The sequence below is a fragment of the Ursus americanus genome, chromosome 17, assembly GCF_024610735.1.
Source record: "Ursus americanus isolate L20-20 chromosome 17, mUrsAme1.1.p, whole genome shotgun sequence".
NCBI lineage: Eukaryota > Metazoa > Chordata > Mammalia > Carnivora > Ursidae > Ursus > Ursus americanus.
In genome coordinates this window covers 29,574,013-29,718,191 of record NC_142143.1, presented here as the reverse complement: position 1 = coordinate 29,718,191, position 144,179 = coordinate 29,574,013, and the positions used below count along the sequence as shown (strand labels likewise).

General features: G+C 40.3%; 1 long non-coding RNA gene and 1 pseudogene across 3 annotated transcripts; both read right to left on the bottom strand.

Moving 5' to 3' along the window:
• Positions 1–57,957: 57,957 nt before the first annotated feature.
• LOC123780880 (uncharacterized) lies at positions 57,958–85,336 on the bottom strand. 3 transcript variants are annotated; one of them, XR_006776540.2, is made up of 5 exons: positions 85,240–85,336; positions 70,398–70,558; positions 66,710–66,994; positions 64,781–65,007; positions 57,958–59,721 (listed from the first exon to the last, which is right to left on the bottom strand). It is a non-coding gene; the product is annotated as an uncharacterized LOC123780880 (long non-coding RNA). The 3 variants fall into 3 exon arrangements; XR_015727145.1 differs by lacking the exon at positions 57,958–59,721 and adding an exon at positions 63,745–64,692; XR_015727144.1 differs by lacking the exon at positions 57,958–59,721 and having other exon boundaries at positions 63,745–65,007.
• Positions 85,337–113,830: 28,494 nt separating this feature from the next.
• LOC123780488 (large ribosomal subunit protein uL23 pseudogene) lies at positions 113,831–114,317 on the bottom strand (annotated as a pseudogene).
• Between the last annotated feature and the right edge of the window lie 29,862 nt (positions 114,318–144,179).

Sequence of the window (144,179 nt, the reverse complement as noted above, 5' to 3'; positions counted from 1 at the left end):
AGGAGGAGGATGTGTGGGAGGTTTGAGGAAAAAGGAGATGATATGGTACAGTCATCTCATACAGATGAAGAAATTTAATAGAATTCCTGAGCAGTCCTGAGTTCCTGCTTGAGGTTTCTGAATTCTGAATCAGTCATCTTGGCTTTGTGATTTTCCCCAACAAAGTTGCTTCTTGGGTTTGGGCAAGGGAAAAGCAGGCAAGAGTCCTGCAACCTTAGAATAGCCTTTATGATTCAACCCAGACCTATCATCTTCCATTTCCTGCTCATTGGCTAGTGGGCACTGAAGGAAGTTCAATAAGCCCATCTGTTAAATATAGAAGGGGAGAAACATCAGCATCAATGTATTTTGTGCCTGGATAGCTGCCAGCAGTAGTAACAAGGTTATGTCCAAATCCTTGGTCCAATTAGCCAACGTACCCAGTAAGAAACAGACTTGTAGCCATACGTGCACTGCTGATTGGAAGGGGTTGCCATGAAAATCACCATATTAAAAAGGCCAAAGTTGTCTTAGGAGCTTAAGAGAAGGCTCATTAATTCAGTGTAGGATATGTCTGAGTTAAAGACAAATGATAGAACAAATGTAAAGAATTGCAGGTGTGTTTCTTTCCAGATATACTCTGATCTATCTGTGTGAGCTGAAATTGTGTCAAAATAATTTCCAAATAAGTGGGGTCCAAATAAATTATCTGATAAAGGAAAGTGAGGGAAGAAAAAATAAAGAGCCTATAGGATCCTATTGAAATCACTAAAATAAAAAGTAGGATAAGAAAAAAGATGGGTTTTAATGTCAGAAAGGACTTTTGCATGGATTAATTGAGCAAGAAAAATCATAGCAACTGATGCTCTTATTGTGGACCAGAGGAATCTTCTGTGCCATCCTTTGGGAGTTTTCCTGTATTTGTCTTTCATCACATCATTTAGCAAGGCTCACATGTCCTCCTCCCCTGTTCCTCACCATCTGTCCACACCTACTCCTTCAGGAATCCATTCTGTCTTCTCCTCATCATGCTCCAGGTGTCGGTTTAACAAACTCTCCAGGAAGACTTTCCTATATGCCACTCAGCCTTATGTATGCCCTGCCCTCTATGGAGTATGCTTTCTTGAGAACACTTATTACTAGTATAATTATGTTTGGGGGAGGGGGTAATTGTTTAATAGCTGTCTATGTCTGCTAACCACTGTATTCCCAGTTCTTGGCGTATATCCTATCACACAGAGACCAGGACATAGTTGTGGGAGAAAAGAAAGAGAGGAAAGAAGGAAGAAGGAGTTTTTGTAAAAGGAAGGGAGGAAGAACGACAGGAAGGAAAGGACATCCTTCAATCCTACAAAGATTTTCTCCTGCCTTCGAATTCATAGGAAATCGTTTCTATGTAATACTTCAATATATACTACTCTGATACTTCTATTTAATACTTCAATATATACTATTCTGATACTTTGTCTCTTGCATTTTCTAACATGCAAATACTGCACCCATAGTAAATATTTAAATGAATAAGACTCACACCATTTATATGTAAGGATATAAGAAATACCATTTGCTAAGAGTGGCATCAAACAGTCCCTCAAATATGCTGATAATTTGTCATGAATCCTTTAGAGTTTTATCTGAAATATTCTTGAACGTGGACCTTTCCATGGAATAATATAATTCCTAAATGGCCTGATTGCCACGTAAAAGTAGCAGGGGGTTCCTACTTACTTTTCCACACTCACTACCCATCCCTCTCTTCACGTTTTAAGCTCTAGCAATTCTGAACAATCCACAGGTCTGCAGAGGCTTTTCCATTCTTCTGACTGCAATGTTTCTTTCACAGGACCAATTTCTAGTCACTCTGTTCTACCTGAGTTACCATATGAGGCCCCAGTTCACTGAAAGACTATGTCTCTCTCACCTTTGTATTCCCAGGGCTTAGTGCATGGATTGAAATCTAGTAGCTACTCAGTAAACGTGCACGAGTTACTGTTCATTATGAAGCTATAGCGTTTGGGATTTCACAGACTTCACTCAGCCTTCCCGAATGTTCTTGCCAGGTCAATTACTGTACTTTATAAGATGCCTACATTATAAGAGGCATAAAACCCACGAGATATAGACTTTTCACATTAAACCATTTTTTATTTTAAGTATATCTTGATTAATGGTGACAGAAGGTAGCTACACTTCTGGTGAACATAACAATAACATACAGACTTGTCAAATCACTATGTGGTACACCTGAAACTAATGTAACATTAGTTACATTATAACAAATAACTTAACATATAACAAATAACTAAACATATAACAAATAACATATAACAAATAACTAAACATATAACAAAATAACTTAAATTATTTTTATTTTAAAAATAAATAAATTTATCTTTACTATACAAGCCTACATCAGATATTTTACAAAACTTTCCATTCCTGTAAAAATTACATTCAAGATTATCATATCAGTTTATCCACAGAAAATGGAATCAGCTTCTACCACACAATAAGAAAAAAAAATGGCATTAAATGGACATCTTGAAGATAATGCATGCTTTTAGTACAAGGTAAGGTTGACATATTTTATTTCTTACCACTTTTCTCTTTCTTCCTCACCCCATTCCTCTTGTCCTACCATTTTTCCTTCCTTTATTGTTCTGCATTTCCCTTGTGTTCTCCAACTGCCTGTGACATATAGGACATGCTTAGATCCACTTAGAGAAATAGTGGATGGTATGATGTTTCCTAAATCCTTTTGTAGCATGAGGGCTCAGGCAGCAGGTAGTATAGATTGGAAATGCAGGGTGGTGTTCCCAGGTCCTACATGCCCCCAAATCAAAGAAGAATTGCATTTGTAAGACTAGAGACTTTCTTTATCTTTCAATAGCCCCCTATACCATTCTTAGTACCAAATGCAAAAAAAAAAAAAAAAATAGATGGGGGAAGGGGTGAGGGAAAGGACAAGGAAAAATATAGCACCAAGAGGATTTTCTTTTGGAACATTATAAATGTTATAAATAGCATGAAGGAGGAGTGAATAAAACTTCAGTTGACGATACAAACCTGCAGAGGGAAGGATAAGAAAAGACAGTAAGAGCTGTGACAATGTGGACTGAAGATCTAGCGAAAGGGCAGGTTGCCCTCGATCTGTTGGGATAGTGCAGGCTGAGCCATTGCTGGGGGAAGCCATCCTCAGGGAAGCTGTGACTCAGTCACTCTGCCAGCAAAGCTGTGTGGGCTAAGCAAAGAATTACGGTAGAGAAAATGACTACTCAGAACATTGTGGTGACAGCAGCATTTACTGGCACCTGTTGTCAGAAAAACTCATTCATTCACCTTTCCAAGTGTTATTTATGAGGCACCTACCCTACATAGTCCCTAAATAAGCACTTTTTTCCAGATTCTCATAACCTTATATTTAGAGTGTTCCTAAATGGTCTTTTCAACCCTCCAGTCTCTCCCTATTCCAGTCTATCCTGCACATGAAGTCCAGGAAATTCTTCCTCCTACACAAGAGTGGCTATAAGCACAGGTTCTGGAATTCAACTTTTTAGATTCAAATCCTATTGCTACAACTTATTACCCTTATATCTTGGGGAAATTAGCTGAGTTCTTGGAGCCCTCATGCATCAGTCAGCCTGGACTAGGTAGCAGAAACAAATGTCCCAAATCTTCATTGTTTTAGCAATAATAGCTTGTTTCTTGCTTATGTTCATGCCCATCATAGGTTTGAGGCTGTGCTTTGCAATCTCCTTATTCTGTGACGAAGGCTAAAGATGCAGCTTCATCTAGATCATGCTGGTACTGGCAGAGGAAAACCATGCAGTGCTATGAAAGTTTTTGCAGATTCCTTGTCTATAAAATAACTTCATTCTTTCCTCCTTAATGCCATACTCACCATCCCCCCATATACAGACATTCAGCCCTATAAAAACCAAAGTACCATTTGCCAACTTCCACCCAGTAATTGTTTGATTTTTCAGATACAGTTGGGTCAATTAATATACAGTAATGTATCCACCCAGGGAAAACAGGGATTTCTACAAAAAAAAAAAAAAGTTCTGCTTGTAAAGTGGAACTAAGATACCAAGACCCCACTGTTACCTTAACATTGAACAAGTTACCTCCCACACAGTAATGATATGGAGGAAAAACTACCTAAGAGCCTTCATATTCTCAGTGAATATACCCACACACATCTTCACAAATCTTCACATTTCCAAACACCTTTATAGCATATCGTCTATTCCATACAATATATCTAAGTATAATGTCATGAAAGTAATTGCATTTGTGAAGATGGATGAAAAACAGCAATGTCACATAGAAGAGTGACAGCCAGTACAGAAGTCAAGTCCCAAACCCCAAAACTTCATGCAATGAATGTTTATTTCCTGTTCTCATCACCATCCAGTGTGCGTTGGTGGTGGCAAGTGGTGAGGGGGACACACTCTTTCGGGAGCCCAGACTCCTTCCGTTTTGCCGCATTACTCTCTTGTATCCTTAGAGTCCTCTCCATTTATCTGTGAGTTAGAAAGTGCTTAAAGGATCACATTTGGGACAGTGTTAAGACCTAGGCCTGGAGGGGCACCTGGGTGGTTCAGTGGGTTAAGCATCTTCCTTTGGCTAGGGTCATGATCCCAGGGTCCTGGGATCGAGCCCCGCATCGGGCTCTTTGCTCAGCAGGGAGCCTGCTTCTCCCTCTCCTCCCCTGCTCCTGCTCTCTCTCACTATTTCTGTCTCTTAAATAAATAAATAAAATTAAAAAAAAAAAGGACCTAGGCCTGGAAAGAGTGTATATCACTTCCTCCACATTCATTGACCATAACTCTGACACAGAGCTGCACAAAGGAGACTGGGAAACATAATCTAGTTGAGTGCCAAAGCGGGGATAACTAGCCAATCCATACTACAGTGACCTAGTCTCACTTTCTAGCTAGGTAACTTGAATCAGTACACAAGCCTTAAAGTCAATGATTCAAATATGCGAATTTACAGAATCAGAAATTACAGCACTTTCTGTATATTTGTCCTCAAACGCCATGTAGCTTTGGAAATGACAAATGTGTGCTTTGCTATTATAAAGCAACATTCTGATACAAATTACTGAATCATTACCTGGAACTGAGGAGTCTGATCACTGAATTAGGCTACTTACAAGCTAACAGGTAGAAGAGAATAGCCATTCGAACGCTCACCCGCAGAACAAACACACAGACACAAGGCACCATCATGCTATGCTTTGTGCAAACACACAAACTCCTCCCACAGAGGTTGACATAATGGAGAAAGAAGGAAAGAAGTGAAAGGATGTGTACACAAGGAATTGAACCAAATCAAATATTTTGGGATATGCTTCACTACCTGCCCTGATAAGGAATAAGATGAATTCATAAGATTTGCCTGGCCTCACAGTCAATAATTGTCAGAAAATTGTCAGACCCAAGACGGATGACATCATGCAGGGTAAATGAAGATCATTTCCTTCTACATTGATTGGTGCTTGGGTTTTGTTTATCCCCTTGCTGCCTGGGCCTTGTAAGTAACCAGATATTGTAGATTTGAAACAGGCTTTCCATTTGCATCACTGGGCAATGAGTGCAGCCAACAGGAAGCCCAGTAATTCAGATAACTTGTTTTAATTGAAATCAATACCAACACAAGCAAATCTGCCTGGAATGGCAGTGCTCTGATGGAATATTTTCATGGCCCCTGCCAATAGCAACCGTTATCAAGAATGAACTATTAACTTCAACAGTGACTCATAGTGCTTTCCAGGAGGAAAATTTAAAAAAAAAAAAAAAGTTTTGGACCAGTGACAGTTTTCAATTAGTAAAAAAAATGAAATTTTACTTCTTCAGGTCTCTATTAAGTTTCAGTCATAAACTCAAATTCAATTCCTGCCTGAGCTTCCATTAAATGGGAAGAGACCATTAGCCACCCTAGTCCCTCTCCTGCCAGGTCTTCTCCATTCTTTCTTTTCCACACTCACCCAGGTGAGAAACAGAATAATTATGATAATTTTTATTGAGTATCTTCTAGGTGCAGGGCCATGTTCTAGTCCAGGAGTCAGCAAAATTTGCCTTTAAAGGGCCGGGTAGTAAGTATTTTAGGCTTTGTGAGCCATACTGTCTTGATTGTGACTATTCAGTTCGCTGATGTAGTGCAGATACATAGACAAGACATCATGAATGGGTGTCCCTATATCCCAATAAAACTTTATTTATAAAACAAGCAACAGGCCAGATTTAGCCTAGAGGCCATAGTTTATGGACCCTGATCTAGACTTTATATGTATCTTCACTGAGGAAAGTATTACTACTCTTCTTCTATAGATGAAGTTGACACCCCTCAAAGCTTCCCCTCTAGTTATGGGTGAGGTTATGCCTAACACCAAAGCAACTCGACTGCCTGACTACAGAAGGCAGCCAGACAACCTGTCGGAGAGCAGAAGCTACACTCCTGGGCCTGATTATTTACAAATGCAGCTGCTAGTTTGCAGAGATGTCCAGTTCTTCTCTCTTGGTGATCCAGTGTTGATCTGACCAAATTTTCACGATGCAAGGTCCGTAAGGAGTCAGATGCAACCTAAAATAAGCTCTGTACCAATAGGTAAACCCCTAAAATAAGTTTTCCCCCGATGGCCCCTGGAACCTCCCATTCAATATAAAAAAAAAAAATCAAGAATTGGGTCAGATTTGAAGGGAACTTGAGAATTAATTGGCTATTTCACAAGTACCATATTTATAACATTCGGTATTGAATGCCTATATCCCTGGACCTCTCATAGCACCTGACACATAGGAAGTCCTCAAGAAATACTTGTGCCATGTCTTCATGGAATATTGGTGTAATAAAAGTAGATATTATTCCTGCCCTCTGAAAGCTGACACTCCAATAGAAAAGAAAGAAAATATACACACACACACACACAAATACTGTAGTCTGCCCTGCATTCTTGCTTAGAATCAAGAGAATTTAAAACTGCTATCATTGTTCAGAAGAGTAAACGGAGTTTAACTCTTCTCCATGAGCCTATCATCATCAAAGCTGGCTCTTGAAACACGAGTAGGATTAGGTAGGTGGAGATAATGGAGGAAAGGCATCTCGGGCAAAGGAGACGTGGTGAGCAAAGACAGGGTGACGGGAAAAGGTGGCACATATTAGTAGAATAAAAGCTGCGTGCTTTGACTAGAGCATTGAGCAAGGCAGGGGAATAGTGAAAGAAAAGTAGGTTGGGAGAAAGTATGACTTGAATAATAACAAAAGTTTTGAAATAAAAACTAATGATGGGACGTGTAGTCCCAAACAGAAATTATTTTAAAGTTTTCCATCTTCTCCAAAAAACAAAGTAATTTCCTAATTCAAGAAGAAATTGATAGGAAAAAAATGTTGCTGAATTTGTAATAAGATAGATGACATTGTAGTCTTGAGGTGAAATAAATGATATCACTAAACAATTATCTGTAAAGTTAGGATATTCGTTGTTTGCTCGATGTGTGAATTTACATCTCTTCTAATTTAACTTATCATATCTCAGGAGGTACTATAACCTCAAGAGGTGGGAACTGACTCTGTTTTTCTCACTGTTATGTTCTCACCACCTAGCACAGTGCCTGGTCTGAGACAAATGCCCAATAAATGTTTCAGGAATAAACGCATGAAGTAATACTGTCCTCCACATTGATAAAAACAAGTTTGTTTGTTTGTTTGTTTTTCTATCTTTTGGTGTGGTTAAATATATGTCAGCTATTTGAAAGCCAACTAAGAAATTCACAAATATAAGCTCTATTTAAACACACACTAAACCAACAAACATTACTTAGATTAAGACACTTGCCTTGATTTTAGTGTTGATTGATAAAAGAATCAATTAAGCCTGGGTTCTTATTTTAAAATCAAAGCCCTTTGAATTTAGCCATTTGTGAGATGTCCATACAGTTCATTATTTTCTGATAGCTACAAATAATTTTAACACAGAGAGAATCCTAGGCTTATATCAAAATAATGATTATCAGCCTTCAAATTGTTCTTCCATCCCCACCATCATCACCTGCTCCTGTCTGACCCGACTCTAGAGTTTTCTTCTTCAAGTATGATTGTGTTTTTAGCACTTCGTAATTCCAGACTAATTGGTCATTTTTTAAATTAAAATATTTGCAAAATCTTACTTGGCCATATTCTAGCAAAAATATGACAAACAACATAAGGTAAATTATGGCCTGCAGTCTAGAAGGTTTTCGTGGGAATTCCTATGTCTGTCTGAGCTAGTCTTTGGGGTCTAGACTGAGGGAAATCACTGCCTACATTTCCTAATCACTGAAGCTAAAGCAGGATTTCCGTGCCAAGTAGGCAAAGCATAACCCTTAGAGACACTCCTGCTGCAGAGTAAGATGATGAAACCCCCAGATGGTGGCTTGTTATTTCCACACAGCCTCGGCAAGTGTCCAATGTCGACCAGGAATGAAACCAAAGCACGAGAACGGTAAAGAGCCGTGCAAATTTCATGATAAATTCAGGGAACTTTTTTTTTCTTTTCCTCTTTCTTCTTCTTCTTCTACTTGACTCACCTATTGTTACGTACTTAAGCAAACATTTCTTGGTGGTAATGGTTACAATGGTGGTGGCTGTCATCCCACAGTCCTGCAAGCAACAGCTAGCTAGCTCCCAAGATGATTACAGTGGCTGCTGAGCAGCGTGGCTTCCAAACCCGGAGGTGGAAATTAAATGGCATTTATGTAGCAGAGCTGTAGGGATAATTAGTAATTCGACACACAGCCATTCAGGGCAAGGTCAACAGGAGGAGTAACATAACATCATATGATAACCGTTGAATGGGTGTGTGAAATGAGTGGGTGGTCTAGGTTCAGCTCTGGCCAGGTACTGGTTCCCACAGTCCCAGGCTCGAGAGAGGGTCTAGAGTTCAGCTGCATACAAAGAGTCACACAGACAGCTCTGGCTGGGTACAGTTAGTTGCAAAAGCCCAATGAGACCAGAGGCTGGAGCTCCTTCTGGATAAATAAAGTCATTCAGTGAAGCTACAAATGTATGACATTTTAAGCGCACTGACCTAACTAAATTATACCAGTTAGTATAATTTTTCAACTTGAATAGTTATTCCATTTCTGTGCCACAATATTGTGAAACGGACTGGGCAAGAGTCATGTTACTCCTAAGGAAAATGAGATGTTTGGCTAGAGGGAGGACAGGAAGACTTTGTGTTGAAGTTCTGTTAGCAGGAAAAAATAAAGAACAGCTTGCAATTCATGAGAAATGCTTCAGAGTTGCCTGACACCCCAGGAGTTCACGAGACCGTTGGGTGGACCTTGGTCATTTCTAGCTCTGATATTTTCACCCCTCCTTTGTCCCAACTAGATTCATGAAGGTATCCATTTTCAATAATAATACCAACCTTTCTTTAACAATAGAGATCTCGCTTAACATGTTCAGGGCAAACATATGAAATAAGCAGAAAAAAGCAAAAATGTATGTCACATTACATCAAGAATTGCTAATAACATTTTTCAACAACAATGCTTTGTAGGCATTTAATTCAACAAATTAAATTTCTCACAGGCCTACTGTGTGTTATTCGAGAAACCGCTCACCCTAGGCCCCAGGCTTCATCTAAAGAGAACCCAAGCATAGGTCAACACAGAGATATTTTTTCAAATTCTTTACAACAGGGGTCAGTAAAATTTGCCTCTGAGAGGCCAGACAGTAAATACTTTTGGCTTCACAGGCCATACGTTAGTTTTTGTCACACTATTTCACTCTTCCTTGGTAGCCTAGAGGCAGCCATGGACAATATGTCAGTGAGCGGTATGGCCGTGCACCAATAGAATTCTCTTTTTAAAGGAGGCAGCAGACCTCAGACTGTAGTTTGCCAATCCTTGATCTAGAATATGTAAAGTCACCCAGATATCAAACTGAGAGGGAAAGGAAGGAACAGGCAAAGTTCACCATTCTTTTGAAGCGACGCTCTAACTTCTCTTAGTCATGACTATGGAGACATTAATTGAGCCCCTTAGACAAACACAGAAGCAGCTTCACTTTCACAAAAAATGTGATTAATTCATGATTTGTGCTTCATCTACTTTCAAAAAGAACCTGAGCTGGCTGTCACTGGGAATGCATACACACAGGCTCACCTGCATGGTGTGATTGAATAGACTTCCCCAACCAAGGCAATTCTAGGGAGAATTATATGGCATCGCTTAGAAATTCATTTAAGGCAATGATTTGCCTTCCTCTGAAACTTAGTTAAAATGGGCTATGCCAAGCTTGAGCAAACAAAGCCAGCAAAGAGAGAAATTACTATATGCCAATCATGGTGTTAAGTATTTTAAAATGGGCTATCCATTCCATCTTCAATGTTTCAAAGTAAGTATGGTTAGCCACATATGACAGAAAAGAAAAAAAAGAAAAGAAAAGAAAACGTGTTTCCCAAATTTACACAACTAGTAGCTCTTGGAGTTGGAAGTTGAACCCAGTTCCCTCTCGTATCAAAGTATATGGTTTTCTGTTACCCAAGACTGCCTCTTGAGCACAAAAGACCAACATTTTGCCCATCTCAATTCAAGAATTCTCTTAGTTCCTCCTAATTCCTGTTATCTATGACATGATATTATCCTTTGCTCATGGTTGAATCAAATCATATCAACATGAACTTAAACAAAACCCAATCCTATGATTGTAATATAGTTCCTCGGGTTCAAAGATATTTGGCCACTGGTAATCCAAGAAAAGGCCATACGTCAAAAACATTTCCCTGTCCTTGCTTACTCAATTAAAAAGGGCTGGCTTCCAAATAGTCCATAACTCTCATGTATTTAGCTACAAATCAGGCGAGATAGTATAATAATAACAGGCAGAATAGGCAACATTTACTGCACGCATGCACCAGTGACATCATTCAGAATCCTGCGATAATCTTATGAGAAGGGTACTATTAGATCTCCATTGTATAGAAACTTTCTCTTAATAAAGGTTAGAACAGTTTGCTTTGAATCACCCAATTAGTAGGTAGCTGAGCTGGGATTCAAATTCACATCTTAATGATTTCTAAATTCAGATCTTAGAGAAAAATCACAAGAATATTTTTCTTGCTGATCAGCGACAAGACCCTCAATGGGGTAGGTACTGTCTTTCCTGTCACTACCTGAGTGCACTTTTGAGCCCCAGGAAAGGACTTTGAGGAAGAGTAAACAGCTGTCTGGTTCCAGTCTGCTCACTCTTCCTGCTAGAAGAAATCTTACAGAACTTGGGAGCCGAAAGTAGTACCAAAAAAACAAAAAAAAAAGAGAGAGAGGGGACAGACATTTTTGAAGAAGGAACGGCTTAGTAATAAAATCCTTTCAAAAATGTTCTCTGGAGGATTTACATGTATGTATACCTTGGTCCAAAACTGATCACAAGTAAAATTCAAATACTGTATTTGTCAGAACCTCTTACTTACGCAGAGAAAGAATTTGTACAAAACATAAAGGATATCAAGTCAGAGTTCTTTCCCTCTGCTTTATTTTCCAACAGCCAGCTCTCCAGAGCACCCCGTAACAGGTTTTCCAATGTTACTAACCTATGACTTTTTACTGAATTTCAACAAGCCCACATTCTATATGCATTCACCTAAGGCTATGAGGCAAATGACAAACTGTACATTTTACTTCCAAGGAAGAGCATTCCAGTTTCTCTGACATTGTTTCACGTACATTGTCCTTTGAGCCTTTCGTTACAACAGAATACAATGATAAATCTCTTTGCCTATGTGGAATCAAGATATAATTCTTAAACAACAAAGACTGTAATTGTATTAGCAGCACAATGAGTCACCCTATCACTTATATCCTGAATAAATGTGAGATGCATCTGTTGAAATGGAATCCGTGGGCTCCCTTTCATGGGCCAAGTGTCTCCAAGGACAGAATAGTGGGAGGAGGTGATCCAGCTGCTCAGACTACAGATCTTTTGTCCTTGAAAGAAAAAATCAGGAAAACATTATATAAAAAATAGATGCACACGCTTTACCTTGGGAAAAGATTAACAAAGCTTAATTAGAGCACTGATCATTTGACTGCTTATGTTTCTATTTATTCCTCACAGGGGGTCTGGCAAGAGTGAATTTTCCTCCCTGGAATGTTCCTCAAACTATGATTTTCAAGCTTTTTCAAAGTCACTTCAGGGAGGCAAGAGATCATATAATCTACCTGTCCTACCTTCTCTTATTGCTACTGGAAAAAAACAAAACAAAAAATAACCTCATCAAATGAATGGGGGAAAAAAGAGTATTGTTGCTGGTAAGGCACCAAGGGAAGAGACGAACAAAATGTCCCGTAGTATAATACACAAAAATAGGGCATTAAAATTATTGTATGCAGGGGAGGCCCCTCAGCTATCTAAAACCGCTCAGGGCACACACGAATGGCCTTGGGTGATCTGCAAATGCCCAAGGACCATGACAAGACTACTCTGCAAAAGGAATGAGAATTTTCCTGAGAAAAAGTTGGCTTAGAAGTTGAGGGAGAAAAAAAAAGTATGTGTTCTAGAAAGGATATAGCTGCACCAAGTCTCCTGGAGTTGACTACTTCTCTGTGTCACTCTCACTGCACCGCCCCCCCCACCCCACATCTCACCGATGTAGGGTAAAATGGTCACCATCTAGAATCTGTGGGAATAGCACAACATTGCTTGCCCCATTCCTCCCACATATGCCCTGGAGAGAGGGAACCTCAAAGCACAAAGGACACATTAGAAAAGCTATGCCTCACGGATCACTCATCTTCTCACTCTGAGGGGGTCAAGCTTAATTTCTTTTTTTCATTCTGCCAGAAGTAATAAAGAAAAGAGAGGTCCTTACCCTGCTGGGGAAAGGCAGTGCCAAGGGCAGCACTGAAGATGACAGAGTAGCTCTGGCAAAGGCCGAGGCAATTGATGAATGTGCATCGAGGTGCATACCTTGTGTGAGCAGCGGAAAACAATAGCAGGCAAGCCAGCAGCTCAGACAGCAAGACAGCAGACAGCAAGACTAGGCAAGGGGGTAGACCAAACTGACCGGCGTGTGCAGCAGACGTCTGAGGCACCTTATTCTCCTTGCTGTGAGCAAAGATGGGGTGGGACATGATTGCGCTGTTGAAATTAGCCACTGAGAAGACTGGGGACCACTAGGGAGCTTTGTTACCAGGAAGTATCATCAGCATCATAGTGAAGATGTATTGGGTATTTGCTTTGGCCCAGGCACCGTGCTAAACTTTCCATGTGCATTATCTCTTTAATCCCTGTAACAATTGCATATGGTAGATACTACACTTCCCTGGACTAGTATGGCTCTGTTCCAGATGAGGAAAGGGAGCACCTTGGAAAGTTAAGAATCTTGCTCAAGATACCACAGCTGACACATGGCAGAATGAGGACTGGTCCTTGAGTCTGTCTGACTTCAAAGCTGGATGCTTTAAAGAATGCTAAAGTATGCCCAGCAGCCCTGCTATGTCTCTCTCCTGAGGATTTTCATGTATATTCATATTGGTTCATCATTTGTGCAACAAAGACCATGTGCCAGGCCCAACGCTCCGCACTGGAGAAGCATTTGTGGACAAAAAATCAGCAGTCTAGTGGATGGGCATTCATCAAAGAGCTGTACAGATAAATGTAAAATTACAACCGTGATAAATGCTATTAAAGCAGGTAATAGGGGCATTTGCTTAGTCTGAAGCTTCCCGACAAAAGGCACCAGTGGGTTGACAATAGAAAATTGACTAGAAAATAACTAGGTGAAAGGGTGGTGTTGAGAAAAGCATTGCATCTTGTACTAAAGCCAGGTAGGAGAAAGGGAACTTTGTTGGAGAAAATAATAAAAAAAAGGAAGAGGATATTGTTGTGACTTCAGAAGGAGAGAGAGAAAGGGTCTACAAAGGATTTTTTTAAATAGGGGAGTCTTGGCACATGTATCAAGGTTGATAGGAAGAATTCAGTAATAATAATAGTCAACACATATTTTGTTGGTCATATGCAAGACGATGTTCTAAATGCGTTACATATATTTACTCATTTAATCTTTCTTATAAGCCTCTGGGGATGAGCCATTTTTATTATTCTCATTTTACAGGTAAGCAAATAGAAGTACAACATTTAAGTAGTGACCCAGCTAGTAAATGCCAGAGTCCTTGATCTTGACCAATATGAAATCCTACTTCTTCTATCTCGTTGTTGGGGAGGTTATCAAGAGGACATAACTGCCACTTGAACTGTGAGCTGGACCCTGGCAATTGGAGGCTCCTCACCCCCCTCCCCTGTCCTTGGAATGTGCATTCTGCTTGCCTTGCCTCCTCCCAAAAGCCGCCCCAAGGATGTAGCCTTGAGATAGTGATGTGGTATTGAGACCATCTGGATGAACCCAGTTAAGGTCTCTATATAAACTTTGAAGATTTGGCGGATGGGTGCAGGGATCTGTTCATTTTCTGGTCTCCCGAGACAAGTCTCATGCATAAGCTCCCTTGTTTATTAAACCTGCCGCCTGCCAATCCGGGGGGGCTGCCTCTTTCTTCAGTCTCTCTCTGCCCTCTGTGTTGGGGGCCCAATTTCAGACTATTCAGATTCCGTTTCAGGAAGCTCCTGAGGAGCTTGTGATTGAACATTCATAGAGAAGGGGATGAATATACTAGAGAAAGAGTAATCAGTAGGTGAAGATGGTAGTTCTTAAATAGCAGGAGGAGGGACATGAAAATCCACAGGTACGCTCATTGAAAATCAGATTCCCATCTACCCACGGGGTTTCTGAGTTAGTAAGTTTGGCTTTTTTCAGCACTCAGTCCAAATGATTCCAAGGCAAGCGATCCAGGGACACAACTTTAAGGAATACTACTTTGCTTTAACAACCGGGAAAAATAAGCATAGATGCAGGGAGGTGGGTGTGTTTGGTAGAGGAGCTTGGGGAGGTAGCCCTTTAATGGCCTCTGTGAAGTACGATGTAGCACACACAAGCAGGACAAGGCAAACCTGGGTGTCACCTGAAAGATCCTCACCAACTATGAAAGAATTGAGAACAACCCACCCCTGACTTTGAGAACCATTGTCCCAGTGGATTACTCTGTGACTCGTCCGTTCTTGTCCCCCAAACGGTTAAAAAGCATGCTATGTCTATTCCTCAAGCAATTGCAGGAAGAAATATGTATCCTAAGAGAGTGAAAGGAAAGCCAGGTGATTGAAGAAAGACTAGATGAAGAATAGAACTAAACCAAGTCTGCCAAGGTTGCTACAGACTACAAGTCCTAGAAGAAGGAACCAATAAGATCCAGAAGAAGAAAAGATGTATTTTTGGTGGAAGGGGAAGCAAATGGGAGACTTGGCTTATTTATAGTGTCCTTGTGTTTGCAATGAGTATTGTTTAAAGCTTAACTTTATTCCAGAATTATTTCCCAGAACTTCCTACCAGGCCTCCCGGAACACTGAGATTCACATATGAAAAATTGACAGGGACAACAGGGGACAGCTGTGGTCTTCAACTTACATAGCTAATGGCCTTTCCCCGATTCTTACAGCACCAAAGAGCACCAGCCAACACATGCTGTAAGGATGTGACCAGCTGTAGGGAAAACATTCATTATCAAGGAGAATTGCCCAACTCCTCAGTCTTCCGCTATGGAGGAAAAAAAATCGACAATGGAAATATCAAAAGTTGACTTGTCTTCGTTCTTTCATTGTCGTTGCCTGTTTCAGTCACCCACAAGAAACAAACCCATGGGTTTGAAGTTATTTTGAACTGTCCACTATCTGTATATTTCACAATTTATAATCCACATATAACCCAAATGCTTCACTTAGCCAACAATTTCCATTGTTCCCTCCTCCTCACCCGTAAATAACTTTCCTGTCACCTTTAACTAGAGGAAAATGCCTAGCTTAAGTTTAACCTTGTCCCGCCTCAGCCTGCTACCGTGAACTGAAATTGTCACCATCCAGTGAACAGCAAGGAGCCTTCTGGCTTCTGGTTCTCCATATAAGGAACTTGCACCCTTTTATCCTCACAAGTAGAAAGCCAACAGACTGAAAAATCTTGTCTTATACTTGAAAAAGAGGGGAGGACATAGGGCAGAAACCATGCCTCACAAGACGGGAGAGATACACAGGGAGATACAGGGGGTCACAGCTCACAGGAGAGAGACTCAGGTGCGGAAACCACCTGGGGAAACAGTGCTGGGCCAGGAAAACCTGAACGGCTTTGGACAAATAGCTGGAGGCTCAGTGTGGACAACTCTGGGGGAGAAAAACTCCAGAGAGACCCAGTCATGGGGGTCTTACGATATCCACAGTATTGTAAGAAGTAAAAGGATCACCTCCGGCCCCGTGAAAGTGAACTGGGTGCAAAATGTAGCATCCTCGTCTTCAACGCCACGTGAATTTCATGGGAGAGGACATAATTCATTCACTAAATGGAACTGGGAGCAGAACTTCCCTAGGTAACCAGGGAAAAATGTCCATGAACGCAGGCCAAGCCAAAGCTGCCATTCCCGGCCTCGTGGGCAGCCAGCCCACCCTTTCGGAAGTGCCTCAGACAGGCCTGTGCTGTGTTTCTCCAGCAAGGAAGTTTCCTGTAGGTCACAGTGGCTCCTGGCCTGACACTGGGCGAACAGCCAGAGCTCGGTCATCTGTGCCCCTCATCCTGTCAAGGGGAGCAGTCAGAGAATCCCCATTTAAATGACCTCAGCAGAGCTGATGGAAAAACAGGAGGAGAAAGAAGAAATATGCAGGACAGTCCAAGGGGTTATGGAGAATCATTTAAATGCACATATACGTAATACAATATTTACGTAGACGTATAATAGGGGTATGTACCTAACACACAACATACATAATGTATACTAGGTCTATATGCATGTGTACATGTACATGTGTATATTTTCTGTATTTTCTGTATCATATGTATTTTATATATAGGCATAAATATAAAAATACATACACACATATATATACATATATATGTATATGTATATATGTGTATATATATGTATATATATATGTATATAAAATATTGCCTTTCCTTTTACCCAACACATACTGGCTTTGATTTCAGGGTTTCAGAGCATAACCAAGAGACTCAAGAGAATTAAAATTAAAAACACAGAGCAGGTTTCTAGCAGGAGAGATGGTTGTTGTCGAAACTTGATTTGCAAGGCCAGGCTGAAAAGCTGATCCAGCCCACGGCAGACGGGTGCCTGAGGAAAGAAGTGATTTGGCAGCCGCTTCCAACATCCTTCCATCTCCAAACATACAAGTTCAACAACCCACGCTGTTCCCTCATTCTTCCTCCAAATAGGAAGAAACACTTCTGGTAAGACATCTGTTTTCGCTCCCAAATGCCCTCAAAACACACTGAACAGCCGAAGACCTGCCTGCTGGGAGGGGGCTGGCGTGGAAAGGGGCGGGCTTGGGACCACTTGGGTGGCAGGCAGATCCTTCCATGCCCCAGGCACCTGGCCTTTGAAGTTTGGAAAACTTCATCCATGGCACATTGATTTTCATGTACTTTGATTCTTCGGGACATTAAGAGATGTGAAGAGGATAAACTTGCCTCCCCAAAGGAAAAGGGAGAGCAGAGGAAGGACTTATGGATGTGCACGTTTTCCTGTCACCACAAATAATCCCGTAATGATCAGTGCAGTCTGTACTCAAGCAGGCCTACGGCTGCAAAGAGAAGACTCCTTGCTTCCTTAGTGATAATAACATTCCTAATGGCAGTGGATCGGTGAAGCATAAGTCTCCTTAGATGACTGAAAAGATCCTTGTTTAAACGGCAGAACGGCATTGCCTGTCCCAAAGCACACAGGACAAGCACACTGTGGTTCTGCTCCCAGCTGTTTTTGTTATTTTCTATCTCAGAGGAGCCCAGCCTGGCTGCTGTCTCTCCTGGCTGGACTGTTGTCCTACTGTTAGAATGCAGTTTTAACTGAAGGTAAAAATCACTAAAGCAAACCGCGGGTCTTTGAGCAATTGCAAAGAGAAGGCTCGTCCCTGTGGGATCGCATGTTAAAGCTCAATGTGACGTGACAGAAGCCTGCTGAACTAGAGGATGGGAGGCCCTAGCTACGAGGATTCTCAGAACTGCCTCCGTCAGCATGGGAGGCTCCCGACGACCTGTCTCCATCTCCCTGTCTAGGCCTTACACTCAGTTCTTCCAGTCTTCTCCAGTCATGTTAAGCTTCTTCTTGCCTCGGACTAACCATGAATTTAATGCCTCCCTGACTCTTCTTGAACTGGCTCTCTCCCCTCCCCTTTGCAACTCTAACCAGCCCGAAGAACCTGGCTCCTCGGGCACGTGAGACTTTAGACCACTGGATTGTCCCTTCTCCGACGTCTGCTGTATTCTCTCTTGCATACAATTAACTGACCTTTCAAACTATCCTGTTCCCTCGTTATCAGCACTATACAAGCAATTGTCTCCTTAAATATGTGTAAACAAATATGTCAATGAAAAAAGATATTATATGTGGTCTAAAAAATAAGACACATTGATGGGTAAAAGGGGGGCCAGGGTGGGAGTGAAATTTTAGATGGGCAATCAGGGAAGACACCATGGAGGAGGGTACATTTGAAATGAGCAAAGAGGCAGCCATACACAGGACCAGGGAAGGTGCAAATGCACAGAATTCCAGGTGGCAACTCGAAAAGGCCTAAGAGGAAACTCCCTAGTGGTCTGGGAGGAACCAAAAGAAAGCTGGTGTGTGATGGAGAAAGTGATATTGATGAGAGCAGGAAAGAAGGCAGCAGGAGATTGTGCGGGGCCATGTTGGCTGGATAAGGAGTTTGGGTTTCATGCTAAGAGCAATGGACAATCCCTAGAGGACTTTAATCAAGGAAGCAATTAAAGCTGGTTTATGTTTTTGACAGATTTCTCAGTTTGCAGTGTGGTGAACAGACCAGAGCCTAGAAACTGACCAGTTGGGATTCTAGGAAAAAGGTGAGAGAGGCTGGCCCTACGGTGGTAGCCATGAAGATGAGAAGTGGTCCAACTGGGGACATATTCTGAAGATATTGCTGGCAAGATTTGGTAATGGATCAAATACAGGTCATGAGGGAAAGATAGCAATGAAAAATAGTTGCTAGAAAAAATAACAATTGCTAGATTTGGGGTCTAAGCAACTAGACGTCACATGACCCTGGTGGACTGATGTTTCTGTAACATCTCAGTCAATAAACATTGTTATTACCTACCAATCGTTGAATACCTATGATGTATTGTATTTGTTTTAGCCATTACTTATAAGTGCTACATAAGCTTGTAACGTAGGCATTGTGACCAGAATTTGACAGATGAGGAAAGTGACCCTCAAGTGGTTAATTTGCCCAACATCACGCAGCTGAGGCAGGTTTCAAACAACATCCAATGTGACTTCAAAAATCTATACTGGTTCCATTCCATTATAACTCCCTTTACTTTTCCACTGAGTGCATTAGCACAGAAAGGAGACCAGACAGAAAGACAGTAGAAGTGAACTTCATTTCTCTCTGGATAGTGGGATTACAGAAGACTTTTAGTTTTCTGTACGCCTTTCTCAGAAGTATTTTGTGTTTGGTTGGTTAGTGGTTTGTGTGTTTTAATTTTCTGTAAGGAAAGTTGAGGAATCTAAAGCCAGGTCTGAAGACAAGCAGATTCAAATTCCTGCACTACACCTCAATAGCTATACATCCTCCCGCCAATGCCTTAGCTGCTAAGAATGTTAAGTTCCTTGACTATAAAGTAGATGTAATAACATTGATGTTGGAGGAGTGTAAGGATTAAGTGAAAAATGTAGGGAGAATTTAACAGAATATCCAGCAAATAGCAAACGCTCAATAAATAAGTGGTATTTATTTTAGTGGTAGCTTCCCAAAGTGGACACAGACAGCACAATTTTGCAAGTCAGTATTTTATTTGCTGCGATTATTTCTATCTCACTAGATGAGGCAAATCTGACAAAAGACAAAGTGACTTGCCTAATAGTCAGGATAAATTAAAGCTAGGACAAGAATTCTCATTTCTCACTTCCGGAACATGTCCACTAAATCACCCAGTGTCTTGTATATCATCTATTTTTTAAACTACTAACCAATTACTTGCTTCTAGATTCTGTAGGCATCCAAACCATAGCTGCTACAGACTAGACATTCAAGTGAATAAACTATAAAGTCATGTAATCGTGCTCAAGGAAGACTCCTACATCAAAGTTCTACCAAGAATACACACTGCTGAAAAATCTGTGCTAGCAGGAAAATTATCCGAGCTTTTTCATTTGGAAGATCTACAATCTGTTAAATATGTGTCCTAAAAGAAATACATTTTCTAATCTACTTTATCAAGTCATGTGACATAGTGAATTCTGAAATCTGCAACACAGAGATCACTTCCTTGTAAGGCTAAAACAATTCCCTTGAAGTAATTGCTAAAATGGGAAGCCATCCCGATAGCCGGCTAATTTTCAAAAACACCAGAAGAATTTAGCAAAAATTACAGATTTCTCCAAATCCAGATTCTCAGAGATTCTGATCTAGTGTACCTGGGATGGGGTCTAAGAATAAATGTTTTTTAAGAGCTGATCATTGGTAACCAGGGAAATGCAAATTGAAGTTGCAGTGAGATACCACGTCACAATCATTAGGAGAACTACAATCAAAAAGATAAGTGTTGGTGAGGATATGGAGACACTGAAATCCTCTTACCCTGCTGGTGGGAATGTAAAATTGTGCAGCAGCTTTTGAAAACAGTCTGACATTTCCTCAGAAATTTAAACATAGAGTCACCATATGACCCAGTAATTCTGCTCCTAGGTACAAACACAAGAAAATTGAAAACATATGCCCAGTCAAAAAGTTGTGTATGAATATTCATAGCCGCATTACTCATAACAGCCAGAAAGTGGAAACAACACAAATGTCCATCAAACAATGAAATGATTAATAAAATGTGATCTGTTTATACAATGGGAGATCATGTGTCCATAAAAAGTAGGAAAATACTGATACGTGCTGCAACATCCATGACTCTTGTGCCAAGTATAAGAAGCCAGTCATGAAAGACCACCTATGGCCTGACTCCATTGATATGAAATGGCCAGAAAAGGCAAGTGTATAGAGGCAGAAAGTAGATTGATGTGAGGGTGGGAATGCCCTTCTCGTGGATATAAAGATTTTGGGAGTGGATATCTAGTGGATATAAAGATTAGAATATTCTATAATTGCTTGTGGTGATTGTTGCACCACTCTGTGAATGTACTAAAGCCACTGAATTGTACAATTGTACAATTTAAAGCATACATAAATTAATTATATCTCAGTAAAGGTGTTATATTTTTTAAAATGTTGCCCAGGTGATTTCGATGTGTAGACTGTTCTAAATTCTGGCTACTCAAAGTATGGACCATGAACTAGCCGTATCTGCAACACCTGGGCGTTTGCTAGCAATACAGAATCTCAATGTTGGGCTGAAACCTGAGATTTTGCATTTGAACAAGAACCCTGGATGGTGGAAACACATGTTAAGTTTGAGAAGCTCTGCTCTTTGAACCTTCTTAGAACATGTCTCCTCAGTCCAAATAACGGAGCATGGGCTTTGCCCTCCTTAGTGCCTAAATTAGATGAGCATGCAAACATCAACAGGTCATTCAATTATTGGAAAATTTGCCAAACGTCCTTGGCAAAGTGAAGACTTTCATAACTAAGTCTCCTTCGTATATCATAGGAATTTTATTTTTTTATATTTTTTATATTTATTTAAGAGAGAGAGATTGAGAGAGAGAGAGAGCACACAAGCAGGGGAAGCAGCAGAGGGAGAGGGAGAAGCAGACTCCCCACTGAGCAGAGAGCCTGATGCAGAAACCCTGAGATCATGACCTGAGCCAAAGGCAGATGCTTAACCGACTGAGACACCCAGGTGCCCCTGTCATAGGAATTTTAGGTGTCACTATCCCACGGGAGAACAGAATGGTGTTTCTGATTTTAGTGGAAGGGAGAAGAGGATTATGTTAATTTGATAGCCAACCAGAGCTGAGGTGGAGAGGTTTAGGCAGTGAGAGTTGAGGGGAAAGCAAATATTTTCATGATTCAACCTACAACATCAGTCTCTTCTTCATTGTTTTTTGTTTGCTTTCACTTACTGTAATGAACAATTTATGACTTTTTTTTATACTGTCACAAGACAGCTGTGATTTTCTTTCACACTTGATGTAGCCATCATGTGTTTTATCCTATCTCCACCAGTTAGGGGGCCTTTTTCTTTTTCTCTTCTTTCTTTTATTTTTTATAGCCTTGCTGAGGACGTTATGCTAAGAGATACAAGCCAGACACAGAAAGACAAATACTGGATGATCCCCCTTTTATGTGGAACCTTACAAAGTCAAACTCCTAGAATCAGAGAGTAGGGTGCCTTTTTTAAAATTTAATTCTGCATCCCTGAGCTGTTATGTTGGGCCCGAGGGGCGGTGTTTTTAAGCCGACAGGCACAGCATGGTCACTTGGCATTCCAATTAACACTACGGGGTCAACTTACCTCAAATGCAGGTCATCACGCACTCACACAGAATTGTAAAAACCACAAAACTTTGCAGTAAGAGACCATTTTTACGTCCTTATTCTATTCACAGTGGCTGTGTTGCACAGCTGTTGGATGGACAGTAGATTAACCTCGTTTGAATCTCAGGAATACTGCTTAATAGCAGTATGATTTGTGCAGGGTATTTAAGCATTTTAAGCCTCGGTGTCCTCTTCTCTAAATTGATATAATAGCGTCATAAAATTGTTGTAAGGAAAAGATGGCATATAAAGTACTTAATACACTTCTTAGAACATAGTAAGCTCACGATAATGTTTAGCTAGTATTATTATCATTGTCATCAAGATTCTAAGCAGGGATATCAGCAATGCATGACAGTATATTTGCTTTTAAACCATTTTCTAATCTGACTATACTTTAGTTTAAAAAGACGGAATGTCTTTGTGGTAAACTTTGACAATGTATAAGGCAAAATGAGTTTAGACGTAGGCTATGGAACATCAGGTAAGATGTCTGAACGCCCGAGTTAGAGACGCTTACCAGAGAGTAGCCAGCCTGTATCAATCTTTTATGTCAACCAGACAAGTCGGTTATCAGTAACACTGCCTGTTATGGGTTGATAGGTTGGACTGTGTCCCACTCAATATTCATATGTTGAAGTCCCAACCCTAGTAGCCCAGAAAATGACCTTATTTGGATATGGTGTTAGTGCGGATGTAATTAGTTACATTAAGATGACACCATACTGGAGTCACGTGGGTCCCTTATCCAATATACCTAGAGCCCTTATAAAAAGGGGAAATGTAGACATAGACACATAGGGAGAACACTATGTAAAGATGAAGGTAGAGATCTGGGTGATGCTTCTACAAGCCAAAGAATGCCAAAGATTGCCCATAAACTTCTAGGAGCTGGGACAGAGGTGTGCAGCAGACTCTCTCACAGCCTTCAGAAGGAACCAACCCTGCCACACCTTGACCTAGAACTTCCAGCCTCCAGAATTGTGAGACAATACATTTCTGTTGTTTGAGGCATCTGGTTTGCGTGCTGCGTTACGGCAGCCCTAAGAAACTAACCAAGTGTCAATGAGTGGCTCGGGAGCGAATGATGCAGGCCAATGGTTTCACGTGTTTTGCCTAATTCAAATCACTTGGAGGGCTGCTTAAGACTATACAGCCAGGCCTCCCCTCCAGAGTTGCTAATTCAGTATATCTGGGGCAGGGATGGAGAATTTATGTTTCCCATAAGTTCCTAGGTGATACCCAGGCCATTAACTTAATCTCTTCATGAGTCAGTTTTCTCTTATATAGCATAATAATGGATGCTGCAATCACAAAGATGCCAGATGTATTAAATGAGTTAGTATATGTAATGTAATGGTAAAATGATATATAGCATTATGTAATGACTTGCTTTATTATTATTATTATTATTACTCTTAAGCATGTTAAGTATTAAGGGGATGCTAATAAGAGGTTGCTGTTGAGAAAAGCTTTTTTTTTTAATTTTTATTTGTTTATTTGAGAGAGAGAGAGCACAAGCAGGGGGGCGGGCAGAGGCAAAGAGAGAAACAGACTCCCCCCTGAGCGGGGAGCCCGACATGGGACTCAATCCCAGGACCCTGGGATCATGACCTGAGCTGAAGGCAGATGGTTTACCAACTGAGCCAGCCACCCAGGTGCCCCGAGAAATCCTAGAAAAAGCTTTTTAGAGAAAAGCGAGTTTTGAACAGTTCTCATATAAAGAAAAAAAATCAACTGAATTGATTCACCCACTGGAGACTTTCCAAAGTCATTATAGTAACTGGTAGGAAAAGTGATTAGGAAGTTGAATACTCTAATGAGCCTAGATGATCAACACTGGTGACAAGTGCCCCAAGTCTGCATTTTAAAATAAATTAAAATAATACAGATCAGGGAGCAAGACAAACTGAGACTGTCTTTCTTGGCCAAGTAACCACCATGTTCTTCAATATTTATCTGGATATGAGCACACTCATATGAGGTATATATTGTTGTCATCAACCCAAAGAGGCCCATGATAAGTCACTTTTTAGTTGCAGGAATGGAGAACTTAACCTTCGAAGGGGTCACTTGACAAGTCTCAGACCATTGCACTCCTAGAAATTTCACCGAGTAGGGAGGCCCCCAAATTTCTGTGGGATATACTTCCTACCTCCCAGCTGGCAAATGTCTTTACCAAGTGGCTCAAAGAGTTGCTTCTTCTCCTCCCCAGGTCCAATCAGCGTAACACCATCACTCTAATGATCCAGTGGGAGGTCTTGTGGAAGCAATTCTGACTGCATTGGTGACGTCGGGGTGAGTGTTTAATGATATACGTGTAAAAGGTGCTTAATGCAGTTCCAGCCTGACCAAATCCTTGACAAATGTGACTTATTGTTGCTCTGCTCAGGATCGGTCCCATACATCAGGATGCTAAGCAGGGACCAGCAGCCGCAGCGGCTGAGGAAAGCTGATCATAGAATTGGCTTCTCTTCTACAAAGTGCTCTCGCTTGTCCTTTCCTTATTTACCGTGAAATTGTTTTTCACAAGATATGAATGAACGTTTTACACAACACCCCAATAAATATTTCTAAAATTAAAGCCCCACTTAATTGCATCTCAGCAATGTTCCCTTGTGACTACCCCATTAGGCTTAATGAATAATTCACTGGCTTCCCAGGGTGTGTTGTATTCATCGTAAGAGCAAGAAGAAATCATTTGCTGTTTGCCTTTTAGCACACCCCCCCCCCCTTTTTCCTCTTTGCAAATGGAGGCAAACAGATGTCTAGCAGGACAAACCAGCAGGCTGTGGAAGGTACGGCTCGCCCACGCCAGGTTAGGTGGGAACTAGACCGCCCCCACCCCTCGTCCTGGCAGGCAAGGCTGTTTTGGGGCCTCTGCCCTCCCCAGACACTTGCACAGCCGCTGCCTCCTGGGCGTTGTGGCTTAAGCCATGCCGGGCAGACGGCAAGATAGACGTCAGGCTGTGGGTGAGCCGCTGGCAGTGGGGATTTTGCTCAGCGAACTGCAGGCAAAGGGAGGATGCTTGGGATCCCCAGGCTGCAACTGCCCGGCGCCGGAGGGTCCCGTGATCGCAGCCGCAGCCAGAAGCCTCCTTTCTCCCAGCGGAGCTGCGGGGGAGGGGGGAGGGGGAATGATGAAAGGACTTTCCTCCTGACATCTTTCATCCACCCCAGGGCATCACCTGTTTGGCAGCAGTGCAAGTCACAGCCATATGTCCGTCTGATTTATTCCCTTTTTTACTGTTTCCATTAAAAGCCAAGATTTTCCTTCTACTGCGACTTCCTCCCCCATTCCTGAAAAGAAGCCCTTAGAACTGGCCTGTAAGACTCCAATGTACCAAGATTGAGAAAGGGGCATGGACCCTGGCTCTTCCAACCAGAATGTGCCTACCCCTTCATATTAAAATTATAATAGCTGTCACGGATACAGAGTCAACTCTATGTCTAGCAGGATTATTTCATCTAATACAAAATAAATACTATTATTATCACAATTGTACAGATGAGAACACTGAGGCTAATAGAGGTGAGTCAACTTGCCTAAGGTCACATAGCTAGAGCAATGAGGCTAGGTTTGAAACTTGGGTGGGGTAGCTTCCCCCACTTATCTGCTAGGGATCCGTTCCAAGATCCCCCAGTGCACGCCTGACACCATGGATAGTCCTGAGCCCTGTATATATTATGTTTTTTCTATACCTACATACTTATGATAAAGTTTAATTTATAGATTAGGCACAGTAAGAGATTAGCAAGAATAACTAAAAATAAAATAGAACAATTAGAATATACTGTAATAAAGTTTTCGTGAATGCAGCCGTCTGTTTCTCTCAAAATATCTTCCCGCACTGTATTCCTCCTTCTTGTGATGAGGTGCAGTGATAAGATGTTTGCATGAGGAGATGAAGTGAGGTGAATAACGGGCATTGTGACAGTGTCAGATTACTATTGACCTTCTTACTATATGTCGGGGGATCATCTGCTTCCGGATGGGTTGACCACAAGTAACTGAAACCCCAGAAAGCAAAACTTCAGACGACTGTAACCTGATTCCAGAGCCAAATTCTCGAATTTCCAGATTCTCCAACCCCATCCCAACCCCTTTCTTTGGCTGATATCTTCTCTTTTCGATTTTTTTTTTCCTTTTTAAATTTGGACCTCAATTTGTGATTTGACCTACATGAATGACAAGCCCTGCGTCTTTGCTCAGTTTGGTGATAAGAATAGTGCGTGCATAACTGGGTGTTAGACGCAACTAATGAATCATCTAGCTTTACATCGGGAACCGGGGATGTACTGTATGGTGACTAACATAATATAATAAAAAATCATTAAATAAATAAATAAATAAAGAATAGTGCATGCATTAAAAAAAAAAAAGAATAGTGCATGCATGGGAATCTATACACTTAGTTCTTTTACCCTTTCAAGTTCTCCTTGTTTTTTGAAAATCTCCTTGGAGCTATTTGGAATATAATAGCACAAAAACCAATACGGTCTAGATTGCCAAGAAACTGAGTAAAATCCTATGTAAGAACTGGTGTGTCCCCAAATGATATACTGGAGACCTTTAGACTTGACGTTGGATGCCTGGGTTTTAGTGTTGCCTCTGTTCGTTGCTATGTAGCCGACCCCAGTCATGTCACTCAACTTCCTGAGTTTAGGTTCCTTTTCCAGAAAATGAGGGAAAGCTGCAATATCTGCTGCAGGAACGCTGTTTTGAGGATGACACCTGGTGAGGTATTACGGTTGCTCTCAGCTCTCACCATGACCCCTCCTTCTGCTGCCTTTCATCAATGCTCTGTAACCAAGGGAAGGACGGGGCACTATGAAGGATGAGGGGTGAGACAGGTAAAACTGCTGCCAGTAGGAAAGCGGAAAAGCTCTTCTCACTTCCTCTGGGAGCCTCCTGGGAGGCACCTCTCTGCCCAGCACTGGCTCCAGTAGCTCCCAGGTCTGAAGGGCCCTGCTTTGTGGGAAGGTCACATCCTGGTTCCCACAGTTTCAAAATTCAGCTCTGAATCATAACCATTCTCCCTCACGTCCTCCACACAGGCAGCCTATAACAAATGGCCATCAGAAAATCCCTATCGTAGGGGCGCTTGGGTGGCTCAGTCACTTAAGAGTCAGACTCTTGATTTTGGCTCAGGTCCTGATCTCAGGGTCATGGGATTGAGTCCCCCTGCCCTCAGGTGCTCCATGGTCAGTATGGAGTCCGCTTGTCTCCCTCGCCCTATGTCTTTTCTCCCTCTTGTGCACGCACACATTCTCTCTCTCTCTTTCTCTCTAAAATAGATAAATAAAATAAAATATTTAAAAAAATAAAAATAAAATGCCCATTGTCAGTTCATTAGTGACATGAAAAAGAAAATAAAAGAAAATGTGTGTCTTGATTGAGCAGTAAACCCAAATCAGGGGTTCCCATGCATTCTCCTCAGTACTCCAGACATAATTAGAAATGGAGGCACACAGTGAAATTATGCCTTCTATGAAAATAGTGCCTGGGTTAGTTTGTTGTAGTTAGGTTGGAAAAAAAAAGACACTTAAAACTTCTGGAAATAATTATAGCCAAAGAGAACTTCCCAGTTCCTCTCTAGAGAACGACTTTGACTTTTGTTTCTTCATTGCACTCCTTATCACCTGCCAAGGAGTCATGCATTGTCGTGAAAATCAATAGTGGGCACCACCATCTTTGCCCTTCCTTCCCTGGGCTTGACCGCGTGTGCGGCAGCCCCTTAGCCACACTGCTCCCGCCATTGTCACTCTCCTCCCTCTCCCCATAACTTCATTTTTCTCACTACTGCACAGCTTCCCCATGTTATGCTTGCACTGTTTCCAAGTCTGTCTCAAATAGGAAGACATCTCAAGATTTACCAGCACCCTTCGCACCTATACTAGGACTTTCTTAGGTCTTTGGACTGAGTATCATTTTAAAGGGAGGAAAGAGGAGAGAGAAGCCAGGCGATTTGTGACAATAAACACACACTGAGGCAGATGAGGGTGGGGTAGGGATGTGGGAGAGAAAGCCAGAGAAAGCCTAAGGCCACCTGTTTGGAATAGATTAGTGAGATTTAAACAAAAACATCCCTAAATTTCCACTCAACCCCCAGGATAAGGGTGTGTTTTCCAATTTCTTACTCCCACCCTTTACCCTGAAAAGGGAGAAATGAAGAGAGATCGGCTTGAGACCAAATGGGGCAAGGCTCTCTCAGAGCAAAATGGAGCCTTGACTGGGGCTCATGGGGTGGTCCACACTCTGGGACACAGACAGCGGGAGAGGAAGCAACAGCTGCAGGAGCTTACCTCCATGGAGAAACTGCCAGATGACCCAGAACTCGGGATTGCGTTTCACAGAGGGGGGTGCCCAACCCCCCTGAGATAGGACATTATGTACTCTTTCAGGACAGTAGCTGTACCATGGTGATGGTATTTCCTGAGTTAAAAAGGCAAAACAAATAAGCTAACCAAAGACTTTATAAATTGGTAAATGCAATTATATAAGTAGATTCTATAATACATCTTATGTAGATACATTTATTGAGATTTAAACCATTTTATTAGAAAATAATAAAATTAAGATTGTCTTAGAAAAAGGTTGAACATATATTTGTACTGTACTTATACTTGTAATCACTCCCTGTAGGGCTTTAGGTATGTGCTTGAATGCTCTTGCACGCGTGCGCACACACACACACACGCACGCTTATACACTCTTATACATATGCAAGCTCGCTAGTGAGTATTTTGAAACGACTTAGCCTGATCATTGATGCATTTCAATCATGTTCTCCTAGAGAAAACTCTAATCCCTCAGAAGGTCCTTATTAGTGAACTGGCACAGCCTGGCTGATGGGGAAAATGATCATACCCGGTAATGGTTATGCTGACATTTAGACAGATTGGCTTGACCTTCAGATTTCACAGTGTGCACCATGGCATTGGGACTCACTGTTGACTGAAGTCAAAATTAATGCAAACTATTCGGGGCTATTTGGTCATATTACTAAATGTCCATTCCTTTGACCCAGAGATTCTACTTTTAGAATGTTTGAGGACTTCTGTAACTGCACTGTTTTCAATGTGAAAATTGAGAACAACAGAATGTCCATCAATAGGAGATTGGTTAAGTAATTTGTTATTCCCATAAAAAAAACACAATATAGATCCATATGTATTGACATGTAAAGATGTTCACAATATATAGTTTAAGGGGAAATGGAGATTGCAGACAGTATATAGAACAATACAGAACATGGCTGGATTTTGATTAATGGAAATACGAATTATATATATATGTACCTATAATATATAAACATGTATACATCCTAGTTATGCATGGCAAAAAATCTGCAACAAAATATTAACAGGGTTATACATGGACAGTGTGATTATATCTCATACTTTTTAAAAGTTATTTTTTGCAATGAGAAAATATTATTCTATAATCAGAAAACATAGCAAAACTATTTCAAGCAAATCCCTCTAGGAGGAGCTTCCTTACCTACATGTGCATAGCCAGTCTTCTCCTGTGCACAATCTTCTCCTGAGCACACGAGCCGAGTCCCACAGGGATGGCCAGTTGTGCTCTGGGGCCAGGGGAGGGTGCCGTGGAAGGGACTCGTGCTGGAGCCACAGCCAGACTGGCCTCTACGATCTGTTTCACACTGGCATTTTGGCAATACTGCATGCCAAGCACCAACATGGTGACCAGGTAATTAACGCACAAATTCATCTCTGACTAATCTGTGATAGATAAGTTGGCTCTTCAACTTGAGAGTTTGGGAAATATAGAGGGTAATTCACTGAACACTGACTTGGGATCATTTACTATGATATTTAGGTGCACATGTCCATACATAAGCCTGTCTAGCGTGATTGCATTTGGTATATTCATGGATGTGTTGTTCATTCCCAGCAATGTGTATTACTGCGTATCAGGCAGCGGTTGGGGCATTCAAAGCTTTCATGTGCACAATGATTCAACAAAGCAAAGCAGTCAATTCTTGACTTTTGAATTCCAAAAAAAATGTTTGACACCAGAGGGACAACAGCATCAGAGGAAAAACAGTCAAGCAGCTGAAGGACTCTTGGCATGCTATTTTTAGCTCTTAATGAAAAGGTGTATGTGAATGATTCTTGTTCTAAGAGCAAATCATCCATCCCAACTTCTCCCCCACCCCAATGAGAGATAAAATCCTACAGAGGAAGGTAAACGATAAGAAGCAAAGAAAAAGTAAGATGTTTCCATGCTGTTCAGTGCCCCTAAGAAAAGGCTGTGCATCCAGCCCCTTCCCATAACCCAAGTCAGGGCAGTCAGAGGACAACAGAAAAACCCAAGGTCTGTTTGGGATTCTGAGAGTAGAAGAGAAGGTGCTTTGTTTCCCAAGTGGGGTTTGGGGCCAAGAAGGAGCTGCTCCAACATAGCATGAGAACTATAAACAACCAGCGCTCAGGAGAGATGTATAAGCAGAGAAGTCTAGAGAAGCTTCACGGAGGGCCTCGAGCCCTAGTGGCACAGTATGCAGCCAAGAGCCACACGGACGTGGTGGCAATGGGCCAGAATAAACCCCTGCAGTCGGAGTAAGGGGGCATGATACCTGCTCCCTCATGCTTAGATAGTATGCTTGACCCCAGAACATAAATGCAAGATCAAGAAGAAAACAGGAAGGAAAGAACACACATGTACCGAGTCTACCTTGAGTTTACAAAGCTTAAATTGCCGCCACTTGGGAGATTTTGTTAGAAAGAAGTTCGGTTGCGGGAAACTAGAAAAAATTAATGTGCACCCTGAGTTGTGCATAATAATGTACTTGAGCCACATAAGCTGAGGATCTCAGCTGAGGGATTCTTCTCCACCCAGGGAATCCTTGGCATCAGCCAAGGCCATTCTCAATGTCATATCTAATCTTGCTGACCTGCCCCCACTAGCTATGCTGATCATTCTGGCTGGCCACGCACTTAACCAGTGTAGCCTCACACAGACCACTATATTTTTCTGGGACCCCCCCACCCCAGTACATGTGTCCTTGGGTAGACCCTCTTACAATTGCAAGGACCTTTACATCTGCCCTTTATTTGATAGGAAAAGAAATGATTTGGAGTAGAACGTCACTGTTCTGAAGGACTTATTTCTATTTCCTTTATAAACACTCTTTCCAATCCTCCCCCTCCCCAACACACACACACACACACACACACACACACACACACACACACACACATTTCTTTCAACGTGCATGTGCCTTTCCAACAACTAGACATAAACATCCTGATCTTGGCTGTCCAGCTGGAACCAGGAAAGGCAAAAACAAAACAGTCATTTCTGTATTCCAGTGCAAAGTCTTCAGTGTTCTTCACACCCTCTAGTCCTACATCACCGCTAGATGCACACCATAAACAAGAAAACGAGAGTTCTCTAGCCCGTTCCTAGGGACTGGGAGAAAAAGGGCTACCAGAGGCCATCCCAGTGCTCAAGTTCAAAGATAATATATCAAGAATGACCAGTGATCCCTTCATAAACCTTTAAAAAATGTTTGGCTCAAAAAAGATTAGCTCCAGCTGGTCCAGTGAAAAAAAGATGTGGTGCAGAAAGCTGCAAGGGTTACCTCACATCGTCAAAACTTCAAGAGTGATCATTGGAAGCAGCCAAAATATAATGTAGACAGAAGTAAATTTAACTTGAATAGTGCTTTTGAGAATTTCAATTCCTCTGAGTGCCCAGAGGTTTGTATAGCTTTTATATTTGATTAGCAATTTCACCCTGAGAGAGAAGAAAGAGACACAAAGGAATTACATTATATGGAAAATGCATCATTTTTATCCTCCTTCTTACACCAGGGGGACCGTTGAGAGTCCGCAAAAGACTTACCTCCATGCCCTACTGGCTTCCAGTTTAACTGCAGGGTTCCACAGTCATTCCACAACACAAGTACAATTTCAATATCCATTCTACAGGGAATTTCCAGCAACGTGGGAATCTGGGGCTGCACATCTCGTTGATGGAGTACTAGTGTTTTATTAATTTGGCAGTTATGTGCCAGACCAGGAGAGACCAGTTGGGTCCCTCTAAAATTGATCACTCTGCAGTGTATTTGCTTGTTTATTTGGCTGCCTGCACACTAGAATGTGATCTCCATTTGGCCAAAGACTCTGTTTCTTCCCCCTTATATCCTCAGCCCCCAATTGCCATTTAATATTTGAGGGATACGTTAATAAGTTTCTTAGAGGTTTCAAGTTCCAAGGTGATGAGGAGAAACACTTAAGGGATAGTGGTGGCAAAATTCAAGTATTTCCCAAGGGGGCCCCTCCAAGAGGATCAGAACGGGATCATACACAAGCAGGATGGCCTTCAAAGAAGGTGTCTAATTCCGGTACACCTGGCATAGTCAAGGACCAGAATCTGCTAACTTTTTAGCCATCAGATAAAGCACTAGAGAATTTTTAAAGTGGAAATAAGCCATAGAATGTACACCACCAAGAGAACCCTAATGTAATCGATGGACTTGGGATGATGATGTGTCAACATAGCTTCATCAATTGTAGCAAATGTAACCACTCTGGTGGGAGGTGTCGATAATGGGGATATATTAAAACTTTCCACACCCTGGAAGGCTCCCTCATGTTCTTTCCAAGTCAGCATCCCCCAACCCCAAAGGCAGCCACAATTCCCACTTCCGTTACCATAGGTTGGTTTTGCCTAAGGCCAGATCCAACTCTTGGGCCCAAAGAACCACCTCATCACTGCTGTTGTGATTATGGATTTTCAGACAATTCGAACATGACGGTTTAGATGGTTCAGAAAATCCTTCAGTCATTTCTTTTGCTTCAGGGTCAAAGTGGCAAGGAGCTAGGCAACAGAGGCTTCCTAAATTATTAATACTGTCATTCTCTGACCCACAGATGAGAGGCCAGGTTGAGCTGCACCCAAAGAGAGAAAAAGCCTGTGTAGGTTTCCACAGGAGTGGGAGAGCCTAGCCTCATAAAGAGAGGCCAGAGGTGGAAAGGAAAGAGTACTGCCTAAGGCCCTCCATGTGCATCCTGAGGAATTGAAAAGGGGCTGCTTTTGATTACCTGGACTGCACTATTAGGGGCAACGTCATCAGAGCCTAGGAGTAGGTCTGCCCATGAACTCTCGTGGAGAGCAAAAGAGACACACCAAAGGTCCCACCATGCTATGATCCTATTCCAGACACTTGGGCATGTTTTAGCGGCATCCACTTGAGACATAATCTTTTCAAAAATAACGCATTTACTGGGCATCTACTCTGGGTCGCCTGACCCAGGAGCTGTTTTGTGTACATTAGTTCAATGGATCCTCAACAGCTGTCTCATGTCGTAGGTATTATTTGTGTTGGTACAGTCTTGACGCTTACTTTACAGATGAAGAGCTCATGAATCAAAAAGCTAGGTAATTGTTACAAAAATCACATAATAGGAAGTGTTGGCTGGACACTGGACCCAAGTCTGCCAAACTCCAGCTTGTATGCTAATTAATTATAATAATGGCTACCGATTCTTTACCCATCCCTAGGTCTATGCCCCTACCATGTACCTCTACGGTTCCCGCCGGTTCTCACTCTGCTCTCAGGCACATGTGTCTTGCGTTAGCCAAGGAAATGACACAAACAGACTTGAAAAGCACTTTCCCAAATGGGCTTCCTGTTCTCACTCGTCTATCATGGCCTGAGACCATGTGTGCTAGATAGGGGCAGTGCCATCTCAGTGGGTCCCACTGAGGCCATCGTAAATCAGCTAAAGCCAACCAATTTCCCGGCATGAGGGAGTCCAGCCTAGATCAGCTAAGCCCTGTAAACTTACGAGCAGAACAAATGCCTCTTGTTGTAAGCCACTGAGGCTGCGTGGTTATCTCCGCAGGATTATTGTGGCACTGGATAACCAACACACCACACTGCGCCTCTAGTCAGACTGTCTGGGTTTATATCCTACCTCCAATACCAGCTGGGTGAACTTGGGACATGACCCAACCTCTGCCTTAGTTTCCTCATCTGTATAATGTGGATCATAATAATATATCATGGGGCTAAAAGTTTAAAACTTGTTTATGAAGTAGAAGTTGTATAAAACCTCGCATCAATCTTGAGCACACACCTTAATAGATTTTTACATATATACATATGCATATGCCTGTATTGAAATATTTCTAGGTCTCCAAAAAGTCCCCTCATCCTCTCACAATCAATAACACCTCAGAAGGAACCACTAGGCTGACTTCTATCATCATAAATTAGTGTGGCTTGGTTTTGAAATGCATATAAATGGAATCATACAATAGATACTCTTTTGTGTTTGCTTTCTTTCTTTTTTTTTTAAGATTTTATTCATTTATTTGACAGAGAGAGACACCAAGAGAGGGAACACAAGCAAGGGGAGTGTGAGAGGGAGAAGCAGGCTTCCCGTCGAGCAGGGAGCCCAATGCGGGGCTCGATCCCAGGACCCTGGGATCATGACCTGAGCCAAAGCAGACGCTTAACGGCTGAGACACCCAGCGCCCCTTGTGTTTACTTTCTTTCACTTCAGATAGCCATGAGACCATCCATACTTTGTATATGGTACTGGTTTGTTCTTTATCATTGCTATAAGATATTTCATTGTACAAATACACCACATTCTATTATCCATCCTACTACTGTTGATGGACATTTGAGTTGATTCCAATTTGGAGCTCTTGAAGCATTATAAATGTTCTCGTATGTGTCTTTTAGTGGATATTAGATCTCGTTTGTGTTCCACTCGTCCACCTAGGAGTGGAACTTCTGGATCATAAGATACACATGTTTTGCTTTATGAATATTGCCAAAACAATTTCCAAAATTCTGTACCAATTTACAACCCTACTAACAACACAAAAGAGTTCCAGTTAATTTTCATTCTTGCTAACATTAAGAGTGAACAGTCATCATAGACTGAGAGAAGATTCTGTAATTACAAATAATTGACAAAAGACCTTCTGGAGAAAGAACTACAAATCAACTCTATGATCAAAAATTTCTACAAAAAAAAAAAAAAATAGACAACCCAACTAAGAATGGGCAAATGACCTGATCAGCTCTTCATAAAAGAAGATATTCTAATGGCCTGTAAGTAGGTGTTCATCATCACCAGTTACCAGGGAAATGCAAATTAAACCACAATGAGGCAACATTACCACGAAGAATGCTAAAATTAAAAGGACTGACAATCCCAAGTGTTTTCTTTTGTTTTTAATAAATGGCATCTCCCTCTATACATCTTTCAGCAGCTTGGGTTACTCACTCAACAAATGGGCTTAGAGATCTGAACGTGTTGCTACGAATAACACTAACTCATCCCTTTTAATTCCTTAGAATTACATGATATGAAAATACCACAATTTGTTTCTATGTCAATAGAAATGTATGTTGTTTCCAAATTTTTTCACTTTTATAAAGAGTACAACCGTGAGCATTCTTCTATGTTCCTCCTTCTGTGATGTGCAAACGCTTCTCCACAGTAGACAATAAGAAGTAAAATTTGGGTGTCACAGGGAGTATGCATGTTGAGCTTCTCTAGGTACTAACAAAATACCTTCCTTATCAATTGTACTAATTATCACCCAATCAATAGTGTATGAGAATATGTCATGATACCTCCTTCCCAGTACTCGAGGTCAGCAATTTTTTTTCATTTTTTAAAAATTGATGTTTAAAATGGTGTATTATCTTAATTTTTATTCCCTGGATCACTAGCGAGGTCATAGCTATTGCCCCCCTCCCTTTTTTCTGTCATTCATTTTTCTTACCAGTGTGCATTTCTTATATGTATCCTCAATCTGTTACAGGTGTTGCAGACGTTTTCTTCCAATCTACTGGCTATTTTCTAACTTTTTTATTGAACTTTGCTGGGTAGGGGTCTATAAAGTATGATTAATGAAATTTATCAGTATTTTCCCTTTTGATTTTTGCTTTTATCTCTCATTTATGAGTGTCTTCCCTATGCTAAAGAATTTTTTTGTGTTGCATAGTTTTAGTGTGCATGTTTTTAATCCACCTGAAGTTTAATTTTTTTTTTTTTTCCAAATGGAGAGCCAATTTATTGAATAACCCATCCTTTCAACTCTGGTCTACACACCAGAACTATAACAAACCAAATTTGTGTGTAAGATAAGATACACTTCTAACTTCTGTTCTGTGTCATTGATCTGCTTATCTATTCCTGCAGCAACAACACACTGTTTCGATTAATACACTTTATTTTATTTCCTAGCAAGTACTGTTGGCAAGACATCACTCTATAATTCCTTTTCAAAATTGCGTTAGCTATCCTTGCACATTTACCCTCATAAAATTTTTAGAATCATCCTGTTACATTCCATTTGAAAATCCTTTTTATGTTTTGATTAGGATTGCATTGAATTTGTAGATTATTTGAGGAGAATTGACATTTTAAAATATAGAGTATTTCTTTTTTTATTATTATTTTTTTTTTATTTTTTTTTAAAGATTTTATTTATTTATTTGGCAGAGAGAGAGACAGCCAGCGAGAGAAGGAACACAAGCAGGGGGAGTGGGAGAGGAAGAAGCAGGCTCATAGCGGAGGAGCCTGATGTGGGGCTCGATCCCACAACGGTAGGATCACGCCCTGAGCCGAAGGCAGACGCTTAACCGCTGCGCCACCCAGGCGCCCCTAAAATATAGAGTATTTCTTAATCCTTCAATGATCAATCCTTTCATTAATTCGATCTTTTTTATATGCTTCAGTAAAAGTTTGCAGTTTCCTCCACAAAAGTCTTATGGCGTCTTTTTATGTTATTTTAATTTTTAAATGAGATCTTTCCCCCCCCCCTATTTTATGTTCTAATAGGGCATTACTGCTGTACAAGTAAGTTTCTGATTTGTCTTATTTTTACATAGTATTTCCTTTAAAATGTCTTAATATTCCTGATATTGCCAGTACTGGTAGGAAAGATGAAGGAAATATGCCAATTAATAGTATGCCACAAAATTAATTACCTGTGGAGGATTCATGAAAACATCTTAAAATAAGTGTGACATAATGAATTCAGTATAAAATGAGTGTCTGTTAAACCCTGTTCGGGAAGTATGCTTCCCAAAAATATATCATGATAATGTAGATATTATCACCCATGAAATCATCTAATATCCCATTCCATGCACACACCACCTCTAAGCTTAGAAAGCAAGTCCTTACTGTCATGACTTCTTACTCTTTCCCTAGTCAGCTTCCCTCCAAATGTCTTATCTCAATTGCATGAATCACTGCACCTCTTCCTGTCCCTTCTATTCATCATCTCTCCTCTCCTTCCCGAGGTCAGTGTCTCATTAATCCAGTAAGAAACTGTTCATTTTTCCAGATGAGCAAAGCAAGAGAGAAAGGTTACATTGGCTTTCCCACCCTAATAGTGTCTAAGTGCTGGCTGCTTCTTTTTAAAAGAGGGAAGGGGGAGAACCAGAGATATAGAAAAGTTTAAAGACGCTTCCTCCCTGATTTCCTCTGGTTTCATCTTCAGAGCAACAAAAACCACTGTAAAAACTAGCAGGTGTTAGCACATGCTTAGTGCCAGGCCCTGGGCAAAGCATTTAGTAGGCACCATATTTAAGTCCCCCAGCAAGCCTAGAAGGTAGGGGCTATTATTACCCTCACTGTGAAGAAAAGGAAACAAGTCCCATGGAGGATGAACGACTTCCCAAGTTGCATAACATGTCAGTTTGGCTAGGAATTAACCCCAGCCACCTGACACTAGCCCCTGTTCTTAACCTTGACGCTAACCCAGTAGCAGTGTGGGAAGAAAGATGGTGCAAAATAATAGCAGTGCTTTTTCCGTCTGCCACGTATGCGCCTGCCTTTATGACACTAAAGCCTGGAAGGTTTCGCACATCTCACTGCTCACCACAGTGATGATGGTATGCCCATATTTTAGGCTAACTACTGGATGGAAATACATGGCCTCTTAGTTACATGGAATCCCAAACTGGGAGTTCTGAACCCCCAAAATGCTCCTGGGTCCATGATTGCAGAGAAAGAAGAGCACAAATGGAATTATGATATTTTACCACTTCCATCTTTTGCAGGATTCTGTGATCTTCAGACTTTGTGACCTTGGGCATATCGCCACTTCTTTCTATCTCAGTTAGCTCTGGTAACATAGCAATCATAAGAGGACTGGTAGGGTTGCTGAAAGGATTAAGTGAACCCATAGATGGTACTCACGAGAGGAGCTGGCACATTTTAAGCACCATATGGGGGTTTCCATCATCCTTGGAGCTTTCATAATTCAGGGTAACAAGCTCAAGTTTAGTTTTAGTCCAACATTGCAAACTGGTTTCCAGTTGGGGGAGAGGAGCGGTATAGACCTGGGGGAGGGGAGTGATATAGAAATCCAAATATCGGGCTTTTTCAAAAGCTTTTAAGAATCTTTTAGCCCTTTATTTTCAGACCTACACACTTTTCAAAGACAGCGCGATGTATGTTTCTGGCTCGCTGATAAAGATACTTGTTTGGCTTCACTTTCCCCTCCCCTCGCTAAAAGCCACTTCGTTTTCATCTACTATGAAACTTTTTGGAAAATAAATATTTTTAAGGGCTTTTCCTTTGAAGTTGAACATGATGTTTTAGCCAAGTACAAATCTTCAACAGTATATGCACCCTTCTGAGGCTGGCCTCCTGCGGCTGAAGGGGCTGACTTGCTGGGAGTCCAGCTGACTGACCCTCACGGGAGCTTGACTCCCTGCAGCTTGCGGGTGCCCTGCTGGTTCGTATCAGTGCAGTCTAGACCGGCTGTGACTGATTGCCACCGAATCGCTGCTCAAGAAAGCCTCAGAAGAACAGGAAGCCTATTCAGGGATGGAGTGTCCCTGATACAGATCTGTCCTTCTGCACTGCCCCGCCTGATCCCTCACCCACCTTTTATTTTCCTACTCCCTGTGGCCTTAATTCGACTCTGACTCTTTGACTTTGGGTGTCCTTGAGCTAATCTCTCTCCCGGAAGTTGATTTCTGGTTTTCCAAGGCCCCACCTGCTCCTGTGACTAAGGCCAGCCTGCCCCAACTGCCTGCCGCCTGTGCTTACCTTTGGCTTTGGACAATTGTCCTTGGCTCCAAACTCTTTAGGTCACCTGTGCCACAGGGCTGACATATTCCAGCCTTTTCTCTTTGTGTTTCTGTGAAATGCCTTGGCATCCCAGCCCAGGAAGCTCTCCGGGTAAGGAGGCTCAGAAAGATTTGTTTACTCTCCCAGGAGGTGAGTGATGTATTGTGGCATTGCAGAGTCAGAGAAAACATATTCAGAAAGCTCTGTTTATTCTTTTTATACAGAATCCTGGTGTGTCGGAGTTTCTAAAACCAAAGTATGCTGTTTTCTTTTTTTTTTTAAGTACACAATTTTCTAATGTTATTTTGAGGAAGGGAACTCAGATATCTGTGCTTATTAGTGGATGGCTTCATCTATTCAGAACCATCATACATATGACAGAAGAACCAAAACCTCTACATAATCCAGAGGCTGGAGTTCATACCGTTTTTGTGCCACCAGCTGTTTGACTTAGGAAAAAGTCTTTTAATTCCTCCAGACTTCAGTTTCTGTTTATATAAAATTGTGACCAAAAAAGTCACTAAACCTTATTCTTTGAGATTATGAAATATGTCTTATTTTTATAAGACTCTTTCCCTCACGACTGACTCAGAGAAAGTGCTCCAAAAATTGCTATCATAAGGCTGATAAAAGAATCAAATAAATTCAGGTATACATAATCCCTTTGAAAATTGCAAAGCACAAGATAAATATGTTTTCGTGATTGTGAATGAAGCTGTGTGCCAAAAGTTTTTATGGAATTCAGAAATAATTTCCCCCAAAATCAATGCTGCAATCCCCTTCATTCCTCAGGACTCAAATCAGACGGGACTTGAATCCTTTTGCTTCTCCTCCTTTGTGCCTTCATCAGGCTTGTCCTGTCCTCATTCTAGTATCTCTTTGTCTTAACTCCCCATTAGACTATAAACTCTTTGAGGGCCCATGTCAGAGTCATTGTACATAGTAATAATATAAAAAGCTTTCAGTATAATTGAGGCTTCATCGTAAGCACTTTATATACATTACCTCATTTAACCCTCACGGATTCCTATGAGATAAAAATTACTATGACATCCATTTTAGAAATGTGGAAACTGAGGCATGAAGAAGTTAAGTGAACTTCCCAAGCACACACAGCCAGCGAGGGGCAGAGCTGGGCTTTGAACCCAGGTAGAGTAGTTTCATGGTCCATGTTGTTACCTACTACATTCTATCACCTTGGTTGGATGGATAGGTGGGTGAGTAGATTGGCAGGTTATTACACTTATTATTGGCATTTATTATCTCTAGTCACAGATAAGATAACAATGCAAAAAGCGTGAAGATAAAATTAAATACATAATGAGTTATCAAAGTAGACTTCTCCATTCAATACACAAATGTTTTCAGTGGGATGGTTATCTAACCCACACTTTTTTCCCACTGCAAGCAACAACAATAAAAAATTATTTAATTTTCTATGTCCAAACAGTGATTATTGCTTATATTTAACTATACCTTTTTCCTGTTTTTAAATAGAATGTTAAATTTACTGTGAAAGTGTATGTTAAAGACGTGCAAATATTTCTATGGTTATATATAGAGATGGAGAAGGGGAATATGAAAGGATAATATTTCCCTCTCCCCAGCTTATCTGAAAACTGTTCAAGTTCTGGATCCTTCAAAGCCGAGGTTTTGAACCCAACCCTAAAGAAGCTACTCAAAAGATTCTCACGAGCCCAGAAATGACAGCTTTAAAGCAAAAATAATTAAAAGCAAATGTAGATGCATTCACCCCTCCACCCTGGCCACTCACACAAACCCATACATGTTAGCTATGGTCTAGAAACACCATCACTGTGGTCTAGTTGGTTCGCTTGGGACTTCTCTCCCAGATACCTCATTCACTCCCATGTTCCAAAGAGCCTCTAAAAAACATTAATTCCCATACTTTTGTCCAGTTGAGATCCATATATTGAACTGTTTGCTTATCAAACACCTTTATGTGGATGCTTTATAGGCACCTCAAAGTCAATATATCCAAGCCAGAACAAGTGAGCTTCCTCTTCCAATGTGTTCCTTCTAAGAGTAAATGGTACCACCACGACCAGGTACTCTGAACAGAAACCTGGAAATCACATCAGTCATCCTCACCTTCATATCATGTATCTATTCAATGATTCACAAAACCCAACCATTCAATCTGTGAAGTATCTTAAAGCTCATTCCCACTCCTCCCCAACTCTGAAATCTAAGCCACTATATCTTATCTAGACAACTATGGGAGCCTCCTAACAGATAGCTCTCTTCCATTCTTGCATTTCTCCAATCAATTCTAGCCCAACAGATTCAAAACGAAAATCTAACTACGGTTGATCCTCGAACAATGTCAGGGCACCAACCATTGTGCAGTTGAAAATCTGCAAATTACCTTTGACTCCCCCAAAACTTAATGACTAATAGCCTGCGGTTGACCTTAAGGATAACATAAACAGCCAGTTAACACGTATTTTGTAGGTTATGTGTATTAGATACTGTATTCTTATAATAAAGTAGGCTGGAGAAAATAAAATGTTATTAAGAAAATCATAAGGAAGACTCCAGAAAACAGTATGGAGTTTCCTCAAGAAGTTAAAAATAGAGCCACCCTATGACCCAGCAATTGCGCTACTAGGTATTTACCCCGGAGATACAAATGTATTGATCCAAAGGGGCATCTGCTCCCCAATGTTTATAGCCGCAATGTCCACAATAGCCAAACTGTGGAAAGACCCAAGATGTCCACTGGCAGATGAATGGATAAAGAAGATGTGGTGTGCGTGTGTGTGTGTGTGTATATATATATGTATTCCATTATTTATATATATAATGGAATATTACTAAGCCATCAAAAAGGATGAATACTTACTATTAACATCCATGTGGATGGAACTGGAGGGTATTATGCTGAGCAAAATAAGTCAACCAGAGAAAGACAATTAGTTTCACTCATATGTGGAATATAAGAAACATGGCAGAAGACCATAGGGGAAGGGAGGGAAAACTGAATGGGAATCATCATAGAGGGAGAAAAACCCATGAGAGACTCTTAATTATAAGAAACAAATTGAGAGGGGCACCTGGGTGGCTCAGTCGTTAAGTGTCTGCCTTTGGCTTAGGGCATGATCCCAGGGTCCTGGGATCAAGCCCCATATCGTGCTTGTCCTCTGGGAGACTGCTTCTTCCTCTCCCACTCCCCCTGCTTGTGTTCCCCCTCTCGCTGGCTGTCTCTCTCTCTGTCAAATAAATAAATAAAATCTTAAAAAAAAAAAAAAAGGAAGAAAGGAACAGAGTTGCGGGAGGGGAGGGGAGTGGGGGAATGGGGTAATGGGGTGATGGCATTAAGGAGTGCATATAATGTGATGAGCACTGGGTGTTATACAGAACTGATGAATTATTAAGCACTATACCTGAACCTAATGATGTACTGTATGTTAGCTAATTGAATTTAAATTAAAAAAAAGAAAGTCATAAGGAAGAAAAAAATACATTTACAGTACTGTATTGTATTTATTGAAAAAAAAATCTGTGTATAAGTGGACCTGAGCAGTTCAAATGCATGTTGTTTGAGGGTCAACTGTATCGTTTCCCAGCTTAAAGCCTTCCAAATGCTTTTGGGAGAAAGGACAAAATCTTTAATGTCGTTGCAGGATTTCCTTCTCCTTTGGTGCCCACAGTTCTTGGTCACACCACTTCAAAGAATGAAGAGGTAGACCAGACAGAGTAGTGGGCAGCAAAGCCAAGATTATTGAGTGATAGCAAAGTTCACTGAATGACAGAGTACAAAGCTGCCGAAGAGAAAGGGGACCTGAGAGGGTTGCCACGGGCCTTTCTAAGTCTTAGGGAGTTTTATGGGTCTGTTGGCGGGCTGCTTTAATATGATTAACCCTCCATGAGTCTTCATCCAATCAGGTTTTATCACATGGGAAAGGGTGGAGGGCTCCTTTCAGGGTGGTGTAAAATCCTTTTAAGGGTGGTTTCCTCTTAGGGTGGGGTCCTCTTGGACCTGCCAGACTTTCTTCCTACTATCCTTCATCAGCGTGACCCACAAGACCCTGGTGATTCAGTTCCTGCAACTTAAGCTCATGGTCTTTCCCTGCCTTTCTAACCTCCAAGCACACAGGCCTTTCATAAATTCCTTGAACATGCCAAGCCTTTCCTGCAACTTGTGGGCCTTTGTATATGCAATTCCCTCCGTGTGGGACTCTCTCTTCCCCATTTACTATCTAGGCAATCCCACATTCATCTTTTGGGTCTCAGCTTAAATGTCACTTTGGTGGAGAAGCCATGCTTGATCACCCCCTCCTGCAGGCTAGATCAGATCCCCCATCATACGCTTTCATGACACAATATACTTTTCCTTTACTAAATTTGTTGCACAGTCTATTTTCCTTTGTTGTCCTTATTACAGTTCATTATTTTTACAGTTACTTGTTTTGGTCTATCTCTTCTATAAGTTCCATGAGGTCAACGAGCAGTGTTGTTCGCTATTCTGTTTACAGTGACTAAGGCCCATTCTTAAGTGAGTCAGTGAATGAATGAACTGGGTAGCTTGGAGGAACGTAATAACAGACAGTTGAAGCATATTTTTTCACTCTATCCTCATAACAACTATGAGAAGATATTATCATCACCTTTTCATAGGCAAGGAAGCCAAAGTTCATGGAAGTAAGTTTACTTGTCCAGGACATACAGGACAATTCTTCCAGGAAGAAGGATCTTTGAGATAGTCCAAGTTTTAAAATATAAGTAATTGCCTGCTCATAAATTCCTCCAACTTCTTTGTCCTTTGTAAATGCTAAATAGTATTGATATCTCCTTGCCATTTCTAAGGAGTTCTTCAGGATAAGCAAAACCAGTTAGGACAAAGCCCACTAAATCCTTCAGGGGAAGTCCTGATAAATGAAGAAAGTGTTTCTCATTCATTGATATGGAAAACACACAGAGAAAGGAGCTGGGTGGATTAAAGCAAATCAGGTAGAAAAAAGAAGCTTCTGTGATAATGGCAAGAACAAAGAAAATGGGTGAGATAAAGAAAGAGAAGGAGAGACAAATACAAGGACACAGGAAAACAAAAACAGACTTCTGGAGTCCTTGGGAAAGTCCAGAAGAACATACAGTGAGGAAGATGCACTTTGCACAAAACTAGTGTTGTTTCTGAACACCCAAGTGTTTAGCAGCAAATAACCAGAGCAGCTGATGGCTACCTGGATTGTTCACACCAAGATTTTAGGGTGTTTTGGTGGATCAAGATGAGTGTAGCATTTTTTATTTGCTCCTAATGTATTTGTTTCAATACAGATGAAAGTGAGAGGAAATTAGAGGAGTAAGATTTTCTCCTCTATCCTAGACCAAAATATATAATGTATCCCCATCTCCTATGCTCTGTTCCCCCTCTGACACCATCCTGAGGTTTGCCCTGACTCCTGCTGAATTAATTAAACAAGGAGGCCATTAGATTGATGTGGCTCTCAAGTGGTGGTGGCCTATGTAAGCAAACCAAAGTCTAAGCCTATAAACACCTCAAGGTCATGAAATCGAAATCTAAGGACAACCAATCACAAACAACCAATGAGGATTTAAGCTCCAGCCAATCAAATAATTTCCTTTCTTTGCTTCCACACTTTCTCTATAATAGTCTTTCCCTTTGCTCCTGTTGGCAGTGCACTCCTAACCACTTCCAGTGTGTCGCTGCCAGATTGGAATCGATCTTGTCTCAAATAAATTCTTAAAATGTGTCATATGCCTCAGTTTATCTTTTAACACTCCTTAACTGGCTTCTTCCATGAACCAGCCATGGAAAAAATCATTTTACTCCTCTCAATCTCTTTCCTTGTCTATAAAGTGGAGAGAATCATTCATGGCTCAGGGTTTGGCTCCCAGAATCTCAGTAGGGGAAGGAGTTGAGGAGAGAACTTGTAGTACAACCTCAGACTGGATGTGTGAATGCCCACTGCATTATCCCACCTACTGACCTACCTTTATTTGCTCTTTCACCCTTCCCTCAGTTTCCAACACTTTAAATTTTAGACTTTGATATGACTTCAACTATGAAATAGTTTTTCTGAAATCATGCTCTATGAACAGAAGAATTTCGTGGCTTTTAAAATTTAAGGTGATGTAGTTTCTGTTGTATGCACTGTATGTAAATGAAATATAAATTGAGGATAAGTAAAAATGATGTCAGGTCTGGAAAATATTTTTAAAGGAAATACGGATTTTTTTTAATGTTGTTTTGGAACCAATGTGGGGGAGAAGTAAGTCTTAAAGGAGCATTCTTGAGGATGCTATCCCTCTATACCAGTGGGTCCCAAAACGTGCTCTTGGACCAGCAGCAGAAGCAGCATCTGCATATTTGTTAGAAATTCAAAATCTCGGGGCGCCTGGGTGGCTCCGTTGGTTGAGCATCCAACTCTTGGTTTCTGCTGGGGTCATGTTCTCCAAGTCCAGGGATAGAGCCCCATCCAGCACCGCATGGGGCTCCACGCTCAGCTCAAGGTCTGCTGGAGATTCTCTCCCTTCCCCTCTGATCACCGCCCCTCCCCCACTCACGTGCACGCTCAATCTCTCTCTCTCTCTCAAATAAACAAATGAATAAAATTTAAAAAATAAATAAAAAGATATTCAAAATGGCTGGTCCCACCTCAGACCAACTGAAACAGAGACTCCGAAGTTGAGGACCAGGAATCTGTTTTCTAACAAATCCCTCTAAAGTTTGAGAATAATTGCTTTATGCTATAAAGTGGGAAGCTTGGGTAGGGGGCTAGGGTAGTAGATAGAAAACAGAGCAAGTGTGTATTGATGTGTTTTCGTCTTTAAAAATGAAGATAATAGTAGGTTGAAGCATGTGAAATTGCCAGCAGTCAACTATTTTTGACCTACATAAAAGCAAAATAATATTCAATCTAAAAGTATGTATTTGGGGGTATTATTTTGAAGATAGGATAACTTATGTGAAAAAACCTTGCACAGAGTCTGGATATGAAAGTTCAATAAACATTAGTTTCTCTTCCTTTTTCCTGATGCTTCAAAACATTCTGATCAGGGCCTCTATTCTCAGAAACAAGCTCCAAAGTAATTATCAGTTGTGCCTTCCAGTGCCCAAGAAAGATCAATGGCACACAGTGCACCCCCATTCTCACCAGAAGGAACTGTGTTGTTAGATGAAGAATGTGCCACCAGCTCACATTCCCTCTAAGAAAATAATTAGTTGTCACTCTTTAGTAATTAAGACAATTGGAGCAGTAAAATGTTTGTCTACACATACCTCTGGACCAATATAGCAACTAGATTTCTCTCATCTACCCCCTTTTTTTCAGGTATTTGTATATGCCTAGTCCTTCCAAAATGATCTTTCCTTCCAGCTACTTAACTGCAATTACATTGTAAAACAACTGGCTTCTAGGAAGAGATGGAAATGAGCACTGGGCCCAGAAGCAATTCTGACTCTTGGCTGATATCAGTGCAAATAAGAAGTCCCAGGTTTCTCCTGTCATGCTGGTTTTGTCAGTCAACGTGGTGCAATAGGTTGTGTTATTGAAAATGGCAGAGAAGGAAAAAGAGCATACCTTTTAACCAGTCTATGTTAACCAGATGAGTAATGATAAACCTGGGCGACTAAGCTAGATGCATCTTATAATCCTTGATAGCTTCAAAGGAAAAAGGTGGAGACAAAGTTGGAGGAGGAGGAGGAAGAAAGGAGAGGAATGGGAAAGAGAATGGAATACTTCTCTTGAGTAAATACACCCTTTCCCCAAATTAAAGTGCAGAAAGGATCAGAATTCTGTCATATGCATCTTTAAATAGTTCTCTCTCCCACAGAGGGGAGGGAGAGTCAGTAAATAGTCAATACTCATGAATGACTTCAGGAACCAAAAAAGAGTAAGGGATCTATAGATTTCCATATAGTAGAAGGGTGACAGGGTACATACTTTATTGGGTGCCTTTGTGAAGACTTGCTGTGGATTGAATGTTTGTGTCCCCCCAAATTCATATCTTGAAACCCAAATCCCCAGGGTGATGGTATTTAGAGATGAGACCTGTGGGGGCTAATTAGGTTATGAGGATAGAGCCCTCATAAACAGAATTAATGTCCTTAGACTGAGAGACCAGAGCTTTTCCTCTCTCCCTGCCATATGAGGATACAATGAGAACATGGCTGTCTATAAACCAGGAAGAAGGTCTTCACCAGAGCATGACCATACTGGCACTTTGATCTTGGACTTCCAGTCTCTAAAACTATGAGAAACAAATGTATGTTGTTTAAGCTACCCAGTCCATGGTATGTCGTCATAGCAGCCCAAACTGACTAAAGTAAGACTTTATTTGCCATTCAGATTTTGAAATAATGATGCCCATCCTTACCATCTGCCCCCTACTTCAAATCGATGTATTATTATCAAAACACCTGTCCATGTTGGAAATAATCCATATGCTCAAGAGATTGCTTTTTCCCCCTTTGATAGAATATTAGTTCCCTGCCTCTTTGTTGGTGCTCACTTAATTGTTTGGGGAAATGAATCTGTCCTTCTCAGTTCATTCCCAGAGCACATAGCCAGATGGATAATAACCTTCCAGCTCAAATGGGAGGTTACAGTGCACCTGGGAGTTTGTAGTTATGTGTTTTCTTCCTAATGACAATCTCTATCTTGCCTTCCTAGTCCAGCCCATCTGACCTCAGTCTTTCAGATTCATCACCTGATAGCTGAAGGCTGGGCCACTTTGCAACCAAATTGGGGTGTGATATAAACACTAGGAGTTCTAAAGAGTCTGGCGATTTTGAGATAATTGGAACTAGGTAAAGACAATCTGTTACATACTCTGTTCTTTCTTAATTATTCTTATGCATCCTCCTTTCACACACAATTTTGTTTTGAATATTTATGTGTATCTGATCATAAGAAGAAAAAAAATAAAGCTAGTTATGTTTTACTGAGAACCAAAGATGCCTTCATCTGGTCAATTTTCTCTGTCACCTAAGTATTACAATTATATTCCCGTCTAAATAAGATAGAAATACTTCTTTCTATTAACTACAAAAGCCTGGGAGTATTTTTTTTTTCTCTCTCTTCAACCTGGCCTTTTTGACCTAGTCAAATGTTAAAAAGGATGAAAAGGTACTTAACTTGAAGTTACATAAGGTCAACAAAGTGTTTTATACACACACATACACGCGCCCACACACACACACACAGAGTCTTTATGTCTGCTGAGAAGACTAAGTAGCTTTTCCTTCATTTCATTTCCTCTTTCCTCCCACAGACAGGCCCCTACAGAATTGCTGACCCAAAACACAACATAAGAGGATCTTGTCAGCGAAGTTCAAGAGAGCACCTTCGCTGCCAGCTCTCACCAGCACAGTCCATTCTCCCTGCTTGGGTCAAATTCATTGACACATAGCGCCCTTAGCACTTTCCCACTTCCCCAGTCCTCCTCCTGCATGAGTTTACTAGGACTGCCATAAGAAAGTACCAAGGACTGAGCGGTTTAAACTTATAGCAGTTTATTTCCTCACAGGTCTGGAGGCTAACAGGTGTCAGCATGGTGGAGGTCTCCTGAAGGCTTATCTCCTTTCCTGTAGCTTCACCTGGTCTTCCTCCGTATGTGTCTGTGTCCACATTTCCTCTTTTTATAGGGACACCAGTCCAACGTGATTAGGGCCCACCCTAAGGATTTCATTTAGCCTTAATTACCTCTTTATTTATTTATTTATTTTTTAAAAATATTTTATTTATTTATTTCTTTGTCAGAGGGAGAGAGTGAGGGAGCCACAGGCAGAGGGAGAACCAGGCTCCCTGCTGAGCAAGGAGCCCGATGTGGGACTCGATCCCAGAACCCTGGGATCATGACCTGAGCCAAAGGCAGAGGCTTAACCAAATGAGGCACCCAGGCACCCCCTTAATTACCTCTTTAAAGACCTGTCTCCAAATACAGTCACTTTTTGAGATACTGGTGGTTATGACTTCAAGATATGAATTTGAGGTGAGGGGGTGTGAAATTCAGCCCAGAATACCCCCTTATAATAGCCAAGATATAAAGACAACCCAAATGTCCATTGATAGATGAATGGATAAAGAAGAGGTGATAGATAGATAGATAGATAGATAGATAGATAGATAGATAGATAGATGATAGAGATATAGATAGATATAAAATAGAATATTACCAAACCATAAAAAAGGATGAAATCTCATCATTCATAATGACATGAGTGGACCTAGAGGGTATTATGCTAAGTGAAATAAATCAGAGAAAGACAAATGCCATACAACTTCACTTACATGTGAAATCTAAAAAAACAAAACAAATGGACAAATAAACAACAAGAAGAAAATAGAAATAGACTATAGACTCATAAACAGAGAACAAACTGGTGGTTGTCAGAGGGGACAGGGATCGGGGGATAGGTGAAATAGAGTAAAGGGATTAAGAAATACAAAATTCCAGTTATAAAATAAATAAGCCACAGGAATGAAAAAATACAGCATAGGAAATATAGTCAATAATATTGTAATAACTTTGTATGATGACAGATGGTTACTCTACTTACCGTGGTGAGCATTTCCTAATGTGCATAATTGTCGAGCCACCATGTTGTACACCTGCAACTAATACAATATTATACGGCAGCTGCGCTTAAATAAAAAAAAAATGTAAGTCCTGCCATTTGGGACAACACGGTCAGACCTTGAGGGTATTATGCTGAGTGAAATAAGTCAGAGAAAGACAAGTACTGTATGGCAGCACTTATATGTGGACTCTAAAGGGGCTGAACTCATAGAAACAAAGTACATTGGTGGCTGCTAGGAGCTGGTGGCGGGGGAAATGGGAAGATGTTGGTCAAAGGTGTAAACTTCCAGTTATAAGATAAATAAGTTCTGGGGATCTGATGTACAGTATGGTGTTTATAGTTAATGCTAGATTACATACTTGACAGTTGCTAAGAAAATACAGTTGACCTTTGAACAACACATTTATAAATGTATTTTCTCTTCCTTAGAATTTTCTTAATAACATTCCAACATTCCATCTAACGTAAGTTTTAAAAGGACCATTCTGTCAGCTCTTTTGAGAACAGAATATAAATGGTGTTTGGCATGGTTTGTGAGTATAATTTTACTATGTTCAGCAATATATGGGCTAGATCCTTTATAAGTAAGCATGCCTAATATCTAAAAACACTTTCCAATGGCCGAAGGATGAGGAAAGGCCAGTGTAGACAAGCAAGTGTAAGAACAAAAGGCAGCCAGGAGTTAAGCTGGTGCTGTAAAATAAAACAGAATGTGAGATTTCAATGGGTTGGTATGGATTAAGATCTTGGACCAATTTGCAAGTTTGAGAGCAAAATGAATAAATGCTGACCCTGTATCAAATAAGATAGTTCTTAAGTTAGATTATGATGACTTATGGCTTTGTAGTGTTCAATTATCAAATGTAATATAATCACCCCAAAATTAGTAGTTTAAAATAATAAGAAAATTTATGTTGTTCATGAAACTGCAATTTGGGCAGAACTCGGCAAGAGCTGCTCTAGTTCTGCATGGCGTCGGCTGGGAAAATTCAAAGGTTAAGGGCTGCACTCATCTGCAGTCTTTCTCACATGCCTGATGGTTGATGCTGAAAAACCCAAACACAGCTGGCACAACTGGGCTTCTGGGATATTGTGATTTATAATAAGAAATATATATTTGGTTCTTATCCAGTTCTTTCCTGGCACGGAGGACCTAAAACCCTTGGAATTTCCTGCGATGAGAGTGATAGAGGTGTCTTTTGTTATGTTAATGAAGCACCTAAGGATGGGGGCTGGTTGCCAGGGGAACCAACTGTGATTAAAGGGTTGGCAACTTTCAGTCCCACCCCAGACATCTGGGGAGGGGAAAAGGGCTGGAGATTGAGTGCAATCACAAATGGCCGGGGATTTAATCAATCATGCCTGTGTAATGAAGCTTTCATCAAAACCCAAAGGACAGGGTTTGGAGCGCTTCCAGGCTGCCGTACACAGGGTGATTTGGGAAGAGCAGTGCACTTGCAAGGGGCACAGAAGCTCCACACACCTTCCCGCATACCTTGCTCTATGCATCTTTTCCGTCTGGCTGTTCCTGAGTTATATCCTCTTATAATAAATCAGTCATCTAGTAAGCAGAATGTCTGACTTGTGTGAGCTGCTCCAGCCAATGAATCAAACCCAAAGAGGGGGTCACTGGAACCCTCAATCTACAGCCAGTTGGTGAGAAGCATAGTAACAGCCTGGACTTGTGACTGGCATCTGACGGGGTCGTCTTGTAGTACTGAATCCTTAATTTATAGGATGTGAAGCTGTCTCTGGGCAGTGTCAGGACTGAGTTGAAGTGTAGGACGCCCAGCTGATGTCACAGAATTGCTTAGTGGTGTGGGGGAACAAAGTAACGTGCCTGTCAGAATTGGTGATCAGAATCCTAGCTTCTGTATGTCTGTGCGAACTCTTTCCCTGGTCTCTCTAGTATGGCAGTTTCAGGCTTACTGGACTTCTTACATATCAACTTGCGAGTCCCAGGGCAAACGTCCTGAGAGATAGAGAGAGCCTGGTGGAAGCTCTATCACCGTTTACGATCTAGCCTCAGAAAGCATACAGCTTCACTTTGGCCACTTTCTATTTGCCAAAAGCTAGTTATGTAATAAAGCCAGCCTATATTCAAGGGAGACATTAGACTTCACAGTTATATAGGAAAAGTTTCAAACAATTTGTGTACATGTTTTAAAACTACTACATAAATGTTTTACTTACAGCTCTTTAGATACCTAAAACACATTTGCATCAGCCTCTGACTCTCATGTTGCCAGGCCCTCTGAGCATGGCCCCCTTCATAGGCCTGCTAGCCCCCACTAATCCTCATTCTGGAGAAGAGATCTGAAAACAGATGAACCTCTGGGGGCCCTCCTCTTTGTGCCCACCCAAGGCAAAAAGGAATAATTAAGTTCCTGGAAACCATTTGCTGTTGTTTGTGATGATACAGAGGAGGTCTAATGGAGAAGGTGAATAGACAGTTCGCAATGGCAATCAAGCAGTATAAAAAACTGACTCTTGGGCATCTCCACCCAGTCAACACCCTGAACTCAATATATCCAAGGCTGACCTCACCTCTATCCTTCCTCAACTCTACCCACTTGTATTCCTTATTTTCATTTCCCTACCCACCACCCACTCCCATTGTTCAAATTAGAAAACCGGTAGTCAAGTGACATCCCCTCCCTCTCTTCCACTACCTGTATTCAAAAAGTCCACCCTGTAAATATCTCTTGAATCCGTCTCTTCCTCTCTACCTCCATTGCTTCTGCCTTAATTCACTCCTCAATGTCTCTCATTCATAGTAATAATAAACTAGCTATTTAGCCTCTGTTATCATTTCATCTTCTGCACTGTCAACTATCATCTTTCTAAACACAGATCTAATAAGAACATCGTCTTGAATAAAACAATATTTCTTCATGACTCTTACGGTTCCGTATTACATACAGGGTGAGGATTCCAGTTTTCAGCAGAGCGTAAAAAGCCAGGCTTCATTTTTCATCTACAGGTACACCCAACACTTTAATCACCGAATCCTTCTCCCACACATCATGTCCTCTCTTGCGTCTATACCTTTGGTCTGGTGTTTCTTCCAGGAAAGCTCTTTATGCCTTGGATCCATCAGTGAAATCCTTCATTTTTCAAATCCCAGATTCAATGTCACCTCTGTTGTAAAATCTTCACGCTAAGGCCATGTTAATTACTTTTACTGTTCCACAGTATCTCACACTCACTTTTTTCCCCATAGTTTTACCATATTATTTCATAACTAACAATGTTCGCACCACTATCTCCATGAAATCTGTAAGTTCTTTAAGCATACAAAACATTACCTCATCCATCTTTGTATCTGACCTGTCCAGCACATAAAATATAGTCAATAAATATATATTAAACTAATGAATGAATTAATTAGAATTAGTATTTTTTAAGCTATCACAAACTTTACACTTGCTCAAAACTTTCACTGATTTATACTCCAAAATTACTGCGCTTGTAGGTGATGTTTATGGTGCCATTACAGAGAATATTAGATCTGGCAAGGGATTCAGAGAATATTTAGTTCATTTGCTCAAAGGAGAAGCAAAGAAGCAGTTTACTGACCCAGCCATATCCACATATATATCATATTTAATCTTCATGTCAAACATGAACCTCAGATGTTGTTAATTTTTCAATTAAGAAGATATATTTCAGGGGCGCCTGGGTGGCACAGCGGTTAAGCGTGTGCCTTCAGCTCAGGGCGTGATCCCACGTCATGGGATCGAGCCCCACATCAGGCTCCTCCGCTAGAAGCCTGCTTCTTCCTCTCCCACTCCCCCTGCTTGTGTTCCCTCTCTTGCTGGCTGTCTCTATCTCTGTCAAATAAATAAATAAAGTCTTTAAAAAAAAAAAAAGAAGATATATTTCAGAGAGATTGTTTACTTTCCCCTGCTGTCACCCAGTGAACTGGGCTTCTAACCCTGCTTCTTTGTTGTTTTTTCCAATACATTCTCATATCTTTTACCTGTTTTTCCTTCTTATTTATTATTGAGATATAATAAAGACCTCCATTAATTACTAAAACCACATTCAATTTTCTAACTCATTCATATCTCATTTCTAATGTATTAAAAAAGGAATGATCTGATCTTCTCCGTAGGGACAAGGATTTGAGTAACCGTATGACATCTGCAAAGCAAAGGGCCGCGGGAGTAAATCACAAGAGACAAGATAGCAGAGAAGAGAGAGGTCACAGGCTTTAGAATCAAATGGAAATGAAATCAATGCCTAACTCTATGTTTCATTTGGAGCATCACTCTGACCAAATTCCTAAAAGCCAACGAATAAGTGCACCTCCGAAGATTATAAAAAGCATCCATTGTAATTACTTTTATAGGTTCCTCACACCTCTTACAGTAAGTACACAACTCTAGTTTCTTCATTCCTGCTTGAGGTCTTAGAACACACAGCCCAGTGGCAGAATTGGCTAGGTAAGCATTAAGATGTACCATATCTTAGAGACCTAATAAGATAAACTAAAATGTATTTTCCCATTAAATCTATTTTCAAATTGATTTTCCAAGTAGGATTAGTTTTTTTTTCTTCTTTTCTTTCTTTCTTTCTTTCTTTCTTTCTTTCTTTCTTTCTTTCTTTCTTTCTTTCTCTCTTTTTCTAATCAGAAAGAACCACGTTTTCTCAAAAAAGTTTGAACTATATAGTGACCATTTTAATAAAAGAGAGAAGCAGCAAACTATCCTTGTAAATAAAATCCTTGTAGATAAAATATGGAAGAGTCAGATGTAAATAAGCTTAGAGAATCCAAAAATATCAGTCTTTTGTGAAAAGAAATGAGAGAGAAGTAAATGTAGATGATGGATGCATGGATGGATGGATGCATGGATGGATGGATGGACAGAGCCCCAGGTAACTTAAGCCATAATTAAATGATTCTGCTCAAGAAAAAGTACCTCCTCCTTGGGGGCGCCTGGGTAGCGCAGTCGTTAAAAGCGTCTGCCTTTGGCTCAGGGCGTGATCCCGGCGTTCCGGGATCGAGTCCCACATCGGGCTCCTCTGCTGGGAGCCTGCTTCTTCCTCTCCCACTCCCCCTGCTTGTGTTCCCTCTCTCACTGGCTGTCTCTATCTCTGTCGAATAAATAAATAAAATCTTTAAAAAAAAAAAAAAAGAAAAAGAAAAAGTACCTCCTCTACCTGAAACTTGCCCAGGATAGTGAGCTACGGAAAATGTAATAGCCCTTCCACTCACAAAGTTTCACACAAAAGAGAAGTGGTCAATAACAGAAACGACCAGTGCCAGCAACATGCTCGTCAACACTCTGGCAAAACACAGCCAATTCCTTTCAGGACAGAATGACTGTAGAATTTGGTAATTCTGGCTAACAATGAAACCACAAAAAAATGTACAGATTTTCCCAAAACTTATGTATTAGATTTTCAAATAAATGCCTTCTCATTTTTATCCCATCAAATGTGACCAGTTTCATTGTAGCCACCGTTCATGTTACATGCTTCTGGAAGGTCAACATCTTCAAAGTAGTAGACTAGGAAGAGTATCCATATGCTTCCTCAGCTCCCTCCATGTTATCCAAAAAAGAGGAAGTGAGCATTCATGAATAGCAAGCTTTGGTAACCTGGAAAGAGAGTTTGTTTTGCAGAACTGAACAGAGAGGCATAACCACTCAAACTAGAGGGCCAAACAGAAAACTGAATCTCCACGTGTTTCTCATTGCAGCACTGATGGAAGGGGCCAATTTGGCGTAAATGACACATTTTGTTTAATTTTCCTATTTCTTGGGGGTTTTTTCTTTCTTTTTTTTTTTTTAAAGATTTTATTTATTTGAGAGAAAGGTGAGTGGGGGAGGGGCAGAGGGAGAAGCAGAAGCCCTACTGAGCAGGGAGCCAGAGGAGGGGCTTGATCCAGGACTCCGGGATCATGACCTGAGCCTAAAACAGATGCCTAATGAACTGAGCCACCCTTCTTTCTTTTAGCTGAACATCTTTCTCTTATCTTTTTCCTCTTCATCTCTTTCTTTGTTATCCTTTTCTCCCTCCTTTTTCCTTCCTTTTTTAAAAAAATTTCCTTACTCACCTGTCAATTTCTGCCTTCACAAGTGGAACCTCTATTTCCACATAATGTCACAGATTCAAAATAATAATAATAATAATAATAATAAGGAAAAAAGCTGACAAGTCCTGGTTGCAGAAATGGTGAGGGTGGACCATTCTGTGGGAAAAGAGGCACTCAAGTCTTCCCCAAATCACCACCATCTGTGGTGACCTTCAGTCAATGAAAACAATATTGGGTTATGCTGGTGGTTGGTTTCTCAAAGAATTTCAAAGTGTATTATGAGGAACAATCTTGGGTTAAGCTTCCCCCCCACCTCAAAATAATGAGTAATTAATGCTTATTGTTTTTTATTTACTGAATAGGAGTTTGTCATTTCTGAAGATGTTCAAGCAAAAGCTGATAACCACTGATGAAAGATACTTTAAAGGGGATCTTACTGTAGAGATTTCAGTAAAGTGCCCCTTAAGACTCCTCCAGTCGTGAGACTGAATTGCCTCACATAACCTACACCATAATGAGAGTCCAGAAGGTAGTGCAAACCCCACTTAACTGAAACATGAAGAGGCTATTTGTCCATTGACTTATGGGGCTACCTTCCAAATCTCCAGATGCCTTGTTATATGTTCTTTCTATTCCAAAAGAATAATACCTTCATGCAATATTTTCCAACTCAGAAAATACAAAAGAATAATGACAAAGAAAATGTGGATAAGAAGTGCAAATAGAAATCAAAGCTTTCCAGTTCATAGAGCCAACAAACTTTACTGCAGGACCGAGTGATCATTTACCCCAGTCAGGAGGAAAAGTGTTGGCTGAAATAAATGAGAGATTGAGAAATCCTCTGGTGAAATTGATGACATTTCACCCTCTCCAAAGATTAACTCAGTGAATGGTGTAACGGAAAGGATGTGACTTGAAGACGTGCCTTGCAAATACTGAAACTCAATGTTTTCCAAAGAGATTACTCCTAATAGCATGAGGCGGGTAAAACATGCTTCTGATTAACAAGACACACAAAAAAAAAGCTAATCTGGGAGAGCCTTTTGATTAGATTGGCCATTCCGAGCAAAATGTCACAATGACAATCAGAAAAGTCATCCCTGAAACACACAATGAAGGGTTTTAAAAAGAATTGGTTTACCTGCAGAGACTAGCGAGCAATGCAATTTAGTCCTTGTGTAAAAAGTCTCAGCCAGAGGAAATGATGGGGTGTCTTTGAGCAGTTCCAGAAAATTGAACAAAGAAAGTGAAACAGATTATGTTGCTGCTTCCTTCAATTTTGATTACCGCAATGGCTACTCATCCTTTTTCCTACTTCTCATAGTCATGAACAATCTGGAACCCATGACAGAAGAGGAAACTGTCATCATCCTAAGACTGCCCTGATCAAGTCCGGTCTGGTATTAATTTGAAGTAAATAAGGCATGTAATAGGAGGGAGTGGATATATTTTCATAACATAAAAATGAGTAGTCATCAATTAAAACAGAACTTATTTTATCAATAAATTTAGAAAGTACTTAATATATATCAGTGGGGGTAGATGTGAAGTTAGGCAAGAGCCAAGGGTAAGGGAAATTATTTTTTTAAAAATGCCTGACAATGAAAACACTAATAGTATATTAAAATTCAAAGAAATAAATATTTTGGTTACATTATGAATGTGATGATAAATATGAAGACTATTTGATCAAATGGAAAGATATAAAGGATGATAAAAATGTATGTTCTTTTCTGCTCTAGAGTTACAGACAGTTTCCATTGAAACTGGATAATGTTCCAAAAGTAATTTGAAAGACACTTATTTGGAGTTCAGAATATACATTCCCATAGAAACATTTTTGAAAAGTGTGAATTAGGTTCCTAAGTTACCTATGAATTCTGTTTAAAATCAATATGTAGCAAAAGTATATTAATTTATATTTTGAATCAGTAAAAAGAAAGCTGTTGCATTGGAATAAGAATTAGTTACAGGACCATGAAAAAAATGAAGGAAATAGTTTTATGGAGTTCCTAATAAAGGGCTTCTAGAAGATACCAAAGAAATTAGGTGTCGATTGCACCGGGTCATCATTCAGGTCCACTTTCAATTCTTTTCTAGCTACATCCTCTCCCTTAGTGATCACATCCAGTTTGTGGCCTTATATATCACCTATATGCTGAGTTTCCCCAAATTTCTAACTCTAGCTCAGATCTCTCCCCTAAACTCCAGTCAAGTATATCTCACGCCTTCTTGTCTGAAAGACATTTCAAACTGAACATGTCCCAAACCAGATTTCTAATCTCCCCCGCCCCACCTCCAGACCAGACCATCCCTCCGTCTTCCCCATCTCAGTTAATGGCAATGCTAGTCTTCCATTTCTGACTTCCCTCCTCTCATACCCCAAGTCCAACACTTTTCTATATCCTGTCAGCTCTACCTTTGACATACATCCTGAATCCTCCTTCCATTTCTCATTTTCTCTGGTCCAAGACACCATCATTTCTTGGCTCTGTTACCGCACCTTCCTCCTAACTGATTTCTCTGCCTGACTCTTGTTCCCAAAAGTCTATTCTCAGCACAGCAGCCAGAAAGACCACGTGAAACCATAAGTTAGAGCCACTTAACACCCTCCAATAACTCCCACCTCACTCAGGGTAAAGCCAAAATGTTTGCATTGCTCTGCACCCCATCGCCAACCTTCCTGAGCTCATCTTCTAGTCCCTTCCCCTTATTCATGCAACTCCAGGTTTATTGGCCTCTTCACTCTTTCTTGAGCATTCCACTTCTGGTGCTCTGTTGGAGTTTTTGATTCTGCTGTTCCCACTGCCTAAAGTATTCTCTAGGTTAACTCCACACAGTTAACTCCCCCACCTCACCTCTATTGGGTCCTTCCTGAAATTCCATCTCCTTAGGTCTCCAATGGACATCATACCATTTACAAAAATTCCAACCTCCCAGCTACTCTGCATGCCTCATCTGTTTTATTTTTCCTTTTAGTCTTTATTATCATCTAACATACTATGTATATAACTTACTTATTATCTGTCTCCTCCATTCTAGAATATAAGCTCCACAAGGTCAATGGATTTTTTTGTCCCCAGTACCTAGAACAATGCCAGGCATATAGTAGGCATTCAAATATTTGTTGAGTGAACTGAATGAATTAGCAAGTTAAATACCTGAATGAATAAGCAAATGACTTTATTTCACAAGTCCTCTGCTGGCACTGTTCTGACTAACCCTTATTGTCCACCACAGAGATACATTTTTTTTTAATTACAAATAGAGAGAAAAGAAAAAGTCAGTAACATTATAATTGTCTCTCCATCTCCAGTCTTGGCCACTCTTCAGTTTCCCACCCACCCGCTACAACGATCCCTGTAAAACTCAAACCTGCTGAAACTGCATCTCCAGAACTCCGTGACTCTGAAGATAAAATCCATCCTTTTAATCTGGCTTAGAAGATATTTCATTGTCCACCTCTCTCATTTCTTCCCAGCTTCATGGTCAGTCAATCACGTTTCTGATAGGAAGAACCAAGGCAGTAGAGATTTTGAATCAGAGATTTCTCCTGTAGGTCAATGGCTGCTGCTGCCACAGGCTGACCTGGTGACTGTGGAGAACTTTTTCTGAGATGGCCAGCTGCCATTCTTGTGTATGAAGTTGTCACTCATTACTCAGAGTCTCTATGCCTTGTAATGTTAGAGTGCCATTGGTATATCTACTCCCTTTTTCTTGAATTAAGTGCTAGAAAACACTCTAGTATAAAAACAATTTAAGTGAAACTGTTCTACTTAAGATAGGGGGACCTGAGGAAGTAGCCTTTAAGCCCTGACCGTCCATCTCCCCAACACCTGGCATGGCCCCGCAGCCCTTCTGAGCAACCACGGCCGGTGAGGCTCCCAGCCGTCCCGCCAGGCAGCCTCCCAATACACCGACACAGAAGAAGAAAGCCTTTTGAAACAGCCACAGTTATTGGTTAATTGTAAAAATTGCCCAAGTAACTGAAATGCACTTTGCTGTTTTCTCCTTCTCTGTTTGGCGTGTGACAAATAGCCACATCTCCAAATGGCAGGAAACAACAAAATGAGAAATATGTCAGCGTCTGCATGGTGCGGGAGGTGGAACATTATGCAGGTTTTCGCCTAACGATTGGCTCCCGAGGGAGTGATTAGGATTTGGTGCACTTCTTAACTGGCGTTACCTCGGCGTTTCTGGCAGAGGATTCTGAGAAAAGATTTGTTGTTTCAGTTTCAAAAGTGCATTTTAGACGGACTCTTTGAATAGAGTGCATGTAGGGACATGTGGCATGAATGTTTAGCAATTCTGTCTCCCTGCCTCAGGTCCAGGACAGGTTTATTTTTCAGTCTAATAAAAAAGTGATACTAGAAAATGGAAAGTGGAGTTTTTAACTGCCAGAAGATCTGATTTCTATTCTTAAATATTAAGATGAGGAGGCGTCAAAGGGGGCTGTGTGGTGGGGAGGGGATCTTTGTCATGCCCTTTGCCGAGGAGCAAGTTTATTTTCAAATTGAGAAATAAGACCCCATCCAGTTTTGAAGACCCAATCTGAGCCAAACAAAAGCAACCTGAAGTACTCGTCCACTTGCAAGAAGGGCGATGGCAGCACAAATCTAATGATGTCTCTGACTTGAGATGAAACACATACACAAATCAATGAATAATTGTATGGTTTTTTTAACACTTGTACACAGCCCTCTGCTTCCTCCACTTCCTGGCAACAGAAGCCAGCTCCCCAGAGGATTGGGGGCGAAGGAGGCCTATTGGAAAGAACTGGTTAGTCATTCCCGTCTGCAACCTATCATGACTTTGGAAGAACCAAGAAAAAGGAGCAGTTATTTCTGTTACTGTTGTATTTAGCTTATTTCAAGACAGACCCAATTGCAATAATGGCTTTGACTAGCTCTTCAATGACTCTGGGACTACTAAAGGGTAAATGGCCTCCCAGAGCTATATGATACACTCCTGTCTCTCTCTCTCTCTCTCTCACACACACACAGACATCATACAGACACCGTACACATGACACACACACTGCATACAACCACATCACACATACACCAAGAGCAGACACCACATACATACACATACCACATGCAAACACCCCCCCGCACTAACATACCACACACGTCATATATACATGCACCCACACACATGCGCACACACCACGTGCATACACAGGCAACATATGAGCACCACACACACATACCATATACAAATGCACACAAATACACATTATACACACACCATGCATTTCATACTTCTAGGCAGACACAATGTGCATAACATACAACCTTTGCAAACGCACTCCACATACAAATGCATACACACTACGTATAAATTCACCACACATATACACACCACCTCGGAGGTAAATGCACACCCCAAATGCAGATAATCACACATACATATCACAAATATGCACACATAATATCCATATGCACACCCAGAACACACAAAAACATACCTCCCTACCACTTACAAATGCACATCTCACACTCACACCCCATAAGACAAGTATGCACAGACCGCATACAAATTTACCACACACATATGCACACATGGCGTGAACATTTACATACACCTATACACCACATACAAACACACCTGCACGCACACAAACACAGCACACACACAAACCTCACATGCAAATATGCATACATACACATCACAAGTATGCACATACTGTGCACAAATACATATCACACACGCACCATATACCCATATGTTCCACATACAAATACACAAACACCACACACTTCCTGCATATGACTAGAGCACACAAACACAACACCATGTACATACACATACACACATTCATAACCACATACCACATGCAAATATACACCTCGCACAACACACACAACACACATATGCACACTCCAAACCACTTACAAATGCACACACCACACCTATACACACCACATCATACACAATATTCATACATACACCACATACAAATTCATCTGCATCTTCCCACAGAGCTTCTGGGGGAGCCTAGGAAAGAAAGTTTAGAGAAGAGAATTCACACTATGGAGCACAGTGGGGAAGCTGGAATCAGCTTGGCTTTCAGCAATCTGACTGAAAAACCATATTAAACTGTTGCCTACACACCATTGTTGTTGCTTCTACCCGTGTAGGTAGTAGTTCAGAACTCAGATCCTTGAGCGTTTACTGTGTTACCGAAACATGTCAGCCACTACTAGGCCCACACCTCTTGTTTCATCAGCTCATGTGTTGGCATAAGAAATGCACTATCAGAGAAAGTTTAGGAAAGGGATTTACCTCCCCCCTAAGGAAGACATTTGTATTTTCCTTACAAATACTAGATCTTACAGTTCAAAAAAGAAAGTAGCTTTTAGTTTCCAAACCATTGTTCAATCTGAAAAAAAATAGTCATTTCCCAGATGTCCATATTACCCCCTTTCACAGACCTACCTCAAGGCCTTACTACATGGAGAAATTACTCCAGAAGCCTGGCTCTGGCACAGGTTAACCGTAACAGACCAGCAGTGACAAGTATGCCTTCCACCTATGATGACCAAGCCCAGACCCAGCAGCTAAAAGTGTATTTAAGCTGAGAACAATTGCTTCAAGTGAAGAGCCCTTGTTTAAGAGCAGTTCTTAGTGAAACACTAACCTCTTCCCATTGATGATAGCAGAGTTATTTTAATTCTTACATCTGTGAAAGGTCTGGCCATCCCATCTGACATTCTGCTTTTGGGTACCAAAGAAAACGCTTGCCCCAAATGCATGCTACTGGGAGGCAGTGTGCATGGTAGTTCAACGTGAGGGTTCTGGAAAGGGCCTGCCAGCGGGAAGCTGAATCCAGCTGTCCCGTTGAGCTGTTTACCAGTTGGATGTCCTCAAGCAAGTCATTTAAACCTTTAAAACGCACAGCTTTTCATTGGTCAATTAAAAGTAGAGCCAGTTCATGAGATTGTAATGAAGATTAAATGAAGCAAAATGCTAAGAACCATAGCTGGCAAAATGCAAGCCCTCAATAAGTGGTAGGCCCAATCAATAGGAAAAAAGGTTACCAGAGAATTAGGAGGTTCTCCTGTTCTATTATCAGCAAGAAAATTGAAGTGTGCACATTTACTAGGCATCTCCTCAAGGCGAGGCTTTGGCCTTCAACAATCCCATGATGTCGGGTAGTAGGGCACAATTCTTCAGACACGGAAACTGATGTTCAGAGAAGTTACAGTAACCCTCTTGTCACACAGATGACAAACTTGAGATTTGAATCTAGGGTAGGATAACCCCAAAGTTCTCTTTCTTTGTACCCCTCTACTACATTTTGCATTTTCTAAAAGCATCTCCTCATTATCCTATCCAATCATGACCCTACCTCCTAAGGGTCAAGTTAATAGTATCAGTTCATTCCCAGGAAATGGACCAACTATAGTATAGAACCATGGAATTTTCGAGAGATCTGGGGAAAGGATCCCAAGCCATCCTGATTATGGAACTTAAGGTCTACTGCAGAGGAGGGAGGAACTTGCAGACAGCTGAAGTTCCTGAGTTGCTTCATAAAAACACATCTTCCCAAGTTTGTTCTGAAACGTACAAAGAACTCAAGACAATCAAGACTTTCTCCTGGTGGCATGTTCAGGAGGAAAACGAAGGAGAATCTGAGAGAAAAATGCACAGAAAGGAAGGAAGGAAGGAAGGAAGGAAGGAAGGAAGGAAGGAGAAAAAGGAGGGAGAGGATGGAGAGAACAAGAAAGAAGAATCATTCCATCCTGAAAGACTTGCAAGGAAACACAAGAGCCGGTGTATCTACAGCACACAGAAAGGATATTGGGTAAGGAAGTGCTGTCCCTCCGGAAGCCAGGATGCGAACAAGGCCAGACACCCCAATAACACGACAGCAAAAGCCCTGTCTTCTTTCTCCAGTGCTCTCTGTCCAGCCCAGAGTGAAAAAGTCTCAGAAAACCGGCCTCTTAGGGGAGGATTTTTCTGAGATGCTATTTTCTATATGTCCTGGAAGAAAGAGAGTAAAGTGCAGCCCGAGGCCATGGGGGAGCTCCACCTCCTTCTCTTTTGTGCATGACAAATCTTCCACCTGTTCCACAGGCCACTGAAGCGCAGGCCTGGTAGGAGCCCCGGGAAGTGGGGGAGGGGTAGTGTGAGGATTGCTAGGAAGGCCAGAGGAGGAGCTGCGGGGACAAGGGTCCAGCTTATCCCAGGAATGCCATTCTCTGAGCGGGACCTGGAGATCTGAGTGCCTTCCCCAGCTCTGAAGGTCGTTTGACCTTTAATGCTTTCATATCAGAGGAGAATACTTGTTTTCATTTCCAAACAGCGAGTGTTCTTGTGGGTCTTCCACATTCTCATGCAAATAAGGCGAGATTGTGACGATAATTCCATGTTCTTGCATTTGGAAGAGAGGCACTGCTTTTTCGGGAGCCAGGAAAAAATACCATGGAGGAAGCGCTATTCACAAATGATTAAAATGTAGGCGCACACCCTGCGGAGAAGCGGGGAGCAGACACGGTTTGTGGTCCAGGGGCCGTGGCAGCGAAGGACACTGCTAAAAGCCGGGAAGGGGCACTCACCTTTGGAACTGATAAGAGCCATTGTTTAGCTCTTCTTTATTCTCGGTTTTGATCTAAGGCTGCCTCTCCTATCACTTTCTCCTTTGACACAGCATCTCTTTGTCAGCATGGAGATTAAAGAAAATTGGTCATCCCACGTCGGAGCGATGCACTCCCCTCCCTTTGTCTTCTTCAGGAAATTAGTAGCTTGTGTTCCATTAACTGGAGTGTTTTGCCTTATCTCATTCCTATAAGCAAAGTGGAAATTTCAAGGCCATAATTTAAAATTATTCTGTCCAATTCATTCTAAATGCTCTCAATTGCAGCCTTTATCTCTAGACCTTACTAAAGATTATATTCAGGCTCACCTGCAGGCCCACAATTGTCCTCTTTTGGGAGCTGAGGTCTTTAGAAATGTAATGAAATGTGACAGCCTTTGGAATTGGGCCCTTGAAACTGTCCCTTTTAAGACCAAATGGATTTTTTGCCACCTTAGAAGCCAGTCTCTACATTGTTTTATAATTTATTTTACAGGAGGACCTGGGAAACTCTGCTTTCCTAGACAGACAAAACGAGTTCATTGTTCCAGAACAGTCTTACAGAGATTTGCTGCCTTTTTTGATATTCATTCCAATCTTGGGGTTGAAAATAACATCTAGTCATCAGACCGAGGCTTCCATGCCCCCTTTTGTCCTGTATGTACCAAGAGTGAGGCTGTGCCCTAATGGGGCAGGCTAATACAGCAGCTTTTTACTGTGTGCAGTTCAGTTTCAAGAGAAGACTCATAGAGCTAAAAACTGGATTACCTTCTTCCAGAATGCACCAGCTCCCCTAGTTGAGTTTTTTTATGAATGGCATCTATTCTGACCGGTCAGAACCTATGTTATGCCAATGGCTGAGTAGTTTACCATCTAGTTTAATTTCTTATTTTAAAAATACATCAGGTCTCAAAGAAGTTAAGTGATTTCCTGGAGTCATATAGATAGTAGATAGCTGAGACAAGGTCATGTGATTTGAATTCCACTTCAATACCCTTTTCACCAACTTGTATGGGCATCCAAAGATGTGTAATCATGGACTGTGGTCTAACAAGACTCCACTGTTTCAATAACTGAAAGGGGGCCTTACAATTCATTATGCTAGCTCAGTTATTCTACGACACTTAACAGAATTCTAAAAATACATAGATTGTTATAGCTTATAATTAACACAAATATCTCTTCTCTGACCACAGTGTGGTAGGAACAGAGCTCAAAATGGTTCATCCAGGAGCAGTAGAAGGAAAATAAAATTTACCGTGTTCTCTGGATTCTAGTCCTGATTGTCACCACTAATTCTGTGACTCTGGGTAAGTCTTTAGTTTTCACATGTAAAATTGGGCAAGTCTAAAAGATAGTTGAGATTTTTCAGGTGAATGGTGGGACTAGGTGACGATTGAGATTCAACACTGAGATTCTATGATTCCCTGATCTGTTTACCAGGCAATTAGTTGGGTGCACTCCCCTTCCTCACCCCCTCCAAGGAGCTCACTTTCAGCACAGGTGGCACACCCGAGTGTACCCACCAAGCATCTCCGATATGGAGGAAACCAACCTACAATGTCAGGTAAGCCATGGTAGCAAAGATAGCTAGCCATCCACCAATATTCACTTCTTCTTTCTGGTATTGAAATCCCCCACCCAGATTTTCACTGGGTTCAAGGCCTTCCAACTATTGATGACAGTTCCTGGCTTCACTTGCAACGAGGTGTGGCTCTGTGACTAAGTCTCTGTGACTCATGACAAGTGAGCCAGAAGTGGTGTGTATAACTTCTAGGTTTTACCCTTAACTGGAAAGGATGTATCCCCCACTTCCTATTTTCCCTTCCCAGTGTCTGGGGGAGAGTCACGATAGCCAGCATGGACAGAGATAGAAGCTGTGTGCTATATACAACAGAATTAATACACTTACCTTGCACTGCCTACTTCTGGACAGACACGTAGGAGAAGAATAAGATCTACTGGCATTGTGAGTCTCTTTGTTTTACCAGCTGAGATAGTTTACCCAATGGTACAGCCATCAGTGAATGCTTGCATGGAATAAAAATGAAGAATCCAGGCAAGCTGCTTCAGCCTTGGATTCTATTTGGTAGTGACCAAGTAATGATTAATTGTAATCTAAGGCATCTCAAGTTTCGTAGTTCATAGGAAGACCGGATGATTGCTAAGGCCAATGATGTTATTAATCCAGTGTATCCTGTAAAATAATGGCATAATGAATTCTCATTCTGAACATATTGTAACCAAATATACTTTTTAAGAATTCCGATTTCAATAAATAGTTTCATACTACAGAAACAGTATAAACTATAAACATAATAGAAAATATAAACACTAGGGCCACCAGTAACAAAGTCATCAGTATTGGGTTTTAATAGCCACCAGATTGTCTTTAGAGAAGTATTTCTTCAAATAAATCATCTTTGTGAAGTCCCAGGAACCCAAGGACCAGAGATCACCACCCTGCTTCCAGTACACTAAAACAACTATTTCCAAAATTTTTAATTTACTAGTCAGTTCCCTGCCACATCTCTTTTTCAACACTGGGTAATTCATAAACCGTTATGTGAGTATGTAAAACCTGATATCTGATATCTTACCAGCATCTCGCTTGAGAATAAAAAATGAACCACAATTTGGACATGATAACTGTGGCAGGTACCATAGACTGGTTGACTCAACAACCATTCCAATCTCCCTTCCTGTAGAATAAAGGCTAGAAAGCTAAACCCCACATTCCCCAGAGAGTTCTGCGTGGGACCCAGATTCTCCTAAGCCCACTCGAATTCTGTGAGCTACCTGATACCTTATATTAAATCTCTTTTTGTTTGTACTGGCTAACCTCGATTCTATTTCTGCAACCAAGAATCCCAACTGCTACAGTGGTATTTTAATTCTCTGCCTGTTCAAGGATTGAAAACGTGAGGTTCTTAGAACTTATTTGTTATGGCTATGTTCTTATCACTGGCACATTTCACATTCATTATTTTAATAAAGGAATTTTAATAAGGGAAAGAGAAGGAAGCACCAGTCAGAAGGCGGGGTCGTAGGCGCTCTTTGTGCTAGTCAGAAAAGCTACACAGCTGCCTTCTTTCCAGACTGACTCACTAGCCCTCTGCAGAGACACGTAGTCATTTTCACACGGGTCTCAATGTGGATGCCAATGCTGGGAGACTACAGAGGGCAACTGAGCCTTTGGATGGCGTACTTGATAATTTGTTATACTTCAGAGGCTAAAGGAGTAAGTAGCAGGAGCTAGTCCTTAGACACCCTGTCCATAGAGTCGTTAAGCCTGTTTCAGGTAGGTTTGTAGTTCCCAGAGTGTGGTCCCCAACCAGCAGCAGCACCTGGAAAGTTTCCTAAAAATCCAAATTCTCACCTGCGTGCACACACCCCAGACCCACAGATTCAGAAACTCTGGGCTGCACCTAAGAAGCTGTTCAGGCAGAGCCTCTAGGTTGTTCCGATGTGTGTTCAAGTCTGAGGACCACTGATACAAGCTGTCTGACCCTAGCTGGGGTTAAATGGAGTTTAAGAGAAATAGTGGCAGGTAAGAAAGAGAAAAGACAATTGAGGAAACTGGACTTTGATGGCAAAGGAGGCTCACGTTCGAATATAATGAAATCTTTTCCCGCGTGAAACGGAGAAAGCATCCGTAGAAAGAGCATTGTGCTGAGAACCTAAGCTATTGGATCGGAAATTGGGATTTTTAACTAATCATTAAGTAATGTTAAAGTAATCACTTAACTTTTCTGGGATTCCATTTCCTCATTTGTAAAATGAAGAAATGGGATAAAATGTTCTTCAACACTCACAAATTCTGTTTTCTATCAGTTCTGGACAAAATTAACACTATTACCCCTGATTAGCATCATCTTGCTTTCTGAGTATTGTGTCCTTTTTAGTATAAACCTGATGATAGAAATTTCCCAGCATTCTGTTTCTCCACTTAGGAGCTGTACCTGGAAGAAAATTACCAAAAGATACACGTAGTTCTCCACCTGAAGGCAATGGTCCAGGCGTATACTCCAGCTTAATTCAGGACTGGTAAAATCCACTGCATATCTGAAAGGCCTTATGTATTGGAAAATAGTAATATTTTAGAAAAATGTACAAATTACTTATATGTGTCTTTTATATTATTGATGCTTTTATCAAATGTGAGATTTGAATGGTAAGGACTAGATTTGCATAGTTCAAGATACTCTGTGTGTGTGTGTGTGTGTGTGTGTGTGTGTTAATTAAATGCTTTAATCTACTTCCAAATTTAAGAATTGAGAATCGCTGGCACTCAGCCAAGGCTGAGGCAGGTAGTAATTACACTTGGGAAAACCACAAAATTACATCCTTTAACAATGTGGAAACATTGCAACATTGACAGAAGATTGTGTCCACTCAGTGAACTTGGGAACTATAGAGAAAAAAAGCCCTCTGTGTAATTGAAGCTTGAGTGCATGAAGGAGAAAGGAGGGCTTGGCCTACCTACGAAGCAGCAAGGACCAAGTTAATCAGTTAATGAATTTGCTGAAGATAGAAATGCAAACACATCTCATAGCTATCAAATAACCCATTAATAAAGAATGCTAGAAGAAGGTACAGCAAAAATGTGTGATCCTTAAGGCTGAGACTGTATCTTTCTTCCTACCACCTAACTCGGCAAATATTAGGCACTTAGTAAATATTTGAGGTTGAATGGATGAATAACAGTTGAGAATGACAGTATTTTAACTCTTTGTAAATAATTACAAAGAAACACAAATTTTAGCTGTGTGTTTCAAGTAGCAGCAAGTTGCTTTGCTTTTAGTGAACCTAAAATTTAGTGTTTTTGCAGTACCAGTGGAGTGGGCATGAAGATGTAATGTAAGTTATATTATGTTGAAACTTGTGAAATTAGAGACTCACTGCTTTGGGCCTACAAAAATGGCACATTTAAATGGTCCAAAGGGTCCTGGGTTTTTTTGTCTTTTTGTTTTTTGTTTTTCTGTCTAGGAGATATCATCTACAGTTTAAAAACTGACTAACGCTCTGTAAACACTGAGTCACAAAGAGTGAATCCTGCCACTAGCCGGGATGGAGCCAGTATATGTTCTCAAGACCCACCCACCCCCTACTTAAAATATGTGATTGTCAATTATCTGCAAGGGTAATTTCAGAGCACAAACCTTCTTTTTTAAATAAATGAAACATAGTGTTATTCTGGAACTATTAGAAGAACAGAAATAAAAAAGACTGTTAAGAAGGTTTTAAAATTGTGGTAATGGTTGCCCAACTCAGTGAATAAACTAAAAAACATTGAATTACACACTTTAAAAAGTTGAATTTTATGGTATATCAATTATATCTCAATAAAGTGTTTTTTTGTGGGTTTTTTTTGTGTTTTTTAAATAAAAGAGACTAGAGCTACAGAGTGGAAATACAAATGCACTTTGTGGACCATTCTGTGGTTCCAGGAGGAGGAGGAGAAGCACGCTACTTGCCAAACCCCAGACATCTGCCTGCTTGCTGGCCAACCCTCATGGTATCATCCCTGAGAAGATCGCATGTCACAGCTCACATCCTTGCCAAGTCATGAAAGTAAATATACAAGCAGTATGAATAACCTCTGGTATTTTCAGCACGATGCTCGAACTCTGGAAAGGGATCCCCCGAACATTCCTAACTGAAGCATGGTAAGAAGTGTCATCTTTACAAATGCCATCTGAGTCTTTGTGGGAAGGATCTTTTTCAATCCACTTGTCCAGTCAAGTTCACACAGCTGGTTCTAGGACATAGAGTAAATGTAAGAGTTACCTGTAGGCAGTGATTCTTCACCTGAGGGGGGGTGGGGAGAAAAAGTTAGGAATCCCAGATGAACGGCCAGAATGCTCAGAAAAATGTAAATAGGCACAGACCCAATTTTACACATAACATCAAGGGCCCAAGAGCCTTTGAGTCCCTTCCATGGACTCTAGATTAGGAATCCTTTGGTCTATCTTCTATAGCATGTTCCCACTGCATTCCATGAGAGTATTTTAGAGAAATTTAACACTGAAAACGAAACACTGAAATCTGAGAGAGACTCTAAGGAGGCTGTCCCTTTCCTTCGCTATCACAAATACACTGGTCTTTAAGTTCCTGACTAGAACCTATGGCGCCTTCAAATGGGATGTAAATGGCACCTGACAATGAGGGGAAAGAGGCTGGTTGACTAAACTCATAATTCCCTTATGTTTTCATTGCCTCTGGCTTCTCTCCCTCTCTCCTTTTTTTTTTTTTTTCTTGTACATTATTATTCTCTTCCTAGGTTTCTTTGACATTGCGTCGTTCCTCCATACCTGGGCAAGCATGTATAGTTTAAAAATGTTTAGAAGCCCTATTTTTATTTTTTTAAGTTTTTATTTAAATTCCAGTTAACATATAGAGTAATAGTATAGTGTGTAGTTTCGGGAGTAGAATTTGGTGATTCATCACTTACATACAATACCCAGTGCTCATCACAACAGGGGCCTTCCTTAATGCCCATCACCCAGTTAGCCCATCCCCCCTCCAGCAACCCTCAGTTTGTTCTCTATAGTTAGGAGTCTATTTTATGGTTTGCCTGTCTCTTTCTTTTCTCCCATGTTCATCTGTTTGGTTTCTTAAATTCCACATATGAGTGAAATCATATGATGTTTGTTTTTCTATGACTGGCACATTTCCCTTAACATAATACACTAGTTCCATCCATGTTGTTGCAAATGGCAAGATTTCATTCTTTTTATGGCTGAGTTATATTCATTGTATATACACACCACAACTTCTTTATCCATTCACCAGTTGATAGACATTTGGACTCTTTCCATCATTTGGCTATTATTGCTAATGCTGCTATAAACATCAGGGTGCACGTGTCCCTTCAAAACAGTATTTTTGTATCCTTTGAATAAATACCTAGTAGTGCAATTGCTGGATTGTCTTACTAGATATGTCTCTGGAGGCAAGGGAAACAGAAACCCTATTTTTAATAATAGCCATTATTATTAATAACAGGTTATTAATAATAGCCATTAACAATTGCAATCTATAACAAAAGAAGTCTAGAGAGAACAAGAGCTCAGTAGTTTCTTACAACTTACATTACCTGGCTCTGATCATGCAGAGTATGGGTCTCAAGACAGGTTTTACATGTACTTAAAAGCAACTATTTTTTTTTTAAAAAAAAGGGATGAAATCAAAAGTGGTAAGAATTTGTTAAGCACTCATTGTATTCTCAGCCCTATGTTTAAATGGCATGGAGAACACAGAGGAAAAATAGCTTCTTCCGTCAGAGAACTTACTAGTAACTGAGAAGACAAGATGGACAAATACAAGGCAATGAAAGAATGAAACAATTGGCTCTAAGTATTCAAATTTATAAACCATTAAAAAAAGTTTCAAATAAAAAGAGAAGTGTTTTATGTTCTACAACTTGCTTGCACTGAAAACCAAGACATGATGAATATTGCACTGAAGTAGCCAAATCTGGGGGAGGGGGACACCAACAATCACCAATCAGCATTATTTCCTGGCACTCCGCACAACTCCATGCCATATAATATATACTTAAAAAAATGAACAAATGATGGCCCTTGTGCATAAGTCCCTCACAATCCAAGTTTGTTTTCCAAATGATGAGGAAGAAAAAATTGCCTTTTTTTTTTCCTACTTGAAGTTCCAACAAGTATCCAAGGAGAAGTCTGTTCTTGCAAAATTCTCAACCAGAAACAGAAACATTTCCATCAAAAATATAGCAAATAGGACTGTTCTCTTGAGATTTCTAACCTAATTAGTCAGATGAAAACACCTTTCAGATATTCCTTTGCTAATGTGTTTAGAGATGATAAAAAATCGTGGAGTTTATTTTCTCCTCTGCTATCTATGGAACACAGGCTGTGTCACTTGAGGTAAAAGCAGGCTGACAAAAATGAATTTGTGGGTCATTTAGGAAGAAAGCAGGACTGGAATGAAAAGAAGGGAGCCCAGACTAATTCTCAGAGATTCCCAACCTATTCTCATATAATTTACATTAATGTGCGATGGTTTGTATCTCTAAAACAAATGGCAAGACTGAGTGGGTAGTTATGAGTTGGCTGAATAAAGTCAATGGAATCAAATAAGATTTTATTGGAAGATCTTTTGTGTGATAACAACTCAAACCTAGGACCACAGTCAGTCAATGATGTTACCTGAAGGGGTGGCAGCGTTTTTTGTTTTTTTTTAAGATTTTATTTATTTATTTGACAGACAGCCAGCGAGAGAGGGAACACAGCAGGGGGAGTGGAAGAGGAAGAAGCAGGCTCATAGCGGAGGAGCCTGAGGTGGGGCTCGATCCCAGAACGCCCAGGATCACGCCCTGAGCCGAAGGCAGACGCTTAATGACTGCGCTACCCAGGCGCCCCCTGAAGGGGTGGCATCTTGAATCCAGCGCTCACATTGCTCATAGGTGCCAGCCCCAGACTTCCCTCCAAACAGCCAGGCCCACTTTAGCGTCTTAGGCATTATACGGACACTTCCCATGGACAGTGGTCTCGGAGTGTGTGTGTGTGTGTGTGTGTGTATGCACGTGTGTTCTACTTTTTATTGCAGCATCACACATGCACATAGAAAAGTACCTAAAATGTACCTGTACTCTTTGACAACTACTTAAACAAATAGTCCAGTCCAGGTTAAGAAATAACCTTATATCGGCTCCCTGCGTGCACCTCGTCCCCAGAGACAAACACTATCTTTACTTGTGTTCATAATTTTTCTTGTTTTTCTTTATAGTCTCCACTACTTATTTACGCATTTCTAAACAGTATGGTCGGATTTGGTCTGGTTTTGAATTTTATCAGAAGAGACTCATAATATAGGTGGTTTTTATGCCATGATTCATTTGCTTAACCTTGCAATTGTGACAATTTCCATGGTGTTGCCTGTAATTGTTCGCTCATTTACATTACTCTTTAGTATCCCAATGTAGTTATCCATTATCTGGGGGCCCCGAGGCAAACATTTCTTAAGGGTATGTTCTTGGAATTGCTGGGCGATATGGTTTATATATTTTCAGCTTTCCTCTATAATTCTAAGCTTTCTTTCAATGTGATTTCACATCTTAATTATAGCCCATCTGGTCAGTGTATCTGTCACCTCAATTTTCATTTTTCTAATTGCTAATGAGGTTGAGCACTTTTTCTATGTCTACTGGCCTCCATCATTTCTTAATTTAATAATCAACATCTCACTAACTGGGACTTGTCTTTCTTTCTTTCTTTCTTTCTTTCTTTCTTTCTTTCTTTCTTTCTTTCTTCTTTCTTTTTGTGTATGACACATTCCTATGCGGCAAGTAGCCTGATCATTTTCCAATCAATTTGGAAGGATTTCATCGCTGTGATTATAAAACAATCATACCAACTTTGCTTCAGTTTTAACCAGTCGTTGAAACAACCTCCAAAAGATGGAATGTTTGGAAGGGGCGGGGTTTGTTACATCTACTGCCTGACGTGATCAATGTTTTCCAGTCCTAGCCTGTATCTAGTCCTTAAACTTATCATGGTGAAGTTGTACAAGGATAAATGATGACACTTGAACTCCACTGCCACAAAAAGCAGCCTGTTTAGTACAGAAATTGAGGACTTAAGATCCATCAATGCAGGGCATTATGATAGTAGCTTATTGAGTTGGCTTCTATTTTCTGAGTGGAATTACAGGCTTCGATATTTAGGGTAACACTAGTATTCTCTTCTTCTAACTGAAAGAGCCCTAGAATGTCGGAGTAAGAAAGATGTAGTGTGCTATTCTGTTTCTTACAGAGACATTCATTAGCTATTTACCTCCATGCCCCAGATGGTCAAGGGCAAGCTACACTGTCAGTAATAAAGAGCATTTTCTGAAAGAGTCTCTATTTTGCAGAAATGTGGCCTGCTCGGGCTCTGCATCTGCATAACCTTGAATGTGCAGAGCGGTGCCTCCCTGTACCTGGTGCTAATCTTTTAATCCTCTTAGATCATTTCGGTTATTGTCCTCATCTACCTGCTCTCATTGTCCTACTGCAACTCACAAAGATTCTAGCAAGTACTAGGAAATATTTTTATAAACAGAATTTTAGATTGCTAATTTCTGTAGATATAAACTCAAATGAAGTTATTTTCATTTCTTTCTCAAATCCCATGGATGTATATCCATCTTCTAGAGGTTTTTTTCTCCTTTATGAAAAAGAAATTTCCAAGACCTACGCACCAAATAAGTACGCTATTTAAGTACATAACTCTAGAGGATACACATGAAAGTCAAACTATTCAAAGTGCATGATTGCACAGAGAGCAAAAACCTTGTTCAAAGGCTTGAATCTGCTGGGGGCTTTTTGTTTATTTTGCTTTTTCCTGTCCTTTTCAGAGTGAATACCAGACATACCAGGGAGCACTAAATTCGGTCTATAAAGGAAAAATACTTTGTGTGAAATGTGATGTAAAAGCAACTGGCCAATTGTCACTTAGATGAAAATAAAACCAATTGTTTAGCCCAAATGAAATAAGGAATTCAGTCAGAACAGTCGCTGCGTCTGGCTGCTGTCTCAGTGTCTTCAAGAAGCGTATCAGAGAAGTAGAATTGCCGCAAGTACATTAACGCACTGACTCTTCATCGGAGGTGTCTGCGTGAGGCAATTTTCCTAAATGGGTAACTACTTTCAGATTTCTAGCAAATGTTTCTGACAAGGAGAGTTTTACTTTATTTTGTATCGCAATATGTTGAACTATTCTTTCGAAATCCATTTCACGTTTATAGGAGACATGATAGTCAATACAACATTCCTAGTGCCTAGCACAGTGGTAAGTACTTAGTACTAACATTCAAATTGTTGTTGAATAAGTAAATGAATTTTGTAGCCTACAAGGTACTTCATTTGAAGGTTTAATTTGAAAAGTATGGTATACTCATTGTTTTTAAATAAAGGTATATCAACTTTTCAGTTTAGTCATGTTAAAGCTTTGTAACCAAGATGGGTCTAACAGCAGAACAAGAGAATCTTTCTTAGAGTTTCTCCCCAATAGCCAGCATAAGCTTCAACAATCCAGTCAGTAGATTTTAAATTACAAAAATAAAGACTGAAGCCTTGTCTCTCTCATTTATTTGAAGGGGAAAAGTCCCTGTAATATCATTTACAGGAAGGAAAAGTTAGCCTCGTTACCCAAATGCAGATGGTATAATGGAAAGAACATGGAGACACTAGCTCCACTCACATTTATTCAACAAATATTTATTGAAAACCTATTTCATGCATTGTGTCAAGAGCAAGCAAAGTAGAAAAAAAAAGAAAAAGAAAAAACAAACAAACGAACCCAGCTCTGGTCACTCTTACCTTTGTTTCGAGTGTTCCATTCAGTCTTGTTTTCAAAACTCATTTTTACCACTTACATGACTTTATACAAACTAGGTTCCCAAAGTCTCAACCCAACCTGTCATTTGCCTGTTTTTAAAAAGAAACAGATTTTTTAAATATTGCACTTGTATCTTAACTTCCCTGTATGAGAAAACACAGTTCAATCTGGATCCTGAGTGGCAGTTCACCCCCAATTTCAATGAGAAATTGAAGAGTGATGAGAATTGTGTCAGATACGACTGTTCATGGCCCATGGAAATGAGGTGGGAAGCTCACTATTTAGCTCCTGCCACATGGATATTGCAGGTCCAGCGCTACAATCCTCTCCATTTTTCAATTTTTCAGAAATGTAGGTTTATGCTTTAGCAATGGAGAAAAAAATTTAAAATTTTGAACACTCTGCAAAGGCAAACAAAACACATTTGGTCAGTGGTCAGTCGTGGCTTGTGTACTCCCACTTGGACCGCCACTAAACATCTACCCTAAAATAATTTTGTTGTTTGTATATGTGTGTTTGTGGGAGGAGGTGGTGGTGGTGAGCAAATCAAGGGCATAATGTCCTGTAGAGTGGAGAAGTAGAAAAGAAAATAATGTTAAAGAATGTTTAGTTCTACTAAAATTTGAGTTCACATGTTTCCTTGCTTCTTTTCATTAATTGAAATAATTTATAACCTCTAATTATAAATTAATTGAGATTATTTAGGACTTTTACAGTGACTTCCTCTCCTTATGAAACCTACCATGGTAGAATTTATTAATTTGTTACATGTTATCTAGAGAAGTTTTGGTGGTTCTAAACTTCTCCAAACCACCAGAAGAACATTACAAAATCACTTCCATATGTTCCAATTCTGCTGTCGAGCTTAATTGCTTACTTCATAGAAGGGGTCTTATTCCAGTTAGTTTTGTGTCAACTTGACTGGGCAAAAGGATGCCCAGATAGCTGGTAAAAGGTTATTTCTGGGTTTGTCTGTGAGGATGTCTCTGGAAGAGATCAGATTTGAATTAGTTGACTGAGTAAAACAAGATCATCTTCACCAATGTGTGTGGGCAACCCCATGAGCCAATTTCTGGAATGAATGAATGAATGAATGAATAAATAAATTAATAAATAAACAAATAAATCCTAGTTGTATTTTCCTGGAGAACCCTGTCTAATACAAATTTTGGTATTTTGATGAGATTAACATTTGAAATGGTGGGCTCAATGAAGTAGGTGACCCTCCCCAATATGGGTGGGCATCATCCAATCCTATTCAGGGTCTGAATAGAACAAAAGGCAGAGGAAGGAGGAATCCATCCCCTTTTTTCCTGCCTCACTGATCAAGCTGGAACATCTCATCTTCTTCCATTAAATCTGCTCCCCAGGTTCTCAGGCCTTCAAACTGGGACTGAATTACATCACCAGTTTTCCTGGCTCTCCAGCTTATAGATCATGGAACTTTTCAGCCTCCATAATGACCTGAACCACCTTCTCATGATAAATGTATCTAGATCTAGCACTACATCTCTATTGGCTTTGTTTCCCTGGAGGACCCTGACTAATACAGGTTCTTTTCTGAGCTAAAGTAAAAATGTCACACATCAGACTGACTCTGGCCAGCCCGGAGAGCTGGCTGATTTCCTGTCTCCCAGACTGCTTGACGTCATACAGCGACCATCAACATCTCTATTTCACCAATGTTTGACTCTGGACATTGTACATTTTGAAGCCCTTAATTAATTTTTGTTTTAAAAGGAGCATGTTTAGGGGCTCTTGGGTGGCTCAGTTGGTTAAGTGTCTGCCTTTGGCTCAGGTCATGATCTCAGGGTCCCAGGATCAAGCCCTGCGTTGGGCCCCCTGCTCAGTGGGGAGTCTGCTTCTCCCTCTGTTCATAGTCACTCTCCCTCTCTCTCTCTTTCTCAAATAAATACATAAAAAATCTTAAAAAAAAAAAAAAGGAGCATGTTTACCATTCTTCTTTATACATATGCGTTTAAGTGAAACCTGGTCCTGAACTTACCCTTTTTTCAATTTCACTTGGTCCAATACTTACCTAAACTTGATTACTGAAAGAACAGCTCGAGCAAGAATAACCATTCCTAATCACTGCCAACTGTTTAAAAAAAACTCAAAGTATTTCAAATCAATGACCTGAAATGACACTTAATAACTAGGATTTCTGACAGTCTACAAGAATAAAAACGTTTCTTTTCTTCATCATTACACCACGTCTGTCTGTATGGTGGTGAAATGGGAAGGGTTTCAATGACTCAGTTTTGTGAAACACCAAAGGGGGACCGGGAAGACAAGCGAGCACAAGGAAACTAAGAAAGGTCTATGAACTTCCTTATTTCAAAGAAGCAGAAGCACTGAGAAATGGAAGCCAATCTCCATATTATCTAGAGGACTTTCAGCTCCCTCATCTTCCAAACCAGTGTTAACTTTTTGATACTGATGAAATCATCTATTAATTTCCAGAAGAGCAAACACTTGGACATATATTCTGTAATGGAAAGATGGAGGGGATATGGATAGATCAAATGGGAAAGAATCAGGAGGGTAATTTTTTAAAGTACATGCTTGGCTTTGGCAGGAACCTCAAGCTTTCATGTAGTAACATTGTATTTCCTTTCCTAATCAAGTCTGGATTAGTGGAAATGAAAATGAGTTTCTGTTTCCTAAGCCACTGAAAACAAGGGAGGATGGCTTAGAGCATCCTTCTGGCTACAGCAATTGCTGTTTAACCAAGGGCAAGCCACAAAGCAGAATCCCACACTCCGATAATCTGGAGCTCAATTTAACACACATTCTGCATTAAAGAAATCCAACATCATGACTCAGAGAACCCAACTCAAAAGCAAGAGCATCACCTTCCTTCACTCCCACCAAGTGAAAATAAACTGGAGAATGGCTAGGCTCCAAAACAGTGAGGTGCTAATCATCATGGTTTTCGTCTCTTTTACAGGAAATGATATGGAATCCGACGCCTGCACGTGCCTTTTCAGGAAATTGCTCATCTGTCTAATTAAGCTCTTCTTTCTCCACAGGTCTGCGGATACACTGAACAGACATATGGCTTCCAGAAAAGCTTCTTGCCCTCTTTCTGTTGGTCACTGGAAATTTCTGATGTGATGGAATCTCCTTAAAGTGGAGTTGTGTTTTTTTTCATCTCCATTTTAAGAAGATTCCATCACCTTCTATTAATCACTGGCTACACTTCACTGACACTTCATTAGAAAGTGACATTTCCTATCCGGAAGCGCTTTTGAAAAAGCATAAATTAAAAGGCTTCATAAACCTTGTCACCAGCACGGAGCATCTCACTGCTCATGGACTCCAAGTTTATATGTGCTCAGGCAAGAATGTTCCAGCTTGTTTATTTGTTTTTCCAGTGGAATAGTTATTGTACTTTGGCCTCTGCTCCTTTCATAACACACCACAGAGAACCTGCCCTCTGTCCTACCTTCCACCAATGAACCTTGCTTTATTTCCTGTCCTTGCAAAGTTAGTACAATCTACTTCACTTCTGCCTCAATAATTTACCATTTCCTTCCTTCTAAGTCAGCTTCTTCATTTCAACCTCAATTAAAGAACAATGGAACAGACATTTATAAAGAGTCCAGTGTCAGATCCTGGGGACATGAAATTAAGTAAGACGAAAGTTTTGTCCTCAAGAAGCTTGCAATCCAGTGGGAAGAAAAATACAGAATGAACCCCAAACCTCACATTCAGCTGCAACAGGTGCAAAAAAAGAAAAAGGAAAAAAATAATGTCTTATAAACAGCATGCTAAAGCAAGCAAAGAGGAAGAGGCAAGACATCATTATCCTCTCTACTTATGAAAAAAAAACTATCATAACTTTGAAATGCTTTTATACTTTGCAAATAATACTGTTTAAATACGTGGTCAAACATGTATAGTTAGAGAAGGGGGCTTAGCAAGTGTCCTCTTCCACCAACCTGTTATACCTAAAATACTTATAAGAAGAAAAACTGATTCTTATTCTTAAGTTATACTCGCACAGAATATAATGATAGGTGAAGTTAAAAGAAACAAAGATCATAGCCTTGAAGCCTATTGAAGCCAATAACCGCCCCCACCACCACCTCAAAAGGCACAGTAGGGTGATAACAGTAGAGGCCTAGAACCTAAGTCTCATTCAGTTTTACCCTCCCCTTAACCCACCTTGAATCAAAACTACACAACTTCTTAGATCTGTGGAAAGGCATCACAATAGAGATAATTATGGGCCTTCAAGCAAATCTCTGAATTTGAGATTTAACATTCCAGTAGTTCTGGAATGCTTTCGGCTCTATTCATGCACACCAAAGTAGTTTGGAAAGGATTCAGTTCATCTCTGAGCAACCCAAGCCTGGAGGTGCCGAACAACAGCTGCCACGTTTACAGGGTCAGAGCGGCTCCGGGCAAAGCCAGTTCCATTCCGTTCAACAATTAGTTGAGCCCGGGGAGTTCTTAGTCTGTGCGCCTGCCTGATGCCCCCTCTCACAATTACCTGGCTGCTTCGGGAAGCAAAGAGGCACCACAACACAAAAACATTCACGGAGGAGCAGACTGATCTCTCCTAATACTCGTCACCACTTAGCCTTCACTTAGCCCCAGCTTCTTCTCCACCCATCATATCAATACCAAGCCTGACCGATGGTATCGTTGTAGGCATTTACAAGCAATGCAAATGCACTGCACTAGGTTGCTAGGCAAAATGGCAAACATCGCGAAAGTTGTAGGATTTCATAAGACGAATGAAAGTGATGTTGGAAAACTTCTTGGATCACACACACAAAAAATGAATTGGCAGAGGCGAATCTATTAAAAATTAATGAAGAGGAAATCAACAGGGATGCTGGTGTGATAGGCATGGCAAAAAGGAGTTATTGGATAAAAGGGAGCAAGAGAGTCCTTTAGGGTAACTGACAAAGCCCTCTCTTAAGGCACAAGAACTTCAAGTGTAGTAATATTGCAAAACGTATACATACATTAAGGGAAGATTTCGGTACTGCCGTCACATAATTTTCTTAGAAAAATGAGGCTGGAAAAGAATGATCAGTATTTGATTCATCTCTGTTTTCTTAAAATGCTAAATATAATTTTTTTTTCCAGTAATGGATATAATTTTCTCTTTGTTGTACTGGCCATGTTAATTAAACTTAATGAAAATGGGAAACATTAACAAGGTTCTGGGCAAGGTGGACGCTATTTCAGGAGACTAGTTTGACAATATCTATCAAGATTTTTTTTTAATTGAAGTCTAGCTGACACACAATGTTGCATTAGTTTCAGGTGGACAACATAGTGATTCAACCTCTCTTTAGATTGTGCTATGCTCACCACAAGTGTAACTACCATCAGTCACCCTACAAGGCTATTACAATACCATTGACTATATTCCCAATTCTGGACCTTTTATCCCTGTGACCTACTCATTCCAACACTGGAAACCTGTGTCTCCCTCTCCCCTCCACCCATTTTGCCCATCCCCCCACCCCCACCCTTCTGGCAACTCTGTTCTCTGTATTTACAGGTCTGATTCTGCTTTTTGTTGGTTTGGTCATTTGTTTTGTTTTTTTTAGATTCCACATATAAGTGAAGTCACATGACATTTTCTTTCTCTGACTTATTTCTAAAGTGCTAAATACAATGTAATTTAGATTTATTTAAATATAAGTAAGAACAAACAAATTATCACCAGGAGATTTTGTTTCCCTTTGAAGACACAGAACGAATCATGGTTCTTTTAATTATTTAAAAAACATATTTTAAGTAGGTTCATTTTCAGGAGCTTTAAATATATATATTTAAATGTACATATATATATATAGATATATATATAGATATATATATAGATATATTTACCAACTTTGGTAAGTTTGTATTTACAAGCTGTGCAATGTGGACGCATTTCCTGTTCTTTCAAAGCCTTAGTTTCAACGTCTGAGATAATAAAAGTAATCAAATGTATATAATAAATGTACCTCACAGAGGGGCCAAAAGATTTTATTTTTATAAATATAAATAAAAATAAATATATATATATATATATATATATATATACATATATATATATATATATTTACCAACTTTCCTTGGATAATGAAGACCCATTCACTGTTGCAGCCATGGCCCTTGCCCTGAAGAAGCTTCTCAAATCCTGCCAGGCTGCCTCACCAATCAAGTCACAGGTGAGTGCTGTGACAGCAACCGGAGCAGAGGGCTTCATCTGAATGTAGCCCACACATACCCATGGTCAATTAACTTAGTGCTGATGGGAGGGCTTTGCTCCTTATTTTAACTAAGGCTTTTCCTATGATTAAAAGGAAGCCCTAGGCACTAAATTCATTTTCCCAGGACTAATGAAAGAACATCCATCAAAGAAAAAAGTCTCTAAGTGTTGAATTCCAGTTTATGAACCTCAGGTGGCTAAGGATGAGGTAAGGTCACGTGCAATGCTATGAAGCATATGTCAGCACGAGAGGATCCTGCCCCCGAATCAGCCTTTGGGTTGAGAAAACAGCCTTCTCCACCCCAAATGCCCTGGCCCTCTGGGCATGGAAATTTTTCTGGAACTGTATTGGAAAAGCACTGCTCTCTCCACCATAAGCTACAGAGCCCTCCACGGGAATCGATTTTCTATCAGCCCTTTTCTTCTGAAGAGGTATCCTTGTACAATATAAAGAGCCCAGATGTTTTGGAGTCAGACAGGCTGAGCTTCAAACTCCACCTTTGTATTTACAAGCCGTGCAATGTGGACGCATTTCCTGCCCTTTCAAAGCCTTAGTGTCGACGTCTGAGATGATAAAAGTAATAAAATATACCTCACAGAGGGGCCAAAAGACAAGTGAAGCCACGACTCTGAATGTGCAACAATGGACAAGCTTCCCAGCGGGCATAGTTTTAAAAAGAAGGTCGTTCCCACCACTTCCCCCGACCTGAGAGATTTGGGGGGAGCATAAGCCCTCTGGCACCTGGCGGGAAAGGAGGAAGTGAGAGGCGATTAAGGGAGCGCAGAGGAGATGGAGAGGGTGAGGCTGACTAACCACAACTGCCTCTCCGCGCAGGGGTGAGGGATGAGACAGCCGTGTGTCAGACAGAACACAAACTCAGTGCGTCTGACTCAGACTGGGCCAAGCTGCCCCGAGCAGATAATAAATACAATCCCCCGGAACTAACTCAGGGGCCTCAGTTCGGCCACTCCTGGCCGAGACGTTCTCTGCTCCCTGGCAGGAAACCCACTCCCGCGCATGTGCCGGTTGCTAATGGTTTTCTAATCTCAGTCTCAAACCTTTCATGAATGAGGTTGGGGGAGGGGGGAGTGTGTGTGTGTGTGTGTGTGTGTGTGTGTGTGGTGTGTTTTAAGATGGTATATAAAAAGAGGTCTTTTCCAGAACTTGAAAAAAACAGATATTCAACAAAACACTGGCCAATGTTTATGTTAGTCTTTATCTTCAAGGTCTGAGCACTTTCATCTACAATCAGTCAACAAATATTTATTAAACCCTGAAACTATTTGCTGTGCCAGGTACGGTGAGTAACAGAGAAGAGGTGGAGGGTGACCATGCAGACTCCACTCTCAAGAAAACTGCCATCAGCCTCAGCACGTGAGCCCTACCCCTGTGTGCAACAACCGGCCAAGGGGACAAAACAAAAACATCTATGCGCCGGTGTCGGCGTGCAAGAGTGCCTCCTGCCTCAGAGAGCCGTCGTGAAGCTCAGATACAATGATACATGGAAGGCTCCTAGCAGGAACACGTGTGTTGAACAAATTCATTTTCCCTTCCCCCTGGGAGAAATCTAGGGCAGAGCAATGTCAAAGCCAAGGCGGCAGGCAGTTACAAGGAGGAGGTTATCAACAGCTAATGCCGCTGTGAGATTTTGACAAAAAGGAAGTTACAACTGACCTTTTAGAGAACTGTTTCTGAAGTGTGATGAAGATCAAAGTCGGTTAATAGCAAAGAGTTACGAAAGGAAGGGATATCCAGGAGGTGTAGCCAACGGGCATAAAATACGACTTTGAGAGGCTTGGAAGGGAAAAGGAAGACAGAAAACCATAGGATCTAGTGATGGTCATTCGGTTTCTCTTTTTACAATACGAAGCTCGGTTTAAAAGGTTTGTCTACAAAGGGGGAAAGGATTAAAATATTCTAGAACCTTCCGCAGCTTTAATCTGAAGCCAACAAGGCAACCACATGGCATCATGTCTCCAAGGAACTCAAAAATAGGTGAAATCAATTCCTTTTTCTCTTTCTAATAAAAAAATTCTAAAATTAAAATAGCTTCCCCAGGATTTAAATAAAATAAAAAATATATTTATTTCATCAGAATTCAATAGAACAAAGTAGACAAAGGTAGAGGTTAATTAGTTTTATCTGCAGGAAAGTTAAGGGACTTTTGCCTAGGATCTTACTAATCTCTGTTAAAATTAATGAGAGTTAGTTTGTACTTTAAGCCAATAAACATTGACTTATAATATTGGATTTTTATATCCCTCCTATCACTGAGTAAATGTTATAGGAAATATAAGGCTGTTCGTGGCAAGCCTTTTGCCCTCTGGAGACTTCAACTCAATAGAGACAACAGAAAATGTACACACAAATTGTGTGTAAAGGACACGGTGACTGAGTTAATAAAATACTAAAGATACTAGGAGTAGAAAAGAGAAACAAGTTAATTCTGGGCTGGGGGAGAGTGGGGTTTTCCTGAAAGAAGGATGGATTTAAGTTGGGTTTTGAAGAGAACTCAGGAGTTTCTAAGGCAGGTAATGGCAGAGCCAAAGTGGGGTGAGGGGAGGCGCACTTCCACCGGAGTCCAGGGAGAAAGAAGGAACCAACAAAACCAAGGGTAACGAGGACGGCCAGAAACAAGACCCCTGTGTAACAGCGGGAAGGGAGAGTTGAAATATCCTCTACCCACAAACGGACTTGCCTGCATGCAAGCCCTCTACGTGGAATATCCGCACCTCTAGGCCTTTCTGTCTCATTCATTATTGCATTCTTACTCACGCCACTGTTTCCCAACTTCACATTTCAGCTCGAGGGTCTATTTTTTTTTTCCCATTGTACTCATACAGCAAAAAGAGGAAATAACTCACCCAGCAGTGGGGATTTCTTAGTAGGGTTTAGAAGAGAGATGCTGGGGGTGGCTGACTCTGCCAAAATGTTTCCTTTTTCGCTTGCTGTTTGTCAGATATGCTGTTGAGCAACCCTGGTGAGTGTCATCAACATGCAATCTCATCTGATTTATCTTCCTTTACTCACTCAAACTCAGCCCTTTGCCCCCTTTTTTTCTGGCTCATTTAGAGTTTCACAACCTCTTACCTTTAATTGCTGAGTAAGTGTAACACATTGTGTCTCTGGCATCAGATATAAGCCCCAAGGAGGAGGCCTCACGGTCACAGACGTGGCTGGGGCTGTCCATTATGCCTTCATCTTTCGTTTTGTCATTATTTCATTTTAAAAATACATTTCTATTTTTCTCACAGATTCTGATTCAAAACAATACATTTTTGTGGCTGTCTTTTCCTCCAAGGCCCTCCCTTTTGAAATGTGGATGACTGAAATAAACATTCTTGTGAGCCCCAGAGAGCCCCTAGCCTCAGTCCCTCCAGAGACCCATAAAAAAATTCCACACCCATAAACCACTGATACAATCACAGGCAATGGAATATTTGGGTCTAATAGAATCCTAAAACTGGCTTTTAATCACAAAGATAGAAGAAATGAACCTCATTTGTAGGTCAAATCTTCTACAGCGTCCTAGAGGCAGGGCTGCAATGGTTCCTACTTTCACCCCACTAGCACAGATATGGGGCCTTTATTCTTTATCCCCAAATAAACCTGACTTTCTATGGATTAGCCAAGAACACTCTCCCTTCTCCCCCAATTTCTCCTCTATGCATCCATCTCGATAGGAAGATAAATGATTTGGGCTTTGACAGAGGTTTCTACAGCAGAATTCCACATCCCATTGTTAAATAAATACATGAAGTTTGAGCCCAGTGAAGGATATGGCTGTGCTAAAAATGGCTAAATAACACACGAAAGAAAAATAAGACAACGCATTAATACTTTCCACAGTCTATAGCTTTTATAGACCCTGCCCCTGCGTGCCAGGTCTGGACTCACAAACTCAGGGGCAACAAGCATTTTTAAAGCATTCAAACCAGGAAGGACTGTAAATGCATTACAACGTTTCCAGGACCTTCCTTCACATCCCTGGATGTAAGTGGGCCAGTCTCCCTATTATCTTTTTATATGAATATCTTCTCTTGCCCCCAAATCCTGAAAGGGTCAAATTCTGGGAAGTCACTGGTCTCTGTCAACATACAAAGGAAGCACCTGCTGTAAGATGTTTCCTGCCTGAGGCCATCTCTGCTCCCAGTTGCTGCTGTATCCGCACAGCCCGCAGTAGCACCTGGAGCTTAGCAGGAGTTCAGCAAATATTGTTGAATACGAAGAAATTGACAAATAGAAAGCCCTCCCGTTGGTGAAAGGTTCTCTTACGTGCCTACCTGGCCACAAGCAGGAACAAGTGGCTGCAACAACCAACCTCTATTCTCTCCGAATGCTTTTGCCATTTCCTTTTTTTTTTTAGGTTTCCAAGTGTTCCTAACCTTTTGAGTTCTAGCCTCGATTTGGCCCACAGGCACTAAGCAGATGAGCAACGTGTATGGCTAGCTTGGAATTAGACTGTTTATTTAAATGGCGTCAACACTTCCCCACCCTGGCTTATCTTGGCTCTCATAGTCCCCGGTCCTATGGTCCAGAGCTGCACGGATAAAACTCCGTATGTAGCATGTTGATATAAGAGAGAAGCTATGTGGAGGGTTATGAAATGTGCAGCCAGGCTCTAAGATGTCTTCCAAAGGTCTCTGCTTCCTGACTTCCATGTCCTCATATGACTCCCTCTTCTGAAGGATGGGATGGACTTACAGCTGGCTTCTAACCAATTGAATACTGCAGAAATGATAGTGTATCAGTTCCAAGATGTGGTTATAAAAGAGTGCGGATTCCATTTTGTTCTCTCTCTCTCTCTCTCATCACCTGCTCTGGAGAAAGCCAGCTGTCCTGCGGAACAGCCCACTGGAGAAGTTCTGTGAGGGAACCGAGGCCTCCAAGCCAACAGCCAGTGAGGAACTGAGGTCTGCTGACAACCACCGGTGTGAGCTTGGAGATGGATTCTTCAGCCTCAAGAAAGCCTTCAGATGACTGCAGTCCTGGCCAACAGCTTGCCTGCAACCTCATGAGAGACCATGAGCCAGAATTACCCCAGCTAAGACAGCCCAGTTCTCCGACCCACAGAAATGTCAGAAAATAAATGTTTGTTGTTTTAAGCTGCCAGATTTGGGGGTGGTTACATAGTTCTAGAGAACAATACATTAAACCGGAGGTCAGCAAATGCTTTCTCAAAGGCCAGAGAATAAATATCTGGGGATTTGCAGCCCTACAGAATCTGTCGCCTTCCTCAGTTCTGCCATTGTAGCCCCAAAGCAGTCACAGCCCATCCGTACGTGAACACACATGGCTGTACGCCTATCCACTTAATTTACAAAAACAGTCAGCCAGCGTGTGGTCTGTCATGTGCCAGTCTGTGCATTAAACCAGTGTATCTGCAGTCTGCGTAGTGTCTTAGGCCTCACTGTCCCGAAGTTACCCTATCAAGAAGCAAACACGGTCAATTCAGACCCCAGAGTTTCTTCTATAAAGTGAAGGGGATATCCTCCCCTATCATTACTTTTAAAATTACTATTAAAAAATGAGGTTGGGCTACTCTGGGTAAATCGAGTAAATGCAGGGTAAGTCCCTTCCAGAGGTGAAAAACAAAAATCCAGACCTTTTTAATCCCAGGAGAGTTTGGAAGGAGAATAAAAAGAGGCAGTCTGAGGAGAGAAGATGTTCAGCTCTACAAACCCTAAGCAAACATTATGGACAGAAATGAGGGAAATGCTTTAGATACATCCAGATAAGCACAAGAATCCTAAGAACTTCAGAACCGGTCACCCAATTTCCAGGATGTAACGGAAGGCTCAAAGCTGAAAGAACTCCCTAGCCATTTAGACCAAAGTGGCACAAGATAGCTCAGCGTTGGTTAAAGGGGACTGAAATAAGTCTTCTGGCTTCCCATGGACTTGACACAGAATACAGAAGGTACGGAAGTGCTCACGTGGCCCCACAGTAGCCACAGAAGTGCTAACACCCCTTGGTCAGCAGAGTCCGGGGCTGGCTAAGGACGGGACCTCAATGACCAGAGGCAATAGCAGGTCTAATAAAGGCAGCAAGGGAAGAGACTAGATTTTTATTTCTTTTTCCTCTCTGGGAAAAAAGTCTGCATCTTACTTTTTTTCTCCCCAAAGTACCATTGTCCTAGTGCATGCTTATAGGTCAGAAGGACCAAGCCATAAACCAGCACATTTAAGAGGCCAACAAGCAAAATTAGTGGAAACAGATCCATAACCAGAGGTTTACAGATAAGCCACCTCTCCCTCGTTCTCAAGAAGATATATGAGCCCCTTCCACCCCACTGGCCTACGGGCCACCTTGAGTAAAACAAAGAAAGAGAAATTAACTCTGGGAGCACAAACATTTACCCAAGACAAAAGAGACCGAGAGACCTCAACACACCACAGTTTAAATCAGAAGGGGTTGAAATACTTTTACTTGATGAGTTCACATCGTTTTTCCTGCTAGCCAGAGGGATGGGGGTCTCAACTATTGTATTAGTTTTCTCTTGCTGCCATAACAATTGTCATAATCAAGGTGGTACCAGATTTGTTACCTTACAGGCCTGAGTCAGAAATCCAACATGGGTCTCACTGGGCTTACATCAAGGTCTCGGAGGCTATTTCCTTTCTGGAGGATCTATCTTCATTTTCCAGCTTCTAGAAATGGCTTGCACTCCTTGGCTCCTGGGTCCTTTCTCCCATCTTCAAGGACAGCAATGTAGCATCTCCCTGACCATGCATTCATCATCATATCTCTTTCTGACACCCAGTTTAGAAGAGTTCTCCATTTTTAAGGGTTCCTGTGATTAAACTGGACCCACCTATGCAAGGTAAGAATGTACAAGTTCCATCTGGACATCTTTGGAGGGGGGGCACAATATTCTGTCTACCACAGCTATGGAAAATAAAAGAGCAACATTCCATTTCAGTGTGTGCTATCAGTAAATTTGGGACCCTGATGATAATAGTGCCCGATATTTAAGTATAATTTATATCCTGCACATATTGTAACGTAGAAACTTTCCAAATACAACACATTCTACATGAGTAGCTAATTCCTTAAATTTCTCAACTAACCTTGAATTAAAATCTAGGAAAAAAATACATAAACTATGTCTATTGGAGGCAGCAACCTCACTCAAAAAACAACAAACAAACAAACAAAAACCCCAAAATCCAAACCAAACCAAAACAAAACAAAAACTAAAAAAACAAACAAAAAATCCAAAAACAAAAAACCAAGGGCACTTACAAATTTTCACCTAGCCAAAAGCACATTGCCCTGTAGAATTCCAAGCAAAAAGGTACGAGCCATATGTAACCAGTAAGAGGTAGACAAGACTCTTCAGGGAAAGGATCTTAAAAACCCCCTAAAGCCCTGGTTTACTTCGATTAAAACCTAATAAGTCAGTATAACCTGTTATTAAATTAGGCAACCTAGTTAATTACTGAATGGCATCAAACATGCCAATCATACAAGAGACTCCTACCAGAATAACACAAAGTGTTAAGAATGACACTATAAATTATGTGCACTCTAAATGAACTACCAATGCCATTAATAAACATGAATACATGCATATTGCTTGGGAATCTTACTACGGTTTTTTGGAGTGCTTGTTTTTTGTTTGGGGGGCTCTTTTTAGTTTTCAGATGAAGACTATTATCTAAATTGAAGCTATATTATGAGAATTATTGCTATTTTTTCTAGCCATCTCTTATTACTAGAATTTTTTCAAAGATGTTCAAGAATAAACTATTGATTCAAATAAAACACATCCATGTTGTATATGACTGCTTTATCTCAAACAAGTTTTTAAACATAGGGTTTGCCGTAAATTAGAACAGTTCCACAGAATGGTGTTCCAATATAGAGAAGGGAACAATGTACTTGGCAGTGAGCATTTAGAAATTACTTTGGAGAAATTAAATGTTTTGGGTTGATACTGGCTGTGGTCATCATTGGTGTCAGGTATATTGACAGACTTGTACTTTTCTGAGGTTTATAGCCACTAAAAATAAGCACGTTTTTTAAATTAGAAAATATCCAGCTTAATGCAGTCACGTGAAGGCCAGTTTTCACTGTTGTTTTGTTATTTAGCACTAAGAGGAATTCTCCTCAGACTTCTCCCAAAGCTTTCTTTTCAGGCAAGCTTTTACGCATTCTACAGAAACTTTCCTCAGAAGGAGGTAAAGGATCAACACATACTTTTTAATTATTACCTACATTTCTGCAACTTTTCAGCTTCTTCTTTGTCCAGTCACCTGAAGGCACACAGAGACTGATGCAATCAGGTCATTGGACAAAAACTGGTCACTTACAGTGAATGAGATAGCATCGTGTGGACATTTATTGTATATGAGATACCTTCAAGTAGCCAGACCGAACATGGACACAACGAAAGAGGAAGGTTACAAAGGAACGTAAGAAATGTAGAATTAAACATTGGGGAAAGGTCAAGGAAGGAGAAATGGTTCAATTGGGGAGGAAGGATGAGTGAGCCATTTACAGACAGGAGGCTGAAATGATTGAGGGGAAAGGTTTATCAGCCATCAGGAATAGCAATATAAATTCTTCATTTTGCAGAGAATCAGAAGCTAAAGATACCTCTATCTTTAGCAAAATGCAGCAGACACAGATCTTCATGACCACACGGAGTAATAGAAAGAACACAGGTTTGGATATAAGAAGACATGGGGAATGAGGAGTGTGGTCCTGTCACCACAGGGTCACTGACAATCTTAGTACCTTGAAGAAATTACTTCACCTTTGTAAGCCTCAGTTTAACATTCTGTAAACATCCATAGATAGAAAAAGAAGTTGGCAGCATTGTTTGTATTTGTAAGCAAGAAGTGTAGCTCCTGGCACAACATGTTATGTTTGAAATTAATGTTAATTATTTTATCATTATAGATTTCTCCCTAGCAAAGATACCACAGAACTAAGTACTTCCTTATATGTAGATAAATTTCCTCTTTTAAGATTACTCTGCATCTAACTTCTAAATTCTCTTTCTAAAATTAACTCTGGGATCTGGAGACTAGAATAATAGAACTCTCACATGACATTTTTCCAGGAGCAAGCTACTGAAAAACTGATAAATATAGAACACGCAAAGAAGCGGGATATGGAAAATCATGGACATATAGGAAAATTATAGCTATAAAATTTCAAAATCACCTTGCAAAATGCCAAATGCTGGAATTTCCTATAAAACTTAATTGTGTTTATTTCAAGGAGAAATATTTTGGAAAGCTGGGTTTGAGAAGTTCCTCACATTTTGGCCTACCACTTCCAATTATGCTGGAAATTCACTATCAGTCCTCACACTGGAGATGTATCATTATCTAAACAATCATTTCCATTTCACAGAAATCCCAGGACTGTTTTTCTAACAATTGAGCCATAACAGTGCTGTTGCCATGGTTACCAAGAGTTCTAATTTCAGTTCCTCAATATGCATTTTATCATGTAAGATTGTACAATGCTTCAGAACAGGCCACTCTTAGTTCCACATGCTCTTTCTATTATTTTTCTCCAAGTTTCTCACACCCAATGCCCATTTAAGCTTCCTCTTTTGCTCATTTTTTGACTAAAGTTTGTGTAACCAACCTTTACAGTGATCATGTTTCTGGCCAATAAATTCAAAGCAATGGAGAAGTTCAGGGACAGAAATTAGACAGAGATTACAAGAATCAGCTCCTCATCACTGTCCATGGCCCTAGATTTAGCCATAATCATGGCGGTAAGGAAAAGAACCACATGAATCCTAGACGATGGGGTCCTCAGTGATTCAATGATGCCATTTTATCTCAGATAAATATCTTGACAACAAAGATATTTGATGCTCAGAGCTCTGAGAAGTGCTTTCTCTAGAGATTAGAGTCTTACACTAGAGTCCATAGAATGGACTTCAAAGGTGTTCAAATGCCTGAAATTATGTGTAGAGGGGCTTATATGTGTGTGTGTGCTTGTCACTCCATGTATCTGAGGGAATCCAGCTGGGGAGGTGGGAGGGGAATGTCCATAGCCTTAATCAGATTCTCAGAAACATGTGTACAGCAGAGATGGTTTAAAAGAACACTTCTCTTGGACAAGATCTGTGTTTTAAGAAAGCACTTGGAAGGCCCAAGTTTTTAATAAAAATTGTTTGGTAAAATTAATATTATATCCTCAGTCATTGAGGGGGTATTAAAATTGGGTGTAAAATTTTTGGAAAATCAATATGAAAATGTGTAATAGGATTCATAGAGATGTTCTTCTTGGATCCAGTCACTGTATGGTAAGGAATATACTTTTAGGGAAAAATTCAAGAAGGCAAAAAAATAAAAAGATACTCATTTTGATATTATGAATGATAAGAAAAAATTAGAACCCAATATTAGAGACTGGTTGATTAAATAATGTGACATTAGTGCAATGAAACATAAGGCTACGACTAAGAATATTCTATAGGAAAATATAAAACATTTATGATGACACAGTAAATGAAATCACAAAAAAATGTATGAGTAAAATGATTACAAACTATTTACACATTTGAATAATCATTTTCAAAATAGTTGTACTAAAGTAATGAGATTTGTGTGATTTTGTTATTTTAAAATCCTCCCAAATTTTGATATCCCATCAGGCCAATGTTGAGTTAAAAATAAGACAGAAACTTCTGTTTAAACATGACAATTTGAAGATACATTTTTGATCTTCACTTCCTTCACTAAAATGACACTGGAGATAAGGGGAAAAAAAGAAATAAATATACAAGGAAAACAAGGACAGAGAAGGAAATGGCAACATCAAAATTTTGGAATCTGCGAAGCCAACAAATGAGGATGACTAACATTAAACAAGGGGGGAAATTAAACATACACCCGCAATGGAATAAAATCAGGAATAAGCTCAAACCTTGGAACATTTCAAGATCAAAGACATCTTTTACATCTAAAAGAGAGGTAAAGATAGTGGCTGAAACAGATACATATTTGACAGCAACTTCTGGATCAGAGCCAAAAACAAGTAGACCCATTCCCTGCCCAGATTCCCCTTTCCCAACCTGCTCAGTCAGAGAACTTTCCCTTCCCCACCCAACAAAAACTGTTCTTTAGAAGGATCGAAGCAGAGCAATCTTATATTATGAACAGCTGAAGTCAGAGGTGACATACTGAAAATAAAGCATTTAAGTGACATATCAAAGAGTAGGGTCCCTCGCCCCATCTTCACTCAACCTCCAGAATGCACCAACAGCCAGGTTAGATCCCCAGGCAGGAAATCTTAGGATGACCAGCCTGTGAGAAAAAAATCTACAAATACTGATGGTTGTGGTTCTCCCAATAAAACAACCCAATCAAATCATGCTGGAATAAAGCCCATCAGATCTTCCAGACAGCTTTTTGGTGCATCAAACTTAAGTATAAATGGATACCCACAGGACACAAGGCATTTGAGGAAAACTTTGAGCGTAAGGGACAGCAACCAAAACAAACAATAAAAGAGAAACTGGGAGAGATGAGACAGGGTAGAGACAGAAAAATTCTTCTCCAAACAAATATTCCCAGAGAGATAAGAAAAGATATTGCAGTCATAGAACAAAGTTCTTGAAATTAAAAATCTGATATTAGAAGTTTAAAATGTAGGAGTAGGATTAGAGGGTAAAGTGGAGACAGCCATCTAGAAAGTAAAACAAAGGACAAAGAGTTAGAAGACAAGAAAACAGGCCAGAATGTCCAACATCTAACCAAGAGAAGTTCTAGATAAAAAGAACAGAGAAAAGAAAGGATAAGATTTTGTTAAAGAAAATAATCCAAGAGAAGTTTCCAAGAACTGAGTTTGAGGGACGCCTGGGTGGCACAGTCGTTAAGCGTCTGCCTTCGGCTCAGGGCGTGATCCCAGTGTTCTGGGATCGAGTCCCACATCAGGCTTCTCTGCTAGGAGCCTGCTTCTTCCTCTCCCACTCCCCTGCTGTGTTCCCTCTCTCGCTGGCTGTCTCTGTCAAATAAATAAATAAAATCTTAAAAAAAAAAAAAAAAGAACTGAGTTTGAAAGTGCCCATCAGATTCTCAATACAATAAATAAAGAAAAATCCACATCAAGGTGTAAAATCATGAATTTTCAAAATACCAAGAGTGAAAGATCTCAGGTCTTCCCAGAAAGAAGCAGATCAGAAGCCAAGAATCAAAATGACCTGATTTTTCAAAGGCAATCCTAGTGGGAAAGTAATGCTTTGAAAATTCTAAGAGAAAATGGTATAATATATTGAAGTCTATATCCAGATAAATTATTCATCAAGAGTGGATGAATAGGCTTGAAAGTTCTCAAAATTGTACTTCCCATGCTCCTTTTCCCTGGAACTAGTGGAGAAGATAAACCAAGAAAGAGGAACCAGGAGATGGGAACCAGGAAACAGCGTCCAGCACAGGAGAAAGTTGGAGGGAATTTCCATGATGATGATGGTGAAGGGGGATCCCAAAGACAACAGCCGTGCAGCTAGACCTGGGAACATTAAATCTACCCATCCAAGAGGGATAACGTCAATGCTTTTAAAAGAATTTAAGAGATTTTTTAATATGTTCGAACGCATTGAGAGAGGATTTATAATTCTGGCAAAAAAGTGTGGTGTTGAATTGAGATAAGTAATTGGAAAATTAAACATGTATTGCATGGTGCACTCGGTGTTATACGCAACTAATGAATCATCGAACCTTACATCAAAAACCAGGGATGTACTGTATGGTGACTAACATAATATAATAACAAATATTATTATAAAAAAGAAGGAAAATTAAACAAAAGGAAAAAACTAGAAATTTATATGCAAAAGAAGAAAAAGAAAATTTAAATGCAGAAGAAAATAAAAAGAGAATACACTGCATAGTTCATCTGTGAATGAAGTCTCTAAGTTATAAAAATGTAAATATTGAATATTGATTTAATTTAAAAGAATGATAAGATTGTATCTGGAAAATGGGAGGGGGTGTTTCAGGGGGAGAGGGGTAAGAGGCATGTGTTACAATATTAAATCCTTGGCTTCAGAGTAAAAAACTAATAGCATCATTTTAGGAAAAAAAAAAGTCACTGTAAGCATGGTACTAGAAATGTGGAAGCAAATACTAGAAGTAATAAGTAGAAGAACTTAAAATAGAAATGAAAATTGAGGCTACAGAGGATCTAGGGAGGCGACTGATGACTTTTTACATCTATTTACATGTATAACATGTCCAGAACGAAGTAAATAAAGCCAAGAGAAGAAAGAAATGAGAAAACAGGTAAAATAGAAGAAGAAAGGAAAAACTGAGTGCTTTCCTAGATTCAATTTTATAGAGGTTGACTATTCCAGATGACATTCAAATTGAAGCTTCCATTAATACTATAAAATGAAATCAGAAAACAAGAGACTAAAATTATTAAGAAAAAAAAAGATTCATAAAAGGAATTTTCCAGGACTAAGGACATGAATATTTCAATAAAAACTTCTAAGTGTCCCAGAAATGAAGGAAAAATACTGTAACTTGGATGTATCATTTAAACATTTCTTAGAACATGAAGGATAAAGGAAAATCTTAAAAGTATCTACATAGAAAAAAACACAAATGGGACTGAGACTGTTATCAGATTTCACAAGAGCAACCCTGACTTTATTATCTTTATTCTGCTCTCCTTAGATTTGCTTTGGTTTTTTGTCTCCTAACATTAATATAAATGATTATATTTTATCCTTCTCTTTAATTAATGAAACCATTGCAAAGTTATACATGTAAACATGTTTAAAAGCCAATAGTTAATAAAACACTTTTAAAAACAGCAGCCACAATGGAAAAAATGGCTTTAATGATAGGGAAAATAATTTTAAAACTACAGTTCTATATCCAGCCAAATTAGTGGTGAAATATAATGTAGAATAAAAGCATTTCAGACATACAAAGACTCAGAGTGTTTACTTCCTACACATCCTCTCTTAGGAAGTTACTTAAGGATGTTTTCCAGGAAAACAAGGGAGGAAACTAAGAAAGGAAAACTTCAAGCCAAGAAATGGAGGAACTCTGCCAAAAGCAAAAAACAAAATGAAACCAAACCAAACCAAGAATTATCAGTACCTGGATGAAAACTGCAAAAAGCTTAAAAGATCCATCTGTTTAGGTGGAGCAGAGACACCCAGAGAAAATAACGACTTAAAGTTGGCACTTACCTTAGAAAGTTGAAAGACCTCAAGGATGTAATAAAAGGAGACAGTGTAAATTAAACACTAAGAATGGCAAGGAAAAAAAATCTATATAAGAATGGAAATTAGCATTGGATATGCTATTAATTTTTTTTAATACTATAAAAATGTAAATAGCATTTATTTATTTACAAACTTTAAACACAGCTTCTACACTGGAAGTTACAAATTGGTAGCCCAATGGGCTCCATCCAACAAAAGTGCTGTATTTGACTTATTCTGTGTGTGTGTGTGTGTGTGTGTGTTTTAGTTGAATTAGGTTCCATCATATTTAAATCAGAAGATGTCACATAAAAATCTGGATTATCAGGCTTCTTTAGAACACCAGGATATTTTGCATCACTGGGCCCACATTCATCTTGACAACATGCAGCATACACTCACAAGTTTACCAGTTTACCAATCTCTTTCACTCATACCTACCTGGTCTTCACAGCATTTGAAGTTTCAACACCTCCCACCTACAGTGTACTAACAGTTCAATTATGGTCACAAAATAATAAACAAGTATTATCAATATATCTTGACAATGTAAAAACTACCCATGACTGAAGCTAGGGGGTGAAGGGTGAGAGGAAATGAAAGCAAGAATAGAAAGACTAATACCTTCATCTTTCAAATTCAAAACTCAGGAATTAATAGAATAAGTTCCAAATGTTAAGATACATTATTCAAAGTTATAAAATCACAAATAGAGGAGTTAAAAAATAATCTAACTATATCGGGATGGGAAAAGGAAAGTGAGAGACTGATGTAACTGCCATAGCAGATTGTACATAGACGTCTAAAATTGATAAACCAAAGGCTAGTCATATAAACATTTTAATCACAGATATGCTACTAAACCATAAATAAAATTAAAAACAGACTAGTTTCAGAGCTCACAATAATTCCTTCTAGAACTGAGACTGTGTTTGTACGGTCGGGCTTGGCAGGAGACTGTTGTTTTTATATTTTGTATTTATCTTTTTAAATATTTATTTATTTGAGAGAGAGAAAGAGAGAGAGAATGAGTGGGGGGAGGGGCAGAGGGAGAGACTCTTCAAGCAGACTCCCTCCTGAGCGGAGCCCAATGCAGCGCTGGATCCCAGGACCCTGAGATCATGACCTGAGCAGAAATCAAGATCCGGATGCTTAACCAACTGAACCACCCAGGCGCCCCAGGGAATTGCTGCTTTTCACTGGAAGACATCTTTTCTCCCACCAGCCATTTGGAGTCCAAAGTGAAAATGCCATAAGATTTAGATAATCAAATGAGTAATGTGTTTGTTTAATTCTTTCATTTGTAAGTTTTTATTTAAGTTTTTAACATGTGCATACAATCCTTTGGTAATGGGTGAAACACACATACTTTACACATGGAGGAATACACAGAACGGTTAGAAATTTTAGAAAAAAATGTGGTTGCAACATTTAAAATAATGCAGTTGTGCAATATTGATGCAGAAGTCAACATGCAAAATGAAACAAAAAACGCCAGCATATACATGAAACAAGAGTTTAAAATGCAACTTTCCATGTTATCCCAGTTTCAACTAACAGTACAACAACTCAATTCATCCAAAACAATTCCAATGGCTACCATGGTTATGTATGCTAAAGGATTTCCAAAAATTGTGGATTGAAACCAGATCCCCAATCATTACTATGTGAGAAGTGACTAAGGAATCAGTTGAAGAGACTAGAGTGGGAGAATTGGGGGAGGGGTGATAAATTTGCTCTTGTGACATAGCGTTAGGCCTGGTGAGCATGAGTGTGTCTTTTCCCTATTAGCTTTTAAGCTTGTTTTGTTAAATAGGTGTATTTTTGCATATGAAGCCTACCTGTAGTAGGAACTGAAATACTTATTTTTTTTAAGATTTTTAATTTATTCATTTGAGAGAAAAAGAGAGAGAGAGCAAGAGCATGAGCAAAGGGGAGATTCAGAAGAAGAGGGAGAAGCCGGCTCCCCACTAAGCAGGGAGCCCAATGCCGGGCTCGATCCCAGGACCCTGGGATCATGACCTGAGCTGAAGGCAGACACCTGAGCCACCCAGGCACCCCTGAAATACAGTTTTTTTTTTTTTAAAGATTTTATTTATTTATTCGACAGAGACAGAGACAGCCAGCGAGAGAGGGAACACAAGCAGGGGGAGTGGGAGAGGAAGAAGCAGGCTCATAGCGGAGGAGCCTGATGTGGGGCTCGATCCCATCACGCCAGGATCACGCCCTGAGCCGAAGGCAGACGCTTAACAGCTGTGCCACCCAGGCGCCCCTGAAATATAGTTTTAAAGTCCAATGCAGTGTGACATCAAAGATCCAAACTTTGATCCCATATAAAGTTTGTCTCCTCTTCCCAGCTTAGGCCTGAATTGGGCTGCGGAGCCTGTACAGAAGACCTGGCACCTGGCCTGGCTCTTCTCTTTCCCTCACTCCATCTCCTCCACCGTCTTCACCTGGTATCTTTGACTTGCTCTGGGATCAGGCTTAGCACAAAGATTAAAGAGAAAAAGTCACAGTCTTAGGTGGCTCTCCTGGAAAAGGGAAAGAAAAATAGGCCAGCTAGAATGGTCTGCTTAATGATAGAACAAAGAAAGAACACTGTATTTTCACTGACAGGAGGGCCAGACACGAGCTTCCCAGAGTACTGTGACAGGGCACAGACGTGACTCTGTGAGGAGAAACTGGCCGTGGGCACCTTGAAAAGGACTCCACACAAGAGAATGTCTGAATGAGGAGAGCCACCCAGCAGAGCGAGCCCTGGAGGGACATCAAAAGCAGCAAGTTGAAGGATCCTGCTGAAATCAACAGAGATGGAGTTGAGTTTCCCAGTAGTCAGATCTCTGAGGAAACCAAGTGACCTAGAGGAAGAATATTTTAGAGATAAAAGCTTCTTAACGTTTTTATGGGGACGAATTACATATATTCATTAATTGAAACTTCACAACAGCCCAATATGGTAGAATGGAGTATTATCCCTAAACAACAAGTGATGAAACTAAAGCACAGAAGGGTTAAATAATGTGGCCCAGGACACACAGTTAGCAACTAGTGGAGCTATTATTTGAATGCAGGGACTCTGACTCCAGGGTCTAGACTTTTAATGGACTATATGAAAAGATCCCCTTGAAACACAGACATCAATTGTTTATCAACCACACAGAGGCCTCAATGCCAGGTTACAACTCTCCCAGCCACCAAAATTCTTACTAAGTTCCCCTTACGTTGTATACATTTTCCTTGCAGGGAAAACAGACCTATGAAAATCTGCTAGAGAACGGAAGTGGCCCAGTTGCTCAATCACCCACAGCTAATGGCCAACCAACTGCCACATGTGAGCAAGTTTAATAGAGACCAGAATAAGCAACCATATTAAACCACTGGCCCATGAACTCATGAATTAAATAAATGCTTTTGTTTGTTTCAAGTCACTGAGTTTCTGGGTAACTCATAGCAATAGATAATTGATACTCTCTTAAGTGAAGAGTTTCTTCTGCAGTCACCAAGGAAATAACCAAGGACTTAGGCAATGAGTGGGAGTGACAGTAGAAAGGAGCTTTCCAGAGAGTGGCCACCAGTGATACCTAGAAGCTAGGGATCTATTTACAGGGAAGATACAGGACCCCTAGGCTGGTCCAGTAGCCACATATGCAGAGAGGGCTGCCCCCAGAAGGAAGCTACATGCTCTATTGTGGCTTTTAGACTAGACCATCCATGAAGGGGTTCAGCATGTGCTTTTATCCAGACTTCGCAGATGGCCAGTTAAATAATCAGTCTCCAATTCAGTGCTTACAGGCAAGAATTTAAATTGTATTTTAAATACCAATCTGGCAACATAAGCCTTAGATGACGCTCAGGGAGGGCTAAGTGTATTGGTACAGGATAGCCTATCTGAAAACAGCGTAGTCATATATTAAGAACCACAAACATAATCAATAGCTATTGACCTAGAAATCTCAATTCTGGTCATTCATTCTAAGAAAGAAAATTTAAAGGAATTTTAGTATTTTTAACTATATGTATGTTCAAATTCTCAATGGCACACCACTGGATCTGGACAGCCATGCAAGTATTGTCCATTACCAGATAGAGAACATTCTCATTCTGTTAGCTGATCATGAACAAACTTATAGAAAAAGGATAGGGCAACTTCTAATGTCGACTTTTTATATGGTATCATCTTTCAGTCAGTAGCTTCCCATGAGTTGAATGGGAGCCTCATTTCCCACAATCTGCCTCCCTATTTCTTATCTGATCTTTAAACTACCCTCCAACCCTCCACATACATCCATAGTCCTTAATCCATTCTGGTGGCATTCCAGAAGCTCAGGGCCATGAAGCCCTTTGCCTCAAGCTCCATCCTGGGAGAAAATAAGTGAAACTCGTGGTAGTCTCCAAAGGAACAGGCTTAGGACTTCACAGTGAAGCACCTGCAAGACACCAAACTGATTATACATTCTATGTGGTTTGACGATGATTTTTTAAAAGATATCTTTCCCATTATAGGTAAGAACAAAGAGGGTAAAAAATACATATAATTAGATTTCTTTTGCAATATTGTTATTAAAATTTTGTGAATAATTTTATTTCCTAACCATAGGGAATTTCAAATAAACTAAATAATTGCTATCCCCTGCTCGGTTTCTACTTGGCTGGCTTCTTCTCACCATTTCTTACGGAAACCTTCAGAGATTACCACCCACCACCACCCTCCAACAGTTTCTCATTGTCTCATTTCCATGTTCTATTTCTATAATAACTGTAATCACCATTTAAATATGTCCTTTTAAGAATTTGTCTCTGGGGGTGCCTGGGTGGCTCAGCTGTTAAGCATCTGCCTTCAGCTCAGGTCATTATCCCAGGGTCCTGGGATCAAGCCCCTCATCAGGCTCCCTGCTCAGCGGGGCGCCTGCTTCTCCCTCTGCCACTCCCCCTCTTTGTGTTCTTTCTCTCTCTCTGGTAAATAAATAAATAAATAAATAAATAAATAAATAAATAAATAGAATTTTTCCCTATGTTTATAATCTGTCTTTTCCCATGAGGATGCAGCCTTTTTTGACATCTAGAACCTTATATATCTTGCTCACTAAGGTATCTCCTGCATATTGGACAGATCATGGCACGTAAAAAGGGCTCAATAAATATTTGCTGAGTGAATAAATTTTAGATATTAAAATTGTAAATATAAAAATGTACGGCTTGGTGGAAAAAAATCTTATGTTTAATTGCTTAAACACAAACAATATAAACTGATTTTAACTGTTGAAATATTTTGCATATGAAATTAAAGAAACAATTATAATAGCTTAATTTACTGAGGCAGAATAATTATAAATAACATTTTTTTCCTTGTGTTATGAGTCACTTTAATGTCATTAAAATAGTGTTTATGAATTTTTAATCACCCAGCCTAACCTTGCACGTGTGTATGAAATAACACTGGCTTTCTTTCCTGGTGAAAAAAGCTGGTGGACGGTAATATAAACTCAAATCCTTGAAATGCTCAGGGATTAATTTAGGTATAAGAAACTGATGGCTTTAACAAGTACAAAATAAATCTTGGTTGAAATTCATGTTTTTCTAAAATGTAGATCTTAAGTTCTGAATTAATTGTAGAAGAGTGTTTTGAGCTTATTAATACAGGAAAGCAAACCATCAAACATCATCTTGCTTATATGCTTTTAAGATTTTCTGTAAGAAGTAATGACTATTCACAAAAGATTTGTTTTTGCATATTTGGCCTTACCATGCCAAGGAGGAAGATGATGCAATAGCGTCATTCCTTAAAAACTCATGCTCCAAGCTGCAGGGTACAGGAACCGCCATTATGACAATTATCTTGTAGCTTTGTCATTACTTGTTTATATGTATGTCTCCCCCCTCCAACTATAAACTCCTTGAGGGCAGGAGTATATTCATAAGTTATTTGTTGGGTTAAAATAACTCGGTAGTCTATACTTGAGCACCTTAGATACCAAAAGTTTGCAGGAAATTGATCTTCAGATATGAAAATGTGCCATGTACCCACTCTGTATATTTACTCTCAAACAGGATCCGCAAGAATTTGAGTCTGTTTACAACAAAGAAGCACACGAGAGAAGAGTGGGTTACAATTCAAAATTTCTAAAGTCAAGGAAAATTCCGTTTGAACACATAGTCAAAGCAAGGCCAGTGATGAGAAAGAAGGGAGTCTCACCTCTATAGACATAAATGGCCACATAGTGGCTGTGGATGAAATTTGGATTTGGTGTTGATATTCCTGGTAGCAAAAGCCAAAAAGGGACAGAGTCAGAGTTTTTATTATCACAAAAACCAGGGAAAAAAAGGAATCATTACCTAAATGCAGGGAAAGACACAAATCATTATCTCGATCTCAACGCCAGGAGAAATACTTTAGGTAGAGTACGGGTTAATCGTACAAGTAATATTTCTGCGTAATATTCACAGAGCAAATGTAATAAAGAATTTCACAAGTTGTTTCTCAGTGTCTTCCCCCACAAAAGCCCAGAGGCAACCACCACAAGGTTACTCTGCAAAGGCAATTCGTTCACAATTCATGCCAAGACAACATGATCCAAGGATATATTTCTCTGTCCTTTAAGCCAGGGGTGAGCACACTACAGATTGCAGCCAAATTCGACCCACTGCCTATTCTTATAAATAAAGTTTTATTTGAACACAGCCACAACCATTCATTTGCTTATGTCTGTGGCTGCTTTCATGCTACAACAAGAGAGTTGAGTAGTTGCTGCATACTGTATGGTCAGTCCTCAGAGCCTAAAATATTTACTATGTGGCCCTTTCAGAAAAAGTTTGTTGGCCTGGGCTTTAAATCAAACCTCTATCATTATCACTTTTATCCATAGAGGCTTTGATGAGAGTTGGGGTAGCAAGCAACTTGTCGATTTCAGTCAAATTCATACACTAGGCGGAACCACATGAAACTGCGAATTTTCGATCATTTTTTTATTTACAAAACATCTAATTTATACAGTTCAATCTAACACTTTAGAAAAAAATAAGATTGAAATCTTGTTATGAAAATTAAAGAGCTAAATAAGTATTTTACTTGGATGGCTAATAACTCTCCCATTAGGAGTGGGACATGAGATATTATGAGGCAAAGCCAGGATATTTCTGAAGAAGGAATTTTAATCTTCCCACAACATAAAACCAGACCTAATGATATTTCAGTGTTTGAATGCTACCATCCAAGTAAGAGAAAGAGAAAATACCAATCATCCTAATTAAAAGCCCAATTTAATGTCAAATTCAACAATGATGGCTACTCATTTGGCAGGATGATTTCTACTGAACCACTGCTTGTATTTCCAACATGTGAAATAGTTGCATCAAAGACTCACCATTGCCTGCCCGGAATTATATCAGCTCTAGGGACATAGAGGCTCTTCAATATATATCCTTTTACTTCACTACCAGTACATAACATTTTTTCATGAAATTTTAAGCAAAAAATGTGGATGGATCCATCTATGCGCTGAAAATGGAAGAGCTCGAAACATCAACAAAACACTTCAAAATCAAGTAAATGGTCAATCCTAGATGGTTATATGAAAATAAGTTTGTATATTTCTTTAAGGCATGATCAGTATCTCACTGCTATCCTACTATACACACACTCTACTAGTGGCTACAGAGAGATACATGGTTTAGCTCCTTGGGCAAGGATCTTTCAATCTAACTGTGAAACAGCTATTAAAAAGATGGCATGGGTGCCCATGAGGCATGCCTAATGAAGAGCTGAATTAATAAAACTGACAGTCAGTGAACCATGGCTGTGGTGTGTTGAATTCACTGTCCAGGAAAATTAAGCAGGAAAGGAGTCAGGAGGCCTCAAGTCTAGTTTCAACTGTGACGTTTCCCAGCTAGAATAGAAATTATTTTATTTAACACTGTTAAGCTTGTTTATTTTGCTGGACTGTACACACTTCAGTTCAGGAGAAGCCTGGAGTAATTACCACGCCACCACAAGCACTTTGGAGCCCTGGGTGGAAACAGATACTGGACTCAATTTGCATTTTAAGGAGTTTGGAAATATTTTAAATATCATAATATTTAGAACACTCCAAGGAGTTATAAGCCAGATGTCAGCACATTGGAAACCACCAATGTATTAACTTGTATTTCCAGTTTGACTCATTTTTGAATGGACCTCAGGATAAAGAGTTCTCCTACAAGGAAATCCAGAGATTACCTCCCATTTGCAACTAGTTTTCTGTGCAAATCAAGATATTTTAATCATATGCAAACACACAAAAACGCTAAACTAAGTGAGATGGTAAGGATTTCACAAAATCATGAGTGCCCCCAGTAACTCTGACTCCGCGTTCTTGTGTTAATCAAAACAACTCCTTTAGCTTCATTTAGTCACTATATAAAGAATAAATATATTCAGTTTAAACTTATAAAGTCATTTTTACTAATAAAATGCCATCTGTTTTTATATAGTGAAGTTCAATTTAAGATTTTATTTGAAAGGAATTATTTCTGCTAAAAAAAAAAAAAAAATTCCACTAGCAGAGATGATCTGAAAAGTCTTTTCCAAATCAAGTAGTGTATGAGTCTCTGAGCGAAACTCTGTTTTACAACAGAAATATCAAACAATTACCTTGTGCTTCGAGATTTTATCATCTCACACTGTATACAAGGCAACTGCCAGAATCTGCTTACTAGTTATAAAATACTTGCTCTTCCCACTTGGTTTTGCACAACACCTGCAATTTAATCAGGATGTTTTTGGGTGTGCCCACACTTCCCTGTCAACATTACAGTTTTGGGCAAACGCCAACCTGTAAGAGATTTTCATCTTGAGACTGTTTCCCTTCTTGCAACATCAGTTGTACTGTTGCCAAAAACATCAACCTACTGAGGGAACATCCCCTTTTACCCACTCCCATCCATTTCTGGACTCAAATAATAAACACTTAATAGCTACATCGGAATCAAGCTTTCCTTAGTAACTGACCTAAAACAATCCTCACCAACCTCATGGGTCAGCCTTTTCTTCACGTGTTCAGAATACCCTAAGTATTGGGTTACTCCCTCTTTTTAATTTTTGCTTTTGTCTCTTCCTGTCAAAGAGGATTCTTGTAAGATTTGGAACTTCCAAAATATCCACTCCATCATCCTAAAAGAACTTAGCTCTCTCATTCTGCACAGGAAAATAAAAGTCATTTCTATTTCTACCCATCGTGGTATTTGAGAATGTTAACTTCCTCAGTAGCAACAAAGAGTTTTGTCCTTTCTTACATGGTGGACATTACTTGTTAAGCGTGATCAAACCCAGAAGCCAATTTCCTAGTGAGATGAAATGCTAGGGAAGACAGCTCAGATCACGAAACAATGACTGTGTTAAAAGACAAACCTAAACTGAAACAATGCTGTTGAAGATATGCCTGGTTTCCAAGAAAGAAGTTTGTAGACAAGAATGCTATATGTATCTAGATTTGGGTTTGTATTCTGTTAGAAAGACTTTTCTCTCTTTGCTATTGCATTTTTAATTGCAGAGCAAACTATGATTGCTCAAATTGCTCAAAGTTGTTAAATATTTATACTTTCTTGGATGTCTTAAGAGGGCAATGAATGTAATAGAAACAACCTGCCACAGTGGTCAATAGGCCTGGTTTGGACTATGGTGGATGATATTATTCGATCTGGTGAACCGTATGTTTTAAGGAGCAGAAATATTTGTTAGCTAAATTCTGTCACACTCAATAATTATCTATATAATATTGAGGATAAAACACTTGATTTTTTAAAAACTATCTTGTGTCTGTTCTCCTGATATTCTCAGGATTATTGCGTAGAGTGCAAATTAAAAGCAAATTAACCTTCAAATTCCTAAAATAGTGAATGAGATAACAAGTTTGAAGAATAAAGTATAAAATCAAAATTCTTTACTGTGGTTTCATGACATTTTTCCCCAGCTCATTCTACACAAGCCACCCGAGACTTCTTCCCATTCTTCAACATCCCTGGCTTCAAACCAGCTTACAGACTTTCCACCCGCCACTCCTTTTTCTGAAATGGTTTTCTCCAGCTCTTCATAGAGCTTAACCACAAGAGCAGAGAGTTTTTAAGGCAGAGAATTGGGAGCATGAATCCCCAGACACAGTGAATTAATGTATGTAAATGGCTAGGATATAATGAAGTGCTCAGTAATTATAGATCATTATTGTTGGGCTTGTCATTGTTACCGTTCTGTTCTCAGCTCACATATGATGTCCCTACGTAGACAGGCTTCCCTGAACATTGAATGTAGAGTTTCTCCCGCCTCCCTTCTCTAAGCGGTCACTCTCTGTCACATAATCCTTTTATTTCCCTCCCCGCAAATGAGGATTGCCTAATGAGTAGCATTTTAGAGAAAAGCTAAATTCTGGATGGATGGCTTTATTTTTAATGGTCAGAAATGCTTTCTCTAGTTTCTGCAGGTAAGAAAATATGTTAAACCTGTCACAGTGATAGTAATGAAAAGTCGGTACTTCTTTTTAAATGAGTGGGATGACAGTATAGTGGTGTTGAAATTACATTGAGTAATTTACATTAAATTTGTGTGGGGAAGATAGACTGAAGAGAGGAAAGTCTTGGGAGTGGTATTCTAGTCTCATCTTAGAGATCATAATTCTTCTCTATCCCTTACACAAATTATAAAATTACTGCCTTATGAAAAATTACCACCCAAAAATATAATGTTAGCTGAAAATATAAATCTATTCAGCAAGTGTTGGATAAACTCTTGTACAATACATCTAGTGAATCATTAAATATAGCGTTTATCCTTTAACTTTGGGAAATTATCTTTCTTGGGGACGAACAAGGAAGACAACAAACTTTTGTGCCTATATGAGCAAAGTCCTAGGGTTGATGGTTACTCCGACCACCCCATCCCCAACACAAACACCCTGGATTTCTGATACTCCTTCCTCCCATTCCTTTCTCAGGTCATTCTTTTACTCCTCTCTGTCTCTAGACCAAATGAGAAAGCCAGAAAACATTTCCGGTATAAGATGGATTAGTGGCAGAATATTTTGGAAAAGTCAGTTCTTTACTTTTCTTCCTGTACTTTAATGTCCAATCTAAAATCAAGAGTCTGGATCTCTTGATTTCTCTGACAGTGATCTCTTCGCCAGACGCCTTCCCGGTGCTGTTCACCATAGCACAGCTCCGGTCATCAGAGGCAGCCCTACCTTCTCGTTTCGCAACCAGCTGTTCTACGAACAAGGGACCTGAAGCCAAGAAACAGGGAACAACTTATCAAGTTTATTTCAAATTAGTGAAGATGATATTAATACTCATGCCTATAAATTTCTTGACTCACGGATAAAGTGAGAGACAAGTTGCCTCATTTCACGCTTTGAAATAACCAGGTATTTAATCTGAATTTTGTTCTTATAAGTATGTATTCTCAAGAGCAACCTGAGTCTTGCATAATTATTTGGAGTGGGAGAAAGGGAAAGTCCTGCGAGGGCGGGTGGGAAGCAATTAGGAGGGAGAGGGAAGGGTGGAGTGGGTGGAAGGCTAACCCATGGAAGGGTGCTGCTTGGGTTGTGAAGAAACAGTGGGTCCTTGGTCCAACTTGTCTGACTCAGCCTAGGAAATAGATCATTATCATCAGCTTTGTTTCTGCAAAGGGAAGACCAGTGCTGCAAATGAATACGCGAGCATTTGTTGGACAAGTGGGAGAGATCTTCGCGTTTGTATGCATGTATATGGTGTAGTAAGCACTCACCACGTACAATATGTGTGCCAGAAGCTTTGATTCTGTTATCTCATTTAATTATTACAACAACCCCAGGATGAAGGTATTACTGTCTTCATGCTGGAACTAATGCAAAGAAAGCTTAGAGACATTAAGTATCTTGCTCAAGATCACACAGTTAACAACACGGAGAAGTAAAGCAGCTAGCCCTGATTGCTACAGTCTTAAATACCAGTAGTCAGGCCTCCTATAGAAAAAAAAGATCTCTATTATCCTAGTGAAAGCTGCAGGCCCGTGTACACACTTGACCTTGCACTGCACGTTCTTGAGATCATGCATTTTTTGGTTCCTTTTCATATCTGCATCTTCAGAGCAGCCTACCCCAAATCCTGCCCTACGTGAGATGTTCAGTTAATGTCTCTTATTTCCACGTAAATGCTCACATGAGCAAGGAGCACGCTTTGGTGAATAATAGCAGCAGGAGCTGATAATAAGCCGCAGCAGTGACCATCCGTCCCCGCCCTCACTTAAAGACTCCAAAGGATGGTGGACAGAGGAAGTTGTAAGGGGCCGCTTTACAAGCAGTCTGAGACGACGGAGCGGTTGGAGAAGTCTGTCAAAGAGCCAACAAGGTCAGCGTGCCCTGCCTCACAGAAGTTAGTGGGTGTGACTTGTACCATTATGGGAATCATTTGAGAGAGCTCTTCGGGCTTCTGAGGTTGCAACATTTTTCATGTATTATACAGACACACATTTTGTGTGTATTTCAGTACATCTTCTCTCATCTCCCCTCCTCACCTCATTCCCATCCCCTCCCCCCACCATTCCCACCATCACCGTGTTTTTCCAAATGCAACCGGCACCTCTAATTCATGACGGGAACGATGAATTCAGAGACTTAAAAAACAAATACATTCTATTCCCTCAATCTCTCTTTATTAAACTTCTATATTACAATAAACTATAGCCACCATAAATAATTCTACAGTTATTGGCCATCCTCACAAGGATATTTCAGAAATTAGATATACACATGTTCAATTTTTTTCTCTCTGAACAGAATATGGGAGAAAAAAAATCACTAACATGTCCTTTTCAAAATTTCTCTCAAAATGATAATATTTCCAGTTATGAAGTAGTCAAAAAAATCTCTATTGAGAACCTACTATGCACAAATGCTAATAAATGATTTTGAGAATCCAAAAGATTATAAGAACAGGTCCCCCGCCACTGAGTTTCAAATCTGGGTGTAAAGAGAAGAGCATAACATATGAAGGTCAGCAGGATAAGGGACAGCATGTGCAAGAGGCAGCATGTTACTTCAGGTGAGTAACGAGTGCTCTGGAAGATGAGAGGAGATATAGCCAACTGACTTGTGCTTCAGGTGGTCAGAGAAATTTTCATGAAGACAAGACATGATCCAGAACTTGAAGGATTGGTTGACAGGAAAAAAATTAATTTCAAATCTTCCTTGATTCACCATAGGGTTACATCCTGATAAACCCATCGTAAGTTGAAAATATCATAAGTCGGAAGTGCATCCTGTACACCCAACCTAAAGAAGGTCCTAGCTTAGCCCCACCTGCCTTAACCATGTTCAGAGCACTTAACGTGAACCTATAGTTGGGCGAAATCATCCAACACGAAGCCTAATTTATTATGAGGTGTTGACTATCTCACGTAATGGGTTGAATGCTGTACTGAAAGTGAGAAACAGAATGGATGTATGGGTACAGAACAGTTGTAAGTCTAGTTGTTGTTCATCCTCGAGATCGCATGGCTTGCCGGGACCTGTGGCTCTTGCCGCATCCCAGCATCACCAGAGAGTACCTCACTGCATGTCACTGGCTTGGGAAAAGAGCAAAACTCAAAATTCTATGCAGAGTTTCTACTGAATGCATACTGCTTTCACAACAATGTAAAGTTAAAACATCGTAAGTCAAAGCATCCTAAATGAGGGATCATCTGTATTTATTAACTGCTCTTAATAATTATATTATGCTGTGTTTCTTCCCTAACTCTTGATACTTTTCTCAAACTTCCTCTTCTTCCCAGTTGCCCTCAGAAATCCAAAAGTCGTCTATGACGCTCCCTCTCCCTCATTTTCCCACATCTGTTTGGTCAAGGAACCCAGCTGATTTCCCGCAAAAATGAATGTCAAATGCAACCCCTTTTCTCTGTTCCCACTGCTAACACAGTAGCCTGCAATACCAACGTGTGAGCTCCCTACCTGTTGTCACGAGGCTACTCCTGCCTCTCTCCAGACACTTTTCCTCACAGTAGCCAATGTCATCTTTTACTAAACCTAAATAGGATTATTCCTTGGCTAAGGTCATTCAATGGCTCCTCATAGCCCTGAGATATATAATATAAATGTCCTTAATATGCTTCTCAAAGATGTGCCTATTTTTCATCCTCACTGGCTTTTGCAGCCACAGACTCTACCACCCTGTCATGATAACAAACACCACCCTGACAGTACTCTGTGGTGGCCAAACTCACCAAACAGTTCCTTCCTCTTGTGTTCTGGAATGTTCTTCCCTTCAGTGTTCATACGGATAACTTCTATTCAACCATTATATCTCAGCGTAACTAGTCTTTCATAAGAAAAGTCTTCTCATACCTTAATCTACATTACCAATGCCCCCAATCCCTGATAATATCTCTCAAATGCCCAATAATTTACACTTATATATTTAGAGTTTTACTTAAAGACTATTTCTCCATTAGTCTCTAGGCTCAGTGATAGTAGGAACCATGTGTATTTTATGTACCAGTATAGTCTCAGTTTCTAGTACCCCACCAAAAAAATTAAATGAATAAATAAATTACCCAATTTCAACACTTAAGTTAGTTTCCATTCTTTTCCACCAATACTGTTCCATGGTTTACTTTAAGCGTCAAAGCAATTAACATGCTTAAAAGTCTTACAAATTTTCAACATCCAGGGATTATGTACATTTTCTTATTAGTCAATGCCATGATCTCTGCCCCTCTTTCCCTCTAAACTCTGAAGAGTTTAAAAGAATGAAAATCCCATGCTTGATGTAGCTTGAAAACCTTTATTCCACACCTTAACTTACTCAATGTCTTTTTTAAAATTACTATTCTTTCTGATTTTCCTTCTTCTTTTTTTTTCCCAAACAAGCTAAGCTTGAATCACACACGGGAAATACCTACCTTCTTCAGACTAATCTCCAGTAGGAAGAAAAGTGAAGCCTCCCAGTGTCCTGAGATAGAAAGAAAGAGAGGAGCCTCATCTTCCTAGAGTTTGAGGAAGAACAGATCAAAAGTAGTTCACTCCAGAGGCCAGACCCAAGCCCCAGGCAGGTTTTCTCTTTCCTGGGTCTCAAATGTAAGTTCTTTCCTCCCCTGGCCTAACTCTTAATATTTTATCAAAAACATTCATTGGTTATGGCAATTCCATGGAACAACAACAAAAAAAGGCAAATCTTGTAACATCTCTAAAAACATACCCCCAAATTATTTTTTAAATTAAAATAATAATAGTGAATTGAGTGCTTATAATGAGACAGACACTTGGCTAAGTGATCTGCATATGTTAAAGCACTTAGTTCCCCTTAACCCAATAAACCCTATGTAGTGGGCAGTATTACTATTACAATTCTAAGGAAATGAGGCCCAAAGAGGGTGAATAATTTACTTAGCTTCACAGAGCTATGAAATAGGAAAACCATTTTTCTGTGATAAAGTTTTACTTAACCACTGTTGTACCCTTGTACCTGTACCCTTGTAACCCATACTAAATATCTGTAAAAAGACTAACTTGGCAAATTCTGCAGACATCTGTTCATTCAACACTGTACTGGGCTTTGGAGCTCCAAAGACAAAGAAATCATTGCCCTTGCCTTCCTAGAGCTTATAGTCCTGGAAAAAGACAAAGCAATGGAAACGTAGGAAACTCACCATGAGTGGTGTCAGAGCTACAAGGGGGAATTGGATCTCTCAGTCTAGAGGTGTCTTCTTGGAGAAGGTCACATCTGACTGATCAGTAATATGAGTAGTAAGTGGTGTCACAGGTCAATATGGAGCACGGAATATACTTACTTATCTCTGAGTAACCCCTTTAAAATTACATAATGTAAATATTTAACACCCAAATGTAAAACCAACGGAAGAAAGAGAATTGGTGAGGAAGTGGGAGATGGGCAGAAGCTATAGAGCCAGTAAGTGGCTGAGCTGAGGGAAGAAGGCTGAAATCTATTGCCCACAGAGGGGGCATCCCAGTGTGAGTTGAGTGGATTTGGTCCATAGGGCACCAAAAGTACTCAGGCACTGGAACCACTAGGTACCTCTGGGAGCCAATATTCAGAATGGAGCCAAGACTAAGGCTGGTTAAAAACCTATCTGGAGCTTTTCAAGGTCTCCCATCCCTTCTAAACAGCCAGAGAACCATACCTTTGCAACTCTGGACAGAAGACAAGAGCTTTACTCCCAGAAAAAGCCGAACCTGAGAGACTATTCACTCAAACACCAAACACAGCTAAGGTCAGGAGCAAAATGCCATATAGGAAATGGGAGATTAAGTGAAAATCTTTGTACTGGACAGTGAGGCTTCTTGAACCGCATTCCTAAGTCTGCAGTTATCTCCTCTAAGCAGAAAGCTGCTAGATTCTCTTCTGGAAAAACAGAATATCTAGGGGAGGAGACCTCTAGATATAGACATTGGAAGTCTACAAGGGAAGAGCTGGGGTCTAGCTCTACTGAAAGCAGCCAGCCAGCCAGTGCTGCCCTGGCACACGGACCTGCTAATGAGCCTTTTAGAGCCCCACTCTTAACTATACATGGATGGGCAAGGATCTCCAAATATTTGACGAAGCCCTAATATGCAAGACAGACCAAAGCAAACAAACAAACAAACAAAGCAGGAGATCGGATTGGACTTAGAAAAAATAAAGATCAATACTGTGAGCAGGAAAAGGCTTTGAGGGGAAAAAGAACTTTAACAAATAACTTTAGGAGATGGGATGAGACTATACTTATAAAACAAAACTGGGAAACTAAAAAAAAAAAAAGTTATATTTTAAGCCCAAGGATTTTGTTGTATTATCCTTTATATCATTTTGTATGATATAATTTTCAATAACTTTAGTAAAAAGAGAGAAAAGCTAATTACACCAAAATTGAAAAGCTTTGTTACTTTAATTCTCATAGCTTCAACAGAACTTTTGATAAACAAAGAACACGAACAAACAGAGCTCACAATTCATGTGACAAATGAACAGTCCAAAAATAAAGAAGAGCTCTTGAAATGAAAATGATAGTAGAAAAAAAATCAACAGAGAGTTTTAAGAGAAAATCAAAGACTCTCCCAAGTAAGAACAGGAAGATAAAGAATTGAAAAATGGAAAATTCAAGAAAGAAAATAAGAGAATCAATACAGGATATTCAACATCTGAATAATCTTTGTTTCCAAAATACATAGTGGAGTTCCAGCTACCATCTTCTTTCTTTTTTTCTTTTTTTCCTTTTATTTGGGGGGGGGGTGAAAAAAATTTAGATTTAGATTTAGCCAGCTGGACTCAGTTTAGATGATCCCAGTTTTGCTGGCAACACCCAAAGCATCATAGTAAGGAGCCGGTTGAACATACACCTTCATCTCTCCATCACACCTGCTTAGGGTGTTGACCTTGGCCACATCAATGTCATAGAGCTTCTTCCCAGTCTGTTTGATCCAGTGCTTGCTGGCCTTGACATCCACAATGAACACAAGTGTGTTGTTGTCTTCTCTTTTCTTCGTGGCTGACTCAGGGGAACTTGATGATAACATAGTGGTCAAGTTTGTTTCTCCTGGGGGTGCTCTTTCAAGGATATTTGGGCTACCTTCAGAGATGCAGTGTCTTGGGCCTTTGGAAGGTAGGTGACACGTGGATCTCTATTTTGTGACTGTGGACACCTTTCAGCACCACTTTATTAACCTTCAAAGCCTTTGCTTCGGCTTCAGCTTTAGGAGGGGCAGGGATTTCTTTCTTCACCTTTGGCACCATCTTCATGAGAGGATACATCTTACTTCTCTTCTTGCCTTTTTGGGAAAGCTTCTTAAGAAAGTTGTCTACACCCACTAATTGTCATGCCTTCCCTCCTCTCTCTGTGAGCCCACTCCAGCCGAATTTTTACCTTACCACTTCCCCAACATCTATTCTCATCAAGATCACCAAAAAGGAATTCATTTCTTAGTCCTCATCTCACTTACGAGCAGCACCTGACAGAACAGATGATTCCCTCCTTCTGGAAAACGTTCTTTTGCTTGTGGAACTCCACATATACCTGCGTTCCTCTTACACCTAGGCCACTTCCTCTCAGGCTTTCCTGCTGTTTCTTACTCATCAACCTCATCTCTAAATGTGGGCAGTGCCTCCAGACTCCATCCTGAGATCTCCTCTTCTCTAGTGAGTGTATATCTACACCCCCTCTCTGGGCTATCACTTCCTGTCCCATGGTCATACGGACCCCCTATATGCTGGAGGCTTCCACATCTATATCTCAGCCCACATAACTCACCTCAACATACAGACCTAAATGTCAAACTCACAATTTACATCTTTATTTGGATATGTAACAGACATCTCATACTTCCAACACCCAATTCCAAACTTCTAACTTACACTTTCCTCCCTCTCCCTAGAAATAAAGATTAGAAACAAGCTTCTCCTCCTGTACTTTTTCCCTTTTCAGTTTTTGGCAACTTCTTTTTTTAGGCTCATGCCAAAATCCTGAGTCATCTTCCTTCCTTTTTATCTCACACCTCAAATATGGTCTGTCAGCAAATCATGACACTTCTACCTTCAAAACATATAAAGAATTCAACCACATCTCACAATCCTCACTGCCACTGCCCTGGCACAAAACACTGATACTTCTCTCTTGATTTCCTGCAGCAGCCTCCTGAATGATATCTTTGTTCTACTTTTGCCCTCTTTCAAACTCTTTCACCATACCAGCCAAAATGATTCCTTTAAGACCTATGTTAGATCATGTTATTCTTTTGCTCACAACCCTCCAACGGTCCCTTTCCTACCTACAAGGCCTTGCATAATTTGGGCCCTAACTGCCCTTAACCTCATTCCTTCCCACTCTCCCATTCGCTTCCTTTATTTTGGTCACCCTGGCTTTTTTACTATTCCTTAAATACATCTGTACTTCAAACTTGATAATTTTTTTACCTAAAAGGCTTTTCCCCCAGAGATCTACCTAGCTAACTCCTTAATCCCTGTCATCTTAACTGAAACCTCACTCTCGCAGTGAGGCCTTTCCTGGACCCATATCTAAAATCTCAAATCTCACATACACACCCCATATCATAACTTCCTCCCCGGCCTTTTTTTTTTTTCTTTTCCTTAGCATTTATTATTATCTAACATTACTTTTTATTTTACTTATTTAACTTATCTATCTTTACCATTAGAATATATGCTTCATAAGGATAGGATTTTTTGTCTTTCTGTGCACTGTTATAATCCAAGAACTTAAAAGAATTCAAGAATATCACAAAGACATTTACTGATAAATGAAATAACCAAAAAACAGAAGCATAAATCTATCAGAGAAATAATTCAAGAAAACTTCTTAAAATCTAAGAACCTCAGGTTACAAAATGACTCTTGGTAACTTATTAATAAAATAAGACCCACACATCTCAGGCATTTAAGATTTTAAAATAAATTACCCCCCATGTACCTTTTTTCAGGAAGCTACTGGAGGATGTGTTTTCTAACATGAGGTTATAAACCAAGAAAAAGTGAGGCATGAGATCCAGGAAATACAAAATATAAAGAAGAAATACATGAAGAGAATTCAGAGAATAGTGTGGGATATCAGGTCTAAGCGTCAGCCAGTTCAAATTGGAACTAGAGAACGCAAGGCTACAGTAGGACTCTCAAAGACAGAACTGCTGGATTACCTAACACTTTCGTTCATATTAAGGGCACTTCGATGCTTTGGGGAGATTTGTAAATCGACATAGGAAATTAAGTGAACAACAACAATCTATGCAATTTTAAACTCCAGAAAAAACAGAAAGCTTAGGGAGGAGAAAAGTAAAATCATACTTGCTGGGTTTGCTGGGATATGTAGCATTTATAGAGTCATGACAATTTAAATTCTGATTATTGAATTAACCAAAAGTTCTACACACACACACACACACACACACACACACACACACTAAGGAGGGAAAGCATCTTAACCTGAATACTCTTGAAAAAATAGGATCTGATAAAAGGATTTGAATACTGAGACTTTATTGAGGAGATACAAATCCAGGTCAAGGAGAGATAAGAGTAAATTAAGCAAAGCAAAAAGAATGCTAAGCAATAAAGGTCATGTGTTACATGTTGGCCTCTCATTGGTCAAATTTATCCACAGATATAATTCTCCCCTATTTCTGAGTTGGGTTATCTGGCTTCTCCAACAGCCACTGGGAAGCTGAATTTCACATTCACAGGATTAGAGCTTCATCTGAGTCCAGATGTGGTAACAAGAGCCAGAAATGTTGAGCGTTGTGTTAGTTGGCCTAACGGTGCTGCTGGCAGCCAAGGAAAGGGCCCAAGATTCCAGGGCGAATGACTGGTTATCTCCTGGAGAAGCACCACGGTCTGGGAGCTGGACATCACCAGGAGAAACTGAGGAGGAAATAAGGCTTTTACCCAATACAGAGGGTAAACCAATCTTGCAGAAAGATGTCAAGGAAGCTAAATTCTAACTTTTTATAGTAGTATTTTGAGATAATGTCTAAATTTTTTAAATCAGAAAAGTGATACCTAGCTAGCTAGACAGATGGGTAAAGAAAGAATGAGAAGCCGCAGAAATACTAATTATTGAATCTGTTCGCCTCTGTAAATTGCACAGTTTGCCACGAGGGGAAAAGCAGGGACAAACTTGTAGTGTGGTTTGCATGATTAATCCAGGACATGATAATAATGTGTATTAAAAATTACAATTAGGGGCGCCTGGGTGGCACAGTGGTTAAGCGTCTGCCTTCGGCTCAGGGCGTGATCCCGGCGTTATGGGATCGAGCCCCACATCAGGCTCCTCCGCTAGGAGCCTGCTTCTTCCTCTCCCACTCCCCCTGCTTGTGTTCCCTCTCTCGCTGGCTGTCTCTATCTCTGTCAAATAAATAAATAAAATCTTTTAAAAAAATTACAATTAAGTCTAAAGTAGAATGAGCGAAAGCATTGTATGCAAAGAAAAAGAGCGGTGGCCTCTCTGCAGCGATGCAAGCCTCTGGAACAGTCACATACGTAGAGGTTGGGCATGTGGATCAGATTGACTGGAGATAAGCCTGAGGAAGGAGGACGAGGGTGATTTTAAGTCATGCTAAAGACTCGAACTTTATTCTGCAGGACTTGAGGAGTCAGTTTAGAGTCTAAAGCAGGAAAGAGATATGATCATATTTGTATTTTAGAAAGAATATTCTAGCTGTCCTTCAGAGAATACCTTAAATGGAGAAAGGCCTGGAGGCAGAGAGTGCCTTTAAGAAGCTAATGGAATATCCAAATAGAAAGATATAAGTTCTGAATTACGTATAGTAGAAACAGGAGAAGATAGACCTATCCGTTGTTTAGGATCAGTAAACCAGTTGGGACCAATATCCTTTATGAGGCACAAGGAAGAGGTTATAGGTGAGAGGAAGGTTATAGATGAGAGGTTACAGATGGGAACGTCATCCTAACTCGCCTTTCTATGTAATCTAGTGTGAAACTCTCCAGAAGACGCTTCTATTCCCCTGGCGCATCTATCATGCAGTCTACCAACTGTGGTCAGAGTTATTTCTTGAATATTTTCAGTGAACATTTATGATGATTGCAATCATGCATTTCTAAATTACTAAGTGGGAGTAAGTTCCTGTGAAAGTGACCTCTTAAAGGAAGAAATATTTTTAAATGCTAACTCCTCCTCAGATGACATTTCTTCCCTATAAAAAAAAGTCTTGCTCTTACCCATATCAAGAGTGTTGTTTATGGCCTACTCGACTCATTCTGTACGTCACTAAATCCCCCCTCTTCCATTCTCAGCAGTTAAAGTTTCTTTTCCTTTCACTCCATTGTGAACACTGCCAAAAGTTTCTCTTCTCAAATCCCATTTTAACCACGTTATTTATTAATTAAAAATCTCCGGGCTTTTTATCTTCCCTGTAGGATAAATACATGCACACTGTATAGTGTACTCTCTATATAATTTTCACTGTTAATCAGCTCAAAAATCTAGAATGTTTGGTTCTTTTCCTTATTCTAGAGATTAAAAAATCAAAGGGGAAAGCAATTTTTGAGTTAAAATTGAATGACTTTCCACTTCTATTTTTCCCTTACTTCCATTTAGTCTGTTTTCTAAGACCCTTCAAAATCTACATAGTCCAAAGCTCTCTTCCCATTAATCCCTACTGAAATGTGGTTCTTAGGTGGAGGGCTTTATGAACCCCCTGCAGCCCTCCTGGTATCCACGAGTAGGCTAGACATGTACATAAGCCCCTAAAAAAGTATATAAATGTTTGCATCTATTTTTATATGGTCATTTTCTGAAGGAGAATTAAAAGTATCTATCAAATTCTTAAAATAATCCATAACCTTAAAAAGGTGAAGAACACTACTCTGCAGAAAAACTCTGCTCTAGGAGATCAGACTACTCCCTTCCCACTCTGCTCCTTCTCTGCTCCTTTTCTTCTGCATTGGCTGATCTCCACTCACACAAAACTGGCTTTCTCTCTGATACCAGGCTCACATCTTTCTTCCTCTGTGTGGCCTTTGCAGATCAATGCAGGCCACAATGACCAAGTTCTCCTCTGAAGTGTTAGCACTCATGTCCTATGTAACAAATCTAGTAATTAACGAGAGACCACCTTGGGGCATTGCTTGAATTTCTGTATGTCTGGGTTTTTCAGTAATTCTATTTTATTGTTATTTGCTTCACCATTTAGATTTTAAGAATCCAGCATTTTAGAGCGCCTCATACTCTCCACAGTATCCTGCCCAGAGCTCCCCAGAGCATGGATGTTCAATAAATATTGGTCCAGAATGAAATTAGCATCTTACTTTTCAAAAAAGCACAAGCATTATTCAGGGGCTTATTAAATACTTAGGCTGCACCAGGATCGATCACGGAGATGGGCAGACGGTAGTGCTCCCCATCTAAGGTAGGGCGAGAACCATTGATTTATAATGGGCCTTACAGTGAACTCAGGGTAGAGTTCATGGGAGTAGGGCTATAAGCAATTGAAGCAGTACAAAAGACAGGACGTAGGGACCCAGTGGTTGAGGACAATAAATGAAAGGATTTGAGAATGCCAGGAACAGAAAGAAGCCGATTGTTTCACAAAAGGTTCAATCCTATGGGGGAGGTAAAACCAATCAGTCTTCTCCTTACGACGTGGAGACCAATCCCCAAATCCGTACACTACACCAGCTTCTGATCATTCAACAAATATCTGTATGAGGTTACTGAAGACATAAAGACACACTGAGGGAACTGAAAATTTAAAATATCACAATGTTCATGTGTTGGTGAATGAAACAAATGAACCTCTGAGAGCTCCATTTCAAGCTCTGTGATGGCCACATCAAGTTGCTGGAATATCCCAAGCTAATAGCCATGGGAAAGAAGACTTCATACTCCTTACCTTCAAGCAGTTCAAATCTAGTTGGTGAAACAAAGTTAGATGCGTAAACACAGACCAACAAGACAGTGGATACCAAAATGCCAGACAAAAAATACATGAAAACAGGCATTACCTGAGTGTGTTTGCTATTTCTTAATTGTTAAAATTCTGGTTTGTTAATGATACCATAGAAGTTTTATTGTGAAAATAAACTCCAAAACATTTATTTGGTGATACTATAAAACTCTCTTCTAGATTATATCTGAGTAGAGACTCACCGGAAGCATTTTTTAGTCTCGATTAGTACACCATGTATCAAAATGGCTTTAAGATGAAAAACAACATCAAATCAATGTACCATCGCAACGTGCAACATCTTGTGCAGAGGACTGAAGCAGATAACTGCTTTGATGGAGAGTTTATGAAAGAGATTTGGTTTCTGCATTGGCCTGGATTACCTAGAAAAGTTGAGAAAAGTATTACTTTTTCATGACTGTGAAAGATCAGGCAGCATGAGTAAGGGAAGGGGAAATGAGACAGTGAAGGGCCAGAAGGAAGACAAGATCATGCGTTACCATGCTACTCACAGATGTAAACTGTGTTGCAAGAAGGCCCATGCAGATGTCAGGCAGGTGACTCCTTTAGGCCACATGATACAATGCGACATAATGTGACTTCAGGCTATCCCAAGAAATCATGCCTTGGAGTATCTACTAGAAAGAAGACAGCTAAAGCTTTTTTTTTTTTGTAGTTCCTTCCCATCTTGCAGCCCCCAGTGGGGACTTCTGGTTCCATCACCTGTCTCCATCCTATGTTTTATCATACATTTCTCGGTCCTGACATTTCATCAAGAGGTGGCTGGTTGGCTGCAAACAGAAGAATGATGTAGCCCAAGAGAAGTGATGAGAGACTCCAAGGAGGCACATGAGATGTGCCCCACAGGATATCAAGAAAGGTTCTCAGATTCATCAGTCAAGCTGGGAGATGAAAATCACAAGAAGAAGGAGTGACATTTATGAGAAACTGGTTTGACCATTTGTCGCTAACTTGCAAGGCCTTGAGGAAGTGGTACAAAGCAAAAACCATAAGCCATGCCAAAGAAGTTGGGTTTAGCGGACAGTGAAGATAATGAAAGTTGTTAGCATCACAGATACAGTACTTACACCCAATGGACTCATTCAAGTCAGTGGTCCTGATTGGTTGTCAATGGGGGAAACAAGAAGAGCCATGAACATTCAGCGCCCAAACTTTAAAAGAACAAAAAAATTGCCATTGCAAGTGAATGTGCCAGGACATGTGTGGATGCATCACATTCAAAACCGCAGTTCTCAGTACAGTTGCAGGGTGTCCCAGGAGCTGTCCCTAGCCTAGCAGTAGATGTCCAGCTTAAGTTTGTTGTTTTGTCCCATTGCTTCAGCTAAGACTTCACATGGTGCGGCTAGAGTCTCGAATGTCAAGAAAGACCACGTCTGTCCACCAATTCCTTGGACCTGGACATAGATGAAGCTCAGGCACTTTCTGTTCCCCTCTCTCCTCCATCAGCACACACCCCCTCCCCTTCACTCACCACCAGACAGCAGCAGTGACCACTCTTCCAGTTTCCTCCTCTCCATTTGCCACCAACCTCACTCAGCCACTTTCACTCAGTAACTATTTTCGAATGGACTCATTTCATTTTACTAACTGTTATTTGGATTCCTGGTGTGACTCTAGCATATTATTTCACAGTCTCTCTACACTACAGAGCATGTCCTTGCCAGAGGAAATGACATTTTGTATCTCATTCTGCATTCAAACATTCATACTAATGACTGATTAATTATTAAATCATTAGATCGGTGGTTTTGTAAATGCTTTGTATCATGCAAGAAATCCCTTAGAGATTATGAATAAGTACTTAAAAAGTAATAGTGTTATTTGGAGAAACAGAATCCACTTGAGATGCATTCTTTTTTCCCATTTAAAACAAGGAAATATAGGCCATATTTACCAAAACCTTATGTAATATGTTAAAAATGCATTTGATCATCAAATAATCCAGCAACCATGCTCCTTGGTATTTTCCCAAAGGAAATGAAAACCTGTGCCCACACAAAAACCTGCCCATGGATGTTTATAATGGCTTTATTCATAATTGCCAACACTTGGAAGCAGCCAAGATGTCCTTCAGTAGGTGAGTGGGTGAGCAGACTGTGGTGCCTCCGGACAAGGAATATTATTTGGCGGTAAAAAGAAATGAACTGTAAAGCCAGGAAAATACACAGAGGAAACTTAAAGGCATGTTGCCCAGGAAAAGAGACCTATCTGGAAAAACTACATACCATGTGATCCAACTCTATGATGTTCTGGAAAAGGCAAAACTATGAAGAGAGTACAAGATTCAAGGGTTGTCTGGGGTTGAGGAAGGGGGGTAAATAGGGAAGCAGGGGGATCTTTAGGGCAGCGAAAACACTCTGTGAGACGGATACATGTCATTATACATTTGCTCAAATGCATAGAATGCACAACACAAAGAGTAAACCCTAATGTAAACCATGGACTGCGGATGACTGTGGTGCATTAATGTAGGTTCATCGATGGTGACAAATGTACAAATATACCAAATGTTGGTACCAAGTGTTGGAGGTTATGCATGTGCGGGGTCAGGAAGTACCCGAGAAATGCCTGTACCCTCTCTCCCGTTTTGCTGTGCATCTGGAACAGCGCTAGGGACAGCGCCTAGGTGCAGGCAGTTAAGCGTCCAACGCTTGGTTGCGGCTCAGGTCTGATCTCAGGGTCTGATCTCAGGGTGGTGAGATCAAGCCCCAAGGCAGAACCCTGAGCTGGGCTCTGCACTCAGTGTGCAGTCTGCTTGGGTTTCTCTCTCCCTCTCCCTCTGCCCCTCCCCACCCCTCTGCTTGCTCTCTCTCTCTCAAATAAATAAATCTTAAAAACAAATGCTCTAAAAGATCTTAATTTAAATAAATCTAAAATAAAAATATATTTTAAAAAATGTAATTTAGGTAACAAAGGAGGCCCATGTATGTGTATGTGTAGCTCCTATACACATGTGGGTTTATAATTTGTGTGTTTATGTACACGTATATACAAGTATACACACACTTATGCAAGTGTATATAAATATATTTATTTGTGTATGTGTATGTATAGGTCTTTTCAGCTTCCTGGGATAGAAAGAATTCGGCCTTGGCAACAGATAGACTTAACACTAAATTCTGGCTCCCCTACTCTCTGTGTGACCCTCAAATTCTTAAGTGATAAAATGGTTATTTAATATAATACCTACCTTATAATTTTTTCATAAGAATTAAAAGTAATAAAGTGTGTAAATGCCCTAGCAAAAGATCTAGCAGATAGGTCAGTGGACAACACATTTTAGCTTCCTCCTGGTACGTTCTTAATGACTCTCACACATAAATTCCTTGAAGCCAGAAGGAGGGCACATTATCTTTGTGTTCTCAACACCTACCCCATAATGAGCACTCTGTGAATGTTTGTTCAATACAATGGAATTAGGATGTGGGCTACTGAGAACTAAAGTACTAGTCCCTAAAGGATTTTGAAGAGGTTTTTTATTTCCTTCTCTTACCTCTGAAGTTAGCAGAGGAACCTTATTTCAGGCTCTCTGGGATCTTATCAAGTAGATATCACAGAGGGGCGCCTGGGTGGCTCAGTTGGTTAAGTGTCTGCCTTGGGCTCAGGTCATGATCTCAGGGTCTTAGGATTGAGTCCCCACAACAGGCTCCCTGCTCAGCAGGGGGTCTGCCTCTCCCTCTCCCTTTGCCTCTGCCCTTCCCCTCCTCCCCCCAACTTGTGCACGAGCACATGTGCGCGCGCTCTCTCTCCCTCTCTCTCTCAGATAAATAAATAAAATCTTTAAAAGAAGAAGATACCACAGAGAAAAATTTTCCTTTCCTTAGGTTTTTCAAATTTATTTTCTACCTCACAATCCTCTAGCATAAAAGTTACTGTTCTTTGTGGCAGTTTTATTAAAGAGTGGCAATTTCTATACCCCTTGAGAGAGAATGATCGGTTTTCTATTCTATAGGAATAAAATAAAATAAAATGTAAAAGCAGACTAGATCTTAAAACTACATAAAATTTCTGCAATTCGGTCTTTTACCTTTCCAATTAATTATAGGAATTTTTTTCCTTCATTTTTGCTCGAAACTTGTGTTATCAATTTTCATCCTTTGTATTTGTTTAGCAAGTTAGCCTTTAATTTCTTTTTTCCTATTCACTACTCTATGGTGCATCCGGCTTCCTATTTGTTAAGAAAGGAGGCAGAAGATGCTATTGAATCATCATATGTTTCCCAAATGGAGGCCTTAATTTCAATTATACCCATGCAAGGACAAAATAGAACCCTAGTAAATGTGAAACATCTGATCGTTATACTCTGAGATCGGCCAGATCGCAATCAACTGCAACTTCCTTCTACCTAATTTTAATTCCATTTGAGAATTACCCATGATAATTTGACCCAGGTCTCTCCACAAAGTAACATTATCTTAGAGTTTACAATTTCGTTAACCTCTTGTGATTAGAAAAGGGAGTATTTCAAAACTTCCACTTGATTACTCTGAACTGTGACGGTTTCCTTTGCATGGGTTAAGCTTGTGTTACTTGCGTTTAACATGGCAAATTCAGTGTGACCAATGCAACCCAGTGCAATGTCTTCACAGAAAAGTGACGACAGAGAGTCTCATTGAAACCATACCCAGCAGCAGACTGGCAGAATGGTGATTTTTCAAATCAGAACTACTAAGTACCAGAGGCTATTCTGAAGAAATTCAAATTAAAAGATGAATTAATTTAAAATCATTTAAAAACCTGTATGATACCGACTTACCTGATTGAATAGACCTTAACAGCTTATCCTCTTAATCAGAGAACGAAAAATATTAAAATTAAATCTGGTAATCACTTTTAAAATTGAAACTAGAGCTCAGGGTAATGAAGTGAGAAATTTGAAACATATTTTCTAATCACAAGAGTTTAAGAAAATTGCAAACTCTAAGATAATGCTGCTTTGTGAAGAGACCTACGTCAAATTATCATGAAGTGAAATATGGAATTAAAGTTAGGGTAGAAGCTGGGGTAACATTTTAGTAAGTTACCATGCATTGTAGTGTATCTCAAAGTTATATGTACTGTTAGATGTGATGCTGATTTGATCATGAGGATGAGAATAAATAATTAAGACTGGAAGTCCAGTCTCCAGGGGAATGGTTAGAATTCTTTTCTTTCACAGGTCTAAAAAGAAAGTTAGAATATGTTAATTATACTTGAATTTTAAAAAAAAAAAGTGAGAAAATAAAATAAGATGAAAACAGAGAAACCATAAAAGAGTCTTAACGATAGGGAACAAACTGAAGGTTTCTGGAGGGCGGTGGGTGGGGAGATGGGGTAACTGGGTGATGGGCATTAAAGAGGGCACTTGATACATGAGCGCTGAGTGTTACATGCAACTAAGGAACCACTACGTCCTACCCCTGGAACAAATAATACACTATATGCTAACTAACTTGAATTTAAGTTTTTAAAAAATAAGAATTTAAAAAATAAAAAACAAAGTTAAGCAACATGAATGTATATCTGATTGATTGTAATCTCATTAAAATTACTTGGTTATGAAAAAAGTAAAATTTTCTAATTCTATCTTAAACTCTTTTTGAAAATAATGGTAAATAAATGAAGTTTTTAAAGTTTAAGATTATAATGTTTAAAGATTCTCAATACCTTGAAATTTCATACTTAAGTGTTATGAAGAAAATCTTTCACCTTTTCACAATTAGGAATATCTACTCAGTGCAATTCTTGTCACACTAAAACCATAAGCTTCACGAGGGCAGGGCCATGTCTCTCTTTTTTTCTGGCTCTATCCCCAACAGCTACTGTAATTCTGGCTCCTATTATGAACTTAACCAGTATCTATTGAATAGATGAAATATCACGTACATGTGCTAATACTAAGAAATCCCATTAAATCACTAATAATGACTCCCATTTGTTCGATCATTCAAAACTAACTCAACAAATATGTGCAGAGGGGCTCTGTGTGCCAGGTTCTGTCCTGGGCTCTAGGGAATAGCTGTGAACAAAGCCAACATAAAAAAATCCTTATCCCATTGAAGCTTACCTTGTAGCAGGGGAGACAACCAATCCATGCTGTAAGCAAGTAGAATATATAGAAGGTTGGTCCGTGATAAATGATTTGCAGAAAACAAAACAGTGGACACAGGTAAAGGGCGTTAGGTGGTGGGGAGAACTTTCTGGAATGTTTAAGGCCCAGTAAGGGGAGACCAGTGTGGTTGCAATAAACAGTCAAAGGGAGAGAAGAAGGTGAGATTAAAAACATACCAGGGGTACTTGGCTGGGTCAGTGGGTAGAGCATGCAACTCTTGATCTCGGGGTTGTGAGTTCAAGACCCATGCTGGATATAGAGATTACTTTAAATAAATAAATAAATAAATAAATAAATAAATAAATAAATAAATACAATCTTTAAAACAACAGCAACAACATAACGGCCATTATGAGGCTTTTCCTCTGATTGAAGCAGAAGCCTTAGATTTTGAGGAAAGAAATGACACCATCCAACTTAACATTATAACAGGATCGCTCTGGCTGCCGTGTAGAGAATAGAATGAGGCAGAGCCAGAACATAAGCAGGGACACCAGCAAAGAGGCCATTTCAATCATCTAGGTGGGAAATGATGACTCTTAAATGTATCGTTCACCACGTACCAGCCAGTGTGAGAACTGCCTTATGTATTTATTTAGAATATTTACATATTCTATTACCTAAGTCTTAAACTTCTGAGGTAAATATTCTATTGCCATTTTCTGGATCAGGAAATGGAGGCTAACAGTGTTTAATTTGCCCAAGGTCACGTGGTTAGCAGGTGACAGATGTAGGATCCAAACATCAGTCTGTCTGTTATCTTCCCCGTTGCCATGAGACCCGAAGTTTTCATACATGTTTTCAAATGTTTTGTAATAATTAGCATCAGTATATGCAGGGATTACAATAGCACTCACTCTAGGGGTCATGTGACGTTAACAAGAAACGAAAACATCCTTCCAGCTCTGTCCTCAACCTCTCTATGCTATGAACCTCCCTACAGCAAACCAACTGACCCGTTACCTCCTAAATATTCCTTGAACTTTCCTGATGATCTCACAATTTTAGGATGTAAAGAATAAACCTCACACTCAAAGCAGGAGCCCTGTCTACGTAAACCCTGGTATTCATGTCAGTTGGTCTCTGAATATTTCCAATATTTCTAGGACAAGGAATTCCTTGTTGGCTGTAGCTGCTCCTGTGCTCTTGTCAAACACCATCCGGGAATCCCAGAGATTCTTGCAACGGATCTTGCAGAGAGTTGCCCACACTAAAAGTATGGCTGTAGGGTGATAGCATCCATATTATAGAACATTCCCCATCACCCAGGCCTCTTATGATAAAGAAATGTGACACTAATGATAACTGGGGCTTAGAGTAAACAAACAAAATCCTACTTCTATTGATTTTAGAATGCTGAGAGGTCTTGGCTTGAGGTCTCGAATTTCATATTTTTAAAATTGCAGTTAATTTTCACTTTAGTCTTTAACTCATGAAGGAAGCCACTGCATGAGGGACAGAAAATAGAACCATGAGTTATAATATTAGAATCTCAGTCTTGCATTTACTACCACGCAGATGTGGGTTTCAGGAAGCGACTGACAGCCAGGTCGTATGACCACGGTGAACAACCCGTCCATTCTGTGGTAGGACATTTCAAATTCAACCCCAGGCCATGCACAGGGATGGAGAGGAGAGGAGGAAATCTCAAGACACTGGGACACTTTGGAAGCTCTGCATGTTGACCTGGAGCTGTGGGACTCTGCTGGGGTTCCTGGACAGGGATAAACTCTCAGCTGCCAAAACTATGATCCCAGAGTTTGGGAAAAGTACCACACAAAAGGCAAGTGACAGGGGATGTGTGGAGATTGTTTTCGGTTCTTCCACATCCATAGGGCTTCAGACAGTCACAGTGGAATTACGACTAGAAAAGCCCCCTCATTTCTTTAAAGTTCCCTCTCACTCCATTTCCTGGCTCCAATGCCTGGATACCAGAAGCTTAAGAACAGGATTCAAGCATGATTAATGGGTGAAATGTAACACATGAACTTGGACCAACAGTCTCCATCCGAGCCACACAAGCGACCTTGGGAAAAGCAAGTCAGCTACCCATGGTTTTAATCCCTTTACATCTGAGATTAAAATTAAAAGTTTGTCTGCTTTTATCCAATGATTTTCGGGGCACCATTTTTGCACTTTTCCTGTGTGTTGGCATGAAAAGTCGTAGGCATACCGAACAGTCAGGGGTCCGGACTAGAAGCCCACTTTACTAAAATAAAGAGCTTGGTATGATGGCTTCTCCCATTGTTATTACAATGTCCCGTAACAACTGTCTCCTTAAAACACCATCCCAGCCTATTGCCTGAGTCATAAGTAAAAACACCAGTTCGGTCCTCGGGCGGCTCTGAAGCAACTTCTTAGAACAGGATGTGCTTCTTCCTTGAGGTGACAGGTTACCTACTGTGAGGGTTTTTTTTTTTTTCATCCCTATTGAAAACATCTCATTTGCTGCCAAACTATATGTAAGGGAAAGAAGCACGGTCTGCCCTCAGAGGCTCCTTGGAGACTGAAACCAGAGAATAGCCGGACATACACGCAGTATGAAAAGTCTAAATTAAACAATGGCTTTACAAGAGCTCCTTCCCATGTGACTTTGAATCAGAGCAAAGGGAAGTTCACAAAAATCAAAGCAGTAAAAGGGACCTTTATTTGGAAAGTACTCATTAACTTGGCAAAGCCAAGCTTTAGGAATTAGATCTGTGAGGAAAATCCTCCTGGCCATGAAACCCGAGCTTTGATTTCTACAGGCTCATAAAATAAATAATAATATCCACTTACAGCTCTATATTACCTTTCAGCATACAAAGCGCTTTCCCATACATTATTTTATCTTCACAACATTCTTGTGAGGTATTGAGGCATGAGGACTCCCTTTCGTGGGTTAAGAAATCGAGGCTGGGGGAGCAGACAGGATTTCCTCAAGGTCACACAGTTATTAAGAAGTCGAGGCCAAACTGAAATTCTGGTCTCCAGACTCCCATTAGGAGCTCCTTCCCCTGTTGCATCTCTGAAGTTAGGAAACCACAGTTCCAGGTTACCCTATCTAGTTAAATGTTAATTGTGGAAATTCTGAAAGCCGCCTGGTTACCCAAGAGCTTGAAAAAAGACAGGCCAGACTTGGAAGAAAGCACACTCTCACGCTGCTTGATACATGTTGCCTGCAACAATGGCAAGAATCCAAGGTATATTTTGAGGAATTCAAAATATAGAATTCATTATGAATATATAGAATTCATTTAAATTCTATTTTTGAGTTTCATAATAGTAATGTCAAAGGCTAAAACTACAGCCTATATTAGAAGCTCTGCCAATGAAAAAATACAAAAGGAAAAGCTTCTTGCTTTATAAACTTGAAATAAATTTTCCAAGGTTCTCTCTCAACTAAATTAAATACTATAATTTTGACATGATGAAAATATCCAAAACTTACTTTTAGTTGGCTGAAATTAGAGGTGTGTTTGTTTTTCTTTGTTTGTTTGTTTGTTTAACAAATGTGGGATAGCGCAAAGCAGAGAGTAATGGCGGAAGGGCATTGTTTTGGTGACCACAGAGGTCGGGCTTTGAATCCCGGCTTCTGGAGACCTGAGCACTCCATTTAACTACTGACAGGGGCTTTATCTATAAAGTAGATGCAAAACTATAATTATTTGGTGGTTTAGTCAGCTCGGGCTGTGCTATGACAAAATACCACAGACGGGCTGGCCTAAACAACAGACATGTACTTCTCACAGTTCTGAGGTTGGGAAGTCCAAGATCAAGGCACTGGTAGGGGTGGTTCTTGATGAGAACCCTCTTCCTGACTTGTACATGGCCATCTTCTTGCCGTGTGCTCACATGGCCTTTTTTCTGTGTGTGTGCACAGAGAAAGGAAGCAAACTCTTCAATCTCCTTTCAGGGAAGGGCACTAATCTAATGATGGGGACTCTACCCTCAGGACCTCCCCTAAACCTACTTACCGGCCAGAAGCCCCACCTCCTAACACCATCACACTGGGGGTTAGTGCTTCAAAATATGAATTCGAAGGGGCAATCATTTAGTCCCCAGCATGGAAGCAAACTGGAAAAATAAGGCATTTAGAAATAAAGAGGCAATATTTTAAATGAAGCATACCCAAAATAGTGAAGACCACCGGGGCCCGAAGTTCTGAGTCACTAACATTGGTCACAGTCTGTCAGGTAGCCCTTTTGAAAAATCAAGAACACTGACTGGGATGCTAAGTAGGCTTGAGATACCAGTCATTTCCTGCTGCCCGCGACCTATTTTCAGAGAATCCATCTGTTGGTAACTAAATGATACCTACCACCTAACCTGATGTGTAAGCAGCTGCACTGAGGAGAAACCATCCATCATTCAGTCGAGCAAATCAGATTCTCTGACAAGGGAATGTAGCGTTAGGTTTAATAATTGAGGTAGTGAGGTGAGGTTCCTGGGGTAGGGGTGGAGAGACACACCGGCAGGTACAGAATGAAAGTCACGTCTGGACCCGTAAGCAAGAGCTACATGCAAGCGGAAGGTACGGGGAACAGGGCAGCCATGAGGAAGGTGGCAGATTCAGAGCAGATGGGCAGAGAAAGTAGAAGCAGGAGGCCAGTCGCCCAGTGAGAGACGGGTACACACTCAGGTACTGAGTTCGCAATCCCAGGGCCTCCTGTGGCCTGGCTGTACTTTTTCCTGCCTCCAGATAATTCAGAGAAACCCTAGTCTCCTTTCCTTAATCTCTCTTTTTACTAGGAATGGTCTGAATGGCTTTCTGTCTCTTGCAAGCAAAAAGCCTTGAACATAAGAGCATGAAAGGAGGAGATCGATTTGATTAATACAAATCTGTATGAAAATGCCAAAGAACAATCTGAAAGCAACATGGGTGGGGGCTGGGAGAAACACAAAGCGAGCGTGCAGTTGGCGCCGGGTCGGGTTAACTAGGGAACCCTCCTGAGGAACACAAATGGAGTCACGTTTGGAAAGAAGGGAGCCACTGCGTGTGCAGTGAGAAAGGCATTTACGTAGGAAGCTAGCTGCAAAGAGACACAAAAAACAAACCACCGAAAGTGACTGCCAAAGCAAGCTAATAAAAAAGGCTGATCTTTCAGAGAATAAATCATTTTTAAGATTAATTTCATTCTGAATGCAGTATCTTCTAACCTAATAAAGCCTTTTTAATTATTAGATTGCTTTGAAACTCACCTTTCCTTCCATTCAATAAAAGTGATTTTTTATTAGTTTTGCTGTTTTTGGTTCCAAAATCAATCGAGGCTTTAGTTCCTGGTCAGTTGCTAACTAGCAATTTTCTGCGAATCAAGTCTTCACAAGCTCAAGTTCTCCTTTTGGGACTTACACCGGTTTCCTAGTTCGTGGCCTAGTTATGAAAGCAGAGTAACTTTCCGAGGTTAAACATTCATGTCTTAATGAAGCACTGAACGATTTCGCTTGATATTAGCCATTACTTCTGACACGTGTAAATGTAAAAACACCTCGACAGAGAAAGATATTTGTATTATTTGCTTTAAATCCCACGGTTTGCTTTAGCCTCCAAAAATATTAGAAGCTCCTCTTATGAGGCGTATGTCACAATGGATTCATCTGAAGGAGCATTTGAGAGGGTCTGAGCCCTGACCGTGTTTGACACAAATGTTACGTCTCACCAGCACGACCAGAGAGCTGTCAGATCAATCAGTAATTGCTGGCAAAGGAAGAACAGGTGACTCTACCGGGAATGACGGAAAATGGATGGGAACAGCTGTTACATGGCCGAGTCTTTCCCTTCGGGGACAATACCAAAAAACCATAAAAGAGTAATAAAGGCCAACTACAACTGCTAATATCTTACTCTCATACCTTTTTTTTTTGCAAACAAGTGTGAACGTACTCAGTACCCGAGGCTGTTCATTTGTTGCACAAAGATTTATTGAGCTCCTGCTCCGTGCCAAGCTCTGGGTGTATGCTGCTGAACGCAAGAGTCCTTTTTTGCAGCGCTTGGGATCTAGGGGGGTATGGGACCTCTTACATACGGTCGCTTCGGGATGTCATCCTCATCCATGCTCTGTGCCTTCCAGTACGCTGTCACCCCTCCACTGAGGATGCCCCCCCACAAGCACGTGCGAGGGCATCCATTCGAGGAACACAGCCTTTGTGCAGCTATTTCTTATTCCCCAAACTTCAACCCAAATGTCACCTACACAGTAAAGTTGGTTTCTAATTTCCTTTCTTTTCATGTCAATGTGTCGCCTTTTGTGCTCCCAAACATCCTGTTTGTGCATCTATGAAAGTATTTATCGCTACGTACGATCTGCTACACTGCTGATTTATTGTGGTTTCCCCTATAAAGATCAGAGCCTACATGTAGCCCAATACTTGACACACGATAGGAACCCCAGAAACGTCCTTAAACGAATAAATAAATGAGCTACTAGGAATCAGTGGTGGCAGATGGGCTAAGAAAGGAAACAATTTTGGACATTGTAAACAGTGGTTTGGATCAAAATCAAAAAGATTTTGATATGTGAACAGGGAGAAAAGACTATTCATCTCACATTGTCTCAAGAGCTTGGAAACAGATTCTGTTCAATACCTGAGTCTCTTAAGAATGTTGTAGCTTGCCCTCCACCAACTCAGCCTTCAAGTTAGCAAAAGTCTGGGATTAAAGCCAGTATTCTTTAGTATTGCTTGATCTAATACACAGAGCAAACACACACACACACACACACACACACACACACACACACACACACACCGTGTAAGTCTTCTCCTTAAGGTGAATTCATTGGATGCATCAATTTGTTCTTTGGAACACAATGCACACAGGTGTCACATAAAAGATGTTCAACTGGGAAATTTAAAATAAAAAAATAAATCCTTTAATTTCCGAAAAAAATTCATTTTAGCAGTCCCATAAGTGTGAAATTGTAGCAGATGGTGCTAGAGAACGAATCCCGTCTCCGGGACCTGGCTTATGCTGCATCATGTGGGGCCACAGTTGAACAGCCTGGCCTCCCGATTTAATTGCAACCTAGAGATATATTTGGCACTTCTGTGACATTGAGTGAGAGGCTTTAATTCATGCTCAAGTTGCTTTTACACCACCTAAGTTCAATGTGAGCTAGAGAAGACATGTGATATTCTGTCACTGTCATTAGAAAGCAGTCCTACTGGAGCAATTGGGAGAAGAAAGCCCTGCTTCTTTGTCTTAATGGGTCTTTTGCAGACCCTGAATATTTTGGATTCGCATCGTGGGTCATTCCCGTGAAAACGACAGAGATTGGGAAAGAGTCTCTCTACCATGGAAAGCAAGCAGGACAGAGATGACTGATCACACACTTGGAAGTCAGGACGATGTCAAGTTGTTATAAAAGTTTCCGAATGCTTGCTCGCAATTTCCATACTTGTTTTATTACAGACAGATAACAAACAGTCCAACGCCACTCCAACGCCAGTCTGAAGGCCGCGCTGTGAGTAGCGCTGGGCTGAAACCCTTGGAGTTTTTCTCTCTGTTTTAGGTTCACTCCAAGGACCAAGCAAGGTGGCTGAAGGTGATTGGTGACGATCTGTTGACACTTTGCTGGCAACTGGCAGCTTCTGGCGTTTAGCCTAATGGATGTCGACAGCAAAAGGTAGCTCAACAGGGACTGACTAAAAATGGGCCGCTTGGGGCCCGCCTGTGTGCCACAGAGCTGCCCTTTTTGAAGGGCGCTATCTAGGGAGTTAGTAAGAAAGACAAAACAAAACACTACGAGCCCAGTTGAGAAAGCATCCTTCACAGGATGTGTGAAAATTGCAGGGATGACGTCAGAGGTAGCAGGAAGTTGACCTCTCTCTCAATTGTTTTTCCTCCCTTTCTGAGCCTTCAGGTTCCTGAACTCAAACACTACAGATAATAATTGCTAATTCACAGGACCTGAAGGAGTATTTATAAAGAAAAGAGATTTAAAATGCATTTTTCAGCCTGTCCTATCTCCCCTCTAAAATACCTAGAATGATACAGAAAATGATCAAAGGCAAAAGGGATTATATCTCCAAAACCAAAATTTGTACCTATTGCAAGAATCTATTGGGGATTTCTAATAAGTCTAACAATGGATTGAATTTTAAGAAATTCAGAAGCCTATCCATGCTTCATTTGTTGGAAGAGAATATCTCAGCCACCGAAAAATGCGAAGAAAAGAAATAGGAGTTCCTAGCAATCCTCTTTGTTCTTCCTCTAATCTCTTTGTTCTGACTTAGTGATCCACAGACTACCGTCCCACAACTGCGTGGCATCTGAGGCAGCTAAAATTAGCTCTTCACCCGGCATCTTTCTACAACCACTTGGAGACTAATTCCAAGAGAAAAATAGGTGACCGTTCTTAAAATGAATGGGTACAGAAAACATTCTAGCCATTTGTTCTTGGCATTGCCAATTTACAAATACACTGCTCTATTACAAAGGAGTCCCCTAAATAAGGTCACCGAAGAGTAGCACCATGAAATGGCTTTCCAGAAGGTTTTGTGAACAGAGAACTTAAGGAGAGGATGTATAACTCTTCCTTGGAGGTTCACAGTGCATATGACCATTTTGAGATATCCTGCAGGAAATAATCACATTTAAATTTTTAATCCATCATTGCCTAAATTCTTTTGCCTGTATTAAAAATTTACTCACATAACTCTTAATATCCTACATAACAAGTATTTTTTGGGAAACGCATTGAGGAAACCTTGTTCAAAGATTAAGAGAAGTAGAAAATAGAAGTAGACCAAATCCCTTTCCTGTTCATGGAGCTGCCTAGATGAATATCTGATTGATTGTGAGTGGTAGACAAGAAGACTTGCCCATCAATTACCTAATATAATTAAATTATTCTCCAATTTCGATCTGATGAGAGAATACATCTGACATCACAAGAGTCAGTGAGAAAAGCCAAAGATGATCTACAAACCCTATCTGGTCACAAACACTAAGTTAAGAAAGAGACTTCTCTCTAGTCCAGGATGAATAAAGAAAAACCAAATTGGAGTTTATAAGTTAGGGCAGAAATAGGAAAAAAGAACATGAGCTGGAAGACTCCAAAGGAGACCATTCTCTAGAAATAATTCTATGTGCCGCTCAATGTTTTAAATTTTAGAATATCAGTGAAATACACAACTTCAATCATATGGTAATGGAAAACTTAAAAAACAAACCTCAATAAACTTAATAGAGCTGAAATAAATTGAAATATTTATTTAAAAAAAAAAACTAGTTTTAGGGAAAAATGTCCAGACTTAACCTATTGTATGGTTGCATTCTTTTAAGAAATAGATACTTACCACACTATATAAACAAGTCCAGGATATAAAAGAAGACACAAATCCTCCTCATTTACTTTACAAAGCTGACATAATCCAGACACTAAAACCACACAAACCATATACACACACACTCACACTAAATTTCTACTGCTACCGACACAGTTAATGACAAATAGTAACAAACATAAATACAAAACTCTTAAATAAAATTCAAATACGTATGAAAAGTATAATCCACCATGGAAAAGTAGGATTTACTCCAGGCACACAAGGATTGTTGTAGTGCTAATACCCAGTAATTGGCAAAGAGCAGTAAAATTAACATTCTAGCCCTGCGTGTGAAGAGTGGGTTAATAAGGCCCCTCCCGCCCTGGTTCAAAGAGATACTTAGAGTCTCAATGACTCTCATTTCCAAAGGTTTCTTCAGAGGAAAAGACAGGAGTTGCTTAAAGACAAAGCTGCTTCTCAGGTTTTGGCAAAACCTGAGTTCACTGAAGTGAAGATGAGGACGTCTGAGAGAGAGGAGGGCAGAGAAAGAAGAGCACATTGGTTGCTTTATACTGGAAAGAGGCAGATGTCAAGAGGTGAGTGGTAGTGGAGACCAGTGGACTCTCCGTGTGCTTCCGCAGGAAGACAGCCAGAGCTCAGGGTTGTAGGGAGCACCTAGAGAGGCTGGGCCCTCAGCAAGGGACTCTAGCCACACCCAGACTCCTGTGCATGAAAAGTGAAACAAAAGCAGCCGAGTTATAAAGAAATCATGCCAATTGGGACCCTCAAAAGTTCAAGAGTGGATTGATGACAAACAAGAACTGCCCCCCCACCCCCCGGCGCCGATGTATTGCCATTGCAAGAAGACTTGCAATCCTCTCCCAGGGCTGGAGGGGCAAAGTGAGAGCTGCGAGAGCCACGTGCATTCAATTAAGAATCACGTTTATTAATTTACTTACAAATATTTATTACATTCCAGAGGCTAGAGAATCAGCAGGGATAAAAAGATGAATACCTAGCCCTCTGGAGTTTACGTTGTAAATTGAGGAGATAGTAATAAACAATTATACGGTAAAAAAGTAAATTATAGAGTGTGTTAGAAGTTGCGAAAGACTATGGGATAAAGAATAAAGAAAATGTTTTAAAGGCTATTGTAATTCAGTCAAGAAAATATGGTGGTACAGGAAAGGTGATAAGAAATGGCCAGATTCTGGATCTATTTTGAAGGTAAAGCCAACATTATTTCCAGACAGACTGGATGTGGCGTGTGAGACAAAAAGTGTAGTCAAGGATTACTCCAGATTTTCCCACTGGAGCAATTGGAAGGATGGAATTGCCATCAACTGATATCTGGAAAAGACTGAGGATAGAACAGATTGGGAGAAAGAGTTTGGGAAGATTCTTTCTTAACATACTGAGTTTCAGTTTTCCATTAAATATCCAAATGGAGGTGTTGGGTAGGCATTGAGTATAAAAGCCAAGAGAGTGTCATGCATATGAACTTTGAAAAGGACAGAAGGGACGGGGCTCCTGGGTGGCTCAGTCAGTTAAGCTCCGGTCATGGGTTGTGGGATCCAGCCCCGGGAGTCAGGCTCCCAGCTCCGGGAGAAGCCTGCTCCTCCCACTCCCTCTCCCTGCTGCTCTGCCTACTTGCGTGCTCTCTCTCTCTGTTACATAAATAAATAAAATCTTAAAAAAAAAAAAAGGGAGAAGGGAGGAAAGGAGGAAAGAAGGAAAGAAGGGATAAAGGAGAAAAAAGAGAAAAGAAAGAGCAAGGAGGGAGGGACGGAGAGAGGGGAAGGGAGGAATCAACGGTGCTTTTTACACAGTAAGTTTCTGAACCAAAATTCAAACCCACTACATTATCATGGACAACGCACAGCGCGGTGTTCTAAGGCTTGTACGTGACTTAGCTGGCGGATGTTGGGAGCCGTCAGGGAGATGTCACAGAGAGGGCAAGAATTCAACGGAGCTCAGAGGCATGCGGAGGAGCTCGAGAGGCTGACAAGGGAGACAAAAGCTAAGATCAGGAACGCAATAACCGTGAAACTTCAGGGCGGATTGGTAGGGAGCCCAGGAGTGGAATGACTGCGAAAGAAGTTAGGAGAGTAAAGCTAGGTCAGCGTGTGAGGCTCTTGTAGAATTGCTGACAAATTCAACTTATTGTGAATATATTTGTGTAAGAGCAACCGAGAACAGAGTACAAAATGCCATGGCACTGGAAATGTTTTTAGTAGGTGGAACAGAATAACGCTGCACTTTAAAGCCCGAGTACTTGCAGACAGACTAGGGAGTTGCTGCCAAATACCACATATTTACTGTAAACCGAGTAACCCAGATCTAGCGTCATCAAAGGAAAACTATGCCCAGGACAGAAAAGAGATATTATTCTAGACAAACCTTGCTAATGATTTAATTCCTTTTCTGGGAAAGAGCAATGGCGAGATTACCCCCAGGACTATGTTTCAATCCTGCCTATAATTCTTGGTATTTACTCTATACATCTATGTTTAACTTACCTGATAAGAAAATGTTAAGGTTTCTTTTCTTTCTTTTTTTTTTTTCAGATTTATCTATTTATTTTAGAGAAGGACAGTGAGCGTGCAAGCAGTGGGGAGGGGCAGAGGGAGAGGGAAAGAAAGTCTTAAGCAAACCTCGCGCAGAGCACTGGAGCCCAGAGCCCAGAGTGGGCTCCATCTCACGACCCTGAGATCACAACACCAGCCCAAACCAAGAGTTGGACGCTTAACCATCTGTGTCACTCGGGTGCCCTGAAAGTTTATTTTCTTTGTGCCCATTTAGCTCTTCTCAACTAATTCTTTTACTTTTTCTTTGCCTAATCAACAGTTTTGCATTAAAAAACCCTTTCGGTTATTTTTAAAGGTGCTTGAACCAGGAAAAAAAAATCATTTGATGTCTACATTCAAAATAAACTGTTAAATAGACCAACTAAACAAGCTCCTAGTGAAGAGACAATTCATGTCGCAGACACATATGACTTTTACGGCTATTCCCCCTTTAAACACCCAAGTCCTAAGATTATGGGACACCTCCCAGCTTGCCAACTATTTACCTTGCCCTGAACTTGAGAGGATTCGGACAAGCAGACTCATTTCCTTTATGGTATGAAAAGGGGATTAGGATTAATTTGCCTTTCCATGTCGACCACATGCTTCTCAGTTGCATATCTCCCTTGTTGTTGTTTTAAAGATTTTATTTTATTTATTATAAATATTTATTTATTATAAAGATTTGTTTATTATAAAGACGTACTTTATTTATTTTAAGTCATCTCTTCACCCAGCATGGGGCTTGAACTCACAACCCCTGGTGTTTTAATCTCACCTTCTTCTCCCCCTTTGACTGTCTGTTGCAACAGCACTGGCCTTCTCTTAATGAGCCTTAAACACTCCAGAAAGTTCTCCCCACCACCTAACGCCCTTTACGTGTGTCCACTGTTTTGTTTTCTGCAAATCATTTATCACAGACCAACCTTCTATATATTCTACTTGCTTACAGCATGGATTGGTTGTCTCCCCTGCTACAAGGTAAACTTCAATGGGATAAGGATTTCTTTATGTCTGCTTTGTTCATAGCTATTCCCTAGAGCCCAGGACAGAACCTGGCACATAGAGCCCCTCAGCACATATTTGTGAAGCTATGATCAAGACCACAGAGGTCAAACGCAAGGTTCCAGGACATACAGGGCACCTCCTATGAGAAGCGTGAACACAACGCCGCCTGGATTCTGCAGTGCTTTCTGGGACTGCTGCTTACTGGTGCATCTAGAACACTGGCATGCTCCACATTCCGCTTTTTAATCCAAGCCCAGAAATCTTTCCCAAATGGCCTCAATATTGTTCTCGCTCTTGCACCTGGACATTTTCAATAATCAACTAAATGTTTCAAATAATCTTCTTCTATTCTTTGACCTAGCCTTCAACTCCCACTTAAAAACCTGGACCCAGCTGGGCACCCGGGTGGCTCGGCTGGGCATTTGACTCTTGATTTTGGCTCAGGTCATGATCTCAGGGTCGTGGGATCAAGCCCGACATTGGGCTCCACACTCAGAGGGGAGTCTGCTTGAGATTCTCTCCCTCTGCCCTTCCCTCTCCCCCCTCCACCCTGCTCTCTCTCTCTCTCTCTCAAATAAATACATAAATCTTTAAAAAAAAATGCCTGGATATTGCCTGGATGTGGCAATATCCTTAGTGGAACTAATTAGGGAATATTTTTTGGCAAAAAACAATAAAATGAAATATTATGTTGCCCTTTTGTGGGCTTAGTTTTGGGTACCCACAAAGCGATAAATTTGGTAAAGTTTATAAAAGTCCTGAGTGATTAATACCTCCAGGTGTGAAACCGTCTTCAGAGAATCCAGAACCCTGAGGCTGAGAGATTCTCCTTTTCTGGGCATTAGATACCTCGGGATTTAACCCAAAGCTTGCACTGAGTCATCGGAGAGCTGCACTTTCTTTCAAAAGAAATCAGCCAGATTATTTTTACTTTGGGACTCTGGTATGGGGCATGAATGTGAGGGAGACAAATCTTTTTCTCCTGTTTTTCACCTCATCCTGAAATGACCATTCAGTGCTACGTATTCCCTCCCACAAGAAAGGCTGAAAGTTTAACCAAAGAGACCTAGTCATAAACTCATGCCATCAACTCTTAAGTTTAATTACGTGAGTTTATGGTTCTGCCAGACCCAGCCTCAATTAAAATTTGTCTTTTGATATCCTACAGTCTGTTTTATGTCCTGTAACCAGGATATATTCTTTTATCTTCCCAGGACCTTTCCCTTTTTTGGCAAGGCACACTCCCACTCCTATTTCCATCTTCTTTTGGAAAATACTCCTCCCCCAACACACTACAGGATGCAGGTGAGGGCCGCCAGCAGGACAAGCGCTCGGCCAGAAACGCTGCACGTGACCCACACTGGTATCTCTCGAAGCTTCTACACATTGGGACTTAAGGAAAAGGGGCAAACGCTCCTTCTCTGCGGTCAAGGCTTCTGATCTGAGTCTGAGATCTTGGTGACCTTGCAGAGAAGGCCTGTTGGAAAACGTTGAAAGGAGTAGAAATGAAAGCTAGGAGAGAGACTTGAAAATTTCCAAGCGACCCCGGAGACCCAGTTATGCTCTCTGCCCTTCCCTTTGGCCTAAGTTCATTCAGGTTGCATTTCTGTCACTTGTATGAAAGGGTCCTAATTAATACAGACCCCCTTCATAATCCCTCCATTAAGGGTAGAATAAAAAGACGAAATCTCAGCCACGCCCATTTTTCAGCTGAGTAGCAAATCTGGCAAGAAAGTTTATTAGTTCTAGGAGATCTGAGCCCCTGGCCGGCTGAAATGAGAGCAAGAAGTGGAAGGGAAACGCGTGTACGCGCTCCTCTGGCGCCATCACAAAGGCAACATGGCTTCCAGGGGCCGGCGCTGTGGGCACCACAGGCAGATCTTCACATGCTGAAGCTCTTCCTGGCTCTTCTGGCTCTTGGATCCAGATGAGTTCACCAGTGTGATCTCACCTCGGAGAGCATTCGGATGAAAGGAAGTGCGGTGTAGGTGAGTCAAGGGCAGAGGCGAGACTCCCTCCTCTCAAGTCAAGTTTCCAGGCGGAGGAAGGCAAAGAGCGAAAAAATTCCAAAACCAGCTCACTTTTTAGGCTGGTAACCAATGACTTCGCTCCCTGCGGAAGATTAGCCTGGAGGCCCTGAGGCCAACTCCACAAACAGCTCAGCCACTCCCCCACAGCGCTCATATTTTCACGCTGCAATAACAGCCACTCCTTTCCCTGGTTTGGGTCCCAAACACAATCCCTCCCTTCTCTAATACCAGCCTCTCCGTAGTGAGCTCATGTCCTCCCTCTCTCTTCCTCTCCCTCTGACTCACAGGGCTCAAAGCTTTAAGAAACAAAAACCTGTTGGATCAGCCAGACTAGAATCATCAACTTCAAATGGGCCAACCCTTCCGTGAAAGGGAATCTTACTTTCATTGTTAGCACCAAGGCTCTAAGTTACTTAACTTGGTCATGAAAAGCCCAGAACCCAACTCGTGCTTTTACCAGCAAAAACAATGTTATATGTCTTTAAAAGGCAAAGACATATGCCTTTAGTAAAAGCAAAACTCTGCCATTTCAACATTTTAAAAGAGACGTCATTCATGTGGTTTTGAAACTGCGTGATGAGGTGATCCCTCTACCTTGATCCCAGTTTTTTAACATCATTTTTCAGCTAAGGTGCAAAATGTTTTAAGGAAGCAAAATTCAGAAAAGGAAGATTCATCAGGCGAGAACTTGAGTACAACTTGATCACATTGATCTTTATACATGAGGCACCAAGCACCATGTCTGAATATTTTGATTTTTTCATAAATATTTATAGAATTTATCATAAAATGATTTGCCAGTGGAGAAATAAGAATCAGAATAAAGATTAGTCACCAAATATTTTGGGAATAAGGGAGTCATTATTACCCACGTCAGAAAAAAAATTGCTCAATCTGAAATTTCTCAGAATTTTTTATGAAAAATCTGGATTTTTAGTCTCCTTTGTGGGGAAAAAAGAATTTTTTGTCTTAGATATCAGGACAAATAGAAACTACGTGGAGGGGAGGGAGTGTATCTCCTTCTTCTCCAAGCACTATCCTTAAAATCAGATTGTCATTTTATTGTCTGCCTCTCCCAGACTCTTGCCAATAGAATCAAGCAATTCTTGACAAAAATCAAGATTAAGCTCATTTTGCTTCCAAGCTAATGATGTCTTTTGAAGCCTTGGTACATACCTCTTATAATAGATGTTCTTAGTTTTGTGCAAGGGAGCAGAGAAAAAGAATTCGTTGGGGAAAAAAATAAATCCTGGTTCTGAATTTGAACCTGCACTAATCGTCAGGTGGCTATAAAACAAGGTATAATCAAATAAATTAAACATAGCAGTATTTTTCAGCATCATTGTCCTAACAGGTCAGTGAGCTTTGTGGATGGTTTCAAGTGGTTTGGCTAGTTTTTTCTGGCGAGTGGTTATCCATGAAGAGATGATTAGTTTTCAATGACATGTAATGAATACTCGCTTGGATTTCTTGGCCCCACCCCTTTCTCCCTCAGGGGGGAAAAACATACTCAACCTTTCAGACAATTAACTCTCTGTGAACTATCTCCATACTCCACCAAAAGAATAATGATCAGGAAACATAATCATATGGTTAGTTCTGTTGGTATTTTGCCGGATTCCTGGGAAAATCATTCTAAGTAAGACAGACCTTGTTATTGAACAAAACAAAGATTCCAAGAAAGTTCATGGCTCACAGCATACCTTGAGCACCTAAATAAAGATGTGGAAACATACTATATCGGCCAATTTACTAACTGTTGGGCTTTCTTATATTATGAAATGAAAGGCTCTTTAATCATCTTTAGCTCTTACTTTAAAATTCACTGATATGGTCCTTTCTGAGATGGTTCACTTATAACAATACTGCTTGTAAAAAAACAAAAAAGAGAGAGAGAGAAAATCAAGATTGAGGACCAGAAGTGTTAAGGTACTTCACTGAGATTGGACAGCTAGCCAAGGGCAGAGGGAGGATTGTAAATCAAGTCTCTCTGGTCTGAAAATCCTCAGGGTTTTTTGCTGCGTCGCCTCCTCTCCTCAGATAACGTGGAGGAAATACGTATACAAGATCTCTAGATGTTCTTTAACTCCTCTGACATAACGGTTTTTGTAAGACCAGTGAGCATTTCTACAGCCAGTGCTGAGTGTTTTCATTAAGAACGCAGTGCAACTCTTCAGGAGAACCCAAGCAAACGAGTTTCCAATTTGTCTTGGGTCATTCAGCTCTCAATTCTCCATATCAGTCGTAAGTGGCAAAAGTCTGATGATCCTTTTATTGTCACTTCTGGAATGTGTTTTTGTATTTTGAGAACGAGTGCTTCTCGTGTTCCAGTAATTCACACCAACCCAAATGTTTTCAATGAAGCCAGGCTGTGAAGGAATGCAAAAGGAAGCAAAAAAACTCCCTATGATTGCTCCCAACTCACTCCTGCTCACTCCATTTCACAAACAGCTGGCCTGAATATAAAGCACCATCCCAAATTTAGTATAAAATTTATTTTAAGGAGTCTTTCATGTCTTATCATAATCTAGCTGTATAACAATAAGGGCTTTTAATTTCCTTTCCTAAAGTATTACGCTATCCAAAAATTAAGTCACAATGATTCTTCAGAATCTCTTGATCTCTTTTTTTATGTGATGAAGCTAGCAGCTTGCATCCACTCATGAAAAGTGGTGAAAGCAGGATGGGAAATGAACGCAACCTCCGTTTACATACAGCATCACAACACGAGCGGCGTCTTCTAAGTCAGCTGAAAGGGGCGCCATCTTGGTGAGCACTAAAAATGTCAGCTGTTTTCAAATTTCCTGATAAAAGTTTTGTATGTGACTGTCTTTTGAAGAGAAAGAGAACACTTCAATCCCAAGAAAGTATTAATTTAAAATATTTGCATGTAACATTCTAAGAAGTCATAAAAGATAACGCAGGAATAGTATACATCAATGAAGAGGAACAAACTAGTGATAAAACAGTAACATGGAAGAATCTCATAGACATTGTGCGAAGTGGAAGAAACCAAGGACAAAAGAGTATATATTGTATGATTCCATTTACATGGAACCATGCATAGAACTCAAAGCAGTGGTTTTCATGGTTTGGGGGCTGGGAGGAATACTGACTGGGAAAGGACAGAAGGAAGCTTCTGCGTGCTAGAAGTAGCTTGTATTCAATCTGGGTGGTGATTATGTGGGAATGAATGTATATTATATATACATGTTATAATACATATTATATATAATAAGATATAT